We start from the raw sequence: 125,554 nt of genomic DNA on the forward strand, positions 1-125,554 counted from the left end.
TGTTGGCCCAACTGCAAAATGGGAGGAGGAGGGCGATGTTGTAGAAGGCTGTACCACTGTCCTATCTCATTTCTAAAGCATTCGTGTAAAAGTGGCACTAAATCAGATAAGTGTGGTCCCAGGCAGGAGTGTCTCATTTCAGTCATATGCACATGTAACATAATCATCACTAGTGGCATCTTACCAACATTAATTAAATCAAGATCTTACAGATCTTATGATACTACGCCATTTGGTGGGGGAGAAAGGGGAGTAAAGAGGGAAGACTACAGAAAAAATCATGGATGTCTGGGGTTAATATATATAACCCAAGGTCAGCTGTCTCTATGTTCTCTAATGTTGTGAAATCACCTTTTTTTTGTTTGTTTAAAAATTGGCCCAAGCACCTATGCCATACAGGTGAGGAAATGTGCTATCGGGGCCCTTTCCCCTACCTCTACCTCCAGATGACCCTTGTAGGATTTAAATTTATCTTATTCATCTCTTGCTATCATATCCTGCCTCTGCTGAGTTCTCTCTTGGTCTCTGTATCTACAGCTGTTCTTCACTCTCATTCCAGCTAAACTAAAAAGAGGCTGCTTGCCGGGCGCGGTGGCTCATGCCTGTAATCCCAGCACTTTGGGCGGCCGAGGTGGGTGGATCACGAGGTCAGGAGATCGAGACCATCCTGGCTAACACAGTGAAACCCCGTCTCTACTAAAAAATACACAAAATTAGCCGGGCGTTGTGGCAGGCGCCTGTAGTCCCAGCTACTCGGGAGGCTGAGGCAGGAGAACAGCGTGAACCTGGGAGGCGGAGATTGCAGTGAGCCGAGACAGCGCCACTGCACTCCAGCCTGGGCGACAAAGCGAGACTCCGTCTCAAAAAAAAAAGGTGGCGGGGGTGCTGCTTAAAAGCAGGAGCCCCTTCTAAGCTCCCCACTTCATATCCAGTGCCTACAACAGCAGTTGCTGGATAGTAGTCACATCGTCTCATTTTCTCATTCAAAGCAATTCTGTCATTCTTTTATCTATTCTCCCTTCCAGACCAAGTCCTGAGCTCCATCTTTTCACACCAAGTAGCTCCTTAAAGTGATTTATTGAAATAAAGGATGACTCTTCCTATAAGAAATTCTGTCCCCAGAATACTCTCACTTCTTATATATTTAAGAAACACCTAGAGTATATTTCAAAACATTTTGTATACAGTAAATATATATACTTTTTATTTGTCAAATAAAAAAAACAAACCTAGATATAGTAAGCTAGCCCACCAGAAATGAAATTTTACCTCTTCAACAACAGAACCTGAGACATGGTCTGTACAGTAAGAAAAAGAGTTACCCTGGAGCAGATCTTGAAAATTCAATTTTAGAAAACAACCCATCTCACCAATCTCTGCATGGTAATCAGAGATCTCAGCATTGTCCAAGCAGAAAGCATGTGGGAGAGAAACAGCACCAGTATAAATGACACTTCACTCATTCGTCAATGATGTGAGCAACTCTTTTGCTAAATAACAGAATATTTTCTGACACTAAGAGAATATTTTCTCAATTTTGTGTGCTATCCTTACTGCAAAGATTATACATACAATGCACTTTTCAGTTTATTCTGAATTATTAACATTTCCTCCATGACTTTTTTAAGCCTAGACCAGGTCTCAGCGAATGATACCAGCAGGTGAAATCCACCCTGCCACCTATTTTTATAAGTTTTACTGGAACACAGCCATGCTGCTTGTTTAAGCATTGTCGATGGCTGCTCGAGTGCCACAACAGAGTCAGGCAGTTTGACAGACACAGCATGGTCCTAGAAGCCCAAAATTGTTACTGCCTGGCTTGCTACTGTCTAGCTTGCCAACACATTCTTTACTCTCTCTTTCTGGTACTCTATCTCCCTCACCTCAGAGATCAACATGCCCTTCTGGTGAGTCAAAGCCCCTGCTGCTTTCCCACCTATCATAACTCCCTCCATTACTTCCCTGACCTCCTTTTCTTCCATAAAATATTCATTTATGTGTATTTTAATTAAAAGGTGACAAAGGGGATTATATAATTATTTTATGGTAAGTTTTGACTATTAGATTCAATCCTCCTACTTTTAAAAGAGGAGCTTATAACTTATTAAAGAAAAACAAATCTTGCTAGAATGACATCTGCAGAACATTAGTATGTTTGCAGCTTTACCAGCCATGTTCCTATCTTCTTGGCTTCTATCACAGACTTTCTAGGGAAGAATAATGGAATGGACAGAGAGCCAGAGCCATCCACACCTCTGGGGCTCCATTTAGAAAGTGAGTGACTTTCTATCAATTCTCTATGAGAAGGATAAGAGATTGGTTCTGACTTTAACCACCATTAATTAAATTTTGCTTATTTATCTTCATTCCTACTTTTCTGAGGTTTTAGCCTAGCTCCAGGTTTATTCCTATCATTTCTGGGTAAAAATAATATAGGAATATTCAGATATTGTACTTTTTATATTTAATACTTTTTGCAAAGTGAAGTTAGCAAACCTTTGATGAATGTGGTTTTCTCTCAAGGTTCCATAACGTAATAGTTCCATTTAAAGGTTTAAGTTATTTGTGTGCTTTTATTTACCCATAATTGTTGACTTTTTTTAAATAACCTTGTTTATTGTAGAAAATGTTTAAAAATACAGATAACAAAATGTAAACTCCCCCCCAACATAATCACCACGAAAATATGGGTATACCTATAATATTTTCTCCGCACAGACACATGCACAAAATTGTGTATATGAGTATATACATATAAAGGCATAATGTGTTTCATTTTACTTTACTTTATTACACTTCGCAGATATTGTGCTTTTCTAAAATTCAAGGTTTGTAGCAACTCTGCATCAAGCAAGTCTCTTGGTGCCATTTTCCAACAGCATATGCTCACTTTGTGTCACATTTTAGTAATTCAATATTTCAAACATTCTCATTATTATCATATCTGTCATGGTGATCTGTCATAAGTAACCTTTGATACTACTATTGTAATTGTTTTGGGGCATCATGAACCATTCCCACATAAGACAGCAAACTTAATAAATGTTGTGTGTGTTCTTATCCCATGGACCAACCAGTCATTCCCCCATCTCTTCCCCTATCCTTGGGCCTCCCTATTCTCTGAAACACAACAATATCGAAATTAGGCCAATTAATAACCGTACAATGGCGTATCCATGTTCAACTGAAAGGAAGAATTACATTTCTCTCACTTTAAATCAAAAGCTAGAAATGGCTAAGTTTTGTGAAGAAGGCATGTCAAAAACCAAGACAGGCTGAAAGCTGTACTACTCCAGTGAACACATGAATGATAAAAAAGCAAAACAACCTTATTGCTGATATGCAGAAAGTTTGAGAAGTCTAGATAGAAGATTAAATTAGCCACATTCCCTTAAGCCAAAGCCTGATCCAGATCAACGTCCTCCCTTTCTTTCTCTATGAAAGCTGAGAGAGGTGAGGAAGTTGCAGAAGAAAAGTTGGAAGCTAGCAGAGGTTAGTTCATGAGGCTTAAGGAAAGAAGCCATCTCGTAACATAAAAGTATAAGGAGAAGCAGCAACTGCTGATGTAGAAGCTGCAGCAAATTATTTAGAAGATCTAGCTGAGATCACTGATGAAGGTAGCTACATTAAACAACACATTTTCAGTGTAGATGAAATAGCCTTATTTTGGAAGAAGATGTTGTTTGGGACTTTCATAGCTGGAGAGAAGTCAATGTCTGACTTCAAACCTTCAAAGTATAGGCTGGCTACCTTGATAGGAACTAATGCATCTGGTGACTTTAAGTTGGAATCAATGCTCACTGACCATTCCAAAAATTCTAAGGACCCTTAAGCATTATGCTAAATCTACTGTCTGTGTGCTAGAAATGTCAAAACAAAGCCTAGATGACAGCACATTTGTTGACAGCATGGTTTACTGAATATTTTAAGCCCACTGTTGAGATCTCCTGCTCAGAAAAAAAAATGAAAGATTTGTTTTAAAATATTACTGCTCTCTGGCAATGTACCTGGTCACAAGAGCTCTAACGGAGCTGTACAATACATTAATGTTGTTTTCATGCCTGCTAACACAATATCCATTCTGCAATCCATGGATCAAGGAGTTATTTTTACTTTCAAATCTTATTATTTAAAAAATACATGTTGTAAGACTATAGCTGTCATAAATAATGATTATTCTGATGGATCTGGACATAGTAAATTGAAAGTAATCTTCTGGAAGGGATTCGCCACTCTAGATGCCATTAAGAACATTTGTGATTCATGGGAGGAGGTCAAAATATTAACACCAAAATTAAAAGGAGTTTGGAAGGAGTTGATTCCAACCCTTATGGATGACTTTGAGGGGTTCAAAACTTCAGTGGAGGAAGTAACTTCAGTAGTGGTAGAAATAGCCAGAGAACTAGAATTAGAAGTGGGGTCTGAAGATGTGGCTGAATTGCTGCAATCTCATGATAAAACTTGAACGGATGAGTTGCTTTTTACAGATGAGCAAAGAAAATGATTTTTTGAATAGAATATACTCCTGGTGAAGATGCCATGAGCATTGTGAAAATGACAAGAAAGGATTTAGAATAGTACATAAACTCATTGATAAAGCAGTAGCAGGGTTTAAGAGGATTGACTCCAATTTTAAAAGAAGTTCTACTGTGAGTAAAATGCTATCACACAGCATTGTGTGCTACACAGAAATCTTTTGTGAAAGGAAGAGTCAATCAATACAGCAAACTTTATTGTTATTTTATTTTAAGAGATGCCAAAGCCACCCCACCTTTCAGCAGCCACCAACTTGATCAATCAGCAGCTATCCGCACTGAGGTAAGACTCTTCATCAGCAAAAAGACTGTAACTCATTCAAGGCTCTAATAATCATTAGCATCTTTTAGCAATAAAATATTTTAATTCAGATTTGTATATTTTATTTTTAGACATAATGCTATTGCACATTTAATAGACAATAGTATAGTATAAGCATAATTTTTATATGCACTGGAAAACTAAAATATTTATGTAACTTGTTTTATTGCAATATTGGCTTTGTCACAGTGGTCTGGAATCAAACTCGCAATATCTAGAAGGTATGCCTGTTTGTGTGTATGTGTGTGTGAGTGTGTGTGTGTGTGACTGTGTGTGTAGTTATAATGTGTTTATTATTTTAGACACAACTACTTTCACTTAATCATATATAGTGAAGGTCTTTCAATGTCATTAAATGTTCTTCCACAATATCATTCTTATTTGCTATTTAGTGTTTGCTTATATAGCTAGACCACAATGAATTTAACAAATAGCTTTATATATGATATTTCAGGTTTAAAACTATTTATTATTCACAACACTGCAATAAGTACCCTAGGCACCTTCTATGGTCTGAATGTTTGTGTCCCTCCCAAATCTACATGTTGAAATCCTAACCCCAAGGCAATGGTATGAGGAGGTGAGGTCTTTGGGAAAGTGATTAGTTAACAACCACAGAGCCCTCAAGAATAGGATAGGGCCCTTATAAAAGAGACCCCAGAGAGATCCTCGCCTGTTCAACCATGTGAGGCGACAGAAAGAGGATGGCTGACTATGAACCAGAAAGTAGGCCCTCACCAGACACAGAGTCTGTTGGCACGCTGACCTTGCACCTTCCAAACCTTCAAAATTGTGAGAAATAAATTTCTATTGTTTATAGCCACCCAGTTTACGGTCTTTTGTTTATAAGCCACCAAGTTTATGGTATTTATGGAACCAGCTGGATCAACACCCATCCAGTTACTATTTTTTTTTTTTAGGTAAGTACTTTCTGAATCAACAACTAGGTATGCCTTTCACAGCTGTGAACTCTGAAGTGGGATTATGGGTGACTTAAATTTCCTTTTTATTATTTATCAATTTTTCCAATTTTTCTACAACGAGTCAAATAGAGGTACTCAGAATATTTCAAAGCCATTCTCTCTTCTCTCTCTCTCTCTCGATTAACAGTTAAATAGACGCATAATACCAAATTATGTATTTATGGATCTACACCATTTTGTTCGTTATAAAACTATAGAACTTAATTTTGAGCTGTAAAGTACCCTTTCATGATATTTAGCCATTTAAAACAAACAGCCTATGCTTAATGTATGCTTTAAATTATTAGAATAATATAACAGAATCTGTTGTTTTTAACAGGTACGGTAGCATCTTTCCCTAAAACACAAATAAGGCAATTTTCCCTTCTACTGATAAATACAATTTTATGAACAGACTCTCAAGTGTTTCATGTCTTATTTCATTACCAGCAGTAACAACCTACTTCTGCCATCTTCCTAATGACAATTTTCATTATAGAGATAAGAAAAGGCATTACATTTAGAAACTCGGCATCTCAGGTGTAACTCCTTGGTGAATATTTCCATCAGTTCCTCTCGTTTTCCTGTTCAACATTAATCAACTCTCTCCCTATAAATATGCTACGTTTCATTTAGAGATAATGTTTTAAGTTAATCAACTACCTACATCATGTTTAGCTTTCAGGAACCACTTTGGTATATATTAGGGAGCACAAATATTAAAGCTGTAAATGTATTTCTTAATGAATTCACAGTTACATTTCATTAAATTTAGAGCCCTTTGATACAAAATAAGGGCAGCAATAGAAAAGTCCCTACATTCTATTCATCCTGTGAAAGTAATTGCACTCAGAAAGAGGTTTCCTGGCACAATTTAAACAGGATGGTAAGGAAGACTTAATTGGTCTTGGAGTATATCGCTACAGTTCCACAAGCTATACAAGATGGTTCCAATTTGATAGTTTTCAGTAAATATCCAGCTCTGTCCTTCCATAGACAATTCAAAGCAGCATGGTTGATTTTCCTACTTAGTGGTATTTTCTGGTCTCAGAGGGACGCATCTCACCACTTTTATTTTTCAGATCAGTGTGGTATAGATGTCACGCAATGGACATTAGAATGATTCTTCAAGGAGTTCCTATGGTAGTGAACTGAAATTCATAAGAATGGGATGGTGAAGGATCAGTGTGCTCTATGCATTGTTTATTCAAAAAATATTTACCAATCATCACTTTCAGGCACCAAGCTATATGCTAAGAAATGTACTCCCTGATACTTCCAGATTGTAACTCCTATATTACTTCATTTGCTCCAATATTACTATTGTCTTTTAAATATCCACTTGGATCATCTTTTGAATAATCTGACTTATCAATACTTCAATTTTATTTCCCAAAGTGAATCCCAAGATAAGTACTTGAATGCAGTCAGTTTAAGAGACAATTCCAAGAAGTAACAGTGAGGGAGTAAGAAGAGTGAGATTGAGGTGTATGCTATGGCATTAGTTACCAGAATACACTGTAGCAGCTCAATCCTTCTGAGTACCTTCTGGAGAATCATGTTGAACTGAACTACCCTTCCAAAGAAGAGCAACTGAGGCATTTATCCAACTCCGTTTCCCAGTTGGTATGGATTTGTCGCCAGAAATATAAACCCCGACATACTTCAAAATTGCCTTCCCTGGACTGAGGGAGACCTTAAGGCTTCAGAGAAAGATCTGAGGCAGAAAAGCAAGAAGATAGCATGTACTGAAAGTGGGACAGTGTCATCAATTTTCTGAATTTGCATGTCGACCTCTCTAGTGAAGCTGGGGAAATTTTTGTGGACAATATCCTCAAATATATTTTTCAAGTTGCTAGCTCTCTCTCTCCCTCTCTTTCAGGTATGCCAATGAGTCATAGGTTGGGACTCTTTACATAATTCCTGTTTCTCAGAGGTTTTGTTCATTCTCTTTTACTCTTTTTTCTTTATTTTTGTCTGCCTGAGTTGATTCAAGCTCAGATTCTTTCCTCAGTTTGGTCTATTTTGCTGTTATTACTTCTGATTGTATTATGAAATTCTTTCAATGAGTTTTTCAGCTTTATCAGATCAGTTTGGTTCTTTCTAAAAATGACTATTTCATATTTCATCTCTTGCATCATTTTACTGGATTCCTTAGATTCCTTGAATTGGGCTTCAGTTTTTTCCTGAATCCTTATTATCTTTGTTGCCTTCAAGATTCTAAATTCTGCTCTCCCTCTCCCTCTCCCTCTCCCTCTCCCTCTCCCTCTCCCTCCCTCTCCCTCTCCCTCTCCCTCTCCCTCCCTCTCCCTCTCCCTCTCCCCACGGTCTCCCTCTCCCTCTCTCCACGGTCTCCCTCTGATGCTGAGCTGAAGCTGGACAGTACTGCTGCCTGATTCTCCTGCCTCAGCCTGCCGACTGCCTGCGATTGCAGGCGCGCGCCGCCACGCCTGACTGGTTTTCGTATTTTTTTGGTGGAGACGGGGTTTCGCTGTGTTGGCTGGGCTGGTCTCCAGGTCCTAACCGCGAGTGATCCGCCAGCCTCGGCATCCTGAGGTGCCGGGATTGCAGACGGAGTCTCGTTCACTCCGTGCTCAATGGTGCCCAGGCTGGAGTGCAGTGGCGTGATCTCGGCTCGCTACAACCTTCACCTCCCAGCAGCCTGCCTTGGCCTCCCAAAGTGCCGAGATTGCAGCCTCTGCCCGGCCGCCACCCCGTCTGAGAAGTGAGGAGCGTCTCTGCCTGGCCGCCATCCCATCTAGGAAGTGAGGAGCGCCTCTTCCCGGCCGCTATCCCATCTGGGAAGTGAGGAGCGTCTCTGCCCAGCCGCCCATCATCTGAGATGTGGGGAGCACCTCTGCCCTGCCGCCCCGTCCGGGATGTGAGGAGCGTCTCTGCCCGGCCGCCCCGTCTGAGAAGTGAGGAGACCCTCCGCCCGGCAACTGCCCCGTCTGAGAAGTGAGGAGCCCATCCGCCCAGCAGCCGCCCCGTCTGGGAAGTGAGGAGCGTCTCCGCCCGGCAGCCACCTCGTCCGGCAGGGAGGTGGGGGGGTCAGCCCCCCGCCCGGCCAGCCTCCCCGTCCGGGAGGGAGGTGGGGGGGTCAGCCCCCCGCCCGGCCAGCCGCCCCGTCCGGGAGGTGAGGGGCGCCTCTGCCCGGCCGCCCCTACTGGGAAGTGAGGAGCACCTCTGCCCGGCCAGCCGCCCCGTCAGGGAGGGAGGTGGGGGGTCAGCCCCCCGCCCGGCCAGCCGCCCCGTCCGGGAGGTGAGGGGTGCCTCTGCCCTGCTGCCCCTACTGGGAAGTGAGGAGCCCCTCTGCCCGGCCAGCCGCCCCGTCCGGGAGGGAGGTGGGGGGTCAGCCCCCCGCCCGGCCAGCCGCCCCGTCCGGGAGGGAGGTGGGGGGGTCAGCCCCTCGCCCGGCCAGCCACCCCATCTGGGAAGTGAGGGGCGCCTCTGCCCGGCCGCCCCTACTGCGAAGTGAGGAGTTCCTCTGCCCGGCCAGCCGCCCCGTCCGGGAGGGAGGTGGGGGGGTCAGCCCCCCGCCCGGCCAGCCGCCCCGTCCGGGAGGTGAGGGGCGCCTCTGCCCAGCCGCCCCTACTGGGAAGTGAGGAGCCCCTCTGCCCGGCCAGCCGCCCCGTCCGGGAGGGAGGTGGGGGGGGTCAGCCCCCCGCCCGGCCAGCTGCCCCGTCCGGGAGGTGAGGGGCGCCTCTGCCCGGCCGCCCCTACTGGGAAGTGAGGAGCCCCTCTGCCCGGCCACCACCCCATCTGGGAGGCGTACCCAACAGCTCATTGAGAACAGGCCATGATGACAATGGCGGTTTTGTGGAATAGAAAGGGGGGGAAGGGTGGGGAAAAAGATTGAGAAATCGGATGGTTGCTGTGTCTGTGTAGAAAGAAGTACACGTGGGAGACTTTTCATTTTGTTCTGTACTAAGAAAAATTCTTCTGCCTTGGGATCCTGTTGATCTGTGACCTTACCCCCAACCCTGTGCTATCTGAAACATGTGCTGTATCCACTCAGGGTTGAATGGATTAAGGGCGGTGCAAGATGTGCTTTGTTAAACAGATGCTTGAAGGCAGCATGCTCCTTAAGAGTCATCACCACTCCCTAATCTCAAGTACCCAGGGACACAAACACTGCGGAAGGCCGCAGGGTCCTCTGCCTAGGAAAACCAGAGACCTTTGTTCACTTGTTTATCTGCTGACCTTCCCTCCACTATTGTCCTGTGACCCTGCCAAATCCCCCTCTGCGAGAAACACCCAAGAATGATCAATTAAAAAAAAAAAAAAAAAAAAAAAAAGATTCTAAATTCTAAGTCTGTCATTTAAGCCATTTCAGTCTGGTTAAGAACCATTGCTGGGGAGCCAGTGCAATCATTTAGAGGTCAGAAGACACTCTGGCTTTTTGAGTTGCCAGAGTTCTTGTGCTGGTTCTCATCTGTGTGAGCTGATGTTCCTTTAATGCTGGAAGTTGCTATGCTTTGGATGCAGCTTTTTGCTTTTATATTCTTTCATGCCCTTGAGGGTTTGACTGTGGAATAAGTTGAGTTCCGTCAACTGGCTTCCTTTCTAGATACTTTTGGGGTGCCTGAGTTCAGCTCAGCACACTTGGGCTGTATGCTGTAACCCCAGGAGGCTGACACCAGACCCATATCTTTGATCTCCGGCCCCTTGAAAACACCTGCTGCACTGGCAGAGCTGAGATGTTCCCAATCTACTAGCAACAACACTTGAATGGGGATGCCAGCAGAAGCACTTCCATGGGGGCACATCTGCTGAAGCTCTTCAACGGTTAGGCATGGCCTTCTGGTAAAAGGAGTTATGATGGCAGCCACCAGGAGGAACCCCAGTTGGGTATCCAAGGCTATGCTGCAAGTGGATATAGCCAGGGAGGGACCTTGAAACGTAGGTCAGCAGATAGGGCTGCTCTGATCTGACTGACCCTGTCCCATGGGCAAGACAGTTCTTTTCTGTCCATGTCCTGCAGTCAACAAAGGCCAAAGTCACCTAGAGGAGCATGGTGAACTTTAGGGGATGGGCTTCCTTGGCCACGCTCCACTGCAACCATTCCCATGCCACACCCTCTGGGTTCAGCACAGGCTGGAGTCCTGTCTCTGCCACCTCTCCAAGTAGCTCTCCCTGCCATTTCAGATGTCCATGGGGGTCATGGGGTCTCCTGCAGCTAGGATTCCAGAGGTCTGGTAAGAGTGGGCCACTCCTTGCCTATTTAACTCACTCCCTCCCCAGCAGCCACTGGTGACAGTGGGGGGTAGAAACAAGTCCGGTTCTTGTCAGCCCCAGGCAAAATTCCCAGGTTCCTCTTCCTTCGCCCCAAGGTTTGCATACTCCCTCCATCCACTCTCAATTCCTACCTTCCAAAGATTTGCTCAGAATATGCCGGTCTTCTTGATGGTCTGGTCTCTCAGTGGGAGATGCTCTTCCTGGCTGGGTCTAGTCAGCCATCTTAGCCCTGATTTTAACCATTCTTAAACCTTATCAGATCCTACCATCCATTTATCCTACCACCTTTCCACTGTCCATCATTTTCTTCATATACTCACTTCCTTTCACAGCTTAAATCTACAGTTCAACTTCATAATTATTTTCTTGCACATATTCTCAACTCCCTTGCCTCTCTCAGCTTCTCACTCTCTCCTGGTGAAACCCTAATACTGGGGAAGCCATCACTCCATCTATTCTGTCCTTGTATCCTTGCAGTTGAAAGAATCTGCAGAAAAACATACTACCATGCTGACTGGTCTCACTTTTAATGCCTGGCCAGTCTGCACAAGTGGGCTCTTAATGCTGCCCAACAATCAAACCATATTTCCCTAGTCATTCGCACTCCCACCCTGTATAATTGTTTCATATCTTCTAGTCTCACCTCAAACCTCCATCAACTACTTGTTCATCCTAATTTTCAGCTGACAATCATGCTTCCTGTATCTCTGAGAAAATAAAAGTGGAAGAGAATCCCCATAAGCTTCCATCACCATCACATCTACTCATCTCATATATGTACCTCCTTACACTCTTTTTTACCGTTAATACAGATTAGTTGTCCACACTTCTATGCAAGCTTAATGCTTCATCTTGTCTACTCCTGCTCAAGAACATCACACTTACAAATATTCCCAATTCCCTCTTCTTTTCCATATCACAAATGTTTCTCCCCCTGCTGAAATCTTTCCCATATGCATAAAAGCATGCTAACATTGCTACCATCTTAAATAACAACGATAATGATAAATTCTCTCATTGTCTTACTACCCTTCCAGGTTAAACTCCATTACACTCCTTCCCTTTAAACAAAACTCCTAATTCAGAGTTGTCTATATTCAATGTATCTAATTTACCTGCACTCATTCTCTTTTGAATCAACTCCAGGCAGCCCCAGCCAAACTGCTCTCATGAAGAGAAAATATGAATCCCTTTCATATTTGATTGTTAAATTCTACAAGAAATACTCAGTCCTCTTATTTTTATTTTTTAATATATTTTTATTTCAATACCTTTTTGGGTACAAGTAGTTTTTTGTTAAATGGATAAATTATATAGTCATGAATTCTGAGATTCTAGTGCATCTGTCACATAAGTAGTGTACATTGTACCCAATATGCAGTTTTTTTAATCACACATACCCCTTCCAACCTCCCCCTTATGAGTCTCCAAAGTCAATTATATCACTCTGTATGCCTTTGCGTACTCATATCTTAGCTTTCATTTAACAAGTGAGAACACATGGTATTTGGTTTTCCATTCCTTAGTTACTTCGTTTAGAATAATGGCCTCCAATTCCATGCAGAAATCCTCTAGTGAGGGTTTCTATTTCTTCCTGATTTAATCTAGGAGAGTTTTATGTTTCTAGGAACTTATCCATTTTCTCTAGGTTTTTTATGTGTGCATAGAGGTGTTGATGGTAGTCTCAAATGATCATTTGTATCTTTTGTATTTCTGTGATGTTGGTTGTAATTTCTCCAGTTTTATTTCTAACTGAGCTTATTTGAATCTTCTTTCTTTTGTTGGTTAATCTAGCTAATGGTCTATCAATTTTGTTTATAATTTCAAATAACTAATTTTGTTTCATTGATCTTTTGTATTGTGTTTTGTTTCAATTTTATTAAGTTCTGCTCTGATCTTCGTTATTTCTTTTCTTCTGCTAGCTTTGGGTTTAGTTTGGGTAGACAGTTTCTCCTGATTATTCTTGAACTTATTTTTTATTTGTATTTTGTTAAATTTATTTTCCCCCTTTAAGGATGTGACTTTTAATGTTTATAGTTTATAGCTTAATTTGGCTCTTGGTGCTTTCAGGGCTGAAGACTGTGTATGAGTTCCTTGGTTATAGAGAGTCTTTGTATGATGGCTTCCTCAGATGCTGGTTGCAGTACCAACGTGCTCGGTGAGTGAGCAAGTTCACTGTCTCCTATAGGGTTGGAATGACAGAGGTATCTTGAAGTGTATTTGATTCCCCCTTGGTGTGTACTTCTTTATTTATTCCCCAGTATTTTATTTACTGGATTGAATGCTTCAGGATTGGGGCCAATAGGAAAGGTGTCCACAGATTAAAACCAGCTGTAGCTAAAGCAGGTGGGTAAATGCAACATTCAATGGTGGGCAGAAGTCCCAGCCTTGACAGAAGTGGCTGGGGGCACCCTCAGTGAAACACACTGAGGTCTTATCAGAGGGAATGGCCATAACCATCTCAGCTCCCCTGCCAGGCCAACAGGAAAGCTATCCACCTCCCAGACACACTCCTGACCAAGTGTTCCAGCTGTTCAGATCAGACAAGTGCCTCTTTTCATCGGCAGAAATGCTGATGTACCAAGTAGAGAGGAAATGTGACCCTACCTCTCATGCAAGCCTGCACCTGGAAGGTGCTCCTCCTGTGGAGATGCAGTCACCCTGAAGTGTTACAGAAAGCCTGTGTATAGGTGCACTCATGCTAAGCTCCTGTGGGGAGAACACCAGCTGTGTCTGCAGTGGTGGACAAGGAGGAGAAGAACCCCCCCTTCTCCGAGATCCTTCATGGGCACCAGGGCCTCCTGATTGTTGGGGCAAAACTGCAGACTTTCCCGGTTGAACCCAGCATTGCAACTGTGCATCTGCTGAAAGAAACTTCCCACCAGCAGAAAGATCTGGGACTCAAGCCTGCCATCCAGGTTCCTTTGTCCTACAGGGTGTTTCCTTGATGAGCTGCACTCTCCCTTCCCCTAGGAGTAGGAGCCCCTGAGGGCCAGACTACTGTGAATGCTGTTGCCCCTGAGTCAAGTTGCCCAGTGGGGCTGGTAAACTCCAGGCTGGTTCTGGGGAATGTCTTCAAGGGATCCAGAGATGTGACCTGTCTTTAAGTTTCCCAGGAGTGTGTACTAGCACCAGCTCTGATGGGGGTGGCAAGGGAGTGATGTAGATCCTGTGAAATTCCTTGGTTATAGATAGCCTTAGTGTGTTGGCTTTCTCAAATGCTGGTTGTAGTAGTAATGAACTGGTCACATGTACAGACTTAGGACCTCCTGGTTAGCCAGGGTTGTGTAGGCAATGGTGACAGCTGAGGTCACACACAAGTTTTCTCCTTCCTGGGTGTGGTATTATTCAACTTGGAGATGCTGTAATGGACTGCGTCAGCTAGCCTCCAGCCAAAATGTGGCACTTGCAAAAGAGCACCAGCTATGGTAGTAGCAGTGGGATTTGTGCTTGCTTTATGTTACCCAAGAGAGGTACTCCGGTTTCTCAGGTGGTGGGCATAAAGCTCCCAAAAGTTTCTGTCCTTTGTGTTAAGATACCAGGCAGGTAGAGGGGCAAAGCCAGGTGGGGGCTGAGTTAGGCAGGTCTTTGGTCTGACTCTCCATGTGCAGAGCAAGCAGCAGCCCCTGTGGGAGTCAGGAGACAGTTCTCTGGACCCTGGGGTAATGTTCCAAAGAGGAGCATAGCTGCCTCTGTTGAACAGAAAAGTACTGCAGGAAATGTGGAGTAGCAGGCAGTGGTAAGTCCCACCCAGCTCCCACACACTTGGCAAGGCAGATCTCACACCCACAGCTTTCTACTAGCAGCAACGACCCTAAGTTCCAGGCCATCTGAGCACAGAACTCAAAACTCCCCCAGGCCATATACCTTCTCTGCAGGGATAACAACCACAGCTTTCAAGCCATGCATGAAAAGCGCACCTGCACGACAGGGGTGCCCAGCTCCTATGCTCATGATTGCAGCACACTTCCCACTTACCCCCCAGTTCTGGCTAAAGGAGTTCTTCCCTACTCAAGGTTGTATCACAAAGTTCAGTTGGGAGCTTCTTCCAACATAAGACCACTGCCTGAGTCAGTTGCCAGACTTCTGCAAGGTCCCATATGAGTCAGAATAGGTAATGGCTTCCCTTGGTCCACACTGGAGACTGGGAATGTACACAAAGCTCTTCCTGCTGCCACTCCTACTTTTATATTGCTCACCCTCCTAAATTAGTTCTAGTACTGTATAGGATTAATGCCTTCCCCTGTGGCCTGGATTTCCAGGTTCCCTAGTGGGGGTGTATACCCTAGAAGCAGTCTCACCCCATCACACACTCTGGGGACTCACAGTTTCTTGCCTGACTCATGGTGTAGGCTGCAGCCTGCCACTTCTTTCAAATAATCTGTAGATTTCAGTTTTCCTGTTAAGTTCCTGCATTGCTTCTTGGAAAAAAGCTCACAGTGTGAATATGTACACACTATTTTGTCTCCAGGTGGGAGAAGCATGCAAACACTGCCTCCAATCTGACATCTTGGGGGAAAAATATCCTCATATTTTTAATGCATCAACAGTATTTGACACATTCACTCCTTCTTGAAATACTTTTATCAGTTGGCCTCCAGGACACCACACATAATTGGTTTTCTTCACTGGCTACTCATTGAGTCACACTTGCTACTTCCTTTTCATTTCCCTGTTTTCTAAACATTGGGATATGTTAGGACTTAATCTTTTGACTATACGTATACATATATATACATATACACACACACACACACACGCACACACTATTTTTCTCAGTGACATCATCCAGTTTCATAGCTTTAAATTTCATATGCTCATGAGTCTCAAATTTTTGTCTCTATCCCAGACCCCTCCCCTGAATTGTTGTAATTAGTTCCACTATATAATTTACATTCAACAAAATTCATCAATTTGCAGTATACACTTTGATGAGTTTTGGCAAACGAATATAGTCGTGTAACCACTACCAAAATCAAGATATAAAACATTTCCATCATTCCAATCCTTTGCCATCAATCCCTTCTCTCCACCCTTTGTCCCTGGTAACCAACAATCTTCCTCCTATCATTAGAGTTCTGTCTTTTGTAGAACCTCAGATAAAAGGTATCACACATTTTGTGGTATTTTGAGAATAGCTTCTTTCACTTAGGACAATGCTTTTGAGACTCATCTACATTATTGCATCTCTCAATAGTTCTTTCCTTTTTATTGCTGAGTAGAATTTTACATATGAATGTACAATTTATGTATTCATTCATTTGCATTCCCTTAATAACTAATAATGTTGACCATCTTTTCATATGCTGTTTACCATTCACATAATTCATTTGGTAGAGTGCCTACAAATCTTTCACCTATTTTTGTTATCAGATGTTTTATCTTCTTATTATTGAGTTGTAAGAATTCTTTTTATATTATAGCTACAAGCCTTTCATCAGATGTATGCTTTGCCAATATTTTCTATCTGTAGTTTGCCTTTTCCTCTTCTTAACAGTGTTTTAAGAAACAAACATTTTTAATTTCAATTAATTCTTTTTTTACCATTTATTTTTCCTATGGTTCATACATTTTGTGTCCTATCTAAGAAGCATCTGCCTAATCAAGGTTACAAAGATATTTGCCTGTGCTTTCTTCTATAATTTTATAGTGTACAGTCCATTTAAAGCTAATTTTTATAGTATGTATGGTAAGGGTTAAGGCCCAGATGGCTATCAAATTGTTCCAGTACCTTTTGCACCTACTGCAAAGACCATCCTTTCCTCTAATTAATTATCTTAAAAACTTTGTCAAAAATAAATTGACTACATGTGTATCTATCTATTCTGGGACTTATATTTGTTTCTATTTTTCTATTTGTCTCTCTCTATGCCAATGTCATGCTATTTAATAACTACAGCTTTACAAAAGAGTAGAGATCAGCCAGGCACAGTGGCTCACACCTGTAATCCCAGCACTTTGCAAGGCTGAGGCAGGTGGATCACGAGGTAAAGATATCGAGACCATCCTGGCTAACACAGTGAAACCCCGTCTCTACTAAAAATACAAAAAATTAGCCAGGCATGGTGGTGGGCACCTGTAGTCCCAGCTACTCAGGAGGCTGAGGCAGGAGAATGGCGTGAACTGGGAAGCAGAGCTTGCAGTGAGCTGAGATCGCGCCACCACACTCCAGCTGGGGTGACAGAGCGAGACTCCATCTTAAAAAAAAAAAAAAAAAAAAAAAAAAACTAGAGATCAGATATTATATATGTTCTCAAATTTTGTTCTTTTCTAACACTTGTTGCAAAGCTTATGAACTTTTGGACTGACATATAAATTCTTGAGTTGATTTGTCAATTTTTACCAAAGAGCTACCGGGATTTCAATAAACATGGAATCAGTTTGGGGACATTTGATATTTTAACAATTAATCTCCCAAGCTGTGAACAAGGTTTATATCTCCATTTATTAAAGTTTTATCTAATTTCTTTCAGTATATTTTGTGCTTTTGAGTATACACATTGTATACATATTTTATGACATTTATCCCTATAATTTTTAAATTTTATTGCCATCAAGATAAGTGCCATAAAAATGGCATTATTAAGTTAATGTAAAATCCCAATTGTCGATTGTAACTATATAGAAATATAATGAATTTCTGAATATTGACCTTGCATCCTGCAGCCTTGTGAAACTTACTTATTAGTTCCAGTAGCGTAATTCTTCAGTTTTTTTAAAAAGTGGATTATCATGTTATCTGCAAATAAAAACACTTTCTTTTCTCTATGTATTTTGTTTCTTTTTCTTGCCAAACTTCACTAGCTAGGAATCACAATAAAACACAGAAAGAAAGTAGTATATGTGGACAGGAGGTGAAATAGAAGTATATTGTTGAAGGTTTCATTCACTGTGTGGGAAATGATTTGTCATCTGGTGGTAGACTGTTGTGTTAGTTACCTATTGCTGAATAACAAAATACCCCAAACTTAGCAGCTTAAAACAGCAATAAACATTTATGATCTCCCACAGTTTCTGTGCATCTGGATGGGTTTAGCTGGGTGGTTCTGGCTAAGGGTCTCTCATGAAGTTGCAGTCAAGATGTGGAAAGGGGGTGGAGCCAAGATGGCTGAACAGGAACAGCTCCAGTCTACAGCTCCCAGCATGAGTGATGCAGAAGATGGGTGATTTCCGCATTTCCAACTGAGGTACTGGGTTCATCTCACTGGGGAGTGTCGGAAAGTGGGTACAGGACAGTGGGTGCAGCACACCAAGCGTGAGCCGAAGTAGGGGGAGGCATTGCCTCACCCGGGAAGTTCAAGGGGTCGGGGAATTCCCTTTCCTAGTCAAAGAAAGGGGTGACAGACGGCACCTGGAAAATCGGGTCACTCCCACCCTAATACTGCGCATTTCCAACAGTCTTAGCAAAGGGCACACCAGGAGATTATAGCCCACGCCTGGCTCGGAGGGTCCTATGCCCACGGAGCCTCGCTCATTGCTAGCCCAGCAGTCTGAGATCAAACTGCAAGATGGCAGCGAGGCTGGCGGAGGGGCGCCCACCATTGCCAAGGCTTGAGTAGGTAAACAAAGTGGCCAGGAAGCTTGAACTGGGTGGAGCCCACTGCAGCTCAAGGAGGCCTGCCTGCCTCTGTAGATGCCACCTCTGGGGGCAGGGCATTGCCAAACAAAAGGCAGCAGAAACCTCTGCAGACTTAAATGTCCCTGTCTGACAGCTTTGAAGAGAGTAATGGTTCTCCCAGCATGCAGCTGGAGATCTGAGAACGGATAGACTGCCTCCTCAAGTGGGTCCCTGACCCCTGAGTACCCTAACTGGGAGGCACCCCCCAGTAGGGGCAGATTGACACCTCACACAGCCGGGTACTACCCTGAGACAAAACTTCCAGAGGAAAGATCTGGCAGCAACATTTGCTGTTCACCAATACCCGCTGTTATGCAGCCTCCGCTGCTGATACCCAGGCAAACAGGGTCTGGAGTGGACCTCCAGCAAACTCCAACAGACCTGCACCTGAGGGTCCTGACTGTTAGAAGGAAAGCTAACAAACAGAAAGGACATCCACACCAAAACCCCATCTGTATGTCACCATTATCAAAGACCAAAGGTAGATAAAACCACTAAGATGGGGAAAAAACCGAGCAGAAAAACTGGAAACTCTAAAAATCAGAGTGCCTCTCCTCGTTCAAAGGAATGCAGCTCCTCACCAGCAACGGAACAAAGCTGGATGGAGAATGACTTTGACGAGTTGAGAGAAGAAGGCTTCAGACGATCAAACTACTCCGAGCTAAAGGAGGAAGTTCGAAACCATCACAAAGAAGCCAAAAACCTTGAAAAAAAATTAGATGAATGGCTAACTAGAATAACCAATGCAGAGAAGTCCTTAAAGGACCTGATGGAGCTGAAAACCAAGGCACGAGAACTACGTGATGAATGCACAAGCCTCACTAGCTGATTTGATCAACTGGAAGAAAGGGTATCAGTGATGGAAGATCAAATGAATTAATGAAATGAAGCGAGAAGAGAAGTTTAGAGAAAAAAGAATAAAAAGAAATGAACAAAGCCTCCAAGAAATATGGGACTATGTGAAAAGACCAAATCTACATCTGACTGGTGTACCTGAAAGTGACAGGGTGAATGGAACCAAGTTGGAAAACACTCTGCAGGATATTATCCAGGAGAACTTCCCCAATCTAGCAAGGCAGGCCAACATTCAAATTCAGGAAATATAGAGAACACCACAAAGATACTCCTCGAGAAGAGCAACTCCAAGACACATAATTGTCAGATTCACCAAAGTTGAAATGAAGGAAAAAATGTTAAGGGCAGCCAGAGAGAAAGGTCGGGTTACCCACAAAGGGAAGCCCATCAGACTAACAGCAGATCTCTCGGCAGAAACTCTACAAGCCAGAAGAGAGTGGGGGCCAATATTCAACATTCTTAAAGAAAAGAATTTTCAACCCAGAATTTCATATCCAGCCAAACTAAGCTTGATAACTGAAGGAGAAATAAAATACTTTACAGACAAGCAAATGCTGAGAGATTTTGTCACCACCAGGCCTGCCCTAAAAGAGCTCCTGAAGGAAGCACTAAACATGGAAAGGAAAAACCGGTAACAGCCACTGCAAAAACATGCCAAATTGTAAAGACCATCGAGGCTAGGAAGAAACTGCATCAACTAACGAGCAAAATAACCAGCTAACATCATAATGACAGGATCAAATTCACACATAACAATACTAACCTTTCATGTAAATGGGCTAAATGCTCCACTTAAAACACACACATTGGCAAATTGGATAAAGAGTCAAGGCCCATCAGTGTGCTGCATTCAGGAAACCCATCTCACATGCAGACACACACATAGGCTCAAAAGAAAAGGATGGAGGAAGATCTACCAAGCAAATGGAAAACAAAAAAAGGCAGGGGTTGCAATCCTAGTCTCTGAAAAAACAGACTTTAAGCCAACAAAGATCAGAAGAGACAAAGAAGGCCATTACATAATGGTAAAGGGATCAATTCAACAAGAGGAGCTAACTATCCTAAATATATATGCACCCAATACAGGAGCACCCAGATTCATACAGCAAGTCCTTAGAGACCTAGAAAGAGACTAAGACTCCCACACAATAATAATGGGAGACTTCAACACCCCACTGTCAACATTAGACAGATCAACGAGACAGAAAGTTAACAAGGATATCCAGGAATTGAACTCAGCTCTGCACCAAGCGGACCTAATAGACATCTACAGAACTCTCCATCCCAAATCAACAGAATATACATTCTTCTCAGCACCACACCACACTTATTCCAAAATTGACCACACACTTGGAAGTAAAGCACTCCTCAGCAAATGTAAAAGAACAGAAATTATAACAAACTGTCCCTCAGACCACAGTGCAATCAAACTAGAACTCAGGATTAAGAATCTCACTCACAACTGCTCAACTACATGGGAACTGAACAGCCTGCTCCTAAATGACTACTGGGTACATAACGAAATGAAGGCAGAAATACAGATGTTCTTTGAAACCAACGAGAACAAAGATACAAGATACAAGAATCTCTGGGAGACATTCAAAGCAGTGTGTAGAGGGAAATTTATAGCACTAAATGCCCACAAGAGAAAGCAGGAAAGATCCAAAATTGACACCCTAACATCACAATTAAAAGAACTAGAGAAGCAAGAGCAAACACATTCAAAAGCTAGCAGAAGGCAAGAAATAACTAAGATCAGAGCAAAACTGAAGGAAATAGAGACACAAAAAACCCTTCAAAAGATCAATGAATCCAGGAGCTGGTTTTTTTAAGAGATCAACAAAATTCATAGACCGCTGGAAAGACCAATAAAGAAGAAAAGAGAGAAGAATTAAATATATGCAATAAAAAATGATAGATAAAGGGGATATCATCACCGATCCCTCAGAAATACAAACTACCATCAGAGAATACTATAACTACCTCTACACAAATAAACTAGAAAACCTAGAAGAAATGGATAAATTCCTCGACACATACACCCTCCCAAGACTAAACCAGGAAGAAGTTGAATCCCTGAATAGACCAACAACAGGCTCTGAAATTGAGGCAATAATGAATAGTTTACCAACAAAAAAAGTCCAGGACCAGATGGATTCACAGCCGAATTCTACCAGAGGTACAAGGAGGAGCTGGTACCATTCCTGCTGAAACGATTCCAATCAATAGAAAAAGAGGGAATACTCCCTAACTTATTTTATGAGGCCAGCATCATCCTGATACCAAAGCCTTCCAGAGACACAACAAAAAAAGAGAATTTTAGACCAATATCCCTGATGAACATCCATGCAAAAATCCTCAATAAAATACTGCCAAACCAAATCCAGCAGCACATCAAAAAGCTTATCCACCATGATCAAGTGGGCTTCATCCCTGGGATGCAAGGCTGGTTCAACATATGCAAATCAATAAACATAATCCAGCATATAAACAGAACCAACGACAAAAACCATATGATTATCTCAATAGATGCAGAAAAGGCCTTCAACAAAATTCAACAGCCCTTCATGCTAAAAACTCTCAATAAATTAGGTATTGATGGGACGTATCTCAAAATAATAAGAGCTATCTAGGACAAACCCACAGCCAATATCATACTGAATGGGCAAAAACTGGAAGCATTCCCTTTGAAAACTGGCACAAGACAGGGATGCCCTCTCTCACCACTCCTATTCAACATAGTGTTGGAAGTTCTGGCCAGGGCAATCAGGCAGGAGAAGGAAATAAAGGGTATTCAATTAGGCAAAGAGGAAGTCAAATTGTCCCTGTTTGCAGATGACATGATTGTATATTTAGAAAACCCCATCGTCTCAGCCCGAAATCTCCTTAAGCTGATAGGCAACTTCAGCAAAGTCTCAGGATACAAAATCAATGTGCAAAAATCACAAGCATTCTTATATACCAATAACAGACAAACAGAGAGCCAAATCATGAGTGAACTCCCATTCACAATTGCTTCAAAGAGAATAAAATACCTAGGAATCCAACTTAAAAGGGACGTGAAGGACCTCTTCAAGGAGAACTACAAACCACTGCTCAAGGAAATAAAAGAGGATACAAACAAATGGAAGAGCATTCCATGCTCATGGGTAGGAAGAATCAATATCATGAAAATGGCCATACTGCCCAAAGTAATTTATAGATTCAATGCCATCCCCAACAAGCTACCAATGCCTTTCTTCACAGAATTGGAAAAAACTACTTTAAAGTTCATATGGAACCAAAAAAGAGCCCACATTGCCAAGTCAATCCTAAGCCAAAAGAACAAAGCTGGAGGCATCACACTACCTGACTTCAAACTATACTACAAGGCTACAGTAACCAAAACAGCATGGTACTGGTACCAAAACAGAGATATAGACCAATGGAACAGAACAGAGCCCTCAGAAATAATGCCACATATCTACAACCATCTGATCTTTGACAAACCTGACAAAAACAAGAAATGGGGAAAGGATTCCCTCTTTAATAAATGGTGCTGGGAAAACTGGCAGCCATATGTAGAAAGCTGAAACTGGATCCCTTCCTTACACCTTATACAAAAATTAATTCAAGATGGATTAAAGACTTAAATGTTAGACCTAAAACCATAAAAACCCTTGAATAAAACCTAGGCAATACCATTCAGGACACAGGCATGGGCAAGGACTTCATGTCTAAAACACCAAAAGCAATGGCAACAGAAGCCAAAATTGACAAATGGGATCTAATTAAACTAAAGAGCTTCTGCACAGCAAAAGAGACTACCATCAGAGTGAACAGGCAACCTACAGAATGGGAGAAAATTTTTGCAATCTACTCATCTGACAAAGGGCTAATATCCAGAATCTACAATGAACTCAAACAAATTTACAAGAAAAAAACAAACAACCCCATCAAAAAGTGGGCGTAGGATATGAACAGACACTTCTCAAAAGAAGATATTTATGCAGCCAACAGACACATGAAAAAATGGTCATCATCACTGGCCATCAGAGAAATGCAAATCAAAACCACAATGAGATACCATCTCACACCAGTTAGAATAGCAATCATTAAAATGTCAGGAAACAACAGGTGCTGGAGAGGATGTGGAGAAATAGGAACACTTTTACACTGTTGGTGGGACTGTAAGCTAGTTCAACCATTGTGGAAGTCAGTGTGGCAATTCCTCAGGGATCTAGAACTAGAAATACCATTTGACCCAGCCATCCCATTACTGGGTATATACCCAAAGGATTATAAATCATGCTGCTATAAAGACACAGGCACAGGTAAGTTTATTGCGGCACTATTCACAATAGCAAAGACTTGGAACCAACCCAAATGTCCATCGATGATAGACTGGATTAAGAAAATGTGGCACATATACACCATGGAATACTATGCAGCCATAAAAAATGATGAGTTCATATCCTTTGTAGGGACATGGATGAAGCTGGAAACCATCATTCTCAGCAAACTATCACAAGCACAAAAAAACCAAACACTGCATGTTCTCACTCACAGGTGGGAATTGAACAATGAGAACACATGGACACAGGAAGGGGAACATCACACACCAGAGCCTGTTGTGGGGTGGGGTGGGGAGGAAGGATAGCATGAGGAGATATACCTAATGTTAAATGACGAGTTACTGGGTGCAGCACAACAACATGGCACATCTATACATATGTAACTAACCTGCACATTGTGCGCAAGTACCCTAAAACTGAAAGTATAATAATAATAAATAAATAAAAGATGTCGAAAGGGGTTGCAGTTATCTAAACACTTTACTGGTGCTGCAAAATTTGCTTCCAAGATGGCTCACTCACGTAACTGGGAAGTTGATGCTGGGTCTTGGCTGGAGACTTCAGTTTCTCTCCATGTAAACTCTCTGTAGATGTGAGCATCCTCAGGACATGGCAGTTGGGTTTTCCTCAGAGGAGCAATGCAAAAAGGAGCAAGTTGGAAGCTCCAATATCTTTTTGACCTAGGCTTAAAATCCATACATTGTCAGTTCTCCATATTCTATTCTTTACAGAGTTTGGCCCTATGCCATGCAGGATGAGACTATATTAGAGTTGAACAGTAGAATGCAGAGACTGTTGGGGAGCATCTTAGAAGCTGCTTAACACAACTATGGTAAGTTACAGTGTCCTTATCATATACCTTACTTCTATATATGTTATAAAGCCAACAGTACATTATTTCTATTTTGCTTTAAGCAGTCAATTATCTGTTAAAGAGACTTAAAAACTAAGAAAATTAAGTATTTTTCATGTATCCATATATTTATGATTTCTGGCATTTTTTATTCCTATGTGAATACACAAGTTTCCATCTGGCATCATTTTCCTTCTGCCTGAATAACTTCCCTTAATATTTCTTATATTTAGTTTGCTGACAATGAATTTTACCTCTTTTGTTTGTCTGGAGAATTGTTTATTCACCTTTATTTTTAAAAAATCAAAAACCTGGACATAGAATTCTAGATTGACAGGTTTTTTTTCTTTCAACACTTGGAGGACTGTCATCCAGTTTGTGTAGTTTCTGATGAGAAGTTTCTGTTGAGACAGTGCCTTTTTTTTTTCCTCTGGCTGCTATTATGATTTTTCTCTTTATCAAAACTGGTTTTCTAAAATTCAATTACAATGTGTATTGGTGTGATTTTCTTAGGATGCTTTTCCGTCTTAGGATTCTTTGAGTTTCTAGGATCTATGAGTTTATACTTTTCATGACAGTTGGACAAACATTTGGCCATTATGTCTTCTCTTTTTACACTCCTCCACCTTGCTTCAGTGGTTCCAATTATATTAGATCTCCTGACTTTGTTCCTGAGGTCACTGATGCTCTGTTCATTTTTCTATTAGTCATTTTTCTCCCTGAGCTTCATTTTTGATAGATTCTATTGCTCCTTCAATTTCACTCATCTTTTCTTCTGCAGTATCTAATCAGCTGTTGATCCCGTTCAATCTATTCATTTCAGAGATGAAATGAAGAATCTATTGTATTTTTCATCTCTATAACTTTGATTTGTCTTCTTCTATTATCTATATCTCTCTTCATCATGCTCATGCTTCCCTATACCTTACTCATGATGTGAAGCATATTTACAATAGACAATTTTAGTCATTACATCACCTCTGTCATTTCTGGTGCTGTTTCTATTTATTGACATTTTTCTTCTGATTATGGGTTAGGTTTCTTATTCTTTCTACTGTCTGGTAAATGTTTTATTGCTTTGCGACATTGAAACCTCACTTAATAGGGTGGTAGATTTTGTTGTAACCCTTCTAGTAGTCTTAGGCTTTGTTCTAGCACGCAGTTATGTTACTTAGTAGCAGTCTACCTCTTTTGAGGCTTGTTAGGGAAATCCAGAGTATATTTTAGTCCAGGGCTAATTTAGCCTCACTACTAACTTCACTACTGAGGTATTCTTCTGAGGATTCTATTCAATGCCCCTATATAATACAGTGTAATAAGGTCTTTCCACTCTAACTGATGGGAACACAAACTCTTCCCAGCCTTAAGTGAGCTTCAGGAATTATTTGGCTTATTGCCTCCCAGCAGTTCTTACCCCTGCCAGGGGTATCTTTCTCTCTCACATGCACATACCAAGGCTCAAGGGACCCCTTTGTGATCTCTGGGTATATTCTCTCTTATCTCTCTCTCTCTCTCTTCACCAACCCCCCCCCCCCACCCAAAATCTCTATCCACTTTAGTCTCCATGAACTCTAATTTCTAATCCCTCCACTAAGGTAGACTGCCAGGATCTGTTCGAGGTTTCCCTCTGATATGGTTTGGCTCTGTGTCCCCACCTAAATCTTATCTCAAATTGTAATCCCCCATGTGTCAAGAAAGGGACTTGGTGGGAGGTGACTGGATCATGTGGGCAGTTTTCCCTATGCTGTTCTTGTGATAGTGAGGGAGTTCTCATGAGATCTGACGGTTTAAAAGCGGCAGTTTCCCCTGCACTTTTGCTCTCTCTGTCTCTCTCTCTCTCTCTCTGTCTCTCTCTCTCTCCTGCCACCTCTTAAAGACATGCCTTGCTTCCCCTTCACCTTCCACCATGATTGTAAGTTTCCTGAGGCCTCCCCAGCCATGAGGAACTGTGAGTCAATTAAACCTCTTTCCTTTTTAAATTACCCAGTTTCAGGTCATTCTTTATAGCAGCGTGAAAACAGACTAATAAACCCTCCATCTATTAAAGCTCGAAAACTGCCTCTAGGTGGCAAGCCAAGCTGAGGTAATAATAAGGTTCAATTTGTTTATTATGCCTGAAAACATTGTTTTGTCCAATTTTCTATTTGTTTGAGGTACACAGTAAATGTAGTCTCTGTCATCCCATTATAGCCAGAGCAGAAATGATCTCCAGAAATCTTTTTTAAATGTCAAATTACTTGCTGGATACCTCTTTTTACAAATATAGGAAGATACCTCTACTTCCAAATATAAGACGCATATGAAACTTAACATATATAAAGTTTAACTCTGCTCTCCTCTGCATGCCCTGAATCAAGTAAACCTGCCCCTTCTTTCATGTTCCCCGTGTCAGTAAATGGCAACTCAATCATTCCCATTGTTTGGACCAAAATTTCAAAATTTCTCTTTCACACTTAATAGCTAAACCATCAGCAAATTCTTTCAAATCTTGTCCTCAAATGTATATACAGACTCTAATCCGATCGCAACCATCCTAGTTTACTTCAGCTCATCATCCCCTCTTTCCCTGGATTATTGCAGTAGCTCCTGTATCAATCAGGTTCACTGCAGTAATCCTGCATAAAAATTATTCCTCCAATCTCAGTAGCTTTCAATGCAATTTATTTCATGCTCATTGGTCTACAAGTCTGCTGTGGCTTTGCTATCGTTGGCTGGGCTTTGCAGGGTCATCCTGGCTTGATTGTAGGCTGCTGTTCAGGTTCAGGTTTGCTCCATATCTCTCGTTCTGAGGCCCAGGCTTAAGGGCACTGATTGCTCACAGTATTCTTTTGGCAGAAGCACAAAAGGGCTGGAAGAAATTTGCTGGGTCTTTTAAGGCTTTGCCTCCCCACTGGTACAGAGTCACTTTTCACTCACATTCCATTGACTACAGCAAGTCAAATAGCCAAATCCAGTGATGGTGGCCTGGGGAAATCTTATGGGGAGGACAGTAGGGTGAATATTTGCTGAATAATAATCTACCACAGCCTCCTAATTGCTCTTCCTGTTCTTTCTCTTGTGCTTTTCAGTCTGTTTTCAACATAGAATACAGAATGTTCCTTTTAAAACACACCAAGATCCTTCTGTGCGAAAAACCCATCAATGACTGCTCATTTCCCTCAGAGTCTATACAGCAGTCTACAAAGCCTTAGTCACTCCTGCATCTGGTCACTTTTCTGGCTTCATGTTCTACTATTGCCTCCTTCCTCTCTGAGTATCATTAACACAGGCCTCTTTCTTTGCTAAGCTGGAACAGGCCAGGCAAATTCCTGTCTCAGGCCTTTGCAGTTGCAATGTACATATCTGAAACATTATTCTGCCCCCCCCCACCCCCAGTTGTCTCTCATGCTGTTCAGATCTCTGCTCAAATGTGACCTTAGTGAGGTCTTCCAAGAGTACCTTATTTGTAATTTCAAACTTTTTGATACTTTCTGGCCCTCTTCTTTGCATTACTTTTCTCCAGAGCACTTACTATACTTTGTTTTATTTATTGTCTGTCTCCTCCCACTAAAATGTGATATCCAGGTTCTAAGGGTTCTAAGGATGCTGTTGGAGAAACAGACTTGGGAAAGTACTGCTCCAAGCTCAAGCTGCTCTCACTAATGATCCTGTTTCTCGTCTTCATGTTAGGTGTTTTCTTAATAATGGCCACAAGGTGGCATGCATAATACCTAATTCCAAAAACATAGCCAAACATACTCTTAGGAGTTAAAGTTATATCATCCAGTATATGTAACTTTAGTTCACAATGGAAACAGCAGAAATTTTCCCAAATAAAATTTGGAAAAAATAAACAAGGAAAAAAGCAGCCCAAACCACAACTACTATCACCACACTGACCACTGACACCACAAGATACACAGTTTATCTTTCTCATTATGAAAATTTAGCATGTGAAAGCACAGGTTGAGGATTATTCTGGAATTTTCTTCAGGTCTTTGTTGTTTGCTTGGTTGCTTGTTTGCTTGCTTTTTAAATCTCTGTAGCTACTAAGCTTTCCTTTTGAGTGTGACAGTGGTAAGGGTCTCTCTTATGTCTTCGGGCATTTTATTTCAAAAGTTCACATGATGTAATCTTTATTATGCTTCTCCCCTCATAACAGGTAAGTCCTTGAGTTCACGACCATGAAGAAGTGATTAGTCAATTATCTGAGAACCACTTCCTCCTAAGTGAGAAGAAGAAACAAGCCAAAGATAGAAGAGGCAGCAGTGTGGGAAAAATTAAATGAAGAGACCTTCCCAAATTGTTCTCTTTTCCTGGTTCTCCTGTAAGGTGAGAATGGGCTGTATACACTCGGAAATGCATGCAACATCTATGGAGTGGTTATCTGTTACTCATTATATTGTAGTTCTCTGTTGTCATCGCTGAATCTCTGGTAAATGCTTGTTAGAGGCTACAGTGTGATCTCAACTGTACTGCAGGAAATTCAGGAAGGGTTGTATGCCCTAAATAGGCCTGGGTGGGAAAGGTGGAAACATCCACATTTTCCTTGGTGCCAGGGTGGGAGTGGGAACAGTGACTAATGAGTTCTTTGAGGAGCAGAGGGCAGAAGTCCTGAGTGCAAGATCCAGCTGTCCCTTCCTCCACAGATCCTCATTCCACTGCCAACTTTCAAAGTACTAATGAATAAGGAATCTCATTGGTTTCCTTTTAAGGGGCATCAAAATTCTGGTTCCATGTAAAATTTCTTATAGGTTTATACAATGTCTCTGCATTTTTAGCACCCTCTGTGTTTTCCATTGAATCTCATTTTTGAACAATTTCCCTTTCAAAAAAAGCAAAGCATTTTCCTAGTCATTCAAAACCATAACCAAGTTACTTGAAACATACTTGGAAGTACTCAAAAACACAGCCTGAATTTCATAAACCACGGCCTGAATTCCATCCTTTATATATTCACTAGTAGGTACGTGGCTAGAGAATAGTAGGCAATCACATTCTGCTTCCTAATTAGAAAGCAGCATATCTAAAGAACTACATTTGATATGTCATGAATAGAGGGCTCAAAATCTAAGCCAAAAGTAAAAAAATACATTATAACTAGTGATAAGAACATGTTGTACCAGAAAAGTAAATCCTCATAAGAAATGACAATCTACAATTTAATGAGCTCAGAATTACTCTAATCTTTTAATCTCCAAATATTCCTCAATATTAAAAGCCATTATATGAAGGTACATACATGAATCAGATGAAATAATTCACAAAGGCACTCAGAGAATCTTGGACTCTTATTAGCTTCCTTAAGTCTATAATATTATTCAGAAAAGGAACTAGGTGGAAGTCTACATATTATTTTCTGAACTTGATTGTTAAGACTAAACTGGTTATACATGTCTAGCTTCTCTAACTGGCCTGACATTCAAATAAAGACTACATAAATACACTATTTATTTATGCACACTTGTACACGGTTGTAACAATTTTTATATAAATATAATAAATATTTTTAGAATAATATAGAAATATACATGATCACGCTGTAAAACAATCCCAGTTACCAAGTTCTATTCTCTCTTATGTCTAAGTCACTGTCTTAGACTATAGTTTATGCTATGTGAAGTCAACTCTTTGCAGCCACAAGACAGCCTTTAGTTCTGTGCTCTACTATACTAAATTCATGGTATTTAGTTATGAAATTCTGGACTTTTGACAATCCTCTAGCAGAAAAGCCATGGGTTTCCATATGCCCTCGAATATAGCACTTCTGAAACTTTACTGTGTATATGAATCACCTAAAAACCTTCTGAGAAATATTCTTAGTTCACATTTCAAAGGGCTCCGTGCAAACAAAGCAGCAATGGCTGGAAATTATTCGGCCTTTGTTGTTTCCCTGTTTCTACCTCTGCTCAGTGACAAAAAACTAAAGAACATACATATTGTCCTTAATGTATGACTGCAACTATTAACACTAGGTAAATTATAATCCATAGTCCAGTCTAGTGTTTGTAAAGAAATCCCCATTCTAACTGGCTAGTCTCCCTGCTATGATGTAATCTTTTCTTGTGTGTCATTCCAGTCCCTTACAGTAATTTCCTAATTTCAGGGGAAAATTGAGTTTGCCTCTCAAAACAAAGCTGATACATGGTATTGCAAAGAAAAGAACAAGATTTCAATGCATCTTATTTTAATAGTCTATTATGAAGCAAGTCACTACAACCAGCCTTTACAAAACAGCTTATGTTAAAAGTTGGGATATTCTGAAAGGTAGTTAAAGAGTAATTTTTATTTGTTCTGCACAAAATAACCTTTCCTCTAATTTAAACAATGCAAGTGTAAACTAACAGCATAATCCCAATATATAACTCTTTCCAAATCCAGAGAAAGAAATGAAGTGATGTCTTTTAACCATCTTTCTGTCTCTAAGAATAAGAGATTATAGAAGATGAAATGTAGGAGACACAGTATGAGATCTTCTCAGAGAGCTTTAGGGCCCCTGCTACTTGTAGATAAGAATGAGCTAATTAGTGGGTTTGAGCAACAGGGATTTGATGATGCCACACCAGGAAGACCCTCAATCAGTGCCCATTGCAGGAAAGAGTGCCAAGGTGTTCTCATCAGCCCAGCTGAAAGCACTTTTCCTGGAAACAGACAATATAAACATGAACTTCAAAAGGACACGAGCAAGTATTATTCTTTCCATTTTGGGGACTTTACACAGTGTTCAGTGAATAGTGGGTACTTCATTAATAACTCAAGACTTTTCAAAGCCTAGAATCAGAGCATTTGACAAATGCTGATTAGCACCGGAGCTGGCATTTGTCAAGCTCTGACTTTTAACTCCTTTCCCCTCAGAATATCTGTGGTCCAATAAAATATCCCTGCCCCAGAAGGCAGGTGTGAGAGAGTACTGTGTTTGGCAAAAAGGAACACCGAGCTCTCTCTAAAAGGCAAATATACTTCTGCTTTTTATTTGTTCTAACAAAGACAATGGCCATCCGTCATGTTTCAGAGGAGCAGAGGACATCCACATGCATACTTGGAGGCCACTTCCCCAATCTTTGCTGCAATCCCCTTGTATCTGCCCACTGGAGACCAAGAAGATACACAGTTCAGCTCCTCTAATCTTTTCACAAATATAACAACGCTTAGGTGGGTTTGTAGAATCTTGGGGTAATCTCATGCCTAGCAGTTAATTACCAGTTCCTTGGTGCGCCTTACAAAACTACACTCACTAAGTAATCACACATGACATGCTCATTCATTTAGGCCACCACCTACCTCAAACATTGTTCAAGACTTGAGAGAGGTGCATCTCCATGAAGAATTATTGGCACTATTTTCTCTTCTACTTAGAGTCACAGGACAGCAGAGCCATATGCCACAAACAAAAATCAAACCAAAATAACATAAAATATTACCACTGTTAAGACGAGAAAAAGAATATGTTAAGATGGGGCAGGAATGCTGAACACACCTCTTTCCTTTCCCTGACTTTTTAAAACACTGCTACGTCCTTGTCAAATTCTGTTTGAGAAGTTAGACTCACACGCTTCCCAAATCTTAAAGCCTAGGAATACATTTTCCAGTAATACAGTAACTAGCGACAAAATTACTCTTCAGTCAAGCAAGTTGAAAGAAGTATGGAATTCATTTTAAATGGGTTATTAGCTGAATACTAAAATCAATCGTTCAATGTCCCAGGATTTTATCAATTAGATTTAACTGTAATTTAAGACAGTCATTAGCTTCCTAAATTCTTAAACTTTCAGAGCTTATAAAAGCAACACAGCCTGGCTGTGTATTTCAATCACCAAGTAGAGTCAAAACGTGTTTCAAGAGATCACTAAAATGCCTGCTGGAACTGAGGAAGGGAAAAAACAAGATAAAAACAAACACTAGCAAAACCGATACCCTAGTCACCTAATAAGCTTTTAGACAACAGATCTCCCTCCAGATTCTTGCAAGATTTCTTCTTTGACCTGACTCCCTTTAGATATAATAATTTATATGGTGCCCCTACTATCAGGGTTTAAGTGAGTCATCGCTTTGTTCTCTATATGTCAAAAGCACTCAGTACCTTCCACATATTCCTCTCTTGAAATTCAGAGTGGAACAAGTCACAAAACTTGTTTTCCCTCAGAGATAAGGTTATGCCAAATCAGCCAAGTCCCTGAGAAAAAGGCATCCCCAGTATTTTCATGTACTGGTACCATTTATTATAAAGGGAGACTTTTTAATTTTGTTGATTTGTTTGTTTTGAGGGGCCACATAAATTACTGTAAAATTGCTTTAGATTTCACACTCAGGCAGCGACACACAGTAGCTAAGAGACTAGACTTTGTCAGACAGAATGGGAATCTGGTAGGTTTTACCACTTACTAACCCACATAACATTGGGAAAGTAACATTAGCTAATTGTTAATTACTAAGGCACTGTTCAAAGTGCTTAACTTGAATGAATTCATTTACTCCTCAAAAGTCCCTATGAGATAGGATCCTATAAATGAGGTAACTGAGGTAAAAACAGTAAGTAATATACTCAAGATCACAGAGCTGGTAAAATAAAGAACTGAGAATAAACTCAGGTAGCCCTGTTGCTAAAGCCTATATTCTTAACCACTTCATTGGTGGTTTTTAAAAAATTTAAATACAACCCACTCCAAGAAGTAATTTTTTAAGGGCTGGGTGTGGTGGCTCACACATGTAATCCCAGCACTTTGGGAGGCTGGGGTGGGCAGATCACCTGAGGTCAGGAGTTCGAGACCAGCCTGACCAACATGGAGAAATCCCGTCTCTACAAAAAAAAAAAAAAAAAAAATTATCTAGGCGTGGTGGCACATGTCTGTAATTCCAGCTACTCAGGAGGCTGAGGCAGGAGAATCGCTTGAACCTGGGAGGTGGAGGCTGCAGTGAGCCGAGATCGCACAATGCACTCCAGCCTGGGCAACAAGAGCAAAACTCCGTCTCAAAAAAAAAAAAAAGTAATTTTTACTAGGACTCATTGTAAGAAATATGTTCTGTAACACAACCCAGTACATACACATATGTGTTTATTTTATAGACATGATAAGATATATATATAATTGAAACCAAAATTTGATGAAGCTATGCCTACTCTTACTTCCTGAAATGCAATGATATTTCATATTCTATTTTATTGTTTAATAACTACTGATCACTCCCTACAAAATTGATTTCAAAATCCACTGAGAGTCATGACCTGAAGTTTGAAAACAAGAAACATTTATTTTTACCACCATGGAAAATTTTGGAGGATTAAGTAAGATAACATACGCAGAGCATTTAGCATAACTCCTGGCACATACCATGTGCTAAATTCATGGTAGCTATTTTTATGTATCTTTTTGAAAACTAGCTGCAATTGTGGAAGGCAGGGACAATGAGGGGAAAACCCTGACTGGGCTATAGATGAATTTATTGTCAGTTAGGTCTGTCCTTGGTAGTGAGATGGGGAATTTCTCCAGTATCTTTAACTTGTGCTGCAATGGAAATGTGTATGCAGAAAGAGAGCTGACTCATGGTTATCTCTTCTCCACTACAAAAAATTGCAAATTACAAGTTATTGTGCCTCACCACTGGAAACCTCAGTAAATTCCAAATTATTGATCCATATTTACATCCAGTACTTACACTGGATACGATGATGTATACAGAACTGGTCTTCAAAAGGAGTCCTGCTGGGAAGAAGTGTTCATTTTTTGTTGATGCTTTATCAAATTACCACAAACTTAGTGGCTTAAAACAATGCAAATTTATTATCTTATAGTTCTAGAGGTCAGAAATCTGGACAGAGTCTCACTGAGCTAAAATCATGGTGTCAGTAGGGCTGGGTTGCTTTCCAGCAGTTCTAGGTGAGAACCCATTTCCTTACCTTTTCCAACTTCTTGAAAGAAGCCACCTGTATTGCTTGGCTCATGGCCCCTTCTTTCATCCTCAAAGCCAGAAACAGCAGGTTGAATCCTTCTCACATCACGTCACTCCAACTCTGACACTGACTCCATTGTCACATATCCTTTTCTGGCTCTTCTGCCTCTCTTCCATCTTTGAAAAACCTTTGTGATTACACTGGGTCCAGCTGAATAATTCAGGATAATCTCCCCATTCAAGATCCTTGACTCAATCACATCTTCAAAGCCCTCTTGCCATGTGAGGTAATATCAGAGGTGCTGGAACATTTGGTGGGGTTGGGGCAGTAGGCAACTATTCTGCCTAACACAGGACATAAACCACAAAAAAGAGCAAATAAGATGCAACAACAATAATGATAACACTGAACATTTACTATATGGCAGGCATTGTGCTGAGTAAATTATTTGCCTTGACTCACTTTCTAGGTGAGAAACCAAGACTCCCAAAGATAATGCAAAGTACAGAGTTATACAGATAGAAAGTGGCAAACCCAGGTCTGCCTGACTTCAAAGATCATACTCTCAACCACTTTACTACACATAACAAAATACCAAATCTATACACAATTAGTGGTTTGCAACTTTTCTCTATCAGGAATTCCTTTTGCTATTTTCCCTCCAGGGACCTGATCTTGAAAAATTTTGTAAATTAAACAGCAAAACATTTTATTAACCTAAGCCAAACTTCTGATTCCAACATCTGATAGCTTTGAGCTAAACTCTTTGTCTCTTTTGGGACTTACATAGTTCTAACCCCCTCAAAAAAAATGCAATTAACATTTCATTTTACATATCTTGGCATCATTTTGGAATCCTAAAAACAGGAACTCAAATAACCACCTTTATAGATACCTGATGAGTTGTTTCAGGTTGAAGTAATGATCCAAGAGTTCAGAGAAGGAGATTGATGGTGGTGGTGTAGTCAGAAGAAGTGGAATATAACCTCAGTCTCAAAGAAGCAGAAATTTCCAATGAACTAGAGAAGAAGGAAGAATACAAATAGCGTCTAGGAAGTGAGAACAAGTAAATCTAGGGAAGCTTGTTAGGAAAAACTGGAAAAGAAAATTAAGTAGAGAATAAATAAAGCATTCAGGCTTTGAAACACAGGTAAATACAGTTACATTTAACCAGATAGGAAAATACAGAATCTGGAAAGTTTCTGGGCCACAAAGTGCCACACAGTAAAATCAGGCATCTGCTCCTGGCATGCTTAAGAGCTCAGAATAAAGGACTTCCCCATTCTGCCCCTTCCCCCACTGTAAAGCTCACTGGCTTAAAAAACTGCTCCTTCTGCTACTATCTACCTCATTCTAAGCATCAACTCTAGGTGGGGCTGGTGCCTAGGCATTTTATAATTACTTTTCTATGTCTGCCTAACTTGGCTGAGAACCTACTTCAGAACTGACTCAAAAATCTCACAGATGCTGTCATTCACCCTCAGGATCTGTGTTTAATAATAGAGTCACAAGGCCTATGCAATCCAACTCAGCCCAGGGTCTGGCTTAGCCAATGTCTGCCAGCTGGTCTCATCCCCACACCCCAGGCCCCCACTTCATCACCAGTACATTGGCATCAATATTTATCTTTTCAAATTGGCATGCAATTTAAAAGAATGTTTTTATCTCACAGATCAGCAGGTATCCTATTATTATCTAGTTTTATGCTGATTTTTTAGGAGCTAACTAATGAAAAGACTCAATCATTGTTTTTGTGGGAAGATGTTGAAACTTTACCCTTTCTGGGCAATCTGTGCTTCACTATTGTTTCACTATATTTGTAATATTCAAAACCTCAATAGTCAAAACAAGCATCCCATAATGCCAAAGCAGCCAACCCATTGCATTAGTGCTATGAGTGGTAACTGAGGCAAAAGAAGACCCTTAGAATTCTCTAAATGTTTTGAGGTTTAGGGAAAGAGTTGTATTAGAAAACAATCCTTAATCAGGTTGAGATTTAACTGCATTCAAAGTCAGTGTTAAATTCTTGCTAAGAGATTTGATGTTATACATGAGATTATATAAACAGGTACAAGTCACAGCAAATACAGGAGAGATAATAAACCAAAACTGACTGTCACAACTAGATCCTGAAAGCCAGTTTGGTAACTCTGGCACATTTTGCCAATTTCCATGTATAAGATCACATGCTACACTGTATGAATGAAAGTATTACATCCAATTAACTGATCTGCCTGTCATATGTTAGTCAGTAGAGAAATATTTATTGAACACCCCACAGATGAGTAATTTTAGAAACTATGTTAATAGCAAAACATCTAAAGGTAGAATAATTGCTACTTTTTCTGCATATGCCTAGCACAGTGTTCACCCTCAAAACAACACTAAGCTGGAAAAGAGAAAACCTTAGAGCAGAGCCAGGATCCAAAACTAAAATTAATTAATGTACCACAGTTCATGAAGCAGTTCCACATGCATTATCGTATTCACTCCTCCTATAACTCTTATAAATGAGAAAAGTGAGTTTCAGCAAGGATGAGCAATGTGAATACTAAAATAGAAACTGAACTTAAAACCAAGCACAATCCTGTTAACATGTTTTTATATGTGTGATTTAGGTTAGGCATACATTATGCAGATTTTTAGAGCCTTTGCACATCTGCCTACAAGTTATGAATACAAAATTACTAATTCATATTATGGTACTCACCTATTAAAACATTTTATTGCCCCAGAGTATAAGAGGATGCACACATGATTAACCATGACCATACATTAAAAATGTACCATCCAGACTCTGGAAAAACTTTTTGTTGTCTGTGGTAGCAAAAATAGTCATCTCGTTTAAACTGCACCTTCAGATCTTCTCTTTCCATAAATTTTCCTCGATAATTTATTCCCTACAAAATACTACTGATTTGATTCTTCATTCACTACCTCCCTAGTCTTCTTCTCATTTTAGCATGAATATTACTGAATCTCTTTACAGTGTTTCTGTTAAATATTTGTGTAGATATACATATGTATACTCTGCTGTCTTCCATGTAAGCTGCTTAATAACTAAGCTATCTTAGACATTTAATTTAGATGTGTGTACCATTTGATTACTCACTAAATAGAAATTTACATAATCCCTTTATTCTAACAAGTTTACCACCTTATCACAAAGCAAATCTAAAGAAAACTGCAAACCTGGCAAGGTGGCTCATACCTGTAAAACCCAGCAATTTAGGAGGCCGAGGTGGGCGGATTGCCTGAGCTCAGGAGTTTAAGACCAGCCTGGGTGATATGGTGAAAACTTGTCTCTATAAAAAATACAAAAATTGGCCAGATGTGGTGGTGCATGCCTGTAGTCCCAGCTATTTGGGGTGCTGCGGTGGGAGGATTACCTGAGCCTTGAGCGGTCCAGGCTGCAGTGGGCCATGTCTGAGCCACTGCACTCCAACCTGAGTGACAGAGTGAGACACCGTCTCTAAAACATATTAAAATAAATAAAACTGGAAATTTATGTTATTTGGTTCTGATGTTTACATGTCCAGCTATGGGCTCTGAAACAGCACCAATGCCATAGACAAAATCCTTAGAGAAGTCAGAGGAGCCACCTCTCTGACTGAGATAGAGAGAGGGCTCCTGGCTGAGTAATAACTACTGTATGAATTTGTCAATGTCCTCTAGTCAAAGACCACCAGCAACACATCTGCAGTTCTATAAAACTGGGTTTATTAATTCATTGCAAGGGGGAGAAACAAATACCATGGGAGACCCTTGAGCATATCAGTAAGAAGGTGTTAGAAAAAACTTACAGGATTTGAGTTTGTGGTAGGTGATTCGGGGGAGCTTTCAAGAAAATGGGGATCTTCCCTGGACTGGATGTTGTACAGAAACAGGGGGAATTCCCTGATTAGGTATCTTAATTATTCTTATCTAAACATTGAAAGGAATGAAGTAAGCTAATGCTATAATTGGAAAGAATCAGCAGTTATTCATTATTAGCCAGGAAAGGGGAATGTTCACTCATTTTCATGGATTGGACAGTGTTCTTATTTTTCTCTGTTCTGAAATGATCATGAAGTAGTCTAATTTCCATCTTGCTCCATTATAGTCACAAAGAGATCATGTGTGAAGTTTGTGTTCTGTGAAAATGTATATATTCAGAAAGAGAACTCCACAGCTTCACTGTGAGTGCTAAGCCAAGTCTTAGCCAGTAGTGCAAACTAGATAAGAAAGCTTTGCTCAAAGGGCAGAATTGGCCAGAAAACAACACTTATTATTGTCATTATTTACGAATATTGACAGGCTTATAAAGTCCTTATATATTCATTGTGTAACTTGAGCCTCTCAGAACAATCTTGGAAGATAAATAGACCATAGTACCTCCACATTGCACAACTTCAGGGGCCCCAATGATCATGTATTCCATGTGAATGATACCTCCCCACTGTGAACAACATCCCCACTGGAGTTGTACAAAAATGGCTGCCCTGGAAGGGCAGACATTTCTATTCTGTTTGACAACTATTAAAATTGAGCCAAAGAAGGTTCCTGAGTGCTCTTTATGTCCCAATAAACTCCACAGTTTTGTCATGTTCAGCTGCTGACGTTGGATCCCTGATGCAGTCATAGTTCCCCCTTCCAGAGAATTGCACCAGCCCGCCCTGTGATGACCTAGATTACACAGGCTACTACAATAAGAACAGCTCCGCCTTCTTCTACAACTGTATCTGCCCAAAACAGGATGTTAAAAAGGTTACTGAACTTATAACCTCCTTTCACAGTCACTTCTTAAGAAGTGTGTGTGTGTGTGTGTGTGTGTGTGTGTGTGTTGCCTTTTTTTTTTTTTTTTTTTGAGACGGAGTCTCGCTCTGTCGCCCAGGCTGGAGTGCTGTGGCGCGCTGGAGTGCAGTGGCGCGATCTCGGCTCACTGCAAGCTCCGCCTCCCGGGTTCACGCCATTCTCCTGCCTCAGCCTCCGGAGCAACTGGGACTACAGGCGCCCGCCACCACGCCCGGCTGATTTTTTTGTATTTTTAGTAGAGACGGGGTCTCACCGTGTTAGCCAGGATGGTCTCGATCTCCTGACCTTGTGATCTGCCCGCCTCAGCCTCCCAAAGTGCTGGGATTACAGGCGTGAGCCACCGCGCCCAGCTAAAAAGTTAATATACCTTAGTATATTTTGTTTATGACCCAGGAGTGACAGGTGAAAAATACAATTTTGAATTCTGAAAAAAAATTAAAAAGCAAAATATCCCGCTGAATTCAAAGGCGAAAATGTTTAAATGCAAGCGAAATACTAGTTACATGTTCTTCCACATTCTTGGAAACCTGCCAAGTAAAATATAAAAGGAAAATGGAATTTCCTAAGTAGTGTCTATTAATAATAAATATTTTTCCAATTATGTCTTTTTGTAGCTGGGAAATTCCCTCTTGTCACTAAGTTTCTCTCCTCAGACATTACAGAAAGTAAAACCGAAACTGAAGCACTCTACTGATAAATCAAGTAGTTCCCAGAAATAATATGAACTTTGATTCAAACAGATGTGTTCAGAAATCCTATCTCCATAATTTACAAAACTGTGACTTCTGGCAATTTACCTAACCTCTACAGACCTCACTTTCATTAAATTAACATACATACTTCTCTCGCCTATTATTATGAGTGTAACCTGGAATTCCCTATCAGAACCTGGACTTCCCTATTCTAAAATTAATGACGCTGTAACTGCATATTGTGGTGTCTATCTTCTTTAGAACACTAAAAACATTTCAGGGCAGAGACCACATGCATTTTGTTATTCTTGTATTTCCATCACCTAGCCCAATGGTACATAAAATATCTGTTGTTTTTTGTTTGTTTGTTTCATTAGGAGAGACGGACTAGAGATCTGCAGTATCAGGAAGGTCCATTTTTCATCCACATGCCTTTTTATAATGTTTGGATGTCTTACCATGCCTATTTGATACATGTATTTCTTTTTAATTAGAAATCATAACAGAGGGCCAGGCACAGTGGCTCATGCCTATAATCCCAGAAATTCGGGAGGCCAAGGCAGGTGGATCACTTGAGGTCAGGAGTTCAAGACCAGCCTGGCCAAAATGGTGAGACCCCATTACTACTAAAAATATGAAAATCAGCTGGGTATGGTGGCACATGCCTGTAATCCCAGCTACTCAGGAGGCTGAGGTGAGAGAACTGCTTGAGCCTGGGGGACGGAAGTTGCAGTGAGCTGACATAGCGCCACTGCACTCCAGCCTGGGTGATAGAGAGAGCCACTGTCTCAAAAACAAAAAAAAGAAAGAAATCATAACAGAGAGTCAAGGGAAATTAAGATCAAGATTTATCTTGTTCCCAAATAAAGGAACAAGGTAAATCTACATAAACCAATCTGAATGAATTGGAGATATGTAGTTTATCTGACAGGGAATTCAAACTAATGGTATTACAGATCCTCAATGAAGTCAGGAGAGCAACACAAAAACAAAATGAGAGCATTGATAAAAAAAGATAGAAAGTAATAAAAAGTACCGAACAAAAGTTATAGACTGAAGAATACTATAACTGAACCCTAACTAAAAAATTCAGCAGAGGGGTTGAGTAGCAGACTAATCAAGCAGAAGGAAAGATCAATGAACTTGAAGACAGATCACCAGAAATCATTCACTCTCAGGAACAAAAAGAAAAAATAATGAAAAAGAGTAAAGATAGGTTACATAAGGTCAGGCGCAGTGGCTTATGCCTGTAATCCCAGCACTTTGGGAAGTCGAAGTGGGCAGATCACCTGAGGTCAGGAGTTTGAGACCAGCTACAACATGATGCAACCCCATCTCTACTAAAATACAAAATTATCCAGGCACTGTGGTAGGCGCCTGTAATCCCAGCTACTCGGGAGGCTGAGACAGGAGAATTGCTTGAATCCGGGAGACGGAGCGAGATCACACCATTGCATTCCAGCCTGGGCTACAGAGCAGGACTCTGTCCCAAAAAAAAAAAAAAAAAAAAAAAAAAGATAGGTTACATATTATCAGTGTACAAGAAGGAGACTAGAGAAGGAAAGAAACCGAAAACATATTCAAAGAAATCGTAGCAGAAAAATTCCCAAGACTGGAGAAGAAAAGAGAAAGCCAGATCCAGGAAGCACAAAATACACCAAATAAGATGAATCAAAAGAGACCCACACCAAGCTATATCGTAATCAAATTGTTGAAAGCTAAAAGCAAATGCAGTGTTAAAAGCAGCAAGGGAAAAGTGAACATCATTTATAAGGGAACCACCATGCAACTATCAATGGATTTCTCAGCAGAAACCTTGCAGGCCAGAAGAGTATAGAATGATAGATGCAAAATCCAGAAAGAAAAAACACTGCCAGTCAAGTATATTATACCAAGCAATCCTATTTTTCAAAATGAAGAGGTGATAAATACTTTCTCAGACAAAAAAAGATGAGAGAGTTTATCACCACTAGACTTGTGTTAAAATGTCAAGGGAGTTCTTCAAGCTGAAGAGGACACTAGTTAGTAATACGAAAACATATGAAAGTATAAAACCCGGTAATAAAAACAACTACACTGTCAAAACCAAAACACTGCCACTGTTATGGCAGTGGGTAAATCCATTATATCTCTAGTATAAAGGTTAAAAGACAAAGCTATTAAAAACAACTAAAGCTGCAGTAATTTGTTGAGGAATACAAATTATAAAAAGATGAAAGTGAGACATCAAAAACATAAAATGTGAGAGGAAGGGGAGTAAAAGTTTAAAGTTTTATATGTGATCAAAATTTAGTTGTTTCCAAGATAAATACCACATTATAAGATGATTTATGTAAGCCTCAGGATAATCACAAAGCAAAAGCCTATATTTGATATACAAAAGATAAAAAGAAAAGATCCAAAGCATACTACAGCAGAAAGCCATCAGGCCACAAAGGAAGAAAGCAACAGAGAAAAGCAGAAACAAAGGATTTACAAAACAACCAGAAAATGATTAACAAAATGGCACTAGTAAGTCTTCACCTACCGATAATTACTTTGAATGTAAATGGACTAAATTTTTCAATCAAAATGCACAGAGCAAATGTCTGCACTAAAAAAATAAGACCCAACTGTATGCCGTCTACAATTCACATCATCTTAAAGGATACTCATAGAATGAAAATGAAGAGAGGGAAAAATATATTTCATTCAAATAGAAAACAAAAGACAGCAGGGGTAGGTATACTTATTTCAGAAAAAAATAGACTTTAAGTCAAAACTGTAAAAAGAGACAAGGTCATTATACTGTGGTAAAGGGTTTAATTCATTAAAAGGAGCAAACAATTGTAAATATATATATGTAAATATATACATAAATGTGTGTGTGTGTGTGCACCCAATAGCAGAGCATCTAAATATATAAGGCAGGCCGGGCATGGTGGCTCATGACTATAATCCCAGCACTTTTGGAGGCCAAGGCAGGAGGATTACTTGAGCCCAGGAGTTCAAGACCAGGATGGGCAACATAGGGAGAGCCCAACTCTACAAAAAATTTAAAAATTAGCCAGGTATGGTAGTGTACACCTGTGGTCCCAGCTGTTTGCTTGGGCCTGGGAGGTCAGGGCTGCAGTGAGCTGTGATTGTGCCACTGCATTCCAGTCTGGGCAACAGGGCAAAATCCTGCCAAAAAATAAAAAAAGATGGAGAAATAAAGCAAACATTAAGAGATCTGAAAGGAAACACACTGCAACACAATAATAGGATATTTCAATACCCCACTTACAACAAAAGACAGATCACCCAGAAATAAAATCAATAAGGAAACACTGGATTTGAACTATACTTTAGACCAAATGGGCATAATAGACATGTACTTGACATGCCACCCAACAGCAATGGAATACACATTCTTCTCAAGTGGATGCAGAATATTCTCCCAGATATATCATGTGTTAAGCCACAAAGAAAACTTAACAAATTTAAAAGTATCAAAATCATATCAAGTATTTTTTCCAACCAAAATGGCATAAAACTAGAAGTAAATAACAGGAGAAATCAGGAAAATTGCCAGCTGTATGGAAAGTAAACAATATGCTCCTGAACAACTATTTGGTCAAAGAAATTAAAAGGGAAATTTTAAAATGGAAACACTAAGTCAAAAATGGAAACACAACATGCCAAAATTTATGGTGGTAGCAAAAGCAGTTCTAAGAGCGAATTTCATAGCAGTAAATCCCTACCTCAAAAAAATGGAAAACTGCAAATAAACAAACTAATATTCCACCCCAAGAACTAGTAAAAGAATAACAAACTAAGCCCAAAGTTAGAAGAAGAAAAAAATAAGAAAGATCAGGGCAAAAGTAAATAAAATCGAGACTAGAAAAGTTATACAAAAGATGAATGAAACTAAGAGGTTTTTTTCTGAAAAGGTAAACAAAATTGACAAACCATTAGCTAGACTAAGAAAAAAAGGGAGAAGACTCAACCAAAACTCATTTCAAAAATGAAAGAGGAGACATTGCAACTTATTACACAAAAACAGAAAGCATCATAAGAGACTAATATAAACAATCATATACAAACAAATTCGACAACATACAAAAAATTAATAAATTCCTTGAAACAAATAGCCTACTGTATTAGTCCGTTTTCACGCTGCTGATAAAAGACATACCCGAGACTGGGCAATTTACAAAAGAAAGAGAAGTTTAATGGACTTACAGTTCCACGTGGCTGAGGAGGCCTCACAATCATGGCAGAAGGCAAGGAGCAAGTCCCGTCTTACATGGATGGCAGCAGGCAAAGAGAGAGAGAGCTTGTGCAGGGGAACTCCCCTTTTAAAAACCATTAGATCTCATGAGACTTATTCACTATCATGAGAACAGTGCAGAAAAGACCTGCCCCCATAATTCAATCTCCTCCCACCAGGTTCCTCCCACAACATATGCGAATTGTGGGAGTTACAATTCAAGATGAGATTTGGGTGGGGACACAACCAAACCATATCACCTAGCAAGACAGAATCATAAAGAAATCAGAAATCTGAACAGACCAATAATGAGCAAAGAGATTGAATTAGTAGTCAAAAATGTCCCATCAAGGAAAAGCCCAGACCCAAATGGCTTCATGGTTGAATGCTACCAAACATTTAAAGAACTAATATCAATCCTTCTCAAACTCTAACAAAAAATTGAAGAAAAGAGAATACTTCCAAACTCATTTTACAAGGCCAGCATTACCCTGATACCAAAGCCAAAGTCACTATCAGAAAAGTACAGGCCAACATCACTGATGAACATAGATGCAAAAATTATCACCAAAATACTATCAAACTCTATTCAACTGTACATTAAAGGATCATTCACCATGATCAAATGGGACTTATCTCTGGGATGTGAAGATGATCAACATTCACAAATCAATAAATGTGATTCACTATATTGGCAGAATGAAGGACAAAAAACATATGATCATCTCAATAGGTGCACAAAAGCATTTGACAAAATTAAACCTCCTCTCACAACAAAAACTCTCAACAAATTAGGTATAGAAGGAATGTTCCTCAACACAACAAAGTCCATATATGAGAAGCACACACCTAACATATTCAACGGTGAAAACATGATGACTTCAACATATTCAATGGTGAAAACATGATGACTTTTCCTCTAGGATAAGGAATAATACAAGGATGCACACTCTTACCACCTCTGTGCAACATAATATTGGAAGTCCTACCAGAGCAATTAGGCAAGAAAAATAAATAAAAGGCATTCAATTAGGAAAGGAAAAAGTGAAACTGTCTCTGCTTGCTGACAACATGATCCTATATATAAAAAAAAAACTATAAAGACTCCACCAAAGAACTGTTAGAAGTGATAAATAAATTCAGTAAAGTTGCAAGATAAAAAATCAATTTACAAAAATCAGAAGTATGTCTGTACATTAACAATGTGCTGTTTGAAAAAGAAATTAAGAAAGCAGTCCCACTTACAATCATATCCAAAAAGTACAGAGGAGTAAATTTTATCAGGGGTCAAAGGTCTGTACACTGAAGGATCATCATGGTGGACAGGAAGCAGGACTAGATTGCAGCTCTGGACAGAGCAGCATGTAGGCTCACATTGTGAATTTAAGCTCCAGATCAACTGCAAGAACAAACTACCAATCCCGAGAGGACCCACAGAACCTCTGAAGGAAGCAGACTGCTCCTGCAGAACCTGGGAGGCACACCAAATACTGTGAGTGCCCCAACTGCAGAAGTGGGAAAGGGAGACCCTCCTCTCCCAAACACACACCTGCACTGGAGAAACAGCAGGTCTGTTTGCGGGAGAAGTTTCCAATCTTATCTGGAGCTTAGTCAATTTAGAGAGCTGAGCAAATACAGGGGTAGAGGACGCAGCAGAAAGGCTCTGGGAGCACACTGGGTCCCCAAGCAGCCCATTCCTACCTGGCACCACAAGGATCCATCAGGAGGACAGCCAGAGGAGCAGGGGGTAAAACTACACAGGGAGAAGGACATCTCTTGTTGAAATTTGTAACAATTTGAATGGGGCGAGAAGCCTCCTGGCCAGACCTCAAGGGAGGGTGCAAATCCAGTGTGCAGACTCCACAGGCTGATAAGAACCAAGCTCTTTTCTTTCTCAGCTGGGAGGCAGGTAGCCTGGGGCAAGTTTTCAAGCCCATCTTGCCCACAGCCTGGAAACATACTCAGAGCTGTTTTGTAATGCCCAACCTTGTTTTTTCCTTATTCACCTGGCCTTGTTTCTCCCTTAGCTAAGAGAACCAGACAAACTCCATCTTGGCACTTTCACTGGCAGTGCCTTCCTCAAGGACTTAACTTGTGCAAGCTGACTCCCAGAACATCCAAGAATGCAATTAACTGATAAGATACTGTGGCAAGCTATATCCGCAGTGACCAAGAATTCATCTGACTGATAACGGCCAAAGCCCCCCATCTATCACCTTGTAATAGTCTTAAAGCCCCTGCACCTGGAATTGTTTACTTTCCTGTAACCATTTGTCCTTTTAACTTTTTTGAGTACTTAACTTCTGTAAAATTGTTTTAACTAGACCCCCCCCTCCCCTTCTTAAACCAAGATATAAAAGTTAAGCCCCTTCCTCGGGGCCGAGAGAATTTTGAGCGTTAGCCATCTCTCGGTCGCCGGCTAATAAAGGACTCTTAATTCATCTCAAAGTGTGGCATTTTTCTAACTCGCTCGGGCACAACAGTTTTGGGGGCCATGGTGGAAGTAAGACTGGCCCTTCAGTTTGCATGGCAGCTGGGTGAGGCCTGTGACTGCCAGCTTTCCCCCACTTCCCTGACAACATGCGTGACTCAGCAGAGGTAGCCATAATCTTCCTAGGCACACAACTCTAGTGACCTGGGAATCCCACCCCCATCCCCTACAGCAGCCACAGCAAGACCTGCCCATAGAGAGTCTGAACTCAGACACACCTAGCCCTGCCCCAACCTGATGGTCCTCCTCTACCCACCCTGGTAGCTAAAGACAAAGGTCATATAATCTTGGGAGTTCTATGGCCCTGCCCACTGCCAGTTCCTCTCCATACTACCACAGCTGATGCCCTCTGGAAAGTGCCACCTCCCAGCAGGAGGCCAACCAGCACAAAAATAGAGCATTAAACCACCAAAGCTGAGAACCCTCACAGAGTCCACTGCATCTTCCTACCACCACCTCCACCAGAACAGGAGCTGAGAGACCCATAGTCGGTTCACATCACAGGACTCTCTGCAGACAACACCCAGTACCAGCCCAGAGCTGAGTAGACTCACTGGGTGGCTAGACCTGGAAGAGAGACAACAATCACAGCAGTTCAGCTCACAGGAAGCCACATTCATAGGAAAAGGGGGAGAGTACTACATCAAAGGAACACCCTGTGGAACAAAAGAATCTGAATAACAGCATTCAGCCCTAGACCTTCCCTCTGACAGCCTACCTAAATAAGAAGGAACCAGAAAACCAACCCTGGTAATATGACAAAACAAGGCTCTTTATCACCCCCAAAAAATCACACTAGTTCACCAGCAATGGATTCAAACCAAGAAGAAATCCCTGACTTACCTGAAAAAGAATTCAGGATATTAGTTATTAAGCTAATCAGGGAGGCACCAGAGAAAGGTGACGCTCAATGCAGGGAAATCAAAAAATGATACCAGAGGTGAAGGGAGAAATATTCAACAAAATAGATAGCTTAAAGAAAAAACAATCAAAAATTCAGGAAACTTTGGAAACACTTTTAGAAATGCAAAATACTCTGGAAAGTCTCAGCAATAGAATTGAACAAGTAGAAGAAAGAAATTCAGAGCTCAAAGACAAGGTCTTGAAATTAACCCAATCCAACAAATACTAAGGAAAAAAAAAAAGAAAATATGAGCAAAGCCTCCATGGAGTCTGGAATTACGTAAAACAACCAAACCTAAGACTAATCAGTGTTCCTGAGGAAGAAGAGAATTCTAAAAGCTTGGAAAAGATATTTGGGGGAATAATCAAGGAGAACTTCCCCAGCCTTGTTAGACACCTAGACATCCAAATACAAGAAGCATAAAGAACACCTGGGAAATTCATTGCAAAAAGATCATTGCCTAGGCACATTGTCATCAGGTTATCAAAAGTTAAGACAAAGGAAAAAATCTCAAGAGCTGTGAGATGGAGCACTAGGTAACCAATAAAGAAAAACCTATCAGATTAACAGCATATAACCCAGCAGAAACTCTACAAGCTAGAAGGGTTTCTTCAGCCTCCTCAGACAAAGCAATTATCAGCCAAGAAGTTTTTGTCCAGTGAAACTAAGCATCATATATGAACAAAAGATACAGTCATTTTCAGACAAACAAATGCTGAGAGAACTTGCCATTACCAAGCTACCCACAACAAGAACTACTAAAAGAAGCTCTAAATCTTGAAACAAATCCTGGAAACACATTGATACAGAACCTCTTTAAAGCATAAATCACACAGGACTTATAAAACAAAAATATAAGTTAAGAAGCAAAAACAATAAACAAAAAAACCTAATTACACAAGCAACAAAGAGCACAATGAATGCAATGGTACCTCACACTTCAATAGTAACATTGAACATGAATGGCCTAAATATTCCACTTAAAAGATACAGAACCACAGAACAGATGGACTCACCAACCAAATATCTGCTCCCTTCAGGACACTCACCTAACACATAAGAACTCACATAAACTTAAAGTAAAGGGGTGGAAAAAGGTATTTCATGAAAATGGATACCAAAAGTGAGCAGGCGTAACTACTGTTATATCAGACAAAACAAACTTTAAAACAACAGCAGTTGAAAGAGACAAAGAAGGACATTATATAATGGTAAAAGGCTTTGTCCAACAGGAAAATATCACAATCCTAAACATATATGCACCTAACACTGGAGATTCCAAATTTATGAAACAATTACTAACAGACCTAAGAAATGAGATAGACAGCAACACAATAATAGTGGGCAACTTCACTATTCCACTGACAGCACTAGACAGGACATCAAGACAGAAAGTCAACAAAGAAACAATGGATTTAAACTATACCTTGGACCAAATGAACGTTGACAGATATATACAGACCATTTCATCCAACAACCACAGAATATACGTTCTATTCAACAGCACATGGAACTTTCTCCAAGAGAGACCATGTGATAGACCATAAAACGAGCCTCGATAAATTCAAGAAAATTGAAATTATATGAAGCACTTTCCCAGACCACAGTGGAATAAAACTGGAAATCAACTCCAAAAGGAACCTTCAAAACCCATGCAAATACATGGAAATTAAATAACTTGCTCCTGAATGAGCATTAGGTTAAAAACAAAATCAAGATGGAAATTTAAAAATTCTTCGAACTGAATGACAATAATGACGCAACCTACCAAAACCTCTGGAATACAGCAAAGGCAATGCTAGGAGGAAATTTCATAGCCCTAAACACCTACATCAAAAAGGCAGAAAGAACACAAACTGACATTCTAAGGTCACACCACAAGGAACTAGAGAAACAAGAACAAACCAAACCCGAACCCCACAGAAGAAAGGAAATAACCAAGATCAGAGCAGAACTAAAGGAAATTGAAACAAACAAACAAAAATACAAAAAATAAATGAAACAAAAAGCTGGTTCTTTGAAAAGATAAATAAAATGGATAGACTATTAGCAAGAGTAACCAAGAAGAGAGAAAATCCAAATAACTTCACTAAGAAATGAAACAGGAGATATTACAACTGACATCACTGAAATACAGAAGATCATTCAAGGCTACTGTGAACACCTTTATGCACATAAACTAGAAAGCCTAGAAGAGATGGATAAATTCCTGGAAAAAAATACAACCTTCCTAGCTTAAATCAGGAAGACTTAGATACCCTGAACAGACCAATAACAAGCAGTGAGATTGAAATGGTAATTTAAAACTTACCAACAAAAAAAAAGTCCAGGACCAGACGGATTCACATCAGAATTCTACCAGACATTCAAAGAATTGGTACCAATCCTTTTGACACTATTCCACAAGATAGAGAAAGAAGGAACCCTCCCTAATTCATTCTATGAAGCCAGCATCACCCTAATACCAAAACCAGGGAAGCAGATAACTAAAAAAGAAAACTACAGACCAATAACCTTGATGAACATAGATGCTAAAATCCTTAACAAAATACTCTCTAACTGAATCCAACAACATATCAAAAAGATAATCCACCATGACCAAGTGGGTTTCATAACAGGGACGCAGGGATGTACACAAGTCAATAAATGTGATACACCACATAAACAGAATTAAAAACAAAAAGCACATGATCATCTCAATAGATGTAGAAAAAGCATTCAACAAAATCCATTATGCTTTATGATTAAAACTCTCAGTAAAATCGGCATAAAAGGGACATACCTTAATGTAATAAAAGCCATCTATGACAAACTGACAGGCAACATAATACTGAATGGGGAAAAGTTGAAAGCATTCCCTCTGAGAACTGGAAGAAGGCAAGGATGCCCACACTCACCACTCCTCTTCAACACAGTACTGGGAGTCCTACCCAGAACAATCAGGAAAGATAAAGAAATGAAGGGCATCCAAATTGGTAAAGACAAAGTCAGACTGTCACCATTTGCTGACAGTATGATCCTTTACCTTGAAAACCCTAAGGACTCCTCCAGAAAGCTCCTAGAACTGATAATTCAGCAAAGTTTCCAGATACAAGATTAATGTACACAAATCAGTAGCTCTTCTGTACACCAACAGCGACCAAGCAGAGAACCAAATCAAGAATTCAACCACTTTTACAATAGCAGCAAAAAAAAAAATAAAATACTTAGGAATATACCTAACAAAGGAGTTGAACAACCTCTACAAGGAAAACTATAAAATGCTGCTGAAAGAAATCATAGACAACAGAAACAAATGGAAACACATCCCATGCTCATGGATGGGTAGAATCAATATTGTGAAAATGACCATACTGCCAAAAGCACTCTACAAATTCAAGGAACTCTCCATCAAAATATCACCATCATTCTTCACAGAAGAAAAGAAAACAATTCTAAAATTCATATGGAACCAAAAAAGAGCCCACACAGTCAAAGCGAGGCTAAGCAAAAAGAACAAATCTGGAGGCATCACATTATCTGATTTCAACCTATACTATAAGTCCATAGTCATCAAAACAGCATGGTACTGGTATAAAAATAGGCACATAGAACAATGGAACAGAATAGAGAACACAGAAATAAACCCAACTACTTACAGCCAACTGATATTCAACAAAGCAAACAAAAACATAAAGTGGGGAAAGGGGCCAGTCACAGTGCTTCATGCCTGTAATCCTAGCACTTTGGGTGGTCGAGGTGGGTGGATCACCTGAGGTCAGGAGTTTGAGACCAGCCTGGCCAACATGGTGAAACCCCATCTCTACTAAAAATGCAAAAATTAGCCGGGCATGGTAGCAGGCACCTATAATCTCAGCTACTCAGGAGGCTGAGGCAGGGGAATTGCTGGAACACAGGAGGCAGAGGTTGCAGTGAGCCGAGATCACGCCATTGCACTCCAGCCCAGGCGACAACAGCGAGACTCCGTCTTCAAAAAAAAAAAAACAAAAAACAAAAAACAAATGGGGAAAGGATACCCTTTTCAACAATTGGTGCTAGGATAATTGGCTAACCACATGTAGGAGAATGAAATTGGATCCTCATCTCACACCTTATACAAAAATCAACTCAAGACAGATTAAGGACTTAAACCTAAAACCTGAAATTATAAAAATTCTAGAAGATAACATTGGAAAAATCCTTCTAAACATTGTCTTAGGCAAGGATTTCATGACCAAGAACCCCCAAAAAATGCAATAAAAACAAAGATAAATAGCTGGGACCTAACTAAACTAAAGAGCTTTTGCATAGCAAAAGGAACAGTCAGCAGAGTAAACAGGCAACCCACAGAGTGGGAGAAAATCTTCACAATCTATACATCTGACAAAGGACTATATCCTGAATCTACAACGAACTCAAACAAATCAGTAAGAAAACAAGTAAGAAAAAAACAAACAATCCCATCAAAAAGTGGGCTAAGAACACGAATAGATAATTCTCAAAAGAAGATATACAAATGGCCAACAAACGTAAGAAACAATGCTCAACATCACTAATGATCAGGGAAATGCAAAGCAAAACCACAATGCGATACCACCTTACTCCTGCAAGAATGGCCATAATCAAAAAATCAAAAAACAGTAGATGTTGGCATGGATGCAGTGATCTGGGAACACTTCTATGCTCCTGGTAGGAATGTAAACTAACACAGCCACTATGGAAAACAGTGTGGAGACTCCTTAAAGAACTAAAAATAGAACTACCATTTGATCTAGCAATCCCACTACTGGGTATCTACCCAGAGGAAAAGAAGTCATTATTACAAAAAGATACTTGCACATGCACGTTTATAGCAGCACGATTTACAATTGAAAAATTGTGGAACCAATCCAAATGCCCATCAATCGACGAGTGGATAAAGAAATTGTGAAATATATATACATGAATACTACTCAGCCATAAGAAAAGGGATGAGTTAACAGCATTTGCAGTGACCTGGATGAGATCGGAAACTGTTATTCTAAGTGAAGTAACTCAGAAATGAAAAACCAAACATCGTATGTTCTCACTGATATGTGGGAACTAAGCTATGAGGACGCAAAGGCATAAGAATGATACAATGGACTTTGGGGACTTGGGGGCAATTGTGGGAGGGGGTGAGGGATAAAAGACTGCAAGTATGGTGCAGTGTATACTGTTCTGCTTATGGGTACACCAAAATCTCACAAATCACCACTAAAGAATGTACTCATGTAACTAAATACCACTTGTATCCCAATAACTAATGGGAAAAAAAAGTTTTAAAAAATCTGTACACTGAAAACTATAAAACATTGGTAAGAGAAATTGAAGAGGACAAAAATAAATGGAACAGTGTCCTGTGTTCATGGATTGGAAAAATTAATATTGTCAAAATATCCATACTACATAAAGCAATTTACAGACTCAATGCAACCCCTATCAAAATTCCAATACTATTTTTCACAGAGATAGAAAAAACAACCATAAAAGTCATGTGGAACCACAAGACCCTGAATAGACAAAGCAATCTTGAGGAAAAGGAGCAAAGCTGGAGGCATTACATTACTGAATTTTAAAATATATTACAAACTATAATAATTAAAACAGCATGTTACTCATAACAGATACATCAAACAACAGAATAAGATAGACAGCCCAAAAGTACACCCAAATATCGATGTTCAATTAACTTCCAAAAAAGATGCACGATGTAGAAAGGACAGTCTTCTTTAAATGGTATCAGGAGAACTGGATATCAATATACAGAAAAATAAAAATGGACTCTTTTTCACCAGTTATAGAAGAATCAACTCAAAATTAATTAAATTCTTAAATTTAGGACTTGAAACTATAAAACAACTAGTAAAAACAGGGGAAAAGCTCCATGACGTTGGAATGGGCAGAGATTTCTTGCATATGACCCCAAAAGCACAGGCAATGAAAGCAAAAATAGACAAATGAGATCACATCAAATTAAAAAGCTTCTGCACAGCAGAGGAAACAACTAACAGTAAAGAGACAACCCATACATTGACAGATATTTGCAAATCATATGTTAGATAAGGGGCCAATATCCAAAACATACAAGGAACTCAACTACTCGGTAACAAGAAAACAAATAATCCCAAACTTCTACCTGGACATCCAGGCATTTCTATATATCTTCTGAAATCTAGGCAGAGGTTCCCAAACCTCAATTCTTGACTCCTATGCACCCACAAGTTCAACACCATGTGGAAGTTGCCAAGGCTTGGGGATTCCACCCTCTGAAGCCATGGCCAGAGCTGTACCTTGGCCCCCTTTAGCCATGGCTGGAACAGCTGGGATCCAGGGCACCAAGTCTCGAGACTGCACACAGAAGTGGGGTGCTGGACCCGGCCCAGGAAACCATTTTCCCTCCTAGGCCTCTGAGCCTGTGATGAGAGGGGCTGCCACAGAAGTCTCGGACATGCCCTCGAGACGTTTTCCCCATTTGTTGGTGATTAGCATTGGGCTCCTCATTACTTATGCCAACTTCTGCTACCAGCTTGAATTTCTCCTCAGAAAATCAGTTTTTGTTTTCTACTACATCTTCAGGCTGCAAGTTTTTCAAACTTTTATGCTCTGCTTCCTCTTGAACACTTTGCTGCTTAGAAATTTCTTCCACCAGATATCCTAAATCATCTCTCTCAAGTTCAAAGTTCCACAGATCTCTAGGGCAGGGGCAAAATGCCACCAGTCTCTTTGCATAGCAAGGGTGACCTTTACTCCAGTTCCCAACAAGTTCCTCATCTCCATCTGAGACCATCTCAGCTTGGACTTTATTGTCCATATCACTATCAGCATTTTGGTCAAAGCCATCCAACAGGTCTCTAGGAAGTACCAAACTTTCCCATCTTCTTCTGAGCCCTCCAAACTGTTCCAACCTCTGTCTATTACCTAGTTCCAATGTCACATCTACATTTTTACAGCAGCACCTCACTCTGTCAGTACCAATTGACTGTATTAGTCCATTCTTGCACTGCTATAAGGACATATCTGAGACTGGTTAATTGATGAAGGAAAGAGGTTTAATTGACTCACAGTTCCACAGGGCTTGGGAGGCCTCAGGAAACTCACAATCATTCGCAAAAGGGGACGCAAACACATGCTTCTTCACATGGCAGCAGCAAAATGTGCAGAGCAAAGGTGGGAAAGCCCCTTATAAAACCATCAAATCTTGTGAGAACTCACTCACTATCGGGAAAACAGCATAAAGATAACTGCCCCCATGATTAAATTAACTCCCACTGGGTCCCTCCCGTGACTGGTGGGAATTATGGGAAGTACAATTCAAGATGAGATTTGGGTGGGGGACACAGCCAAACTGTATCAGGCAATATGGTCATTTTAATTATAGTAACTTTCTGATCTATAGGCATGAGATGTTTTTACATTTGTTTGTGTCATCAAAAATTTATTTCATCAGCCTGTTGTAGTTTTCCTTGTAGAGATCTTTCACTTCTTTGGTCAAATATATTCCTAGGTATTTTGTATTTTTCATAGTTATTGTAACTGAAATTGCCTTTTTTATTTGGTTCTCACCTTGATCATATAAGGGTATAGAAGTCATACTGATTTTTGTACATTTCTTTTCTATCCTGAAATTTTACTGAATTCATTTATCAAATCTAAGCGTTTTTTATCGAATCTTGAGGGTTTTCTAGATATGAGGTCATATTATCAACAGAGATATATTGACTTTCTCTTTTCCAATTTGGATGCCTTTTATTTCTTTACTTTGCTTAATTGCACTGGCTAAGACTTACAGTATTATGCTGAATATGAGTGGCGAAAAGTGGGAATCCCTGTCTTGTTTCTAGTTCTTAAAGGGAATGCTTTCACATTTTCCTCATTCAGTATGATATTGGCTATTGGTTTGGCACACATGGCTTTTATTATTTTGAGGTATGTTCCTTCTATGCCTAATTGGTTGAGGCTTTTTATCATGAAGTGTGGATGAATTTTTTCAAATGCCTTTTCTGCATCTATTGAGGTGATCATATGTTTTTTCCTTAATTATGTTTATGTGATGAAGCCCATTAATTGGTTCACATATGGTAAACCATCCTTGTATATGTGGTATAAAACCCACTTGATGATGCTGTACTATCTTTTTGATGTGCTGTTTGATCTGGCTTGCTAGTACACTGCCTAGGATTTTTGCATGTATGTTAATCAGGGATGTTTATCTGTAGTTTTCTCTTTTTCTTGTGTCCTTATATGTTTTTGGTATCAGCATGATACTGGCTTCATAGAATGAGTTAGGAAGAATTCTCACCTCCTCAATTATTGTAAACTGCTACCACTGCAGATGGGTCTTACCTGCAAGTGTCACCTACTTACTGGCCTAGAGGGTGGAGTGCACAGTCCATTACAGCATTTGCTTACACAACTATAGAGCACTTGGGAACAAGATAAGCTTCTTACAATCATTGCCTATACCACCCTGGCTACTCAGGAGGTTGCTGCTACTAAAACTGGCATTTGAGAAAGCCACCGCACTAAGACTATTTATGTCCAAGGAAACAATACTGTCTTTAGCACTGAACACACCTAGAAGAAAAGCCAAAAGACGCTACCCAACATATACTACAGTTACATTCTAAAAAAAAGAAAAGGCCTGCCCCAATAAAAGTAAATGTAAAAATACGAAGTGGCAACTATATCTCCAGATGCACAGAAATCAGCAAAATAGTACAGGAAGCATTAAAAGGCAAGGAATTATGACACCCCCAAATGAGTACAGTAATTTTCTGTTAATGAATCCAAACCAAAAATAAATCAGAGTGCCAGGTAAAGCATTTAGAATATTGGTTTTAAAGAAGCTCAATGAGATCCAAGAGAGTTCTGAAAACTAACACAATGAAATCAGAAAATCAATTCAGGATATAAACAAGAAATTTACTGAGAAGATAAACATCTTAAAAAATAACAGAACTTCCGGAAATGAAAAATTCATTGAAGAAAATACAGAATAAATTTGAAGGCATTAAAAGTAGACTGGACTAAGCAGAAGAATGAATCTCAGAACTTGAACACAAGTCTTTTGCATTAAGCCAGACAAAAACAAAAAGGACAAAAAAGAATGCACAAGCCCTTTGAGATATATGAGACCACATAAATCAATCACACTTGTATTCCTGAGGAAGAAGAAAAAGTAAAAAGTTGAGAAAACCTATATAAGGGAATAATTGACAAAACTTCCCTAGTCTAGCAAGAGATTTAGACGTTCAGATATCAAAAGCCCCAGTGATTGTCAAGAAAATCAATTGCAGAACAGACTTCATGCCATATAATCAGACTGTGAAAAGGCACCATGAAAGAAATAATTATAAAATCAGAAAGAGAAAAGCATCTAGTCACCTATAAAGGAATCCCCATCAGACTAATAGACTTATCAGCAGAAACCTTAAAACCCAAAAGAGAATGAGATGCTATTTTCAAAGAGCTAAAAGAAAATGTCAGCCAAGAATTTTATATCCTGTCAGAATAAACTTTATAAATGGAGAAGAAATAAAGCCTTTTACAGGCAAGCAAACACTGAGGGAATTTGTCACCACTAGCCAGCCAAACAAGAATTGCTCAAAGGAGTCCTAAACATGGAAATGAAAGTATAAAACTCACAGACTTTATAAAACAATCACACAAGGGAGCAGGAGAAAGGAATCAAATAGCAACACAACAGAACTCCACCAAACCAGAAAGACAAACAGAGAAAAAGATAGAAACAAAGAATTTATAAAAGAACTAGATAACAGTTAACAATATGACAGAAACAAAACCTCACATATCAATATTAACCTTGAGTGTAAATGGAATAAATACTCCATTTAAAAGATTTAGATTGGCAGGATGGATTAAAAACATGATTTAATTATATGCTGCTTACAAGAAACTCACCTTACCCATAAAGACAAATATAGACTGAAAGTAAAGGGATGGAAAAAGATATTCCATACCAAAAGAAACCAAAAGTAAGCAGGAATAAGTATATTTAAATCAGACAAAATAGACATCAGATCAAAAACAGTAAAAAAAACAAGTCAAAGAAGGCCAGTATATAGTGATAAAGTGATCAGTTCAGGAAGAGAATGTAACAATCATGTAGATAGATAGATATAAATCATATATATACATATATAAATATATATCTCAATCCTTGAGCAACCAAATTCATAAAATAATTACTGTTAGGTCTAAGGAAAGATATGGACAGCAATACAATAATAGTGGGAGATTTCAACACCCCACTCACAGCACTAGACAGATCATCTGGACAGAAAATCAACAAAGAAACATTAGACTTAAACTATACTCTAGAACAACCGGACTCACCAAACATACAGAACATTCTACTGAACAACTGCAGAATATACATACTTCTCATCAGCACATCGAACATTCTCCAAGATAGACCATATGTTAGGCCACAGTACAAGTCTCAATAAATTTTAAAAAATTGGAATCATATCAAGTATCTTCTCAAATCACAGCAGAATAAAACTACAAATCGGCCGGGCGCAGTGGCTCACGCCTGTAATCCCAGCACTTTGGGAGGCCGAGGCGGGTGGATCATGAGGTCAGGAGATCGAGACCATCCTGGCTAACAAGGTGAAACCCCGTCTCTACTAAAAATACAAAAAATTAGGCGGGCGCCTGTAGTCCCAGCTACTCGGGAGGCTGAGGCAGGAGAATGGCGTGAACCCGGGAAGCGGAGCTTGCAGTGAGCCGAGATTGCGCCACTGCAGTCCGCAGTCCGGCCTGGGCAACAGAGCGAGACTCCGTCTCAAAAAGAAAAAAAAAAAAAAAAAAACTACAAATCAATACCAGGTGGAACTTTGTAAACTATACAAATACATGGAAATTAAACAACGTGCTCCTGATGAATCTTTGGGTCAATGATGAAATGAAGATGGAAATTATAAGTGAATGAAAATGGAAGCAAAACACATGAAAACTCTGGGATATAGCAAAGGCAGTGCTAAGAGTAAAGTTTACAGTGTTAAATGCCTGTATAATAAAAAAAGAAAGATCACAAATTAATAGCCTAACATCACATCTCAAGGTGTTGATTATATATAAAACAACAAACCAAGCCCAAAGTTAGCAGAAGAAAAAAAGAAAGATTATAGCAGAACTAAAAGAAACAGAGACACAAACAGAAACAATAGGAAGGGTCAATGAAACAAAAGGGCTTTTCTTTTTTGTTTTGTTTTGTTTTGTTTTGTTTTTGGAGACCAGGTCTCATTCTGTCACCCAGGCTTGTGTGCAGTGGTGCAGTTATGGCTTACTATGTCCTTGAACTCCTAGACTCAAGCAATCTTCCCACTTCAGCCTCCTGAGTACCTGGGACTATAGGCACAAACCACCATGCTCAACAAATTTGTAAAAAATTAAAAAAAAATGTTTTTCAGAGATTGGACCTTACTATATTACCCAGACTGGTCCTGAACTCCTCTGGTCTTGACCTCCCAAAGTGATAGGTTTACAGGTGTGCGTGATTGCACCCAGCCAAAATACTGCTTTTGAAAAGATAAACTGTTTACAATAATTGAGGAGGTGAGAATTCTTCCTAACTCATTCTATGAAGCCAGTATCATGCTGATACCAAAAACATATAAGGACACAAGAAAAAGAGAAAACTACAGATAAACATCCCTGATTAACATACATACAAAAATCCTAGGCACTGTACTAGCAAGCCAGATCAAACAGCACATCAAAAAGATAGTACAGCATCATCAAGTGGGTTTTATACCACATATACAAGGATCATTTACCATATGTGAACCAATTAATGGGCTTCATCACATAAACATAATTAAGGAAAAAAACATGATCACCTCAATAGATGCAGAAAAGGCATTTGAAAAAATTCATCCACACTTCATGATAAAAAGCCTCAACCAATTAGGCATAGAAGGAATATACCTCAAAATAATAAAAGCCATGTATGCCAAACCAACAGCCAGTATCATACTGAATGAGGAAAATATGAAAGCATTCTCTTTAAGAACTAGAAACAAGACAGGGATTCCCACTTTCGCCACTCATATTCAGCATAATACTGTAAGTCTTAGCCAGTGCAATTAAGCAAGGTAAAGAAAATAAAAGGCATCCAAATTGGAAAAGAGAAAGTCAATATATCTCTGTTGATGATATGACCTCATATCTAGAAAACCCTCAAGATTCGATAAAAAAAAAGCTTAGATTTGATAAATGAATTCAGTAAAATTTCAGGATAGAAAAGAAATGTACAAAAATCAGTATCACTTCTATACCCTTATAATGATCAAGGTGAGAACCAAATAAAAAAAGGCAATTTCAGTTACAATAACTATGAAAAAATACATTCCCTCTCACTTGGCTGTGGCATGGCACTGGGACCACCCCTCCATCCCTGTGCTGGGACCTTGGGGCAGCAGCATTGCACCACTCCTCACCTGGGCATTTCTCCAGGGACCTGGGGACTGCCCTCTGATCCCCATTGGGGCTGGAAGCCACCATTGAAGGAACTGAGTGCAAGCTTTACTGGTCCAGCTCTGCCCAGCTGTGCATCCCTCTCCCTCAGACAGTATGGTATCCAGACCACTGAGCATTTCATGGACCAATCAATCATCTGGGACACCTAAGCACTTCTCTGGGATAATGAAGGTTGAGCATAAACTGTACTCAACAGGTGAATGGTTAAAACACTGTGATACACTATACAATGGATACTATTTAGCAATAAAAAAAGAACCAAATACTAATTCTAAGCAACAATTTGGATGAATCTCAAGGTCATTATGCTGAGTGAACAAAGCCAATCTCAAAATATCACATACTTTATGATTCCATTAATGTAATAGAGTAGAAATAGATTAGTGATTAATAGGGATTAAGGATGGTGGGAGAGTTAGGGGGTGAGTGTGAAAGTAAAGAGTATAAATGAAATCTTTTTTGTGGTGGGATAGTTCTGGATCTTGACTGGGGTGGTGATAAAGGAATCTACACATGTGATAAAATGACACAGAACAATATATATATATTGGATGAATGCTATATTACTGGTTTTTATATTGTATTACAATTCTGTAAGATATAACCACTGGCGGGAACTGAATGAAGGATACATGAGACCTCTCTGTATTATCCTCGCAACATCCTATAAATTTATAATTATCCTAAAAAGTATTTTTAAATTGTAGCTGAGTATATTAGATTCCTGGGGCTGCCATAACAAAACTACACAGAATGGTTTAAACAACAGAAATCTATTGTCTGGAAGCTAGAAGTCCAAAATCAAAGCACCAGCAGAGTTGGTTCCTTCTGATGACTATGAGGGAGAATCCATTCCATTCTTCTCATTTAGCTTCTGGTAGTCTAGTCTGTTCAATAGCTTGCAGATAGTGTTCTCCCTATGTCTTCACAGTATCTTCCCTCTATGCATGCTTGTCATGATGTACAAATTTCCCCTCATTATAAAGACACTGTCAGGATTAGGTCCCATCCTAATAACCTTATCCTAATTTGATCAGCTGTAAAGATTCTATTTCAAAATATGGTTGGTCACGGTCATCGGTATTGAGGGTTAGGACTTCAACATCTTTTTGGGAAACATGGTTCAAACAATAACACTGGGTCTAAAAGAATCAATTGTACAAGAGGGAAAACCTGTTTTAAAGGCACTTCATTAAGAGAAAAGGATGAAGAAAGAAGAGGAAGGGGGTGAGAGGGAGGGGGAGGAGGAGAAGAAGGAAAAAAAGGAGGAGAAGGAAACGGAGAAAAGAAAGAAAGAAAGAAAAAAGAAAAGAAAGAGAAAAAGAGAGAGAAAGAGAGAGAGAAGGAAAGACAAGAAAGAAAGAAAAAAAAAGAAAGAAAGAAAGAAAAGAAAAGAAAAGAGAAAAGAAAAGAAAAGAAAAGAATTTAGGCCCAACCTAAATGAATAGTTTAGCAGGGCCGTCTTCCATTGCGTGAATAGATTCAGATCAAAGACAGGTATAGCCACAATCCCTCTCATCTGTCAGATTTCACACAAAATTTTCTAATCTATTTGGAGGCGGGGATATTGATGAATATAGGACAACCACAGAGACTAAAAACCAAGTTGAAGTAAAAGAAGACTAAAGATGACATATCTATCTTCCAAGTATTTATCTTTTAAATCCCTCATACCGCCTTAAAAGGGGTAGACCCTTTGTTTCAATTGTCTAGGTAGGAGAGTTAGACTTAATACAACAAAAGCCAGTAATATTGAGACCAGAAGAACCTCCTAAAATTTAGAATGTTAGAGAATTTTAACAAAAGAAATCTGTAACCAATGGAAAGGGCTTGCTCAAAATGTAGTGATTTCCCTTTTGCCAGGGAATGTTCAAAAGAACTGGTCAACTCTTCATTAGATATTCTTGAATTAGGTGGGAGATTGTACTAGCTCAGTGTCTCCAACTGTTTTGTTTTGTTTTTACTTTTCAGCACTTTCAAAGAAATATATATTAACTTCACCTTCTTAGAATTTTTTTTAAAAATTTCACCTTTTTTCCAAATGGTAAGATTCAAATGTAACTTTAAATTGACAAATATTTGAGAAAAGTGTTATTAGTAAATATCATATTAAAAGGTTGATTTCCATGTAATGTTTGCTAATAATTCAAAAGAAAAAAACATCATTTCGCCAATCAATTTAAATATGACATGTTCAATTTTAGGATTGAATACAGATGGCTAAATGAGAAACATGATTTTACTAGTTAGCTGCAAAAAGTATATTTTTCTATCTCCTCATAATAATAGACTCTATCATCAGATACATCATGTATTAAAAGTTTTGGGGGTGAAGGTATCAAATGTACCCTAAACATTAGTTTTCCCATGCAGTACAGTTATTATTATGCAATTATAGACACTTCCCCAGGATTTGTGTCTTTAAAACTTATTAGGTGCTTTTAGACCAAAAATTAGAAAAGTTTACAATATGAAATGTTTGAAATTCTTAAATTTGTAGTTTTTTAGGTAGTTTATTTTCCATTTCTTGTCTCGTGTCTAATTGAAGAGATATGCAATTTCAAGGTTCAATTTCCTAAAATAATACATACAGGTATAAATAACCCTTATCTCACGGAAAAACAAATATTGATGTAATTTTATAGAATTTTGAACAGATGAAATCAACATATAGATGTGATTCTTGTTTTTTAAGCCTACTTTGCGTAAATATTCTAATATTTTCTTTCTTGTTTAGTTGATGTATTTCAGCATCGATATCCCTTAAACTTTCTATCTTTAGCCAATTAATTGTGGGAATTGAACTATATGTATATGAAGAAATATATAATTTAATTAATTCCCATATATGACTAATAATATATGTTTTTAAAACTGTATACTGGTAAAACCTATCATGAAAGCTAAAGGTTTAAGGTGGTGATTAAAAAATATTTAGAAGGCTTGTGATAAAAAGAATCTTAGCATTTACATGAATTTAGAAGCACCGAACACTTCAGGAATCAGCAGACCAACAACGTACTATCCATCTTTAAAAGGAAGGAAAGTAAGTGTGTGGAGAAATAGCTATTTTCATCATCTACAGGAAAAGAAAATTAGTATAACTTCAATGAAGAACAATTCAATGACATCAACCAAAGTTACAAACCAACATACTCTGATCCTGCAATTTGGCTTCTGGAATACGTAGATATATATGTATGAAATAACATAAGCAAAAATTAACTATTGCAGCATTATCTGTAATAGCATATGTGTGAAAACAAAGTAAATGCCTATCAATGGGGGATAAATTATGGTATATCCATCAGCGTCTAGAAAATAAAAAAGATAAGAGAGCTTTTTATGCATTCATATGGAAAGATATCCAAGATACATTAAGTGAAAAGTAAGCAAAGTAGACGAGTATATAGTGTTATAATAATTACATAAAAGGGACAGATATTTTATATATATATTTTATATATAATTTATATATAATTAAATGTAAACATGCACACATAGTATATATATATATTAATATATAAATATATATTTATATATACATATTTATATATATTTAAAATATATATTTATATATTTAAAATATATATATTTATATATTTAAAATATATATTTAAAATAAATATATATATTTAAAATATATATTTAAAATAAATATATATATTTTAAATATATTTATATATTTTAAATATATAAATATAAACAGAAGTAATATAATATATAAATCTATATTTATATATGCATATACAATATATGCCTATATATATGTGCATGTTTATTTTATATTTAAACCAATTAACTTTTTATTGAAGTACTATATTCAGAAAAGTGAATGTGAGTGTAATCTCCAAGAATTTTCATAAACTGAACACACCCATGCAACTGGCACCTACAGCCTAGGTCCTGAATCAAAAAATAGAACATTACCATCATCCTAAATACCTCATGATTCCCTTCTAATCAATGCCTCTCCCCTACTAGAGAGAAGATTTCTATAAGCATAAGTTAGTTTTATTTATTTTTGTACTTTATACAAATGGACTCATGCAATATGTACTCTTCTGTATCTGGCTTTTTTCATCCAACATTATATTTGTACACTGTTTAATTTCATTCCCATTTAGTATTATATTGCATAAATGTGCCAAAATGTATTTATCTATTCTACTATTTATGGATATCTGGGTAATTTCCAGTTTGAGGCTATTATAAACACCACTGCTATGAACATTCTAGTAGATGCATACACATGTCCACATACCGAAGCAAGGAATTACTGGGTCATAGGATCTGCATATCTACAATTTTAATAGATACTGACATACAATTTACAAAATTGATTGAACCAATCAACACTCCCATGAGCAGTGTACAAGAGCTCCTGTTGCTCCAAATCCTCACTCACACTTGGTATATTCTGTCTTTTTAATTTTATTCATTCTACTGTTTGGATAGTAGTGTTGCAATGTGAATAAAATTTGTGATTCCCTGATAATTAATGATGTTGAGAACCTTTTCACCTCTTTTTCAAGGTATCTAAGTCCTCTTCTCAATTTTTCTATTGCATTATGAGTCCTTATTGTTTTAAATTTTAAACCATGTGATATGGTTTTAAAAAGTAAATTTAAAAGTAATGTAATTAACAATACAAATAAATTCCATGAAGTTCTATGCTTCATGCTCTCTCCTTCTTAGAGATGCATATTAGCATTTCAAAAGTTCTGAAAAGTTCTACATTTTTCACCACCACAAAACAGTTTAGAGAAATGTTGTCTCCCTTCTGATGTAATTTTCATGGAATTAACAATTGTCTCCTTTTTTTACTTGTATTTTTTTTTACAATTCATTCTCCAATTTTATCCCATAGTTCATTAGATCTATCAAACATCTATCAATATAATTTCTCAAATACTCAAAATTAGATAATCTATCATTTCAATTACTGTAACTACTGTTTTCTCTTGAAGTCTGCCATCTCCCTGTTCAGTGAAAATGGGTTGCTCTCCAATTCTGCCATATTTCTCTCATCCTGGAGTTTCCCTTCTTAATTTCCTGGTCCGGTTTTCTGGATCTCATGTCTTTCTTTTTCTTGGGCTACTCCCATGTTTTGCTGAACACATTCTCTAGGAGCTTTCTTTAAAAAAAAAAAATGACATGGAAAGAAAGTATTTCATTCTTGTATATGTGAAAATGTTTTTATTCTGCCCTTACATTTGACGGAAAGTTTGACTATAGAATTCTAAGTTGGAAGTTACTGTCCTTCAGAATATTGGAAAAATTTCACTTCATTATATTTCAGGATAACAATGACTTAGTAACATTGTTAAGAAATTCAATGCCATTCTAATTCCCATCTCTTTAATTTTTGTTTCCGCCCTCTGAAAACGTTTAGAATCTTCCCTTTAGTGTTAGTGTTCTCACCCTTTTAATGATGTATGTGCCTTAATGTAGGTCTTTTTACTTGGTGGGCCCTTTAAATATGAAGACTCCTGCCCTAGCAAAAATTTTTAAATTATTATTTTGATCATTTCTTCCCTGTTTATTTTTTGTTCTCTTTTTCTAGGACTCAGGTTTTTAATTAATTGACTGGATAAACATGTCAGGCCTCTGAGCCCAAGCTAAGCCATCATATACCCTGTGACCTGCACGTATACATCCAGATGGCCTGAAGCCACTGAAGAACCACAAAAGTGAAAATAGCCAGTTCCTACCTTAACTGATGACATTCCACGATTGCGATTTGTTCCTGCCCTTCCCTAACTGATCAATGGACCTTGTGACACTCCTTCTCCTGGACAATGAGTCTCAGGAGCTCCCCACTGAGCACCTTGTGACCCCCACCCCTGCCCGCAAGAGAAAAACCCCCTTTAACTGTAATTTTCCACTACCTACCCAAATCCTATAAAGACTGCCTCACCCCTATCTCCCTTTGCTGACTCCTTTTTCGAACTAAGTCGGCCTACACCCACATGATTAAAAGCTTTATTGCTCACCCAAAGCCTGTTTGGTGGTCTCTTCACACTGACGCGCGTTAACAGAATGAATGGATAGAAAAGTCTTCTGAGTACTTTTTAAGAAAAAAGCTTATTGGCCGGGCGCGGTGGCTCACGCCTGTAATCCCAGCACTTTGGGAGGACAAGGTGGGCGGATCACGAGGTCAGGAGTTCGAGACCAGCTTGGCCAACACGGTGAAACCCCGTCTCTACTAAAAATACAAAAATTAGCTGGGTGTGGTGGCGGGCGCCTGTAATCCAAGCTACTTGGGAGGCTGAGGCAGAAGAATTGCTTGAACCAGGGAGGCAGAGGTTGCAATGAGCAGAGCAGAGATCGCGCCACTACACTCCAGCCTGGGTGACAGAGCACGACTCCCTCTCGAAAAGAAAAAAAAAAGCTTATTAAGCAATAAAGCACAGAGTATCAGACCATATGTTTAGTGCTGAACATTTTATTATAAATGATCAAAAATGTTTAACATACTATTGTTTACAACCTCCCACTACTGTAAAATCTAACATTGCTACTTTCATTTCAGGTAATGCAAAAATACAAGAAGCATTAGCTGTCTGTAGGCAGAAATCTGTTCGAGTCATTCCTTATTACTGAATCCCTAGAATTAATTAAACATCTAGTATGGAGTTGGTATTGTATATAACATTTGCACTCACGTCTTACAAAATAGTCATCTAAGTAGAAAGGTATTCAAGGCAGAAGGATGGAAAAACGTTTGCAGTCTTTTTTGGTTGGCATGAAACACTGACTGCATTCCTCCCAGATTTATAAGAAAGAAATATTTGCAGTCTTACCTGGAGTTAGATGGATGGACTCTCTCAAGGTTATTTTTCAATCTCTGCACATACATACTTATGGAAGTAAGAAAGAAGAGGGAGAAAAGGCAGATCCCCCATAACAGCGGTTAAACACCTGAACTTGCTCCACTATGACAGGGTTTATCATCCACCTCTCAGTCCTCAAGTGGCTGGAAATATGGAAATTGGAGTCCAGGTAGACAGGTGAGTGTACAACCTCTTAAGTGTGGAGCCCTCGGAATTCACAACACTCCCCAAATCGCTTCCTGCGCAGGCGCGGAGTCGGAAGGGAGTCGGAAAGCAGACCCCGGTGCCCCCTAATAAAGCCCCCAGCCGGACGCTGCCGCTACCGGGGTTTGGCAACTTCCGGAAGACCTGTGGCCCAAAGGAGAATCCTGTTGGGGGAGGCGGGGGCCGGTGGTCGCTAACCAATCCGACACCCGCCAGCAGGCTGAAGAGAGGGGCTTTCCCAAAAGGAAAACTTTCCCAAACCTGGGGGATGGGAAGAGAAGACAAAAGGAGCTCCCTTTCCCACTTCCCAGCCGCCCGTCCCAGCCCTCGGCCTCCGCTGCGCGACCCGGGCGGAGGATCCCGGCCGCAGGCCGAGGCGAGAGCCAGGCGGGAGGGCCGCGAGCGGGCTGCCCCTCTCCCCGCCTTGCCGTCCGCCGCTGACGTAACCTGCGAAGTTTGGGGAGGGAGGAGCTCGGGCGGCCGGAGCTGGTCGCTGCGCGCGCCGGGGGGAGGGCCGGGGCTGCGAGAGAGGAAGCTCTTTCGCGGCGCTACGGCGTTGGCACCAGTCTCTAGAAAAGAAGTCAGCTCTGGTTCGGAGAAGCAGCGGCTGGCGTGGGCCATCCGGGGAATGGGCGCCCTCGTGACCTAGTGTTGCGGGGCAAAAAGGGTCTTGCCGGCCTCGCTCGTGCAGGGGCGTATCTGGGCGCCTGAGCGCGGCGTGGGAGCCTTGGGAGCCGCCGCAGCAGGGGGCACACCCGGAACCGGCCTGAGCGCCCGGGACCATGAACGGGGAGGCCATCTGCAGCGCCCTGCCCACCATTCCCTACCACAAACTCGCCGACCTGCGCTACCTGAGCCGCGGCGCCTCTGGCACTGTGTCGTCCGCCCGCCACGCAGACTGGCGCGTCCAGGTGGCCGTGAAGCACCTGCACATCCACACTCCGCTGCTCGACAGGTAGGCAGTCACTGGGGTTCCCTGGAAGAGCCCTCAACTCCTGCATCCCCTCAAGCCCCCTGACAAGCGGGCTCTAGAGCCCAAATGGCAGTGACCGCTTGGGGCCGGCCTCACCTCGTCACCTCTAGGGAGCCCTTCAAGCTTGGGAGATAGGGAGCACCCACCCTTCAAGCTCTGGCACCGTAGGGAGCACAGGCTTCTCTGGAGATGCAGCAGTTGCATTCCTCCACACATCTCTCCATTACCCTTTCTCTCCTTCCCTCTTACTCCTAGGCGTTCTGGCTCCGTACTCCAAAAATCAGCAATCACTGCCTAACTCTAAACGCTGGGTTTACTGAAATTGATGTGTGTTTATATATAGTGGGTGTGGGTTTTGTTTGCTTTGTTTTTTCCTTATTTTTGAAATTGGGCTGTAGGGCTGCACTGTCCAGTAGGTAGCTCTTAGCCACAGGTGGCTATTGAGCACTTGAAATGTGCCCGTCCGAATTGAAGTGTGACCTAAGTGTAAAATACCAGAGTTCGAATGCTTAGTATTTATTAAAAAAAGAACTTATAATATTTTATTATTTGTTTATTGATTATATGCTGAAATAACATTTTTGATATCTTGGGTTAAATATAAGATTAAAATTCATTTTATGTGTTTCTTTTTACTTTATGTGGCCACGAGAAAATTTTAAATTGTATGTGGTGGTGTTCACATTATATGTTTATTGGACCGCACTGCTTTAGAATCAAGGATGTTTTGCTTCTTATTGTTTTTATTTTGGTTTTGGTTTATTATGTGTTGTCAGGAACGTTTTATATCAAACTCAATACTAGCAGTTCAGTTTCTCCCAGTCTCAGTTTCTCTCACAGGGAAGATTAAGTAGAGGAAATGTGTGCTATTTTTGCCACAATAAATTGAACCAAAAGACTGTTAAATGGCCAGAAATTGTAAATGGCTTTCACTTATTGGTTTGTACAGGTTTTAAGGGAAGGTTAGCATTAGTTTCTGTTTTCAGAAGAACATTACAACCGCGTGCCATAGACCTGTGACTGTGTATTAGTCAATGGGTCACTAGTCTTGTGTATTTTACTTCCTACAGGGATTTAACTAGGCCCAGCATTCAGTTCTTAGTGAGTTAACATCCATGATTACAACATTCTCTTCTCCTCCTCCTATATCTAATGTGAAAATACGTCATCCCCGATGCCTGATTGGCCAGAAGCTGTGAGTATCCAGCATCAGATAAATTCCTCAGCTTCCGCCCTGCCAAAGTTACTGGATTTTCACCTGCCTGTGGCTTTTCTTCATTGTCTCTCACTGTCAGGCTTCGATGGCCTAAATGGCACAGGAGATTTGGGACACTTCTAGAGCTTGTTTCCACTTCTTGTCTATCATAATCCAGATTCAGTGATATACAAGGTGTGGTGTCTGTTTACTCCAGGCCTTATATTCTGTGGAGCAAGTGCTGGACAAGTGTGTATATGTGTCTGTAGTCAACTTTTAAGGGTGGTGGTTGGTTAGAGAGGGTGGATATATGTTAGAACCAGTTATGCAAACACTATATGGAAATGTAGCACTGATGGACCCATTAGGTATTGAAAAGCCAATTGATCCTCCCACTTTGGGTGCTGCTTCTCAGGATTTTGATTTATCTAAGCTTTGTGCAGTTTGGGGACCAAGAAGTGAAGAGGGAGTTTCCTTCCCATACTCATGAACAATTTTCATAGTCTAAAATTCTTCACTGAATTGGGTAGGAAATTAATTCTGTCTTCGAGGAAGCCATAAGACCAGCGAAACACTCTGGCATTTACTGCATCACATTCTTTTCTCCAATTTGTTACTTAAGATCTTATCATTGCAGTATTTATGTAGTCTGAGCATTAGATGAGGCTATGCAGTTGACTCACTGGTGTCTCTTTCCTCACTTATAAAATACGAATAATAAATACATGTGTTTCTCGGACTATGGAGAACAATGTTTGCATTGTTCTTTGGGATGACCTGAAAAAAAATAAGTTTATGCAATGTTACATGCTCTTATTTTAATGACTGGTGAATCAGTCTCCATAACCTGACTTCTATCCGATGAGTGGACCTTCCCCAACAATCTTCCCACCCCTTATGAGTAATGAGTCCAATTGGTTGTTCAAATACCCTGTAGATGACATAACTTTTCTGATTAAATTTTTGAGTTAATTTTGGTGATGTGACTATGGAAGCTGTACTTTACACCTTTATTTTCAAAATGTAAAAATCAATTTTTAAAATCTTTTGGCTTTAAAAAAAATTTCCCACTCACTCAATCTTGCCAAAAATCTACCTTCAAGAACTTTCCTACTATATTCTTTGATCAAGCAATAGGGTAGAAAGAATGCAGGCTTTAATGTCCCATGATTGCAATTCAAATCTGACGCCAACCCTGCCACTTATTAGTGTGACCATTAGAAAAGTATTAATTTTTCTGAGCCTTAGTGCCCTCATTTATAAAGTGGAGCTAATGAAACTATGTTTAGAGGGTGATCTTAAGATGCTAGTGCATATAAAGTGACTGACATGTAATAGGGTCACAGTGGAAAGAAGAATGCCTCTTAATGGGAGGAGGAAAGAGTGTGTGAAGTGTCACTGAGACTTCTGCAGCATGCACTCTCTATTGTTCTTAGTATCCAGGAATCTTCAGGGTCATCCTCTATTGTTGGCCTAAATCTCTTGGGGCAGATATGGAACTATTTCCATCTAGGGAATAAACATTTAATTAAAATGGGTCTCACAAACTGATACTGGTTTCCTAGCAGTTGGAGTATTAAGTGATTGAAGGACAGAGAATGAGAGAAGCTTTTCACTTTATGCCTTCTTGTTACTCTTGAATTTTAAGACATATAAATATATGACCTATTCAAAAAATAAATGACGAAGATTCTTTTGCTTTGTTTTTTTGTTTGTTTTTAAAAGTAGTCCTCTTAGTCTGGTCTAGAATGTCTGTTGCTATTCATATTTCAACAGCCATTCATTCAGAGCTTGGGAGGTGTAAGAACTAACTTATCATCATTACTTACCTAATAGGCTTCTCCTGGAAACATTTCTATTTCTGTCATTGCTGCAGCCAACATCCAGTCACTCAGGGTAAAAAAATAATGACATCTCCAATTCCTTTTCATTTTTTTTTTAACCCCCTACAGTCAGTCACTACAACGCGGGCATTCTATTCACTTAGTGTTTTTCTTTCCATTTCCACTGCTACCTTTGTAGTTTTAGGTTCATGTATTAACTGGTATTAAAATCTCCTAACACCTGACTTTCAAACTCTACCACTTTCTACTAATCCTACATCTTGTTGCCAAATTGATCATCTTAAAATTGTATTCTACTGTCATTCCCCAACTCAAAAACTTTCAGTCACACCAGGTACATTGGCACACCCCTGTAGTCCCAGCTACTCAAGAGGCAGAGTAGGGAGGGCCAGTCTGGGCGACATAGCAAGATCTGGTCTGTTAAAAAAAAAAAAAGTTTCCAGTGTGTATTCTGTATGTTAAAAAAAGCAAACAAACCGTCAATCACTTAGTGACTGCTAAGTGAAGTTTCACCACCCTAACCAGGCTTTAAGACTGAGATATGTCCCTAACCTGTCTTATTCACCTTCACTCCTTTTATATTACATAAAAGGAGTGCATTAAACAATTCACAATTTCCCAACTTTAGCCTTCCCTTTAATTTCCTTGAAATCATTTGATACCTACCTATTGGACGTCTGATACAATTGAGCCCAGGAGTTTGAGGCCACCCTGAATAACATAGTGAGACCTTGTCTCTACAAAAAAAAAATAGGCACGGTTGCATGCCTGTGGAGCTAGCTGGCTGCTGGGGAGGCTAAGGTGGGAGGATGGCTTGAATCCAGGAGTTTGAGGCTATAGTGAGCTGTGATCACACCACTGCACTCTAGCCAGGGTGACAAAGAAAAATAGAAAAAAAAATAGTTAAATATATATTTGTTTTACATATGAATAAACAAATGAACCTGGGAGCCAGTTACCCCAGCAGTCTATTAATATTATTGAGCATTTACCTGTTCTCAGTGATCTTTTCCTGAGTTCTGGTATATAATTTATAAATATTACTGACTTTTATGCAGCTATTGAATCTATAACATTTAAAGGTTTTAATATTCAGGATATTTGGAAAATGTTTATATGGTATGCAACCATAAAATTTAATATAATATTCTAATAAAACATGCTCATTTGAATACAATGTAAACTTAATCATGTAATTAGTTCAAGCACCAATTGTTCTAACATAGATAGACTTTATAAATTTAATACTATGTTCTTTCCCATTCCTGGGATAAGTACAATAATAATAAACCTGTGTTTAGCACTTTTACCTGTCAATGGCTTATAGAAGTTAGTTTGGTCTCTAAACAGACCTGTGGAATATATAGGGTAGGTATTATTTCTATTTTAAATATGATGAAACTAAGGTGCAGAGAAGTTGCATAATTTACATGAGGTCACATAGCTAATTAATGAAAAAAAATCCAGGCTTAGTCTTATAGGCATGATAATTGTATATTTTTTTATTACTTGAATAATTATGCATTTTTTTTTCTTAGTGAAAGAAAGGATGTCTTAAGAGAAGCTGAAATTTTACACAAAGCTAGATTTAGTTACATTCTTCCAATTTTGGGAATTTGCAATGAGCCTGAATTTTTGGGAATAGTTACTGAATACATGCCAAATGGATCATTAAATGAACTCCTACATAGGGTAAGTATTACACAGTTTTAGTGGCCATAATTGCCATTTTTACTATTCAAACTATATTTTACTTTGATTTTATATTTGGTCAGATTATTTAGGGGTATATAGATGAATCAAAGAATAATGAAAAACTATCACAGGGATAAAATTTTACCTTTTGTGACATTTTTGTGTTGATTAAAACACTGTGGATTCAGGCCCTGTACTCTAGATTATTTTGCCTGGGTTACCATTCCTAACATTTATACCAAATTATAGTATTTACATGCATATTACATGGGTAGAAATGGAAGAGATAAACTCTGCATACTGTAAAATCCACTGTTAAGTGATATTTTATTTTATATTAATAGCAATTTCAAATTCAAATTTAATGTTATTAATACCAGTTCATAAAGTTCTGAATTAGCAGGCCAAATATTAATAAATTATCTCTGAATACCAGATACATTAGCTTTTCTAATAATAGACAGTGGTATCAGCCATTTACCCTTTTTCCCAAGGTACCAGTCACTCTCTCTTTGATTATGAATCCCTTGAGTAAACAAATTCAGGGGTCCTCATTCTCAAAATACATGTATTCATTATTAATATTATCATGAGTCTGTAGTTTCAGTAGATCTTTTTAAACTACTTGGTCCATTTTTTGAGGGTTGGCTTAATTAAAACTGTATTAATCTACAAAATCCAATCAATAGATACTCATAAATGATAGTGTAACACAATGCCCTGTAAGTGGCCAAGGGAAAGTGGGTGCCACTGTCAGTCAGTCATAGAGTAACTTCCTCTCAGTTTCAGAATACATCACATTCTATTCATGACTTGTGACCATTTGAAACAAGGATGGAATAAGTAACTGGTGTCAGTCTGTAAGATTTGTATAACTACCACAGAGCCAAGATACAAATATTAATAAATCACAATTTCTCTTTTATTTTTGTTGAGAAATGAGTATAAGTAGAAATCTAACATTTTCTTCCCACACCCCAGCAGATACTCTGGCACCCAAATTTGCAGCTCGCTGGAAATTCTACAGCCTCCTCAAGGGGGATTGCTAACTCCTGGAAAAAAAATCATAAAATATACAGTGAGCACTTCTCTCCCTTGTCTCCATGATCACAAGCCCCCATATTATATTATGCTGCAGAGAGGCCTGGTAACTGCTTTAAACTGCATAATTTTCAGAAAAAGTTACCTTTTTTACAGATTAAAAGATTAAGTTTCTCTAGGGGACAGGCCTCTGTGTATGCCAGAGAAAGTAATGTTCCACGTCAGCTTTTTGTGTTTCTTTTGGTTTCCTGTATTGCATTATTTAGGGTGGGATTTATCTTGAAGTGCCCTCCCCCAACCTCACAAAATTCATTGAGAAAACTCAAGATGTATCATAAACAGTCTAAAATATTTTGAACCACTCCCCCTGCCAGATTGATCACTGAACTATAAGCTGACGCATTTGCAGAAAAACTTCTCAAGAACAGTTTTGTACTTTCAGTAGAAGCAGTCTTTTTCATAGCATTTAGAAAAATGTGGTATGGTGCCTGGTGATTCATCGTGGATCTTCCCAAATTGCCTGATCTTCCAAAGTATGTTCATTCTCCTGGGAAGCCACATTAACTTTTATGTTCAGAAAACATTTATTTTAAGAAAACTCAGATGGATATTATTTGAGTACTATGAAAAATAAAATGTTATGTTTTAAATGTGTCTGTTCTATACAGTTTTAGAAACAAAAATGAGTGTCCCTTCCACAAAAACAAAACAAAAGGCTAATTTTATAAGCTGGAATGCAGATAAATTAATTATATGATTAAATGTATGATAAATTAATGCTTAGTCAATAAATACAATATGATCATAATTTGTAACTGATGCAGTGATTATAATGTATGATTTTATAGTAATAGAAAAATTAAAATACAAATTTTGAATGAATGCCTTGGTATTTACTAGAAAAAAACTGTCTGTAATTTTGTGTGTATTTGTGTGTACTCAAATTACCTGATTAAGACATAGAATGAGGAGGTGGATGTGGGTGTAAGTATATGACTCTGGCTATATACAGATACAAAGTAATTGAGATTTGTGTCAGCTGAAGAAAGACCCAAAACCATGTAGTTGCATGACCAATATAAACTAAAAGGAAGTATTGGTGCCATAAAGTTATCATAATTTTCTCTATAAAGTGAGGAAAGTAAGACACAAAAATGTTAAACCCTATCAAATTGGTGCTATTTTATAAAAATGAGCATATGTTTTAACCTTAGTTTATACTGTATTTCCTCATGGAATATTTAACTTTCTAAGTGTGAAACATAGTGAAATTTGGACTAATTTCATTTTCTTTCTTTTCACATATATATGAAGAAAACTGAATATCCTGATGTTGCTTGGCCATTGAGATTTCGCATCCTGCATGAAATTGCCCTTGGTGTAAATTACCTGCACAATATGACTCCTCCTTTACTTCATCATGACTTGAAGACTCAGAATATCTTATTGGACAATGAATTTCATGTTAAGGTAATTACTTTTTTAAAAAGTTTATGTTTCCTTGTCCTTATAGTTTTAAAAATACTTTTTAGTTATTTCTTCGACCTAGCCAATTTCATGTCTCTCCTTAGAGATAGAGACTAATGAATAGTAATTTCCATAGCCCCTAATTTCTATCTTCTATTCTCCTTCTTCCTACTGCAGTTAGGAAGTTATTCCTAGACAGAGATAGAATTATGGTACAAAATACAAAGCCATTATGTTTCTTAATTGAATTGTCAAGATCACCTTTTTTTTTTACTTTTTATTTTAAAATTATTATATATTTATAGGAAGTTGCAAAGGTAATAAAGAGGTTTCATGTATCCTTCACCTGGTTTCCCACATTGTTATATCACACATAATTATAGTATAATTTCAAGACCAGGAATTTGACATTAGTACAATGTGTGTTCATAGTAACCGCAACAATCAAGGTACAGCACTACTCATAACATCACCACAAAGATAACACTCATCCTACCTCACCCACTTCCTCCCTACCACAATCTGTACCCCTAACAACCACTAATCTGCTTTCCATCTCTTTAATTTTGTCATTTTGAAAATGCTATATAAGTGGAATCATATAGTATGTGATATTTTGAGATTGGCTTTGTTCACGTCACATAATGCTCTTGTGATCCGTCTAAGTTGTGCTTGTAACAATAGTTGTTTTTTATTGATAAGTAGTATTCCACAGTATAAATGTACCAAAGTTAACCATTCAGGAACATTTTGGTTCTTTCCATTTTGGGGTAATTATTTACAAAGCTGCTGTGAACAAAGCTGTACAGGTTTATGAGTGAACATAAGTCTTCATTACTCTGTGATAAATGCCCAAGAATGCAAATGCTGGGTCATATGGTAAGGGTGTGTTTAGTTTTTAAAGAAAGTATCCAACTATTTTCCAGAGTGGCTGTACCATTTTACATTCCACCAGCAATGTGTGAGAGATCCAGCTATTCCGCATCATTTTCTAAAGGGATTCTTTGGTTTTCTTACTGTTGAGTTTTGAGAATTCTGTATATGTTACAGTAGTAGTTCTTCATCAGATATGTAGTTTGCAAATATTTCCTCCCAGTTATAGTTTATCTTTTCATCCTTTTAACAGGGACTTTCACAAAGCAAAATGATAATACCAAATGCCCACCAGCATTTGGTATTATCACTGTTTTCTGTTTAGCTGTTCTAATAGATGTGTAGTGATATCTCATCTTGGTATTAATTTGCATTTTCCTAACTGCTAATGATATCGAACACCTTTTTATATGCTAATTTGCCACCCATACGTGGTTTTCAGTGAAATGTCTCTCATGTCTTAAGCTCATTTTCTAAAGGGATTCTTTGGTTTTCTTACTGTTGAGTTTTGAGAGTTCTGTATTTGTTACAGTAGTAGTTCTTCATCAGATATGTAGTTTGCAAATATTTCCTCCCAGTTATAGTTTGTCTTTTCATCCTTTTAACAGGGACTTTCACAAAGCAAAAATTTTAATTTTGATGAAGTCCATATTTTTTCTTCTATGGATCATGCTTTTGCTGTCATCTCTAAGCACTTTTCACCAAGTTCTACTTACTGAAGATTTCCTTTTTTGTTATCTTCTGTAAGTTTTATAGTTTTATGTTACATATGTAATCTGTGATCCACCTTGAATTCATTTTTTAATAAGATGCAGGACTTAAGTGCTGAAGACACTGGCTATTGTGATTTCACAGCTATACTATATCTAACTGAGTGTAAATAAAAAGTAGTTTTTGAGTAATTAATACTAAATGTAACTCACCATATTTTTATGTATCATTTTGCTATACTTCTTTTAATAACATGTAATCAGAAAATTATTATAAATATAAAAAATGTTCAAAGAAATCAGTAATAGAGAAGTTGAAACAACAGGGAAATTAAAACAAGAAATGTGAGAGAAAATAAGTGGGAAAAATTTTTATTGAAGACACTCCTCTCCTTAGAATAAAGTGGTAGGGGAAAGGAGAGAGAAGCAAGCTGCTGCCTCAGTATTGCTAAGAAAAAAAGAGACTAATCTATTCCATCAATTATAGAACCATCAAGTAGAAATACCTTAATGGTCAACTAGTTCTCTGATACTTCACTGCAACAATCCCTGTCTCCCAAAGCAGTTATCCTGTAACAGGGAGTCTTAACATCCTTAATTGAATAATTGTGACATTTTCTTAAATGATCAACCAAAATTCCTTCCTGGTTGCTTCCACACATTGATCCTAGTTCAACTTTTTGTGATAAACAGAATAAATCCAATTTAGTTACTTCAGCAAGACAGCCCTTTCAATATTTGAAGATAGCTATGAGCTGTCTCCCAAACCCTCACGTACAAGTGCATTTTATCCATCTCCCTGATAAATACCCTTTAGTTCCTTCAACTCGTTTTCTTATTACATGGATTTTAATCCTTGGTGCTATGTAGATGCATCATTTTGTTTAAATCTCACTTAAATGTTGATCGTCAGAACTGAACACAATACTATTTTTGGTGCGGTTTGATGAATGCAGACTTTAGTGAAAGTGTCATTTCCTTGGCCCTAAATACTTAATAGTTCCTTAATAATTCATCAGCTTTCCAGGGGTAGTCATATCACATAGTTCAAATTGGGCTTAGTGTCAACAAAAAACCCTTGGAGGTTCTTTTTGCCACGTATCGTTGCTTAAGCCACCTCTTCTTAAGCAACAAAGTACACAAAATAATGTACTTTGCAGAATACTTTCTAGATATGATCAAATTTTATCTTGTTAGATTGGAGCAATTGCTTCAGTCTCTTAAGACCTTTTTGAATGTTATTTCTATAATCCAAAGGTTTTAAGTTTCTCTCCAAGTTTTGTGTGATGCTGAAATTTAATTAGCTAATTTTTTGTATCTTTAAGTCATGATTAAATATGAACCAGTACAGAGCTTGAATCAGAGCTGTATCACATGGCCATAAGAACCTTCATCTGGGTCAATATCAGTCCTTTTGTTAATCCGCGCTTTTGGAGAACACTCATTCAGTTTGTCTGGAATACTCCTAAAAGTGCTATTATACAGCCCATATTTCTTCATTCTGTCCTTAAAAATTTTTCTGAAAGTCTTTGCTTAACTGCTTTTCTCAGCTGTTCTCATGACTTAGTCATCTTGGTCCTTTTCTGTGAATTCAATTTTAAAATTCTTGATTATTTTTATTTTTTTTCTTAAATTGACTCTTTTATTGTAGCAAATGAATGAAAAATTCATTTATTCTACCCCTCCTTTTTGGGAATGGAGGCCATAATTTTTTTTATCTCAAATTCATCTAAATGCTAATAAAAATTATGTATTTTGTTAAAATTGGTAAAAAATATAGGAGGTAAACAATGGAAACAAATGATGTGCTGCATGGAGCTCATTTCACTCTGCTGAATTCTAAAGTATGCAGTAAAATATTTTAAGTAATTTCAGTGTCTTTTAGGATTTCCCATACTCCCTTGTCAATTAAATATTATTTCTGTTCTTACATTTTGTCTTACATTTTTAAAAAATAAAGTAAAAAATAAGGAAGCTTTTAAATATTTAGTTATAAGATACTGTATAATATGTGCATAAGATTTACAACTGAAGCAAAACTGTACAGGACATATCAAAGGCACAGAATATTGTCACTGATAATTCTTTAGGCACCCATTGTATTGGACATAAATATGTTTTCTTTGCAATTATACTGTTTCCATGAAATACTTCTTTTAGTGATCAGCATAAAATTGTATAATAATTACCTTTACAATTTTGAGATTTAGTGTATTTCTTAATTTAAGGATGCTACCTTTAGGGCATTATTAATACAACTGTATAAACCAGAATTGTAAACAATGACCAGTGACAATTGCATGAGATGTGAGTAGACTTGGCAGCTCTGTGAGATGTAGGAAGCACATGGTATCAAGCTATATGTCATGAAAAGTAAGGTGTGCAAGGTACACACTCATTGAGAATATCAGACAAAAAATGCCTCTGCTCAATTTTCAAAAATTAGTCTCTCTTTTGAAATTTGTAATGTTATATTAAACTTTAACTCAGTATGTATTGCTCCTAGAGTTATTTGGCTCAGCAGTGTGGAATTTAATTTTGTAAGAAGTTGGGGGAATATACAGAAATAAAATATTAAAATATATTACATTTTCTCTGGTTTGATATCTAAATACAGTGAATATACAAAAAGATAGTTGACTTTTGGACTTTTTAAAGAGGAAATTTCTTAATTATTTGCTCTTGTCCCTTACAGATTGCAGATTTTGGTTTATCAAAGTGGCGCATGATGTCCCTCTCACAGTCACGAAGTAGCAAATCTGCACCAGAAGGAGGGACAATTATCTATATGCCACCTGAAAACTATGAACCTGGACAAAAATCAAGGGCCAGTATCAAGCACGATATATATAGGTAGAGTAAAGTTGCTTCTGCTCAGATTTAACCTTGTCTCAGACACAAAATTAGTCAACCAGAATTTTGAAGCTACATTTTAAACTGTGATTTTTATTCTTCTCTCATAATTGTGGTGAAAATAAACTTGAGGCCCCACGGTGATTAATATTTTTCAAATTAAGGAAATTTAATGATTTGCTTTAAGAAACTTTTACATCCTTTAAGAAATTTTAAAGCATCTCTTCTTATCCTATCAATTTATAATATAATAGTTAAGGATTTTTATCATATGTGACTTGGAAATGCAGAGGGAAACAGTGGTTCCTAACATTTTAGCTTTAGGTTTCTCAACCTGTTCAACCTTTTAGCTTTTGATATCTATATATCTTTTTAGATAAATAGACAAACTCTTAATCACACTGGGGATATTTCTATTTAAAGAATCCCTAATATTTGTATATGTGTGAATTTTTTATACAACAAATCAATGGGTTTGATAAGATCATATTTTCATATTTCAGATGCATATTACTTATAATCTCATAATGCAGTAATAAGCATAACACATTGTTATTGACACTGGTTATTTAACCAGAATAAAAGGAAGATGATTATTTACACAGGTTTAGGAGATGGGGACATTCACCTCATGTATAAGTTACTCTTATCTCTTTTAATATACTAATGAATGCAAAAGCAGACTCTCTAAGTTTGCTCTGAACACATTTTATAGTCCTTTAAATGGCTTTTTGCCATCTTTAATAAATAATTTGTTAATGAATCATTTTAGGAATGAATGCTATATCTCTACCAGAAAACTATATATTTAATTAAATTGCATATTCCTTTTCTTCAAAAGCATTTTAATTTTTGTTATTTCTCATTAAAACCAAAGCCAGCCAATCCATTTTAGTGGCTGCACTAAAACAATTCATACAGTGTCTTTTACATTCACATTGTATGAATATAAGAAACTGTCCTTTTATATTTTGTTTTCTGATATTTTTAATTCATTCTGAATGATGTACTGAGGGGAGGAGAAATGTATTTATAGCTTCCTAAGGTAGAGATCATGTTCTACCCAACAATTCTTAAAGCTGGTTTGATTCTATAAAAATGGGCCAATAAATCTGCCAGTCATTCATTTTGTGAATTTTCCCTTTATGTTCAATTTCAATATTCTCTGTCAGGGAAAAATGAGGAAATATTATTCCTTCATTTGGGTAGGAATTCCCTCTGTACTCCTCGCTCTCCCTGTAACACAAGGTGTTAGTAGTAATAAATTCTATGTGTCCATTTTGAATGCATGGTTAATGTTGGGGTGTGGCAAAATTCTTATATCCTATTTAACCATTTATTCTAATTATAAACTCTATGCAGCTTAACCCTGTAATTGACATCTGAAGTTAAACTGTAGGCAAGATATTTCTACTACCAAAGAAGATAGTGCTGAGAGCAGAAAAAAGGCAGTAGAATAGAGCTCCATGAGACAATTTTTTTCTTGTTCTTTGTTCTTTGTGAAAAATAATATCATTTAATTAAAGGGCATAGCTTATCTGGGTGTCCAAGAATTAAATCATCCACAAAAAGTTAATCTTGCATGTAACGTTAAGCTTGTATTACAGTAATTTCCTAATTTTTTAACTTAAAGTTGATTTTGTTTCCAAACTACATGAGCATTTATCATCTTCATTGTATACAGTAATTCTTTGCTGCCTTATCACTTTGAAAAATGGTATCTTCAGTCAGCTTTTAAAAATAGTGCTATTTTAGTTTATTATGCAGAGTTCATTTAAAATATGTAACATGTATGTTCTTATGTTAAACAGCTATGCAGTTATCACATGGGAAGTGTTATCCAGAAAACAGCCTTTTGAAGGTAAGTATGGTTTGACTTTTTTATGCTCAATAACATCATGTTAGTAGGTCACTCTCAGAACTATCTAAAAATCATGTTATTTTAAATCTGCTTATTCATTTTGTGGAAAACACACTAAAACAACCATTTATCAGTTGTGAATGCATCACATACTGCAAAATATACCGGGTTAAGGATCCAGTTGTGAGTCTACTATATACTGGAAAATGTACTGGATTAAGGATCAGAAAAACCCAGATTTTAATTCTTGTTCTGACAGTAATTAGCTCTGTGATCAAGTCACAAATCTCTTGCGTCCTCATTTTTGTCGCCTGCATAATAAGAATTTTAAATTACTATTTCCAAGTTCTAGTCTAGCTGTAAAATTATTTATATGATAATTTAATTACTACCCCCTCTATAAAGACTAGCAAATATCGAAGACTAATCTGTCCTTTTTATTCCCTGAAAATATTGTTTATTTCTTTATTTTGAGGTTTGTGTAGGTCAGCTTGTTGTGTAACAAAAAACAACCTCGGAATCTCCGTAGCTTATGAAATAAACATTTATTTCTCATTCACATTAAATATTGGTTGCTGTAGCCCTTCTTAGTTCTGCAAGGTTTCGCTCAGCTCTGCTTTACAAATACTCTGTTGACCAAATCCAATCACATGGTCAAGCCCAAAATTAATGAGGTGAGGATATAAACTCATTCCATAGGAATCAGACAAGTCTGGCAATGGTTTGGGGTATATATATTCCTTTTACAGAAAGGGGGGTAAGGCATCATTCCTAAAATTTCAATATTCACTTATTTTCTTTTAGTTAGTTTTAGATGTAAGTAATATGCTTAATCATAATATATTACTAATGAATGCAATCTATTTGTTTTGACAGATGTCACCAATCCTTTGCAGATAATGTATAGTGTGTCACAAGGACATCGACCTGTTATTAATGAAGAAAGTTTGCCATATGATATACCTCACCGAGCACGTATGATCTCTCTAATAGAAAGTGGATGGGCACAAAATCCAGATGAAAGACCATCTTTCTTAAGTGAGTATATAGTTTTAACCTAGACTCTTTGAATTACAGAATTAGTTAATATACTGTGAATAAAATATTCCTTGAAAAATTGTGCAAATTAGATGACTAGCTAGAAGTTGTTTAAATTATTTTCTGTCTTATCATAGCATTTATATATGAGTAACTCCTTCTAGAGCAGAATTGAGAATTCCTAACAAAAAAGAGAAATCGTGTGATAGGAGTAACAATTTCTTTCATATATTTAACAAATATGTCTTAAACCCCTACCATGTGCTATGTATATACTGGAGTGAGCCCTGGGAACAGAGTAGTAAACAAGACAAACTTTCTGTAGCTAGTTCACATTCTAGTTGAGAAGGCAGAGTGAAAACAAATAAATAAGCAAGATACACAAATTGTGACAGTCTTATAAGGAAATAAGCAAGGTAATAGACTAATTAAGGGAGGGAAACAAAGGCCTTTTTTTAGGGGCAAACATTTGAGCTGACATTTGAAGCTTGAAAAAGAGCCAGTCATTCAAATGCTGAAGAAAGAGTATTCAGCCAAACAAAACAGCAAGCATAAAGGCTCTGAGCCTAGAAGAGGAAAAAGTTTTATATTCTCAAGAAACAGTGAGAAGGCCTGTGTGGCTGGAATACAGTGAGCAAGGAAAGGAATTAGATGATATTGGAGAGTTAAGAGAGAGGCTATTGGCCATCATAAAAAGGTTAGATTTTTATTCCAAGTGCAATGGAAAGCCATTAAAGTATCTTTTGCAGGGAAGTGACATGATCTGATAGAAGTTTAGGTGAAATTCTTACTGCTGTGTGGAAAGTTGATTGGAGAAAGACAAAAGTGGAAGCAAAGAGGCTAGAAAAGACACTTTCAGGAATATTCTAATTAAGGTGGAAATTCTGAAGACAGAAGAGTTACAGAATTAAGATAGTATTTCAGAGGTAGAATGGATCAGACATCCAAATGTAAATGTAGGAGAAAATCTTCATGACCTAGGGTTAGGCAGAATCTTTAAATATGACATCAAAAATAAATAGGATTCATTAAAAAATTTATAATCAGACTTTGCAAACATTGGAAACTTTTCCACTTCGAAAGGTACTATTGAGAAAAGAGAAAGCCAGGCATTTAGTGTCCACGACTTTAGTCCCAGGTACTTAGGAGGCTGAGGCAGGAGGATCACTTGAGCCCAGGAGTTTGAGGATGTGTAATAGTGCACTGTGATCGTGCCTATGAATAGCTACTGCACTCCAACCTGGGCAACATAGCAAGACCTCATTTCCAAGAAGGAAAAAAAAAAGCAGAGCCACAGACTGGGAGAAAATATTTGCATAACATGTATCTGCTAAAGGGCTTGATTCTAGAATATATAAAAAACCCTGACAAGTCAATAATAGGACATATAGCCCTATTTTTAAATGAGTAAAAGATTTGAATTTCACCAAGGGAGATATACAAATAGCTAAAAAGCACATAAAATGATGCTTAATATTATTAGTCATTTGGAAATGCAAATTAAAACTGCAATGAGTTACCACTTCATACCCACAAAATAGCTATAATTAAAGACAGAAAATAACAAGTGTTGACAGTGATGTGGCAGAACCAAAATCCGTATACATTGTTGGTGGGAATATAAAATGATGCTGCCACTTTGGAAAACGGTTTGGCAGTTTCTTAAAAATGAAAGATAAATTTACCATACAACCAAGCAATCCACTAACAGGTAAACCAAGAGAAATGAAAACATATGTTCACACAGTTGTATGTGATTAGTGATAGCAGCATTGTTTATAATAGCCAGCAAGTAGAAACGGTCATAATTACTGCTGCTACTACTACAACAATACATGAATCTGTTGTTCCAGGAAGAGTCCAGGATCCTAATATAAAATTGAACATCACTAACATATTGATAGTCTGGACTGGTTCATCTAAGAAGGGAATATACATAGCAAAGAGAGGACCCATAGTAAAGCTCTGAGGCATTCCAGCACTTAGAAATTGAGAAGAGGAAGAAGAAAAAGGATTAAGGAAGAGAAGACAGTAGAGAGTGTAGTCCTTGTGTCTTGGAAGTCAAGGAGGGGTATAGTCGGACATGTTTAATCTGCCAGGAGGCCAAATGAGATAAGCAGGATTTTCCAACATTGTCATCACCGGTAATCCAAACAAATGGAGTTTTAATAGAGAGATGTAAACAGAAGACTGATGTACATTTAAAAAAAATAGAAAGAAGTGAAGGCAAATATGGAAAATTCCAGCAAGATGCTTGGCTCTGAACAGAAGCAGAAAAAAATGAGGTGATAGCTAAAGGATGATATGGGGTCAAAATTTTTTCCTATGGCCAGGCACAGTGGCCCATGCCTGTAATCCCAGCACTTTGGGAGACCAAGGCAGAGGGATTACTTGAGTTCTGGAGTTCCAGACCAGCCTAGGCAACACAGCAACACCTTGTCTCAACAAAAATAAAAATAAAAAAAAAATAAAAAATTAGCCAGACATGGTTCGTTGCCTGTAATCCCAGCTACTTGGGAGGCTGAGGCAGGAGGATTGCTTGAGCCCAAAATGTTGAGGCTGCAGTGAGCCTTGATTGTGCCACTGCACTTGCACTCCAGCCTAGCTGACAAAGCAAAATGCTGTTTCTTAAATAAAAAAAAAAAATCCTGGAGAAAGATAGATTACTTTATCTGGAAAAAATACTCTACTGGAAAAAATGATCCAGTAGAGAGTCAGAGATTGTCAGTGCAAGAACTGAGAGAGAGTATCAGAAACAGAATGCTGGAGAGGTGGAGGAAATGGTATTCAGAATGCAAGTGATACTGTTTACATTTGTATGAGTATATGGACACTTTTTTCTACTGTAAGAGAAATGAGGTTGGAGAGATGGATACAAGTACAAGAAGTTTGTAGATCTGGTTATAGAACCCTGAAGGAATTCCCTCTCATGGCTTCTATTTTCTCAGTGTAGTATGAGAGCAGATGATCAGCTAGCTCAAAGGAAACATGGAGGATGGGATGTAAGAGGCTGAAAAAGGGAAGATAAAGTACAATGCCTATTACCCCTGCCTTCCCTTTCTAAGTTCAGAATATATTAAGAAAAAGCCGAGGAAGAAAGATAGATGTTGATCAGAATATCAGTTTCATTACTGATAAAGCTAATTGGAGAATGTACCTTTAGATCTGCAGCCAAATGGGCTTAGTAGCATTTTACCCCTACAGTTGATAGCTTTACCAGCCCACCACAGGCCTCACCCTGCTTCTACATAGGGAAGCAGAAAATGTATGCATTCTTTAGGCAAGCTGACTTTTAAAAGAAGGAGAAAACTGCAAAGGTACCAAATAAGCATGCTTAGTTTTTCTCCAAGTTTAATAAATGAGGTAAGTCTGAGGGGCAGAAAGGAGCTGGAAGAATTCCTCCTATACTTCTCTTTCCTGAGGATTGAACTGGAAATGTCATCTTCCTGTTGGAAACATGAAGAAAAGGACTTAAGTGTCTCCTCCAACAGTACGAGATAATTATGTAAGACAGCAATTCTCAAACTTAGATCTCAAGACTCTTCAAAATTATTGAGGACTTCAAAGAGCTTTTGTATGTGTGGGTAATATCTATTAGCATTTACTGTATTAGAAATTAAAACCAAGGAATTTTAAAATGTAGGAATATACAAGAACACATTCCATTATCTGTTGAAGCAGTGATCTTATCACACCTTATTTATGGGCCTCTGGATAAATCCACTATATACTTGTTTGGGGATGACAGTGAACAGGGAAAATAATGTCTTAGTACTTGTTATTTTGAATATAGTTTTGACTTCATGAACCCTCAGGAACCACCCCCGCCAGGGGTCCCTGGACCACACTTTAAGAACCACTTATCTATGAGAACAGAATAGTAGATGTATTTAGGAAGCAAAATAGGATTGCTGAGAAGTGGTATTTAGTGTCTAGTTTGGGCCGTTAATTTAGAGAAACCAGCGACCCCACTTCTGGCCAAGATGGAGTAACTGGGGCCAATTTACCCTCCTGCCTGAAACAACCAAAAAACCTAGACAAAATATGTGAAACTGGTTTTTAAGACACTAAATATCAGGAAACAAAGAGCAGCAATCTCTGATGGATGGGAAACAAATGAAGTGAGCCTTCCGATTGCCCAGCTTCCTGCCTTGAGAGTTTCTAGATGCAGCATGGGGAGAGGAAACAGGTGGAACCCAGTGGACACTCAGGGTCAAGGAAACAGGGATGACAGTGTGGGTAGACCAAGGCAGACAGACTTCATAGGACATTGCACCAGAAGGGAAAAGGTACACAGAGTGAGAACCCCAGAGATTTCAGAGGGTTCCTCTCAAGTATTCAGTGGAGCACTGATCAGTACAGGGTGAAGTCAGTAAGCCAAAAGCCAAAATCTTGAGCATAGGAGAAAGGAGAAGTTTGCAGAGAAGTAAGTATTGCCTAATGGCATGAACTTTAGAGGATCTAGAATTTTCACAGAAAGAAGAAATTACGATTTGGAAATGGCAAAGAGAGGACAACAGAGATATATACCCTTCCTCATGGCTCTGGAAAGAAAGAAACAAAATGTGAACCCATTACCTTAGCAACTTTTGATTTGTAAATATAATGCTGATGAACAATGGATATAAGTATTGAATGAAAAATACAATGCATTATTTTTCTAGTAATAAGAACTTAGAGTTTATTTTTAAACTGTCTTAACTGAAATGGCCTATAAACATATCCAGCTTTGTATCTAATAGTACAGTGTGAGTGTGTGTGTGTGTGTGTTTAATTTATCACATTTCTTACAAAGTACTGTTGTCTGCCTTAGACATGTTTCATTTATAGCCATTGGGATGCTACTGGTTTTGTTGTTATTGTTAGGTTTTGAACTTTGTTTTTAAATGGAAGTACAACTTTTTTTTCCTAGGATGACTGTTTCCTATTTTCAGTGGGAAGGTACCATCATTGATTTATAAACACACTACTGCCTATACAGCCTGTCAGTTTTATTTTAAGGCTCTGGTGTATATTGGAATGTTGAAAAGCAGATTCTGGGAACCTGAAAGGGAAAGGAAGAAAAAAAAATCAATAATAAGGAAAGTTTAAGTGTATTCAGTAAAGAAATTCTGTCAATAGGACCAAATGGAAGAACATGAAATTACAAAGGGATCTCTAGATACCAGAGTAAGCACAAGATGCCTACTTTTGGACAAACCTACTGAAAAGAAATGAAAAGTTCACAATGAAAGAAATTTTAATAAAAAAATAAAGGAAGCTTGAAAAACTAAAAGCAAGCAATATTTTTCCTTTTTTTAAAAAAAATATAGGTTAACTGAATTAAGGAAAAGAGGAAGATCAGTAAACCTTTGTTGAAAAAGTAACTAGAGAGTATATATTCTGAAAATGGATTTAACTGTTCAATTAATATACATATTAAATGGCAAAGTAACACAGTAGCAGAGAGGAATCATATAATAAAGATTATTTTTTTCAAAAGCCTATCAAAGTATAATTTACTTACCATAAAATTTATCTATACATTCATTGACTTTTTAGTATTAATAATTTTACAGTTTGCAACCATTACTATAATCCAATTTTCAAGTATTTCCATCACCCCCTACAAAATCCCTCCTAACTATTTGCAGTCACTGCCTGTTCTCACCACTAACCCTAGGTAACCAGTAATCTATTCTCTGTCTTTCTAGATTTGCCTTTTCTGGATATTTCATATAAATGGAATGATAACAATGTGTGGTCCTTTTGCATCTGGCTCTTTTCACACTTAGCGTAATGTTTCTCAGGTTCATCCAGGTTTCGGCATGAATCATAGTTCAGTAATTTATTGTTGAATAATACATCATCATATGGATGTATCCCATTTTGTTGATCCATTGGCCAGTTGATGAACATTTTGATTGTTTCTACTTGTTGCCTCTGTGAATAATGCTGCTATGACTGTTCACATACAAGTCTGTGAACATATGTTTTCATTTCTCTTGGTTAATTATCTGTGAATAGAATTGCTGGGTTATATGATAAATTTATCTTTAATTTTTAAGAAACTGCAAGCTGTTTTCCAAAGTAGCTGCATTATCTTATTCCCACCAGCAATGTATGAGGTTTTCATTTTCTCCACGTCACTGTCAACACTTCTTATTTTCCTTTTAATTATATTTTAGTGAGTATGGAGTGATATCTCATTGCAGTTTTAAAGTGCCTTTTCTTATGATGTTAAGCATCTTTTCATGTGCTTCTTGAAGACATTTGTATATCTCCTTTAGTGAAATTCAAATCTTTTACTTGTTTTTTAATTTTGCTATTTTTCCTGTTATTGTCATGGGTCTGTATATATTGTAGATACAAACCCTTTAGCAGATACATGATGTGGAAATATAGTGTGCAAGGCTGCAGCTTATCTTATTTTTTCTTAATACTGTCTTGAAGTGCAAAAGTGTTCAAATTTTTTGAAGTCCAATTTTTAGGCGGTTTTTGGGTTTTTTTTTTTTTTTTTTTTTTGAGATGGAGTCTTGCTCTGTTGCCCAGGCTGGAGTGCAGTGGCACAATCTTGGCTCACTGCAAGCTTCACCTCCTGGGTTCACACCATTCTTCTGCCTCAGCCTCCCGAGTAGCTGGGACTGCAGGTGCCCGCCACCACGCCCAGCTAATTTTCTTTTTTTGTATTTTTAGTAGAGACGGGGTTTCACTGTGTTAGCCAGGATGGTCTCAATCTCCTGACCTGGTGATCTGTCCGCCTCGGCCTCCCAAAGTGCTGGGATTACAGGTGTGAGCCACCATGCCTGGCCCAATTTTCAAGTTTTTTAATGGATTTCATTTTTGATGTCATATCTAAGAACTCTGCCTAACCCAAGATCATGAGGATTTTCTCCTATGTTTACATTTAGGTGTGTGGTTCATTTCAAGTTAGTTTTTATGTGTAGTGTGATATAAGTATCTAAATTTATCTGTTTCCAGGTGTATATCCAACTGTTTTAGCATCATTTATTGAAAAGGCTATGCTATCATTTCCCCATTGAATTGGCTTAGCACATTTGTCCAAAAACAGGTGTTTTTAGATTCTCAACACTATTCCATTGTTGCTTATGTCTATCTTTATGTCAGTAATAAAAGCTCGTAAAACAGCTGAATGTCATCACTTTGGGGAAAAACTGACTTGAGGCCTTGTACATTAAATGTTAGCATTTCACTTTAATACTTAGAAGCAATCTGAACTCAACCTGTATTTTTTTCTCTTATGTAGAATGTTTAATAGAACTTGAACCAGTTTTGAGAACATTTGAAGAGATAACTTTTCTTGAAGCTGTTATTCAGCTAAAGAAAACAAAGGTAAGTTGCTAAATGAAATGCTGGAAATTAGAAATTTAAACAACTATATAATATTCATGGAGATTTTTAGTTAAGTGTAGTTTTTAATATATATACTTTACACAGATATAAGCTACAGTTTTGGAGTGAGAAAATTTACCAGAGACTATGAATACTACTTTTCCTTTGTCACCAAAAGCTTTTCTATTTCATTCAAATGGCCACCTTCAGATTTTAAAGACATTTCCAGGACCAGGCGTGGTGACTCACACCTGTAATCCCAGCACTTTGAAGGCCAAGGCGAGTGAATCACTTGAGCCCAGGAGTTCGAGACCAGCTGGGCCACATAGCAAGACCCCACCTTTATTTAAAACGTAAAAAAAAAAAAAAAGACATTTCCAGAACCCTTATATATCAGACATAAATTTAAAAATGTATAATCACAGCCAGTTGTGTACAATGAATGCACTGAGCCATTAGAGGTGTTTGTTTTTTAATGTACATTTATTTTCCCAAAGTTGTAATGCCTAGAGAATAATAGATGTCTGGGTTCTCGCACTTCTCTTTTTATTTAATGTACATTTTTTTCTGAGATTCCTCGCCAAGTTTAGCTGTAGAATTTTTATTAAATTTGAGACCAAAGTGTGTTTGTGGTTTGTTTTTTCATTTTTCCTCTCAAACACTTCATGTTTTATAGACCAAGGTAGCAGTAACAGTTTATATGAATTACCTAGGAGAGTTGTATTAAATACTCAGTCTGATTCTTGTGGGTCGGAACAATTTAAGGGACCTATTACTGCAGGGGTTTTTTTTTTTTTAATATTACTCAAAATTGTTTAAAAAGCAACCACAGTTCATTAGGGCAAGTGCTAAACTATGCTTACTTTGCCCTAATGAACTGTGGTTTGTTAGGGGATATAGGTTTCATTAAATTGTACTTAATATATGATATAAAAACCAGCAGTTAGCCAAACTCTTGGGGTGTGAACAAGCAACATCTACAATTTTTATCACAAAATGACATTGCTTGCCTGCCCCTTGTGGGTTGCTGGATCTAGTGACATAACCCTTGGTTTCAAAGGGAAATGCATAAAGGAAGGAACTAAAGAGGAACTGTGTTTTCATTCTTTTAATAACTTTTCACTGGCTCCACCACTTCTGAGTAGGTAGTGTTTTCCAGAAAATACCAATTTCTCTCTTCCTTAATAGATTGAATTTTTTTTTTTTTTTTTTTTTTAGTTTTTAAAGACAGGGTCTCCCTCTGTCGCCCAGGCTGGAGTGCCATGACAGGATCATAGCTCACTGCAACCTCGAAGTGCTGGGCTCAAGCAGTCCTCCCACCTCAGCATCTCCAATTGCTTGAAACTACAGGCGTGGGCTACCACACTCAGCTACTTTTTAAGTTGCCATATTTTTTCCACTCAGGATTGTTCTTTTTTTTAAAAAAAATCTTGTATCAATTCTGTGATACTTATAGGGCAAGAATATCATCTGATTTTTGTAGATAAGATAACTAAGGTACAGTAGTCTTCCCTTATGCATGGGAGATACATTCCAAGACCCTGGTCAATGCCTGAAACCATGGGTAGCACTGAACCCTATGTATACTGTACATACATACCTATCATACATACATACTTACTTTTCCCATGCATATATACCTATGATAAGGTTTAATTTATAAGATAGGCACAGTAATATATTAACAATAACCGATAATAAAGTAGAACAATTCTAACAATATTCTGGCATCACTATTCTTGCACTTTGGGCCATTAGTAGTAAGAGTTGACTTAATTAGTAATAAGAGTTATTTGAACAGCCTAGGCAATGTGGCAAAAAAACATAACAAAACAAAACAAAAAATATAGCTGGGTGTGGTGGCACATGCCTGTAGTCGTAGCTACTGAGGGCTGAGATAGGAGGATCACTTGAACCCAGGAGGTAGAGGCTATAGTGAGCTGGCACTCCAGCCAGGGTGACAGAGTGAGACCCTGTCTCAAAAAAAAAAGTTACTTGAGTACAAGCACTGTGATCCTGACAGTTGTTCTGGTACTAACAGGGTGGTAGCTTATACAGCATGGATATGCTGGACAAAGGGATGATTCACATCCTGGGTGGAATGGAGCTGTAGGTTCATCATACTACTTAGAACTGCATGTGACTTAAAACTTATGAATTGTTTATTTCTAGAATTTTACATTTAATATTTTCAAACCACAGTTGAGCAAGGGTAATGGAAACTGCGGAAAGTGAAACCAAGATAAGAGGGGGACTACCGTATAGGGAAGTTAGTCACTTATGTACATCTCACACAGTAAGCTAATGTCAGGGACAACAGTAGAACACGAATTAAATAAGATTCTTCATAAAGAAATTTCTGAGCTAGGTGTGATGGTACATGCCTATAGTCCCAGTTACTCTGAAAGCTGAAGCAGGAGGATCTCTTGAGCCCAGGAGTTCCAGTCCAACCTGGGCAACATACCAAGACCCTGTCTCTTAAGAAAAAAAAAAAAAAAATTCTGAAAGCCAAAATTAGTAGGGAAATTTGTTTTGAGTTTCCTACATTTTTTCAACTCTTGGAATCAGCTCCCGTAATTTATGTTTTCCTAGGTAATTGGCTTCTAAATCTTGAATAATAAACACTGAATAAACATAGTTTTTCTTCAGTTGTTCATTTCTTCTTAGGGACAGATTCACTAATTCACAAGTAATTTGAATTATCATAACTGATCAGTTATGAAAAACTGTTACTAATTCAAGGATATTGCATTATCAGAAATGTTTTGGCAAATTTTATAAGCAGAGGAAAACCTCACATAACAGAGATAAAACCAAAAACTCATTTTAAAGGGTCATATAACAATATGTTTATAGATGTTTATTGAACTGCTGTGTATAACGCCCTGTGCTAGGTACATTATATACACAGATGAATAAGAGTAATTTCCTTCTGAAGTTCCTTAGCCATGTAAATGGAGTATGCAGTCATAAATGTGCATAATGGATGGCTGGGTGTGAATTCACCATTTTCCAAATTCTGAAGAGTAGTTGACATTATGATGGTCTGGGGAAGAAAATGATTGATAGGTTTGTATTTAAATCACTGAGTAGTGATGGAAACTAATCCAAGCCTAGCTTATATAGACAGGAATAAACCACTTAATTTTAACACAAAAGAATAGTATTTAAGTAAATCATCTACTCAGCAGCTACCATTTATTGAATGCTTACAAGTAATGTTTGGGCCTTTTTGCATATATTACTTTTCATTTTCCTCACAGTAATCCTTCAAAATAGGAATTTTTATCTCCAGTGTACAGATAAGTAAACTGAGATTAAATCTAATGTCTCACGTCAAACAGATGTGGGTCTCTAAATCACATCTGATTGGCTCCATGGCCCTGCCATTCCATTATTGACACTCTACCTCCTTTACTTAGTCCAAGCCTCAATCTCTTAACTATAAAATGAAAATAATAATAGTACTTACAGGCACAGTGCCTAAAATGTGGTAAATACTTAACTATAGATAGACATACAATCACACTCCCAAAAATTCCCAAAAATTTATTAAGTACCTAGTTTATACCAGATATTTCATATTTATAAGCTCAATCTCTAGAACCATCCTGCATGTAGGTAATTGTTAGATTTCGAGGATGAAGCTCTGAGACACTGAGAGAAGGTAACCAATTAATATGAGCCAGGATTCAAAGTCTGTGTTTCTAAAGTTATTTCCCGTTCTACACTGTCTTTTCCTTCAGTTATATGTTATATTCTCAACTCTTTATATTTTCTTTCCATGTATTTTGTACAAACATATAAAATGTGTTAGATTGTATTTTACTTCTATAATTTCCTAATCATCTCCAGTTAAAGTGTATATATATTTATGTATTCATTACAGTTACAGAGTGTTTCAAGTGCCATTCACCTATGTGACAAGAAGAAAATGGAATTATCTCTGAACATACCTGTAAATCATGGTCCACAAGAGGTAAAAAAAAAAAAAAAAAAAAAAAGGTTATATTAAACTCAAAATGTGAGAAGAATTTGAAAAAATCATTTGGTCTAAGCCCTTCTTTTATAGAAGGAAAACTAAAGCCCAGGGAGCTTTTAGGATTTGTTTGGTAGCTCATGTCAATCTCCAACTTGAAACCCAGCTGTACTGATTCTCAGTTCATTGTTCATCCCATCAAATCACAATTATTGCTTCTTTGTTTGACATTGAGTTCTGTCCCTGTCATTGTTTTATACAATAAATGATATCCCAGGGTATTATGTAGGCAAATCATTGATTACAGTTTTAACACTGTATTTATGCTACCTTGTTCTTACCTCTTATAATAATTAATGAGAGGAAAACATTGCTGCCTAGGAAGAAAGATCTCTTTAGTAGCATTCAATCAGACTTATATTAGTCTGAATTAGTAATTTCTTTTAAGAATGTATATGTATGTTCATTTTACAGAATTAGAAAAGTAACATAGATTGAGCATCCCTAATCCAAAAATCCAAAGCCCTCCACAGTCCAAAACTTTGAACACCAACATGATGCCACAAGTGGAAAATTCCACACCTGTGTTAGTCTGTTTATCGTTGCTATAATGAAATACCTAAGAGTAGGTAATTTATAAAGAAAAGAGGTTTATTTGGCTCACAATTCTGGTAGCCAGAAAGTCCAGGATTGGGCAGCTGCATCTGATGAGGACCTTAGGCCGCTTGCACTCATGTTGGAAAGTAGAAGGGGAGCGAGCTATGCAGAGAAATCACATGGTGAGACAGGATGCAGGAGAGTGAAAATGAGGAAGTCAGGTTCTTTAACAGCTTGCTCTCTCAGGAATCCACTCACCACTTCTAGAATGGCACCAAGCTATTCATGAGGGATCTTCCCCCATGACCCAAACACCTCCCATTAAGCCCCACCTCCCAACACCACCACATTGGGGATCAAATTTCAATGTGAGATTTAGTGGGGACAAACAAACCATATCAAACCATAGCAACATCTGACCTCATATGATAGGTCGCAGTCAAAACATTGTTTCATGGGTGGACACGATGGCTCAAGTCTGTGATCCCAGAACTTTGGGAGGCCAAGGTGGGTGGATCACTTGAGGTCAGGAGTTCGAGACCAGCCTGGCCAACATGACAAAACCCCATCTCTACTAAACATATAAAAATTAGCTGGGCATGGTGGCGCATGCCTGTAATCCCAGCTACTCGGGGGGTTGAGGCAGGAGAATTGCTTGAACAAGCCAAGATCGCACCACTGCAGTCCACCCTGGGCGACTCCACCTCAAAAAAAAAAACTTTGTTTCAGGTATAAAATTATTTTAAAATATTGAATTAAGTTACCTTCAGGCTGTGTGTATAAGGTGTATATGAAACATAAATGAATTTTATATTTAGACTTGGGTCCCAACCCCAAGATATCTCGTTATATATATACAAATATTCCAAAATCTGAAAAAAATCCAAAATTCCAAACACTTCTGGTTCCAAGCATTTCAGATAAGGGATATTAAACCTGTAGTATCTTTAAAACGAACCTTAAAGCATAGTATATCACATTTTTAATCACTTGATGTACAGTATTTCATTTGATCTTTGAGGCCATTCATGCATATTTTTAGATAGACAGTGCGGATAATAGAGCCAAAAACCTGAGAGCCAGAGAGGTTAAATACCTTATTGAAAGTTAGCTAGTGATTCCATGACAGAGCTAGGAGTAAAATTCTCCATTACTTTTTCCATGTTTTCCTGTGCCTCCATGTGGAAGGAACCTGAGGTGCTGAGAACAGGCATTTCTAAATCTGTAGGAGACCAGACTTGCAGATACCAAATTTCTCATTCACTATTCTAGCTACTGGCTGCAGCATCTGAGATCGTGTAGAAAATACTGAAAAAATAATTATTTCTAATGTTTCATTATTCCCCTATTTCGCCCATTTGTGTTAATTAAGAAAATAAGTTTATCTTTGTTGGTTATTTTATAGATGTATGTGTTTCTTTAATTTTGTAAAGTATAATTTTTAGTAGTTTTGTAGGTTGGGCACAATGGCTCACACCTGTAATTCCAGCACTTTGTGTGGCCAAGGCTGGTGGATCACTTGATCGCAGGAGTTTGAGACCAGCCTGGGCAACGTAGCGAAACCCCATTTCTACGAAAGATACAAAATTTAGCATGGTATGGTGGTGTGCACCTATAATCCCAGCTATTAAGGAGGCTGAGATGGGAGGTTCACCTGAGTTCAGGAGGGTGGGGCTGCAGTGAGCCTAGGTTGTGCCACTGCACTCCAGACTGGGCAACAGAGTGAGACCCTGTCTGAAAAAAAAAAATTAGTAGTTTTTATCTTCATTTGTGATAAGCCACAAACAAGAACTATTTAGAAATTAAAGCTCGATAATTTTTATTAACCTAAACCCTTTATTTTTTATTTACTTTAGGAATCATGTGGATCCTCTCAGCTCCATGAAAATAGTGGTTCTCCTGAAACTTCAAGGTCCCTGCCAGCTCCTCAAGACAATGATTTTTTATCTAGTATGTAGATTTTCCAATCATTATTTACTTGCAAGTTTTCCATTTTCTTTCAAGATCAAATTTTTGCAAGCAGTCATGATTTCTATGGAACTTTAATTTGCATATATAACTCATTTTGTAAAGCGACAGAGTCTAAAGATAGGAAAATAGTAGTGTGATATTCAACAAATACATTTAAGTTTTAAGGCATTATGTTTGGCCAGGCGCAGTGGTTCACACCTATAATCCCAGCATGTTGGGTGGCCAAGGTGGGCAGATCACCTGAGGTCAGGAGTTCGAGACCAGCCTGGCCAACATGGTGAAACCCCATCTCTACTAAAAATACAAAAATTAGCCAGGCATGGTGGTGGGCACCTGTAGTCTCAGCTACTTCGGAGGCTGAGGCGGAAAGATCGCTTGAACCTGGGAGGGAGGTTGCAGTGAGCCGAGATTGCACCACCACACTCCATCCTGGGCGACAGAGTGAGACTCTGTGTCAAAAAATAAATTTTAAAAAACAGGCATTATGTTAGACACTGCCAGAAAATGTCCGCAAAAAAATCTCTTACAAGAAAAAGGAGAAATGTTTCTAAATAACTATTATATGAGATAGTGATATAAGAGAGACGTGGATCTAGAGCTATGGTAGTACAGTGGAAGAGTAACACTGTACAAAGGACTTTCACAACAACCTTGTGAGAGAAATGTCCTCATTTTACACATTTAAGGACTCTGGATCACATAGCTAGTAGCTGGCACATCTAAGACTTTTGATAAATATTATCATGTCACTCTACTCTACCATGTTGTCATCATGAAATTATTTCTGGCTGAAGGCTGGATCTGTAATTACAAAGGATAGGCATTCCAGGCAAAAGGAACAACATACAGGTACAGAAGCAAGAAAATACAGAGAACAGTGAGTAATTTGGTTTAGCTAGTAAAGAAGGTGAATGAAAGAAGTAAGAGCTAAGTAGATTGGAGTCATATCATCAAGAATTCTAACTTTCAGCTGAACTATTTGGACTTTTTTACTTGAGTAGGAAGCAACTATTGCAATTTTTTGAGCAAGGGAGTGACATAAAATTTTTTACTTTGGGGAGATTCATTCTGGCTGGAATGTGTAGGATATTTTGAAAGGAAAAGGAAACTTGAGATGGGGAGATCAGTTAGGAGACTATTACTGTAGTACCCGTGAGAGATTATTAAGAACCGATACAGAATGAAAGAAAGGAGGGGTGGTATGTGAGATGTTATAGACAACTAGATGATAGGACTTTGTAACTTTTCACTTAGAGGAGCGATGAGAGAAAAAAGAGGTAAAGCCAAATAAATTGTTAAGCCTGGGGACTGGGAGAACATTGGTGCCATTAAAAGAAATAGAAGTTAAAACAGGCTGCATGCGGTGGCTCACACCTGTAATCCCAGCATTTTGCAAGGCCAAGGTGGGCAAATCACTTGAGGCCAGGAGTTCAAGACCAGCCTGGCCAACATGCCAAAACCCCATCTCTACTAAAAATACAAAAAAATTAGCGGGTATGGTGGTGCACACCTGTAATCCCAGCTCCTCAGGAGGCTGAGGCACAAGAATCACTTGAACCTGGGAGGCAGGGGTTGCAGTGAGCTGAGATTGCGCCACTGCACTCCATCCTGAGTGACAGAGCAAGATTCTATCTCAATTAAAAAAAAAAAAAGTTAAAACAAGTTTTAGAGTTAAGACGGATAATTATACTTTTAATGTTTTTGTTTTTGTTTTTAATTTGAGGTACTAGGAGCACACAAAGGGTTGATGGCCAGAGGGCTTTTGAAAATATAACACTAAGGTTCATGGCTGAGTGTAGTGGCTCACACCTGTAATCCTAGAACTTTGGGAGGCTGAGACAGGTGGATCACCTGAGGTCACGAGTTCAAGACCAGCCTGGCCAACATGGTGAAATTCCATCTCTACTAAAAATACAGAAATTAGCCAGTTGTGGTAGCATGCAACTGTAATCCCAGCTACTTAAGAGGCTGAGGCAGGAGAATCGCTTGAACCTGAGAGGTGGAGGTTGCAGTGAGCTGAGATCGCAACCATTGCACTCCAGCCTGGGTGGCAAAAGCAAAACTCCATCTAAGAAAGAGAGAGAGACAGAGAGAGAGAGAGAGGGAGGGAGGGAGGCAGGGAGGGAGGAAGGAAGGAAGGAAAGAAGGAAGGAAGGAAATATAAGACGAAAGTTCAATGAAGACAGAAAATGTAATTGCGTGGATTTGGGAATAGAGGGGATGATTAAGTCCCTGAGGCTCAGTGGGATTGCCAGAAGAGAAACTAGAAAGACAGACATCATATATAGATTTAGAGAACATACTTAAACTTCAGAAGGAGTAAGAAGACACACAGGAAAAATATGGGACTATGTAAAGAAGTAAAATTCTATGATTTATAATTTACACAGAACAGACAATTTCTGACAGAAATTGTAGTGAAAGCATTCCATATAAACCCTTTTTTGTTTTAAGAAATATCTACTTGCAGAATTAGGTTTCTGAACCAGCCTTAATATTAGTGGAAACTAAAGACATTGGAGCCTACCTTCTGTCTGCTCAGATGTTGACATGTTAGCCAATAGGAATTTCTAAGGAGTATTCTACTTCTAATGAAGATGTTGTATTTTGTAGGAAAAGCTCAAGACTGTTATTTTATGAAGCTGCATCACTGTCCTGGAAATCACAGTTGGGATAGCACCATTTCTGGATCTCAAAGGGCTGCATTCTGTGATCACAAGACCACTCCATGCTCTTCAGCAATAATAAATCCACTCTCAACTGCAGGAAACTCAGGTAAATATTTACTGTGAAACACCTTGTAAGTGATGCCATTGACCTTACATATCTGTGTTCAGTGGATTTACCATACAATGAGGTTTGTCTTTATTTCCTCAATATGATAAATACATACCTTCTTAAGTAGGAAAACAAATCCCAGGAGATGGGAATGATGACATGGCCCAAATGGTATTCTATGAACATCTAAATAGGGAGGCAGTGCTAAGAGGAGGTATTAACATATTACTAATGGTAAAGTTATTTTTGTTTATTTAAAAAATTTGCAGGTATCTTTTATATTTGAAATAAAATGGACATCAAACAAAACTGAACAAATCCCAGAAGATGGAAATGATGACATAAAGTGGTTTTTGCCCCGTGATTTATACCATAGGAAAAGGCAATGCCTTTTCTGGGGAGTGAGGGGGAGATAACCCAAATCTCTGAATGTTTCCTGAAAAATGACACCATTCCCCAAAGTGTTGGTGTTCCATATTGGCACAATCATAGGAAAATTATGTTTTATGCTTTATTTATTTTTCATGGAATTTTACTTATTGCTATGTATCTGTCCTCACCTTTTAAATTATTCATTCCTTGTTCTTTTTCAGAACGTCTGCAGCCTGGTATAGCCCAGCAGTGGATCCAGAGCAAAAGGGAAGACATTGTGAACCAAATGACAGAAGCCTGCCTTAACCAGTCGCTAGATGCCCTTCTGTCCAGGGACTTGATCATGAAAGAGGACTATGAACTTGTTAGTACCAAGCCTACAAGGACCTCAAAAGTCAGACAATTACTAGACACTACTGACATCCAAGGAGAAGAATTTGCCAAAGTTATAGTACAAAAATTGAAAGATAACAAACAAATGGGTCTTCAGCCTTACCCGGAAATACTTGTGGTTTCTAGATCACCATCTTTAAATTTACTTCAAAATAAAAGCATGTAAGTGACTGTTTTTCAAGAAGAAATGTGTTTCATAAAAGGATATTTATATCTCTGTTGCTTTGACTTTTTTTATATAAAATCCGTGAGTATTAAAGCTTTATTGAAGGTTCTTTGGGTAAATATTAGTCTCCCTCCATGACACTGCAGTATTTTTTTTAATTAATACAAGTAAAAAGTTTGAATTTTGCTACATAGTTCAATTTTTATGTCTCTTTTGTTAACAGAAACCACTTTTAAAGGATAGTAATTATTCTTGTTTATAACAGTGCCTTAAGGTATGATGTATTTCTGATGGAAGCCATTTTCACATTCATGTTCTTCATGGATTATTTGTTACTTGTCTAAGATGCAATTTGATTTTATGAAGTATATACCCTTTACCCACCAGAGACAGTACAGAATCCCTGCCCTAAAATCCCAGGCTTAATTGCCCTACAAAGGGTTATTAATTTAAAACTCCATTATTAGGATTACATTTTAAAGTTTTATTTATGAATTCCCTTTAAAAATGATATTTCAAAGGTAAAACAATACAATATAAAGAAAAAAATAAATATATTAATACCGGCTTCCTGTCCCCATTTTTAACCTCAGCCTTCCCTACTGTCACCAACAACCAAGCTAAATAAAGTCAACAGCCTGATGTGTATCTTTCTGTCCCTTTCTTCCTGCTTATATTTAGAACATATGCTCATTTGAGAAAGGATCTTTCTGCATATTATTATTATAATTATACATCATACTGCAACCTGCTTTTTGCATTTAATAGTACAGCCTTCCAGATCAGATATGGCTCTAACTTACTCTTTTTACTTGCTGCCTAATACCCACAGTTTTTATTTTCTTAACTTGTCCATATCAAATTTAGCCCAAACAATAAAAGTACGGTGTGAGCACTTTTTTGGTTAATAGGTTATATTACTATAGGAGAACTTACAAGGAATAATAGCCCTTTTCTGAAACTGCGTAGCGAAGTCAGCAGAAAGTGAGATACAGAATAAATTTGAAAAGATGAACTTTCAAGAAGCAACAGACCCACAACCTGAAAAGTTTGAATAAAAGAAATTAGATGCCATTGAGGTAATTAAATATTAATTAGAAATATAAGCATTTTAATCTCCATTTTAGAGCTTGACATTAACTTGTACCTCTTACTGTGCCTTTCAGAAATATGGAAATTAATAGGGAAAAGTGAAAACTAAACACATGAGTTATCTATTAAATTTTAAAAAGCATTAAGATGCAAATTTTATTTGTGAAGTAATAAATAGAGAAAATTATTTTGGAAGCTTTCCCTTTTCTCTATACATACTCTAAAAAGAAATTATTTTGACTATTGATGGCCTCAAATTGATGTTTATACTGATTTCATGAGGTATATCTGGATTGATAAAATGAACTTTGCCTTGTTTTTTATTCTCTGCAAAGATCTAAAAACTCATAGTTTGTGTGCTTTATGGCTATGTGCTTACAGTCACTTTCTCCCACAATTTTCTGTATGGAAGACACGTGTAGTCATCCGTCATCACAGCTCTGCAAACTTTTTCTGCGTAAATAATAACATGTTGATAAGTAAGAAGATGTTGTCAGGGATTAAGATGAATCTGCAGTGAGCTCTCATCATCTCTTCATGGGATTGTTACAATCTCAGCAGTTGGTTTTTATTATAACCCCTATTTAGTAACTGCTACTTAGAGGAAGATGAGACAGATTATGCTGAGTATGACTAGTTAGTGTAGAACAGGGTCTGGCATAGAGTAGGCACTTTTTGAATAACTCTTTAATGAATAGTGCAATGGAATGAAAACATAGAGAAGGGGAGATGTTTCCTTTAAATCTTATTTCCAAAAATGTAGTGCAAGCACAGCTAGTAGTAAGTGGGATTATTTTAGGTCATATGTAGGCTCACCACTAAATGGCATTTGAGTCACTTAGTAAAGGACATTCTTTTCCGTTCTTTTTTGAGCCTTATAATTAAATAAAGGAGAATATCTCAATTTTTTTGCTAACATCTTTTTATCCCCCTCGTTAACAAAATGAGAATAGGCTTTAGGCTCAGAACTTCAGAGACTATTTACCAAGAATTTTATGGTTTTTTTTGTTGCATTCTATTTGAAATTTATACTTCTACATATGACAAGTAATAGTTTTCTGTTTATACTAAAGTTTTATTACATAATATTTAAATAAAGACAATTTAAGTACTATTAAGTAAATTATAATATAGATAGGACATGAATGGGCCAGCAATCATAGAAGTAGTAAGAAAATGACAGATTAAAATTCAGTCACTCCAGGAAGGGACCTAGTAATTTATTTTTTAACTAGCTAGTACTAGATAATGCTAGAGATGTCATTCCTTGCAGTGCATTTTAAGACAGTGCTACCCAGAAGTACAGTGCACAGACTGGCTACATTTAGCATCACCTATAGCATGTTAGAAATGAAACTTCATGGCTCCTATCTCAGACCGACTGATTCAGTCTCTGGGGGTGAGGTCTAGGAATCTGTTTTAACAAACTCTCCAAGCGATTTTTACTCACGGTAAAGTTCAAGACCCTTTATTTTAAGAAACACTATAGATTTGTGCATAAAATAATTTCTCTCTAGGTTCACAGATGTGTTTTCATGAACTCTGATTGCCACGTGCCTTCAGAATGTTCACTCTCTGAACTGACGTTTGATTACAAAATTTTACTTTTGTTTTGCATCCAATTTGAATTCTCAAAACAATTTTAATCATGCTTTGAATTTTGGAAAGATAGCTTCACTTAAACATGAAAATCAGATCACTATAGTAGAATCTACAACTCAGTTCTTTAGGGAAGAACTTCAGAAGGGGCAAACACTTGAGTTATGACAGCAGTAGAGCTGAGCCGATATGAGGATCAATACAAGAAGCAAGACTAAATTGTGCTGAAAGTTATACTAAAGAAATTTGCATGACTGTGAAAGATTTGGGTGTTGGCAGCAGTTGTGTCAAGCAGTGGGGGCTGTTTTTTATTTCTCTCTACCATTAATCTGCCTACCCTCAGCCCCTTCAAATACTTAATTTATGAAGAAAAAAACATGGCCAACGGGGAGAGAAGGAAAATCAATAAACGTTCATGTTTAGCCATTCTCACAAACATAAGTTTCAGCCTGGTGCGGCGGCTCACGCCTGTAATCCGAGCACTTTAGGAGGCCGAGGCGGGTGGATCACCTGAGGTCAGGAGTTTGAGACCAGCCTAGCCAACATGGCGAAACCCCTTCTCTACTAAAAATACAGAAATTAGCTGGGCATGGTGGCAGGCGCCTGTAATCTCAGCTACTTGGGAGGCTGAGGCAGGACAATCACTTGAACCTGGGAGGCAGAGGTTGCAGTGAGCCGTGATCGCACCACTGCATTCTAGCCTGCGAGACAAGAGCGAAATTCCATCTCAACAACAACAACAAAAGAAAGTTAGTAATGTGTTTCTTCAAAATTATACCTCCTATCTCCCACACAGCCTAGTTCCCAAACTACCTGTTGCTTTTTCTCTCTCTCCACTGGATCATTTCTTTTCAAACACCTTTAAAAACAAAATTTCTTTACTTAACCTATCTATCCTTTTTCATCCTTTTCAAGGAGTTTATTCTACACGACCTCTATTTTGTTACCTATTTCTTTGTTTAAAATTTGATGTCATGTAATTAATGAATGGGTTGAAAGGAACAAGTGTGCATCTGATGCTTCAAAATCCTCTACTGGAAAGATGTTAATAGACGTTTATCTCATGAGTAAACACTTCCACAGATAAAGGGGGAGCTTATTACCTTGTCAGGCAATTTATTTCATCTCCAGACAGTACTATCCATACTTTCATACACTGATTTAAAAATTGATTTCCGGCCACGCGCGGTGGCTCAAGCCTGTAATCCCAGCACTTTGGGAGGCTGAGGCAGGCAGATCATGAGGTCAGGAGATCGAGACCATCCTGGCCAACATGGTGAAACCCCGTCTCTACTAAAAATACAAAAATTAGCCGGGTATGGTGGCGTGCGTCTGTAGTCCCAGCTACTCAGGAGGCTGAGGCAGGAGAATCGCTTGAACCCGGGAGGCAGAGGTTGCAGTGAGCCGAGATCACACCACTGCAATCCAGCCTGGGCGACAGAGCAAGACTCTGTCTAAAAAAAAAAATAAAACAATAAAAAATAAAAATAAAAATTGATTTCCTTGTAGTATATATCAACTCATCCTGATTACAAACCTTGGAATATTTTATGGGGTAAATCTAATCCCTCTTCTATGACAGCATCTTATATATTTCCAAGGAGCTCTTTTATTTCTGGTGATTTTTTTTTTCTCTGCCTCAGAATAATTCCTACTTACTTCAGTGGTTATTTAAGTGGCATGGTCTATATTCCTCTCAAAGTATGGTAGCCACAACTAAACATGGTGCTCCTACTCAGGTCTTGCCATCACAGTTGGGATATCTGCTCCCTTATCCTTAAATAAAATGCTAAAGCACCGTTTTATAGTAGTCACATGTCATTGTCAAATTAATATTTAACTACCAGCTAACAAATTCTTCATCTGTACACCTGTGTTGTTTTGCCTTATTTCTCCACTTTTCAAATAGGTAAATTGGATTGTTAGGCCCATATATAACAATTTGCCTTTATCTCTCTTTTTTTTTTTTTTTTTTTTTTTGAGACGGAGTCTCGCTGTCGCCAGGCTGGAGTGCAGTGGCACGATCTCGGCTCACTGCAACTTCGGCCTCCTGGGTTCAAGCGATTCTCCTGCCTCAGCCTCCCGAGTAGCTGGGATTACAGACACGTGCCAACACACCCAGCTAATTTTTGTATTTTTAGTAGAGATGGGGTTTCACCATGTTGGCCAGGATGGTCTCAATCTCTTGACCTCATGATCCTCCCTCCTCGGCCTCCCAAAGTGCAAAGTGCTGGGATTAGAGGCATAAGCCACTGCACTGGCCTATCTCTATTTTTTTTTTAATTCATCCCTAGTTCCAGTTATTCAATACATTTTTTATCCCTAAATCTGGAATCTTCCAGCTTGTCATCCACAAATTTGACAAACCTACTTTTTATAGTTTCATCCAAGTTACTAATTAAAATGTCGATTGTGCTGAGCCATTCAAGCATGAAGTTTGCAAATTACCACAAGCCTTCTTTCCTTCAATTTGACAAAGCTCATCACTATTTAACTACAATCATTCATCTAATCACTAATGAATATAATTGGAATATTTTAAAGAGTTTCCTTTTTTAACATAAAAAATATGGAATCTACAAATTTAGCCTACATGGTCTCTATATCTGGGCAGTTTTTTAAAGAATTGGCTTGTGTTTTCATCGAAAATGTGTGTTTCAATATAAATCCACTTTTTTTGCTACAAGTACATTCAGTTATTAAAATGGGGCATGCCTCTTCTCTTAAAATATTAAATGGATATTGCTCAGGCTCTGCTTATAAAATCTGGTGCAAGACACTCTCTGTCCACCAAAATCCCATGATTTAAGGATGCCAACCAAATAAAGAAACTCCAAATTCCACATCTGAAAAAAAAATACTAAGAAAATTAAAGAATAGACAGAAGATAATTTTAAAATACTTACATAATACCCTTAGAGAGACTTGTTATCTTCAAAACTAGGAGAAATTGTTAAAAAATAGAAGCAACTAATGATCTAGAAACATTTAAACTATGATTCTCATAATAATAACCCAGAACCCATCCATTCTTGAAAACTGTCCTTTTTCTCACTAGGACTCCTAACTTGGGAGTTTGTTAGGGTAGATAACCAGTCCAAGCCTCTAGCTTCCATATCTTTGGTTGATTCCTTTTTGGATGTATTTAGCAACCCTGAGCAAACAGGGAAGCTACCAACAAAATAACTGCAAGTACTTTTCATTGCTAGTTTGAAGTCTCCTGCCCTCACTAAACACATGTTGCTGAGCTTTTGCCTTCTCACTGTGACTGATGCACTCCTCATCATACTAAGAGATGCTTAGGACTGGCAGGATGCCCATCACCTTTGTTTCCACCAGTGCCCCTTAGTGGAATGGTACAAAGTCTAAAGGGGCAAGAAAAAAATTTTTTGAAAAATTAACTCTTTAGTGTTTTGGGCACAGCCTGATCACAAACACATGAGATATATTTTGCATAGGCCTCCCGACAAAGTTAAAAGGACTCAAAATTCCGAATTAATTTCGACTCCAGAAGAGAGTTAATAGTTTTAGAATTTTAAGCTCATTAATCTAACTGAATTCATTCTAAGGAATATGGAAGCTAGTACTGGGAGCCTGGTCCCAAGACAATGTTTTAATTTTAATTGTTTTTAAATTAGAAGAAAAAAATGAATATATAACAATGAACAGTTTAGATTACATATATCTTTATAATAATGCAATTGTAAAAAATAATTTTAATATCTTTTATAGAGGACAGAGCCACAAAAGCATAAGTGCCTATGTCAGAGGTGTTTGAACCAGAGCAACTCCATTTTGAATAGGGGCTGAGTAAAATAAGGCTGAAAACTACTGGGCTACATTCCCAGGAGGTTAGGCATTCTTAGTCAGGATGAGACAGAAGGTTGGCACAAGATACAGGTCATAAAAACCCTACTGATAAAACAGGATGTGGTAAAGAAGTCAGCCAAAACCAAGATGGTGACAAAAGTGACCTCTGTTCATCTTCACTGCTCATTATATGCTAATTATAATATAATTATAATGCATTAGATTGCTAAGAGATACTCCCACCAGGGCCATGACAGTTTACAAATGCCATGGCAACCTAGGGAAGTTAGCTTATATGGTCTAAAAGGGAGAGGAATCCTCAGTTCTGGGAATTGCCCACCCCTTTCCTGGAAAACTCATGAATAATCCACTTCTTATTTAGCATATAACCAAGAAATAACTATAAGTATACTCAGTTGAGCAGCCCATGCCACTGCTCTGTCTATACAGTAGCCATTTTTTTATTCCTTTACCTTCTTAATAAACTTGCTTTCACTTTATGGACTCACCCTGAATTTTTTTCTTGCACAAAGTTCAAGAACCTCTCTTGGGGTCTGGATAAGGACACCTTTCCAGTAACACCTAGGGCCCACGAATGTCCTATTGCAGCTCTGATTGTGAAATGACTTACCTGACGGTAGTCTGAAAAGTTTGCTTGAGACTGTAGCCACAGCAAAAGTTGACCTTACAAACTGGGTCATTCTTGTCACACCCAACTAAAACAGCGCAATCAGACCACGTACCATTGCTCCAAGAATGTAATTCTCTGCAAGCTTGGCTGCTGAGACTGCCTGCTATAACCTGAAACCAGTTTTATCTAAAGGCTACTGAAACAATCTACTGCACCTCTAAGACTAGTTTTACCCACCACCATCACTCACCAAAAAGCTTGCTAGCTCCCCAAAACCTTACTTGAGCCAATGAACTTTCTAGAGTAGTGGTATGTAATGTTTCTCCTTTTTATAAAAGCTCTAACCTTCTCTTTGTTCTTTAGATATACCAAAGACAACCCGGTCTGTGTGTATGCCCCTAGTTGCAATTCTTTCTTGCCAAATAAAATATTTTAATTTCAGAGATTCATCTTTATATTTTATTTGACTTTGACAGCACTAATCAGACACAGTACTCCAGAGGTGCTAGGATAGGGGGCAAAGGGCAAGGAAACTGAATAGTGGCAGATTGGGCTTGTCCATGTCAGGAAGGACCAGTGGCCCACAACACTAGCATGTAGAGGAAAAAGCAAGTAGAAACACAATGAATACTGCAGGTTAAAGGCGTGGCCCTCAGAGCTTGAGCATTCTCACCTTTCCACTTGCCAAGACCCTGAAAAAAGGCGGAGATTCAGACTTCCCACCAACCCTTTCAGGTTAGAGCCTGGGCCACATTCAATTTAACTTAGAAACATAAATAAATCTGTCTTGTTCCTCAGTGTTATAGGCAAAATCATGCCTGATATATTGACTGGTATGGTCTTGTTTATTACTATTATTGCTTTAGGTTGTGTATTGACTGGTTGCCCCCAAAATGATCTGCTGAAGTCCTAATCCCCAGAACCTGTGAGTGTGACCTATTTGGAAAGTGGGTTTTTACAAATGTCATTAAATTAAAGATCTCAAGATGAGACCATCCTGGATTAACTGGGTGTGCCGTAAATCCAGTGACAAGTGTCCTTATAAGAAGAGGGCTGGGCATGGTGGCTCACGCCTGTAATCCCAGCACTTTGGGAGGCCAATGCAGGCAGGTCACTTGAGGCCAGGAGTTTGAGACCAGCCTGGCCAACACGGAGAAATCCCATCTCTACTAAAAATACAAAAATTAGCCAGGCGTGGCAGCGGGCACCTGTAGTCTCAGCTACCCAGGAGGCTGAGGCAGAAGAATTTCTTGAACCCAAGAGGCAGAGGCTGCAGTGAGTTGAGATCACACCACTGCACTCCAGTCTGGGCAACAGAGTGAGACACTGTCTCAAAAAAAAGGAAAAGAAAAAAAGGAGAGAAGACACAGACAAAAGAAAAGGCCATGGAAGGCAGAGGCAGAGATAGGAATGGCACAGCCACATGCCAAAGAATGCCTGGAATCACCAAAAGCTGGAAAAGGAAAAGGCAAAGGACTTTTACCCCTCTAGCCTTCAGAGGGCGTGTGGCCCTGCCAACACCTTGATTTTGGACTACAGACCTCCTGAACTGTGAGAGAATAAATTTCTATTATTTTAGGCCACCAAGTTTACGGTAATATGTTAATGATAGTCCTAGGACACTAAGATACTTCATTTTTAAAAATATACTTAATTTTTTAGAATAGTTCATGATTTCTTGAAAGATTGAAAAGCTAGTGTAGAAAGTTCCCATATACTCTGCACCCAGTTCCCCCTACTATTGACATCTTCCATGAGTATAGTGTATTTGTTAAAATTAATGAACTACTATTGATAATATAAAATAAAAAATCTCAGAACCCTCTAAATTTATCATGCCAAGGGGGAAATTAAGCTCTGGAGACTGAGTCATGAAGCATGTTTGCAATTAGATTATAGATTAACTCTCTTGCTCATTGTTCTTGTTCTGTAAATGACTAGAAGAGACTAGAGACCAGACCTTTCTCCACTTGCAATTACTGATCTTTGTTATAGATTAACTGCCTCCTTTATTGTTCAATACCTAACTCAGACCAGATGGTGCAAAAGACCCCATAACTATTAGATTCTCAGTGTGAAATGTTAAATATACCTCTGAAAATAGGTAATTGGAAATCCAAGCTGTTGGAACTCTAAATTACTTTGAACCTTAAAGAAATGTGAGGTTATGGGGACTGAGTCATGTGACAGGCAGCTGTAACCTTTCTTGCTCTGATTATAGATTAGCCTTCCTCACCTACATTGTTTTCTAAAATGTTATATATTACTAAAGGGCACCAGGGAAGACCCCTTCCCTCTTCCCTGTTGATCTTTATTATAGATTAACTTCCTCTTATCTTTCTCACAAAAAGGCTTTATGGTTATCACATTGTCTTCAGATGGAATATTAAAAATACTCTTTTAAATTGGAAAGGACATGAAAACAAGCTGTATGGAAAACAAAATGAACTATAACTAATTAAATGTTTATAACTCAAAAACAAGCTTTGTATAGAAAATGTTATATATAATCCTACTCTATTTTCTGTCTATATAAGAACCTTTAACTTCAGAGCCCTGACCCCATTTCTCTGGAGTCTGTGTCTTTTAAATAGCCATTCCCAGCTTTTCACTTTAATAAACTCTTTATAACTTGATTCTGATCCGTTTGACTGTTTCAGCTTGACGTGCCTTTCCTGAAAGAAAAATACCACCTCAACAAATCAGATCATTGTAACTATACATTAAGCCTAACATAGGAAGGTGTTGATATTCTGCTAAACTTCCCTAAACTTTGTGAATATGAGTGAAAACTTCTATACTTTGGAACACTGACTTCCATTCTTTAGAATCTGTGCTTCCCAAGAAGCCCGGCTTCAAACTTTGCACTTGAATCAACTCTGTTTAAACTAGATTCTGAGTCAGGCATGGTGGCTCACGCCTGTAGTCCCAACACTTTGGGAGGCTGTGGTAGGCTAATCACTTGAGACCAGGAGTTTGAGACCAGCCTGGCCAACATGGTAAACCCCATCTCTACTAAAAATACAAAAAAAAAAAAAAAAGTTAATCAGGCAATCCCAGCTACTTGGGTGGCTGAGGCAAGAGAATTGTTTGAACTCAGGAGGCAGAGATTGTAGTGAGCTGAGATCACACCATTGCACTCCAGCCTGGGCAACAGAGCGAGACTCGCCTAATGTCTTTTTTCTGCTCCAAGATCCCATCCAGGATGCTGATGAGGTGTGGAAAATGATTCCCCAGCCTGTGGGGCTTGGGCATGCTGAGTGCTTTTGAAAATTGAAAGGCCCCAGAAACAAGGTCCTGTCTAACCTTGTGTTGTTTCCCCAGCCCACTTCACCTCCCAGGACAGGAAGGGACTCTCTCTGGAGTTTCCTCATCTGTTCAAAAAAGTCTCTTACAAAAAAAAAAAAATTGCCTTCTATCTGCTTCCTAAAATGGCATTATCTATTGCAGAAAAAAGACAAGAATGCAACCACACCTGGACAGACTTGTTTTTAAGAAGATAATTCCTGCCACTGGAGCTCAGAGAAAATTCCAGAGAAAATCCTTTACAAGTTAATTACTGTTCCCTGGTCCGTCCATTCTCCCTAATAGTCATTTACTGCCCCTCAAAGAATTGTCTATATCCCCCAGCGCTTCCCTCCCCTATGAAAAAGGGTATATAAGCTGTACCCATTGGAAGATTGGGGGAATCCCTTTGTGATTCCACCACATTAATACATTTGTATGCCTTTTCTGCCTTTCATCAATTGATTTCAGCAAACCTTCAGAGGGCAAAGGGGAAGTTTTCCCCTGGCCTCTATAATACCACATTACATTTGGTTGCCCTGTCTCCTCAAACCTTTGCACTTTTTGACCCATCAATGAAAACACCTTTGCAAATATTATGACAGTGAGAGAACGCTAGCATGACTCATGCCCTCTTGCTTCTAGTCTCACAGGCTGGCTGTCTTCACTCATTCCTGGGCATAGACCAAGCTAATCATGGGAAAATCTTAGTATATAGTTTAATTTTGAAACAAGGATCATAATAGTCCTTCCCTAAAACTGATCCCTGCCTTGCTCAGAGACCAAAGCTGCCTTTGTAAAACTAATGAACGTTTATGACATAGGATTGTGGGAGGGATCTGAATTCTGCTAAAATGTAGGCATAGTTTCTATGTTCCCTTACTGCTCAGGAGTGGAGTCATGTGGCCAGAGGTCACAAGATTTGTGACTTCCCCACTTGCTCCTAAAGATAGTGTCACTGCTGTAGAACCTGAGGTTGGTCTTTTGAGATGTTTTTCAGATTTTTGCATTCTGGCAACTGACTGATCCCACCCAAACCCATGACTCATGACTCAACCGGTTCTACTGCTCTCACTCAGAGGCAGATACAGCACACAAGCACCATTTTCCACACCCCTATGATTTCATTCTCACCCAATCAGCAGCACCCATTCCCTATCCCCCTGCCCACCAAATTATCCATAAAAACCCTAGCCTCTGAGTTCTTCGTGAGACTGATATGAGTAATAACTCCAGCCCTTCCATTTGGCTAGCTCCACGTTAATTAAACTCTTTCTCTACTGCAATACTGCAGTCTCAGTGAAATGGTTTTGTCTGTGCAACTGGCAGGAAGAACCCATCAGGGGATTACACGAATTCAATATCCAAGAATTTATTCTAAGGAAATAATCATAGGTGTGTGTAAAGATTAAGCCATGATGATGGTCACTGAGGCATTGCTTAAAAACTATTGAGAAACCAAAAGAGATTTTGCTTTTGGGGGTTATATCAATCCTTATTTGCCACTAGAAATTAAAACTGAGAAGTCAAGAATATATTAATTCATTTAAAACATCCAAAGTGAAAAACAGTTGATGAGAAGAACCATGTTATTTTACATTTTTGCATATCTCTTTGAATGTTTAAAAAAGTAAGTAAATAGAAGAGAACTGGGTTTTCATATCTGCATTCAATCTGTTGCAAAATCACATGTCATGTAGCCTCTGGAAAACTCCACTGTTCACCTGTGAGAGTATGGGAGTAATAAATGCAATAACATCTCAGAATTATTATGGAAATAGGTTTGACCTAGCAGATTCCCTGAAAGGTCACAGCGTCTCTGGGTGATACTTTGAGAAATGCTGGCTTAATACAACAAAAAGTTTAAAACAACATAAAAATTTCAAATAATCTAAGATATTATAAATGACCCTCAATACTATTAAATAAAGAATAAACACAATTCTTATTAACTAAATCATATTTGTATTTTTGTCTTTTTATTCTCATATTATGCTGGCAGAATTACCCCTTCTCCTACTAAGAATAATCCTTTGTTTCTGCATTTCTCCTCTAGCTTGTTAGATGACTCTCCCTCTCACTTCACTCCAACCATTCCCTTAGAAAGTTTCCTTCTAGAAACACTTAAGCCTGCCGAGAGTTTCTCATAAAATAAATAAATAAATAAAATAAAGTCAGCCCTTTCTGTCTACTTCTGTCTTTCTCTTTCCTCTTTTCATAACAGAGAGGATTTTTTCTCCTTTTTACCTCACTGCTTTCTAAATTCACAGTCTAGTGATTAGGTTTCCAGATTTTGTTTTTCTGTAAACTAATTACACATTCTGTTTTGGAATTTGCTTCTTACATATTTATATGTCATTACATGTAAATTATATTATTTTTTAAACTATTATGTGGTGCTTCATTATATTGATGTACCAATATTTAATCTATTTCCTCTTGATGAACGTTTTAATTTTCCTGACTTTCTGCTATTAGAAAAAATATGAATAGGTATGGTGTATATGTTATTCATTTATATGTAAATGAATTTATATAAAATATAAATTTAAATTAATTTATATAATTTTTTTAAAAATTTTACTTTAAGTTCTGGGATACACGTGCAGAATGTGCAGGTTTGTTACATAGGTATACATGTGCCATGGTGGTTTTCTGCACCTATCAAACCATCATCTAGATTTTAAGCCCCACAGGCATTAGGTATTTGTTCTAATGCTTTCCCTCCCCTTGCCTTCCACCCCCGGACAGACCCTGGTGTGTGATGTTCCCCTCCCTGTGTCTGACTTCAAACTATACTACAAGGCTACAGTAACCAAAACAGCATGGTACTGGTGCCAAAACAGATATGTAGACCAATGGAACAGAACAGAGCCCTCAGAAATAACACCACACATCTACAACCACCCGATCTTTGACAAACCTGACAAAAACAAGAAATGGGGAAAGTATTCCCTATTTAATAAATGGTGCTGGAAAAACTGGCTAGCCATATGGAGAAAACAGAAACTGGACCCCTTCCTTACACCTTATACAAAGATTAACTCGAGATGGATTAAAGACTTAAATGTAACACCCCAAACCATAAAAACCCTAGAAGAAAACCTAGGCAATACCATCCAGAACATAGTGTAAATTTGACATATATGTGCATACTTATTATTATTATTATTATTTTTGAGACAGGGTTTTGCTCTTGTTGCCCAGGCTGTCATGCAGTGGCACGATCTTGGCTCACTGCAACCTTCTCCTCCCAGGTTCAAGCAATTCTCCTGTTTCAGCCTCCTGAGTAGCTGGGATTACAGGCACGTGCCACGACACCCAGCTAATTTTTTGTATTTTTCATAGAGACGGGGTTTCACTGTGTTGGCCAAGCTGGTCTCAAACTCCTGATCTCAGGTGATCCACCCACCTCGGCCTTCCAAAGTACTGGGATTACAGGCATGAGCCACCATGCCCAGCCCATACTTTTTAAGTATTATGGCACAGGTCTAGAAATTGAACTACTGGGATCAAAGATTATGAACATTTTAAATGTTAGTGAATATTGGCAAATTCTCCCCTAAGAGTTGGTATCAATTTACATTCCCACCAATAACTTAATTATGGCCAGACTTCTTGAGAGAGCTGTCTATAGCAATTCTCACTTTTACACTTCCTCAGTCACTTGATTCACTCCTCAGTCCATTTAATCTGGCTTCTGTCTGAACCACTCCATTGAAATTGCTCTTCCCAAAAGTGATTAACACACCCTTCTGGTTTCTAAATCCAGGGGAAGCTTTTCAGTCCTCTTCCTATGTGATGTGGCTGAGTGCCCTCTCCTTTTCTAATGGTTCTCTTCCCTTTTGTGACACCAGACATTCCTGCTTTTCCTCCTATGTCTTGGTCTTCTGGTTAGGGGCTTTAGGTGTTTATTCTTCTTACTCAGGTTCAGTCTGGGCCTCACATTCTTACTCCAAACCCTTTCCCGGATCCACCTCATTCCCCTGCGTGGTCTTATTGTCATCTAGACATCAGTACTCCTAAAGTCAGCCCTTACCTGAGATTCACTTCATACCAGACCTGCCAACTGGCATGCTCCACAGCAATCTCCACATTCCAAAGCTGACCTTTTCATTCCTCACTGCAACATACATCCCAAACTTGATTTCCTTCTTATGTTTCCTTTCTCAGCAAATAATAACACCATCTGTCCAGACGAACTTCAATCTTTTGTCCCTCACTTCCTTCTCTCTCTATGCTCAAATCCCCCACTATCCATATCCAGTTAATCACAAGTCCTATTGATTCTACCTCCAAAATATTTTTGTTTTCAGTGTAGCAATGTCAGGGGCATGTGAACCAGAGCAACCGTATCTTGAATAGGAGCTGGGTAAAATGAGGCTGAGACCTACTGGGCCGCATTCCCAGATGGTTAAGGCATTCTAAGTCACAAGATGAGATAGGAGGTTGGCACAAAATACGGGTCATAAAGACCGTGCTGATAAAACAATTTGCAGTAAAGAAGCCGGCTAAAAACCACAAACCAAGGCGATGATGAGAGTGACCTCTGGTTGCCCTCACAGCCACACTCCCACCAGCGCCATGACAGTTTACAGATGCCATAGCAACGTCAGGAAGTTGCCCTATATGGTCTAAAAGGGGAGGCATAAATAATCCACCCCTTGTTTAGCATATAATCAAAAATGGACAACCAGCAGCCCTCAGGGTGGCTCTGTCTAGGAGTATCCATTCTCTTATTTCTTTACTTTCTTAATAAACTTGCTTTCACTTTACTCTATGGATTCTCCCTGAATTCTTTTTTGCATGAAATACAAGAACCCTCTCTTGGGGTCTGGATCCAGACACCTTTCCTGTAACAACTTTTTCCATCCCCACTGCACTACCTTACTTCTGATCAACAGCATCGCTTTATCAGATAACTGCATCCACTTAAACATTCATCTAGTATTAATAGCAAATCCATCCAAGTCACCCTCTGGCTTACTATACTTCCGTGACTTCTCATTATACTTAGAAGAAAAGCCTGTAGGAATCTGCTGATCTCTCTAATCTCATGTCACTTCACCCTCCTCTCTGGCTCCTCTGGGGCTCACTGGCATCCTTGCTCTGCCTTTCACAAATGGGATTTCTTGACAGGGATCTTCTCCTGACTTCTTCAAATCCCAGTTCAAACCTCATTTTTTCAGCCATGACCTTCCCTAGGACCATATCTAAAGTAGGTGCCCAGTCACCTTCTCTAACATCACCAAAGTATTCCTTTTTTTTTTTTAACCATATCTCGAAGTGTAAATATTTGGTTTAAACATTTATTGTCTGTTTGCTTTATCTCCTTATAGAAAAAGTTCTATAAGGGTAAGTGGGAACCATGTATGACTTATTCTAAATACTTTTAGGACCTAGCATTTTCTAGTAGTTTGAAAAAATATTTATTGAATTTGAATGAATGAATGACCACTTTTTTTTTCCAATACACTTTCCACTCTAGAACCAAGGATATCTCTCTACAGCACAAGCTGGGTCTGTCCATCCTGCTTTTAAAACCCTTTGATAATTTTCTATTGCCCCCAGGACACAAAGCCCTTCAAATTCTGACTTCTGCTTTCCCCCTTTTTTTTTTTTTTTTTTTTTTTGAGACAGAGTTTCACTCTGTCACCCACGCTGGAGTTCAGTGGCATGATCTCAGCTCACTGCAACCTCCGCCCCCCACAACTCCCCTGACAAATTCAAGCGATTCTCCTGCCCCAGCCTCCTGAATAGCTGGGATTACAGGTGCCCGCTACCATGCCCAGCTAATTTTTGTGTTTTTAGTGGAGACGGGGTTTCACCATGTTGGCTGGGCTGGTGTCGAACTCCTGGTCTCAAGTAATCCACCCACCTTGGCCTCCCAAAGTGTTGGGATTACAGGCGTGAGCCACGGCACCCAGCCTCTGCTTTTCTTTTCTTTCTCTCCTTTCCCTAAATCCTTCTTATCGAATTTGACTCACTCAACCTATCAGCAGTTCCCATAAACTCCAGCTGTCCTCTGGACCTCAGCTTTTTCTGGCTCCTACAACTTTAATAAGACCTTTCTTCCCTTTCCCTTTCCAACTAATCAAGACTTTTTCTGAAAGGTCACCTCTGACGTCTACCATTGCACCCCGCCTTCCTGACCCTGGGGTGTGGGTTTCTTTCCATGGGCCCCCACTAGCTCTCTACCCCCCACTAAGTAATAGCTGTCAAGGGTATCGAAATCCTAAACCTTGAAACCTGTGAATTTTACTTTATATGACAAAAGGGATTTTGCTTTTTGGCAAAATCTTGAAATAGGGAGATGATCCTGGCTTTTTCAAGTGCATCCTAAATGTAATGACAAGTGTTCTTAAAGAGTGAGGGAGAGGGACATTTTATTACAGTTGAAAGAAAGCATACAATCAAGGAAACAAAGAAAAATTTAAAGATGCTATGCTGCTGTCTTTAAGATGGAGAAAGGGTCCAGAAGCCAAAAATAATGCCAGGAATGCAGCTCTAGACCCTGAAAAGTCAAGGAAACTGATTATCACCTCAGAACCTCCAAAAGGAACAACCAGCCCTGCCGACCTTGACTTTCGCCCAGTGAAACTGATTTTGGACTTTTGGTCTCCAGAACTGGAAGAGAAGAAATTTGTATTGTTTTAAGACACTAAGTGTGTGGTAATTTGTTGTAGCAGCAACAGAAAACTAAAACACCCACTCCCTATCATAGTTTTAACCCCCTATCTTGCAACTGCCTGCTATTTGTCCCTATCCCCCACGAGCTTGTAAGCTCTTTTTAGAGACAGGTTCTCACTATGCCGCCCAGACTGGAATGAAGTGGTGCAATCATAGCTTATTGCAGCCTCAACCTCCTGGACTCCAGTGATGTCTTTTCACTCCCAAACCCGGCCTCAGCCACCTAAAGTGCTAAGATTAAAATGTAAGCCACCATACCCAAACTTTCTATAAGCCTAGCAGAATACCTATCACAAATGTGCTCAATTGATATGTCTTGAATATTGTTAAATACATTATGGCATACCTACTGATATGGTTTGACTGTCCCCACCGAAATCTCATCTTGAATTGTAGTTCCCATAATCCCCATGTGTCATGGGAGGGAACCACTGGGAAATAATCGAATCGTGGGGCAGTTACTCCCGTGCTATTCTTGTGATAGTGAGTAAGCTCTCACCTGATCTGATGGTTTTATAAGGGGCTTCCACGGCACTCGGCACCGATTCTCTCTCCTGCCACCCTGTGAAGAGGTGTCTTATGATGCCATGATTGTAAGTTTCCTGAGGCCTCCCCAGCCATTCTTAATTGTCAATTAAACCTTTTTCTTTTGTAAATGACCCAGTCTCTGGTATGTCTTTATTAGCAGCATGAAAACAGACTAATACGGTAAATTTGTACCAGGAGCAGGGCACTGCTATAAAGATACCTGCAAATGTGGAAACAACTTCGGAACTGGGTAACAGGCGAGGCTGAAACAGTTTTGAGGGCTCAGAAGAAGACAGGAGAATGTGAGAAACTTTAGAACTTCCCAGAGACTTGGAGGGCTCAGAAGACAAGATTTGGGAAAGTTTGGAACTTCCTAGAGATTTGTTGAACAGCTTTGACCAAAATGCTGATAGTGATATGGACAATAAAGTCCAGGCTGAGGTGGTCTCAGATGGAGATGAGGAACTTTTTAGGAACTGGAGCAAAGGTGACTCTTTTTATGCTTTAGCAAAAAGACTGACAGCATTTTGCCAGTGCCCTAGAGATTTGTGGAACTTTAAACTTGAGAGAGATGTTTTAGAGTATATGGTAGAAGAAATTCCTAAGCAGCAAATCATTCAAGAGGTGACAGAGCATAAAAGTTTGGAAAATTTGCAGCCTGACGATGCAGCAGAAAAGAAAACCCATTTTCTGGGGAGAAATTCAAGCTGGCTGCAGAAATTTGCATAAGTAATAAGAAGCCAAATGTTAATCAACAGGACAACATGGAAAATATCTCCAGGGCATGTCAGAGACCTTCATGGCAGCCCCTCCCATCACAGGCCCAGATGCCTAGGCAGGAAAAATGATTTCCTGAGCTGGGTTCAGGGCCCCCGTGCTGTGTGCAGCCTTGGGACTTGATGCTCTGAGTTCCAGCTTCTCTAGCCATGTCTAAGAGGGGCCAAGGCACAGCTCAAGCTGTGGCTTCAGAGGGTGCAAGCCCCAAGTCTTGGCAGCCTTCATGTGGTGTTGGGCCTGCAGGTGTGCAAAAGTCAGTAATTGAGGTTTGGGAACATCTGCCTAGATTTCATAGGATGTATGGAAAGGCCTGGATGTCCAGGCAGAAGTTTGCTGCAGTTGGGGAGCTCTCATGGAGAAGCTCTGCCAGGGCAGTGAGGAAGGGAAATGTGGGGTCGGCACCCCCACACAGAGTCCCCACTGGGGCACTGCCTAGAGGAAATGTGAGAAGAGGGCCACTGTCCTCCAGACCCTAGAATGGTAGACCCACTGACAGCTTGCACCGTGCACCTGGAAAAGCCAAAGACACTCAATGCCAGCCCACAAAAGCAGCCAGGAGTGGGCTGTACCTTGCAAAGCCACAGGTGCAGAGCCACCCAAGGCCATGGGAGCCCATCTCTTACATCAGCATGACCTGGATGTGAGACATAGAGTCAAAGGAGATTATTTTGGAGCTTTAAGATTTAATTACTGCCTCTTTGGATTTCAGACTTGCATGGGACCTGTAACTCCTTTGTTTTGGCCAATTTCTCCCATTTGGAATGGGTGCATTTACCCAATACCTGTACCTCCATTGTGTCTAGGAAGTAACTAACTGGTTTGTGATTTTACAGGCTCATAGGCGGAAGGGACTTGCCTTGTCTCAGATGAGACTTTGAACTTGGACTTTTGAGTTAATGCTAGAAAAAGTTAAGACTCTGAGGGACTGTTGGAAGGGCATAATTGTGCTTTGGAATGTGAGGACATGAGATCTGGGAGGGGCCAGGAGCAAAATGATGTGGTTTGGTTGTGTCTCCACCCAAATCTCATATCAAATTGTAGTTCCCATATGCCCCATGTGTCGTGGGAGGGACCTGGTGGGAGATAATTCAATCATGGGGGCAGTTACCCCCATGCTATTGTAGTGATAGTAAGTTCTCACGAGATCTAAGGGTTTTATAAGGGCCTTCCCCCTTCGCTTGATACTCTTTCTTCTCCTTCTTGCCACCATGTGAAGGACTTGTTTGCTTCTCCTTCCATCATGATTGTAAGTTTCCTGAAGCCTCCCCAGCCATGCTGAATGGTGAGTCAATTAAACCTCTTTCCTTTATAAATTACCCAGTCTCAGATATGTCTTTATTAGCAGCATGAGAATGGACTAATACACCTACATAATAACTATCTATACATCCTTAACATGGAATTATAGAAAAATATCTAATGTCATTAAAAAGTGAGCAGAATATATTTAGTGAAAAGTGGGAGTTTCCAAAAAACATATTCACTATGATTCAAAATTTATAAATTATATATGTACTATGTGTAGCATATACAAAAAATTTAGTAACAGTCTCTAGATGTTGAGACCATGATCATTTCATTTTAACCTTTTAAACTATCTGTACTTAAATTTGTTTCTGCAATGAATAGATATTTGTTTTGTAATAGAAAAATATGATGCTTTGAAAAGAATGCTCTTCAACAATATTTAAGCTGGCCATGCGTCAATAACATAATACTGCTCTTAAAATGGTAAACTCTTGCACAGGGATGAAATTAGTAGCTTCTTCATGGAGAGATATAATCAAACCTATTATTTCTAACGTTTTCAGATGAATTATTTAATAATTAATATTCCTTTACCAGAAGGCAAAAAATAAAAGGCTTCAACTGAAGTGATTTAAAGAGCCTCCCTTTCTTTGCTGATATCTCTTGTGCATGTGTAAAATAATCATTAGAGAATAGCACTAATGCACTTCAGAGTCCTCAAGTAACAGTCCGATTTGGCAGCCATTAAAGGAGTTAGGCTTCTAGAAGTCCACCAGTAGGACTAAGACTGAGCTGAAGCTCCAGAAAACAAGAAGGCCAGTGCATCATCCGCCAGGTAAGAGAAGAAGGCTTCAGATTCCTAAGGAAAGAATTTCACAGTTGCTGTTCTTCACACTGGTAAAACCCTTCACTAACCGTAACTATTTCCCATATGGAAAAATCAGATCCCCTTTTCTTTCTTTTTTCTTCCTGTCCCAAACCACAACCCCTCTCTCTCACTCCTTCACCCTAAGAATAGATGCAAGATTCCATGTACCCTGTTTTATTAAAAAAAAAAATGAGCAATTAGATACAATGTTCTGGGCTTTCCAATCATATCATGGGCAGAACCTGTGCTTTTCTCAGGTCAGCCCTCCAAAGAAAACTCCACTTCACTAATCAAAGAACTCTCTTGTGGACACAAGACTGCAATCTGACTCAGCTAATGCCCAACTCAAGCTAGATGGAGCAGAGGCAGCATGACTGGATTTTCCCCCAGAAGAAGGAAATTTGACTATTTCTATCAATTACCAATCATAGTAGCATAACTTTTTGATTGCTTGAACAGAGAGAAAAGTACAAATGGTACTTTTCTTTGGGGAATTTCTAATAGCTGTTCTTAAAAAACCAAGTGGCATATGTAATGTATTTACTCTGTGAAGCTTTCAGTTATCTTTCAAAAAATGCATAGTTCTGATTTATGATGTGATTAGAGAGTAAACATGTGGCTTAAATGATCAGGTGTTCTGATTGTACAGAAAGAATATAAATAGATTGATGTATCATGGATTCATTTTCCTGCACTTTACTAATCAGAAATAACGTTCCATCCTGTTGATGTTGTATTTTTGCATGACTGATTGATTGATTGATTGATTTTGAGACAGAGTGTCACTCTGCCACCCAGGCTGGAGTGCAGTGGCACAATCTGGGCTCACTGCAACCTCTGCCTCCTGGGTTCAACTGATTCTCATGCCTCAGTACCCCAAGTAACTGGGACCACAGGTACATGCCACCACACCTGGCTAATTCTTGTATCTTTAGTAGAGACAGGGTTTTGCCAAGTTGGCCAGGCTGGTCTCGAACGTTCCATCCTGTTGACGTTGTATTTTGCATGACTGATTGATTGACTGATTGATTTTGAGACAGAGTGCCGCTCTGCCACCCAGGCTGGAGTGCGAACTTCAAAGGTCCCAAATATTCATAGGATAGAGGCCAATATTCTTATTGCAAAACTCCTTAAAATTGGCAGTTATATATAAATAAATATATAATATATTTATAATATATAATATATAAATAAACATATATATTATATATATTATATATTATATAATGATTAATATATTATATATTTATATATTATATATAATATTATATATTATATAATGATTAATATATTATATATTTATTTATATATAACTGCTAACTTTAAGGAGTTCTGCAATAAGAATATTGGCCTCTATCTTATGAATATTTGGGAATTTTGAAGTTTAAACTGATGTGACATGAGAAGCTTTATCCTAGAAAGATGGAGGAAGCCTAGCATTGAATAGCTGGGCATTTATTACTAAGTAATTTAAGAAACTTCCCAAATCTTATTAGTTCTGCTTTTGAAATCTGACCATTCCTTCCCCTGATGGAGGAGGCATCATTTATGGAATAGTCTCTTAAATGGCTCTCCCTGCTCTTGTCCCTCACTGTTCATCCTCTACACAGCAACCTTAGTAATCTTCAAACACAGAAATCAGACAACACTATATCGTTTTTCTTGACCAATGGCTTCCATTACACATAACATGAAATCCAAACTCTTCGCCAAAGGCCCTATTCTATTTTGGCCTCTGCACACTATTCTGCTTCAGTTCATAGCTCCCTTGCCCTCATTCACTACCTTCCAATCACACTGGCCTCCTTTTGGTCCCTTAAACATGGGAAGTTAATCCCCCATTAGAACATTGGCTGTTGTTTTACCTTAAGAGCTCCCCCTCCAAATCTTTACTTGGCATGTTCCTTCTCTTTGTCAGGAGAATCTCTCCGGGCTTGCTTTTAAATAAAGTATTCTAACAATTTTTTTAACCTAAAATAGGTCCTTCTTCCCCTAATCCATCTGAAACTTATTATTCTAAGTTGGTTTCTTCATAACATGAATCACGATCTAACAGAATCTCTTACTCACTTAGATACATTCTCATACATTCCAACCTTTCTGACAAAAGACAATGTTTGTGTATGGTCGATCTCTCCCCCTAGAATATAAACACCTTGAAGATAGGAATTTTATGTTTTCATTGCATTTCTACTCTCTAGAGCAGTGCCTGACATATGCTCAATGTTCACTGTCAATTCTGGAATGAGTAAATAGTAAATATCATCATTACATTTCTTGTTGGGGAGGGGGTACATCAGCAAGAAGTCACGAAACTTAACAATGTTGATAATGCTGTGTAAGGCAATTGTGTGTGTGTGTGTGTGTGTGTGTGTGTGTGTGTGTGTGTGTGTCTCTCTTAGCAGAGTGTGCCGAGGATTTCAGCTAAGCCACTACTTTTACATCCTAATTTCTCTGCTACCCCATTGGGAATTTCCTCAATGTTTTCAAGTGAAAAATTTACAGTCTCAAAGGATAGGTTGGCTTTTCTTGAAGGAAAATTTGCCTGTAAGAGGTACTAAATTCACTACAGTTCACTCACTGGTACTGTATTTTTCTATATTAACATACCAAATGCTTTATTTTTTTAAATTCAAAAATATTTAAGGATGCATTTTTGTATATTGTCATTGAATTGAAATATAATTATGCCAAAATTTGAGTTTACCTGGATGCAAACATACAAAAGGTTTTCTCCGAGTCCCTGAGGACAGTCTGTATGAAGCCTCAAAAATGCTTTCATCCAGACTAGACATGACATATGAATCACTGCAAACTCATTGAATGAAAAGTTAATGGGGAGGAAATTGCAGCCATAAAAAGAACTTTCAAAACATTTATAGCTATGATATAGAAATGGTATAGAAAGTGGTATGGTTCTTACTCTATTTCAGTAAGACAAAAATTAAGGTTTGACAGCCTATGCAAAGAATAAGTTCTCTCTTTGAAAATCCAGAGGATACGGTTACTCAGATTTATCTTAATAAATCTGGCCAGGCGTGGTGGCTCACGCCTGTAATCCCAGCACTTTGGGAGGCCAAGGTGGATCACCTGAGGTCAGGAGTTCGAGACCAGCCTGGCCAACATGGCAAAACCCTGTCTCTACTAAAGATACAAGAATTAGCCAGGTGTGGTGGCATGTACCTGTGGTCCCAGTTACTTGGGGTACTGAGGCATGAGAATCAGTTGAACCCAGGAGGCAGAGGTTGCAGTGAGCCCAAATTGTGCCACTGCACTCCCGCCTGGGTGGCAGAGCGACACTCTGTCTCAAAATCAAGCAATCAATCAATCAGTCATGCAAAAATACAACGTCAACAGGATGGAAAGTTATTTCTGATATATATATATCAGAACATTATATCAGATATATATACATATCAGAATGTTATTTCTGATATATATTTTTATATATATAATATATATCATATATTATATAATGATTAATTATTATATATTATATATACACACATTAATAATATATATTATAAAGGCCAGGCATGGTGGCTTACACATGTGATCCCAGCCCTTTGGGAGGCCGAGGCAAGCAGATCACTTGGGGTCAGGAGTTTGAGACCAATCTGGCTAACATGATGAAACCCCGTCTCTACTAAAAATGCAAAAATTAGCCAGGCATGTTAGTGCACGCCTGTAATCCCACCTACACAGGAGACTGAGGCACAAGAATCACTTGAACCTGGGAGGCAGAGGTAGCAGTGAGCCACAATTGCACCACTGAACTCCAGCCTGGGCAACAGAGCAAGACTCCATCTCAAAATAATAATAACATAAATTATATTAATATATAATATGTATATACACATTAATTAATAAATATATAATATATATACACACACATTTTCAGTTTCCACTCCTAATACCACCCTCTCTGTGTCCTGAACTTCAGCTGCACCAGATTACTAGGTCTTTCTTATGTCATTGTCTTGCACATGCTGTAAACTTTACCTGCAATGCCACTTTTTCCTCCTCTTTCATGTACCTGAGGAACTCTGAGTCATCATTCCAAACCCAAAAGACACTCCCATAATCCCAGAGACAAGTTAGTTGCTGCTTCCTCCAGGAGCTCATTGCAGCCCAACTAATCTTTTACATTGCATTCTAATTTTTCTCAATAGGCTAAGATCCCTGGGGCAAGGATTATGTTTTATTTGCATTCCTAGAACCTATGTCTCTTGAGTCCTTTAACTGCTTGTTGAAATGGATAAATGAATGAGTAAATCATGCTAAAAATAGTCAGTCATTGTATTCATTTGGTGACAGCATATTAGAACCTTCTAGAGAATTATTTAACTACTCTTCACATTGACTGCTGGTTTGAGAGTTGCCAAGAAATGTTTTCGCCACTTCTTGTGTGGTCTTATTAATAGCATTTCCTTTCTTCTCACAACCCACAGGTGTGATTTCAACACAAGACGGCTGGTCCTTTTTCTATAATGCCGTGGTGAATGTGCTAAATCCAGTGATGGAGAACAACCAGAAGGCAAGCAAGATGAGGACCAAGAAGAAAAAGTCCAAATGAAGCAGAACACCACTTTACTGAATGGTATCTGTCTCATATGGGGCATACAGTTGGCTCAGGTGTATTTGTGT

General features: G+C 38.5%; 1 protein-coding gene and 1 long non-coding RNA gene across 4 annotated transcripts, besides 12 other annotated features; one reads left to right on the forward strand and one right to left on the reverse strand.

Moving 5' to 3' along the window:
• Positions 1-27,361: 27,361 nt before the first annotated feature.
• Positions 27,362-67,674, reverse strand: PARAIL (palmitic acid regulated anti-inflammatory lncRNA). The gene is made up of 5 exons (NR_125822.1): positions 67,008-67,674; positions 35,481-35,604; positions 34,592-34,929; positions 31,978-32,119; positions 27,362-27,691 (listed from the first exon to the last, which is right to left on the reverse strand). It is a non-coding gene; the product is annotated as a palmitic acid regulated anti-inflammatory lncRNA (long non-coding RNA).
• Positions 35,667-36,216: an enhancer, noted in NCBI's record as "NANOG hESC enhancer chr8:90737932-90738481 (GRCh37/hg19 assembly coordinates)". NCBI's record gives its function as "activates a minimal SCP1, AML or CMV promoter by ChIP-STARR-seq in naive H9 embryonic stem cells {active_cell/tissue: H9 hESC(naive)}" and the evidence as "EXISTENCE:reporter gene assay evidence [ECO:0000049][PMID:30033119]".
• Positions 35,792-35,841: an enhancer, noted in NCBI's record as "active region_27600". NCBI's record gives its function as "activates an Ori minimal core promoter by ATAC-STARR-seq in GM12878 lymphoblastoid cells {active_cell/tissue: GM12878}" and the evidence as "EXISTENCE:reporter gene assay evidence [ECO:0000049][PMID:35858748]".
• Positions 35,872-35,921: an enhancer, noted in NCBI's record as "active region_27601". NCBI's record gives its function as "activates an Ori minimal core promoter by ATAC-STARR-seq in GM12878 lymphoblastoid cells {active_cell/tissue: GM12878}" and the evidence as "EXISTENCE:reporter gene assay evidence [ECO:0000049][PMID:35858748]".
• Positions 35,972-36,071: an enhancer, noted in NCBI's record as "active region_27602". NCBI's record gives its function as "activates an Ori minimal core promoter by ATAC-STARR-seq in GM12878 lymphoblastoid cells {active_cell/tissue: GM12878}" and the evidence as "EXISTENCE:reporter gene assay evidence [ECO:0000049][PMID:35858748]".
• Positions 39,416-39,465: a silencer, noted in NCBI's record as "silent region_19344". NCBI's record gives its function as "represses an Ori minimal core promoter by ATAC-STARR-seq in GM12878 lymphoblastoid cells {active_cell/tissue: GM12878}" and the evidence as "EXISTENCE:reporter gene assay evidence [ECO:0000049][PMID:35858748]".
• Positions 39,666-39,715: an enhancer, noted in NCBI's record as "active region_27603". NCBI's record gives its function as "activates an Ori minimal core promoter by ATAC-STARR-seq in GM12878 lymphoblastoid cells {active_cell/tissue: GM12878}" and the evidence as "EXISTENCE:reporter gene assay evidence [ECO:0000049][PMID:35858748]".
• Positions 47,140-47,729: an enhancer, noted in NCBI's record as "OCT4-NANOG-H3K27ac hESC enhancer chr8:90749405-90749994 (GRCh37/hg19 assembly coordinates)". NCBI's record gives its function as "activates a minimal SCP1, AML or CMV promoter by ChIP-STARR-seq in naive H9 embryonic stem cells {active_cell/tissue: H9 hESC(naive)}" and the evidence as "EXISTENCE:reporter gene assay evidence [ECO:0000049][PMID:30033119]".
• Positions 67,525-67,644: a silencer, noted in NCBI's record as "silent region_19345". NCBI's record gives its function as "represses an Ori minimal core promoter by ATAC-STARR-seq in GM12878 lymphoblastoid cells {active_cell/tissue: GM12878}" and the evidence as "EXISTENCE:reporter gene assay evidence [ECO:0000049][PMID:35858748]".
• Positions 67,779-101,027, forward strand: RIPK2 (receptor interacting serine/threonine kinase 2). 3 transcript variants are annotated; one of them, NM_003821.6, is made up of 11 exons: positions 67,779-68,196; positions 72,792-72,945; positions 75,304-75,459; positions 79,735-79,892; positions 81,704-81,753; positions 82,630-82,791; positions 90,038-90,123; positions 94,013-94,102; positions 96,556-96,649; positions 99,284-99,445; positions 100,042-101,027. In NM_003821.6, the coding sequence occupies exons 1-11, from the start codon at positions 68,024-68,026 to the stop codon at positions 100,377-100,379; spliced, it is 1,623 nt and encodes a 540-aa protein (NP_003812.1). In that variant the 5' UTR covers positions 67,779-68,023; the 3' UTR covers positions 100,380-101,027. The 3 variants fall into 3 exon arrangements, with proteins under 3 accessions (NP_003812.1, NP_001362289.1, XP_011515659.1); NM_001375360.1 differs by lacking the exon at positions 72,792-72,945; XM_011517357.3 differs by lacking the exons at positions 67,779-68,196; positions 72,792-72,945; positions 75,304-75,459 and adding an exon at positions 76,972-77,072.
• Positions 68,185-68,254: an enhancer, noted in NCBI's record as "active region_27604". NCBI's record gives its function as "activates an Ori minimal core promoter by ATAC-STARR-seq in GM12878 lymphoblastoid cells {active_cell/tissue: GM12878}" and the evidence as "EXISTENCE:reporter gene assay evidence [ECO:0000049][PMID:35858748]".
• Positions 69,533-69,622: an enhancer, noted in NCBI's record as "active region_27605". NCBI's record gives its function as "activates an Ori minimal core promoter by ATAC-STARR-seq in GM12878 lymphoblastoid cells {active_cell/tissue: GM12878}" and the evidence as "EXISTENCE:reporter gene assay evidence [ECO:0000049][PMID:35858748]".
• Positions 100,171-100,371: a silencer, noted in NCBI's record as "peak7102 fragment used in MPRA reporter construct". NCBI's record gives its function as "represses an SCP1 promoter by STARR-seq MPRAs in K562 erythroleukemia cells {active_cell/tissue: K562}" and the evidence as "EXISTENCE:reporter gene assay evidence [ECO:0000049][PMID:32103011]".
• Positions 116,711-116,911: a silencer, noted in NCBI's record as "peak7103 fragment used in MPRA reporter construct". NCBI's record gives its function as "represses an SCP1 promoter by STARR-seq MPRAs in K562 erythroleukemia cells {active_cell/tissue: K562}" and the evidence as "EXISTENCE:reporter gene assay evidence [ECO:0000049][PMID:32103011]".

Source organism: Homo sapiens, chromosome 8 (assembly GCF_000001405.40).
Source record: "Homo sapiens chromosome 8, GRCh38.p14 Primary Assembly".
Taxonomy (NCBI): Eukaryota; Metazoa; Chordata; class Mammalia; order Primates; family Hominidae; genus Homo; species Homo sapiens.

Coding starts and splice junctions, on each gene's coding strand:
- RIPK2 (NM_003821.6), top strand. CDS start 68,024: ATGAACGGGGAGGCCATCTGCAGCGCCCTGCCCACCATTCCCTACCAC. Junction 75,460..79,734: donor ACAATGAATTTCATGTTAAG/GTAATTACTTTT, acceptor TGTCCCTTACAG/ATTGCAGATTTTGGTTTATC. Junction 90,124..94,012: donor TTCAGCTAAAGAAAACAAAG/GTAAGTTGCTAA, acceptor TATTCATTACAG/TTACAGAGTGTTTCAAGTGC.